General features: G+C 34.5%; 5 protein-coding genes and 2 long non-coding RNA genes across 10 annotated transcripts; 2 read left to right on the forward strand and 5 right to left on the reverse strand.

Annotated features, from left to right (window-relative positions):
- Positions 1-39470: 39470 nt before the first annotated feature.
- On the reverse strand, positions 39471-41645 carry LOC120077105 (uncharacterized). Its single transcript, XM_039030980.2, has one exon. It carries the CDS (start codon positions 40939-40941, stop codon positions 39739-39741), a length of 1203 nt encoding a protein of 400 aa, XP_038886908.1. The 5' UTR covers positions 40942-41645; the 3' UTR covers positions 39471-39738.
- Positions 41646-45481: 3836 nt separating this feature from the next.
- Positions 45482-46562, reverse strand: LOC150035886 (uncharacterized). The gene is made up of 2 exons (XR_016529673.1): positions 46118-46562; positions 45482-45712 (listed from the first exon to the last, which is right to left on the reverse strand). It is a non-coding gene; the product is annotated as an uncharacterized LOC150035886 (long non-coding RNA).
- An 11986-nt stretch (positions 46563-58548) lies between these two features.
- On the forward strand, positions 58549-63451 carry LOC120077716 (Major facilitator superfamily protein). 3 transcript variants are annotated; one of them, XM_039031679.2, is made up of 18 exons: positions 58549-58836; positions 58910-58972; positions 59656-59745; positions 59890-59949; positions 60030-60095; positions 60189-60254; positions 60414-60489; positions 60577-60641; positions 60713-60805; positions 60901-60981; positions 61139-61223; positions 61340-61383; positions 61450-61512; positions 61614-61673; positions 62512-62565; positions 62642-62701; positions 62769-62883; positions 63081-63451. In XM_039031679.2, exons 1-18 carry the CDS (start codon positions 58672-58674, stop codon positions 63194-63196), a joined length of 1422 nt encoding a protein of 473 aa, XP_038887607.1. In that variant the 5' UTR covers positions 58549-58671; the 3' UTR covers positions 63197-63451. The 3 variants fall into 3 exon arrangements, 2 of the variants coding, with proteins under 2 accessions (XP_038887607.1, XP_090169928.1); XR_005481828.2 differs by having other exon boundaries at positions 58584-58836; positions 61614-61858; XM_090313802.1 differs by having other exon boundaries at positions 58656-58836; positions 59297-59745.
- On the reverse strand, positions 63386-66161 carry LOC120077715 (uncharacterized). The gene is made up of 4 exons (XM_039031678.2): positions 65146-66161; positions 64099-64309; positions 63876-64008; positions 63386-63778 (listed from the first exon to the last, which is right to left on the reverse strand). The coding sequence occupies exons 1-4, from the start codon at positions 66051-66053 to the stop codon at positions 63549-63551; spliced, it is 1482 nt and encodes a 493-aa protein (XP_038887606.2). The 5' UTR covers positions 66054-66161; the 3' UTR covers positions 63386-63548.
- Positions 66162-87440: 21279 nt separating this feature from the next.
- Positions 87441-91825, reverse strand: LOC120078216 (uncharacterized). Its single transcript, XM_039032442.2, has 5 exons — positions 91360-91825; positions 90926-91109; positions 89656-90064; positions 88803-88880; positions 87441-88264 (listed from the first exon to the last, which is right to left on the reverse strand). Exons 1-5 carry the CDS (start codon positions 91444-91446, stop codon positions 87763-87765), a joined length of 1260 nt encoding a protein of 419 aa, XP_038888370.1. The 5' UTR covers positions 91447-91825; the 3' UTR covers positions 87441-87762.
- Positions 91826-125737: 33912 nt separating this feature from the next.
- LOC120078246 (uncharacterized) lies at positions 125738-137719 on the reverse strand. Of its 2 annotated transcripts, XM_039032471.2 has the most exons (4): positions 137581-137719; positions 127172-127246; positions 126853-127013; positions 125738-125926 (listed from the first exon to the last, which is right to left on the reverse strand). In XM_039032471.2, exons 1-4 carry the CDS (start codon positions 137625-137627, stop codon positions 125868-125870), a joined length of 342 nt encoding a protein of 113 aa, XP_038888399.2. In that variant the 5' UTR covers positions 137628-137719; the 3' UTR covers positions 125738-125867. The 2 variants fall into 2 exon arrangements, 1 of the variants encoding a protein (XP_038888399.2); XR_016529605.1 differs by lacking the exon at positions 125738-125926 and having other exon boundaries at positions 126714-126979.
- Positions 137720-137728: 9 nt separating this feature from the next.
- On the forward strand, positions 137729-138920 carry LOC150035887 (uncharacterized). Its single transcript, XR_016529606.1, has 2 exons — positions 137729-137866; positions 138716-138920. It is a non-coding gene; the product is annotated as an uncharacterized LOC150035887 (long non-coding RNA).
- The last annotated feature ends 5259 nt before the right edge of the window (positions 138921-144179 follow it).

The following is a 144179-nucleotide window of genomic DNA, read 5'->3' on the forward strand; positions in this document are numbered from 1 at the left end:
ATCTAATAAACATATTGGAAATAGCTTCATTTTTATCAATTTTAAACATTTCATATTGATGAACTAACATGTCAATTTTTGTTTCTTTTACCTGACTAGTTCCTTCATGAGTAATTTCTAATTTATCCTATATCTCTTTAACGGTTTTGCAAATAGACACTCTATTATACTCAACTTCATTCAAAGCACAAAATAAGCAATTAATAGCTTTGGCATTTAAAGAGCATGCTTTTTTTTCATTTATTGACCATTCTTCCTTAGGTTTTATAGTGCTAACACCATCAACATCTTTGTTGGAATTTTAAAACCTTCCTCAACAATATTCCATAAATCATAATCAATAGAAAGCAAGAAAAATCTCATTCTATTTTTCCAATAACTATAATTAGTACCATTAAAGAAAGGAGGCTTTATAATAGATTGACTATCGGTAAAAAGGATAAAACCTAAAGTTGTCATAGCTAAAAAACAATTAAGTTTATCAAGAAATAAATATTTCAGGAAGAGCAACCCACTCTGATACCAATTGTTGGATCGATATGACAACCCTAGAGGGGATGAATAAGGTTTAATTAAACTTTTTTTTTTTTTAATTCTATCAAATTTTAGCAAATAAATAAGAACAAACTAAAACATACAATAAATTGCTTAAATTAATTGCAAAAATAAAAAGGAAAGAGTTGGAAAATAAGACACCATAATTTTTATAGTGGTTCGATCAAACTCGACCTACTCCACTCCCCAAGCGCCTCTTGGGAATTTGAATAAAATCTTTCAGACTCTTTCCACGTATTAGAGCCTAACCATTACACCATCGCTTATTTTACGGGTTCAAGAGCAAACCCGATCCTTTCCACGGTTTAGGATCAAACCGTTACAAATGTTAGAATTTTTTAAGGACACAATACAACTCTCACTAGAGTGGATTTACAAGTTTAAGCACTCAACAAGTTTATCCTCACAATATAATAACACCCTCTCAAGAATAAGATGAAAAGAAAAATTGGGAACTTAGAGAAAACAACAATAGAACTTTTGAGTTTTGGAGGATTATGAAATATAAAATTTGTTGGTTTAAAATTTGGAGAGGAAGATGGTTTATATAGAGATGGAAAAAATTTTAGAAACCACGATTAGTTTGGACCATTGGATTTTGGAAAAGAAAAATTAATGGTGGAGATTTTAAACTAAACTAGTCGTTAGATACAAACAAAATATAATATTAAATTCATTTTCTTTTGAAATTCATTTTCTTTTTGAAATTAATCCAAAAAAAAAAAAAAACATATAATGTGTCAAAAACTAGCCGTTAGACACAAACATAAAATAATATTAAATTTATTTTCCTTTTAATTCATTTTCTTTTTAAATTCTTTCTCTTTAAAATCAATCCAAAAATAAAAAACGTACCATGTGTAAAAAACTAGTTGTTAGACACAAACATAAAATAATATTAAATTTATTTTCCTTTTAAATTTCAATTTTTTTTTTAAATTTTAAATCAATCCAAAAATCAAAAGTCTATCATATGTTAATCTCTTAATGATCCACCATTCAACCAATATGCTGCCACATGTCTACATGCAAATGGTCTGGTTATGCCACGTCATCACCACGGTATTTTCTCTATAGACTTGTTTCGGTCATATCGTCTTCGTTTTAGCTCCGATTTGAGTGATTCAAGAGGTGTTGGAATCGTTGTTTCGAGCTCTATGCTATGGACATATTAAAACACTAAGATTTTCAGTAATTAAAAATTGAGTTTATTATCATCAAAACATTGATTAATTAATTAATTAATTAATTTGAGATTAAGGGCCAAAAAGCCAACAAAAAGTGTGTTACTTCACTTAGTTAAATTTGGGCTCATTCTAGTGAGAATGACAACAAAACATTAAAGGTTGGTCATGAAGTCTTAATGCTCACCCAATTTATTGATGGCATGAAAACATGATTAGTGGTGTTAGTTGTTAGAAAGGGTTGGCTCGTGAGAGTAAACCATAATATTAGACGTCTAGGCTTGAGTTAGTGATCAAATTAATCTAATGAAAAATCCCTGATTCCACACACTTATTGGATAAAATCAAAACCCTAGGACGTTCTTAGTTGAGTGTTATCCCTATTTGACTTTTAATTTCTTTCTTAATTTACAATTGATATCACCATTTTAAGTCCCTAAATAAAATCATAAAGATTTCCTAATAGTTAGAATGATTGAGTTACTAATTTTCTGAGGACAATACTCGATCTCATGATCATTTTAAATATATTTTTACTTGATCAAACGATTCTCTGTGGACCATCTTGTCTCTCTTGTACTATATAATTTAGTAGGCACGAAAAGCTATTTCATCAAGTGATTCGACTTAACTAATTAACAACAACCTATGTCTTGGTTTTTAGTCCCATATTCTTTTTTGAGATCCATTTTATCTTAACATTCTCAATATTAGGAATCCACATTCATATAACTTAAATGATTAGTTCAAATTAACAAGATAATGTAAGTTTTTTTAAAAAATTGAGATAGTGATGCAATGTGGCCATATTAACTAAGCCTTTATCCTTCAGGGTATCCATAATACTGAATTCCTTAAGAAAATTAGCTCGTAAGTGAAGAGGAATAAGAACACTTCATTGAATAAAATGTCATGAGTTATAACATAGCAAAACGAAAAGAAAAACAACGAGGGAAAGTAAAAGAGAAATATGGGAAAGTTACAAGTTGTGTGCTTGAAAAAAAAAGCCTACACACCTAGGGTTCCTTCTATGATTGATTCAACATTTCTCAAGGTAAAACTCACTCTACAACATGTCCTTATGGGGTAGGATAGACTAATGGGGCCTTACGCAAAAGGGAACCTCTCATTCTTGAAGAGGATGAACGTTTCCTTCAACGATTTTGTGAATTTTTGTCAAACTTAATACCTCTCCTTTCTTGACAGTACTGATAATTTATATAAACTCCATAGTTGGGTGATGGGCAAAATTCATGCTCCAAATCCAAGTAAATTTCAAGGTTAAAGAACAACTAGAAAGTGCAAAACAGTAATAGATGAACTACTACAAATTTTTCATTTGACTGGGTCTAGGGCACAATGTGGTTGTGATGCAATCACATCTCAGCATCTTTACGATTTTCCTGCAATATCACATCTTGCTTATCTAAAAATAACCCAATTCAATCCAAAACATCCTTAAATCATCCAAAATGATCCATATACATGTAATAATTTTTTTGACTAACATTGGACTTATTGGGTCTTTACCGACACACCTTATAGCCAATTTTCACATGAGCTCTTAAGAAATTAAAGGTAAAAAGCATGCAAACATGGCATTTATTAGGTGACCATCTATGTCTAACCAACTCCAACATCATCTTCGATGATCACTCTGACAACCAACTCCAACAAAGACGAACTTCGTGCAACCAACTCTAGCAAAGACAAACTATTTGCAATCAACTACAACACCCACCTTTGATGATCATGAAGGAATTGAAATTCTCGTGAAAGTGTGTGAATACTGTACAATTGGAAAATTCATTTTGAAATATGTGGAATACAGAGAAGAAAAGTAGCATAGTACAATTTAATAAGCATGTTGGAAAGATTTAGAAAAAAAAGTTCAAGAAGAACTTACCCTTGAAGACTTCTCTTCACGTTGATTCCCCTCCAAGTCTCATACAACTTGAACTTGATCTCTCTCGAACAAATGAACCCAAACCTTTTCCCAAATCTTAAACTATCACGAACTGTGAACACTACCAAGAAGTCTTCCTTGTTTTTCTCAAGAAACAAAGAATATAGGAAGTGTGGGGTCCAAAAATATTTTGGCAAAGGGAATGAGTACAGAGAAAAATTATCAAAGAGTTTTTTTTTTTCCTTTCTTTCACGTTCTAAAAAAAACTTCTCTATGCTCTCGGTATTCTCAATACCGAGTTAAAGGAAGAAGGAAGAGATGAGAGTTACACTAACTCCCATCTACGTGAAAAATAACTTCTCAGTTTTGAGGAGTTATAATTATATAATATAAAACTATATTATGATAACAAATTATAATGTAAATGATTAATTGATTAACTTAATGAATCAATCATATGTTGCTTACCTAACTCCCATCTACGTGAAAAATCACTTAATTAATCAATCATATCTCACGGATCAGATGATAACACCTCTCATATTACCTATAATTTTAATATGAATCATATTCACATTAAATTTTAACCTATAATATTTATAAAAATCTTATTTATATAAATATTTGAATCTCATTCAAATATTTATCTATCACATATAGTTTTAATTATAAATTTGTTGGGATTTATGTCCTAAATCTCGTGGGTCATGTAGTTTGTAATTCTAATATACAAACATTTTATTTATTTAATAAAATATGAGATATTTTATTCGACATTTAGTAGCATTAACCCACAAACCAATAAACTAGCATCCGAGGTTATCTTCTATAACTTAAACATGTATGTAGAGACATAGAGGTGGATCATGTTTAATTGATAACCTAAATGATCTGTAGTAGATGGATAAGGTTGGCTAGCAACCCAATTCCAAATGAAAGTTTTGGGAGAGGCTCAGAACAAAGTTCTAACACTGTCTCAAACATCGTACTTTGACAAGATGTTGCTCAAGTACTCGATGCAGGACTCCAAAAGGGGCTTACTCCCATTCAGGCATGGAGTCACTTTGTCGAAGGACACGTGTCCTAAGATGCCTCAAGAGGTTGAGGAGATGAAACAGGTCTCATATGTGTCTGCCATTGGCAGTTTGATGTACGAAATGCTCTGTACTCGTCCAGACATTTTCTACGTAGTGGGCATAGTCAGTAGGTATCCGTCTAACCTAGGCCAGAGTCACTGGACCGCAATGAAGAACATCCTCAAGTATCTTCGGAGAACGAGGAATTACATGCTCGTGTATGGATCTAGGGATTTGATCCTTACTGGATACACAGATTCTGACTTTCAGACTGATAGGGACTCTCGTAAGTCCACTTCAAGGTCAATCTTTACTCTTAACAACGGAGTTTTAGTGTGGCGAATCACTAATCAGGGGTGCATCGCCAACTCCATTATGGAGGTGAAGTACGTAGCGGCATGTGAAGTTGCTAAAGAAGCCATCTGGCTCAGAAAATTCTTGACAGAACATGAAGTTGTTTCAGATATGTCTAGGCTCATTACCCTCTATTGTGATAATAGTGAGGCAGTGGCGAACTCCAAGGAGCCTAGGAGTCACAAGTGCGACAAACACATAGAGCGGAAGTATCATCTGATCCGCGAGATAGTGCATCGAGGAGACGTGATCGTCACGAAGATCACTTTAGAGCACAATGTTGCTGACCTGTTTACGAAGGCTCTCACAGCTACAGTGTTTGAGGGTCACCTTCAGAGCATTAGTCTACAGGATCGCCCACGGCTGGACTAGGGAAAGTGGGAGATTTTCTTGTACTGGGCTTTTATGCCCTAGTTTATTGTTTTGTACTAGTTTTATATACACCCTATTTTGCTTTAGGACAAGTGGGAGATTATTGGGGTTGATGCCCTAAAGTCTCGTGTCCTGTAGTTTGTAAACAGTTTGTACAAATACTTGTGATGTATAATATATAATATTTTACTTCACTTCTTGTTTTTACTTAGTTGTTTGTTTTATTTGCTTTACCACAAACCAATAAACATAAAATCCCTAGTTATCAATATGTAACTTAAGTATGTATGTGGTGGCATACAAGTGGATCATGTCTTAAGTGATAACCAAAATGGTTTGTAGTATATGAATATAAGAGGGAAACCTTATCTGGTAACACCACGGATGCGCCCTGCTTTATGGAATGGTCACAAGTGTTATGACTTATCACAGATGGTCAAATCCTGATCATTCGTGTATGGGACATGCGAGTAGAGCGTCCTATACAAAGAGTTTGTATAAGACATGACCACAAAGTGTTAACGTCTCGTTATATAACACCGTTCATGACAAAGACTTCACTTCACTAGGATGACCATAGGTAATATGACCTCAATCCTGAGTAAGTTGGGAACTCCTGCCATTGAGGGCGATCTTTTGATTTGTATGGGTGTGAGTGGCTAGGTCCCCGACTCAAATCTACTATTTTGGGGATTCGTCTAATTTGGGAGTTGGGAACTCAGCTACACAAGATGAAATTCACTCCTTCCCCGAAGCATGAGTAAGTAGATAGATAGCTCCCTTAAAGGCTGATTCCAGGGCTTGAATGATTGGCACCACACACCTTCTCTTGGTCCAAGAGGTGTTCACACATAGTTGGACTATGTTGTATTGTTTATTAGAGGAATCAATGGTCCAGCTGTACTTATGAGCATCCGTGAAGGGTCCTTGTACTCATGATTGGTTATATCCGATGGACACAGAAATATATCTGTGGTAAGAAGAGTTTAGTTGTTGGTCTTTAGTGGAATGTCTGGCAGTTAACGGATGGTGGATCTTGTGGTTAAAGAATTTAGTAAACTATTCACGTACCGTTGAAGCTTAGAGCCATAGATCCATAAGGCCCCTAGGTAGCTTGGATAAAGTAGAGAATCAGTTTTTGGGTCAGTTTGAAATGTTCAAATTAACAAGAAGAAGTTCGATTATATATGATATAATTGAACTGATTAATTATATATGATATAATTGACAAAATGTATGAGATACATTAGTTTGGAGGAAATTAGATATAAATATGATTTATATCAAGTAAAGGAGAAATTATTATAATAGATATATGATATCAAACTATAGGTTAAGAATATAATATGATTATATTCATTTATTAATTAATTGGTTGGTTATGTGATAATTGGCCGGATATTTCTCCTGAATCGTGCGTTAGTGGGAAAATTAAATTCGGTTATTGTAACTAAAAAATAAAATGAAAATTGGTTTCATTTTGCAAAGAGTTCGCAAAAAATTCTCACGGTGTTAAAACGTAACAACCGCTTAGCTAAGAGCCTATACGATAGTGACTTATCGCCTAAATGATCGCACACCCTGCATATTAAACGATCGCACGCATTCTCTAAATGACCGCTCAGTTTTCCTAAACGATAGCTTAACGCGCTGAGTTTTCTAAATGATCGCTTACTAATTACTAGATGATCGCTTAGTAAAATCTACACAATCGTGTACCTTTCTCTAAGCGACAAGTACCCACCATACGATAGCTCTCTCCCACTTGCTTGTCGTTCTGCACGATCGTTCTTTCGTCCTTCCTCTACCAATTCCATCAAAGACCACTCTTTGGATTCTCACTCCGAGAATACCAAGGTCTCTAAGTGGTGGTGTTGTCCCCAGTTTTGCTTGTTCATGTGCCGCCGTTCGTGTAGACGATTGTGCTGTTGGTAGCCGACTGTTTGTTGGGCGATAAAGACCATAGAGGGTTTGCTTCCACTTGATTAAGTTCGTGTGGAGACAGCCTCCAACTGGTACATATACTCGATCTATTGTTTTTTATTTGTCAAATTATGCTTATAATTAGTGTTAAATTGCAAACTTGTTTGTTAGAATGCGTGTGTAGTAATTCGGTCACAATGAAATAGGAAAGATCCGAACACGCTCATGGATGATTTTGTTTAAGAGTTCCTTCAATTGGTATCAGAGCCAGGTTCTGATATTCTAATTTCATTGATGCAACAAATTGCATATACATTCATGGTGGGTGCATATCTGGTCGGTTTAATCATTACATTGTTTGTAGATGTGCGGATTAATGGAGTTTTTTGGGATGTTACCTCGGTTTAATTTAATTCTTTTGCATTTTCGGTTAATTGTAAAGGCCCCTGCATTTTTTGGCACAATTATTTTTAATCGAGTCTTGAGTCGTTCATGAAGAAGTTCGGAGCAAGAGTTGCTGTTCTTCTAGGAAGAAGACAATCAAGAGTTGATGGGGTCATGTAGACGATGGGGTAAGCGATCGCTGAGTATCGAATGCTCGGGTATCGTTTAACGTGTGCGTGCAATAGACGATCGTTTAGCTCAGCAAGCTTCACCGCTTAGTAATTGACTAAACAATCACGGCCTAATGCACGGTAAATCGTTTACCTTTCACCGCGTTAAGCGATCACCTAGACGATCAGGCTTTGCAGCCTCATTGTCGTCTAAGCGATCGTTTAGCTTTTGCACTATCATCTAGTATGCACTAAGCGATCGTTTACCTACTGCGTTTACTAAACGATGGAGTTCTCCTGGCGGTTCAAGACCTAGTTCGCCTGTGAATCGGTTTGCTCGATGGAAAATGTAATAGATAGAGTTATTTCATTCCGGATTTTGTAAAGGTTCATCCCGGTCCATTAATCATTGGTTTATTACATGCGATGTATGGTTATTTATATGTCATATGATATGCAAATATACTAAATCCCACCTTAATCATCTCTTTATTGTAAATGTTATAATTTAGAGAAGCATGATTTAATTATGTAAGAGCATGCTCATGCATCATATAATATAAGAGTTATATTTATGCCTGCATAAAATGCATTGACATACATTATCTTTATATTATAATTGTTATAGTATAAGGGTTTATGGAAAGCATGTTTGCTTGGTTATTACACGTATATAAAAGTTATGTATAGTAATGACCTGACATTGCATGAAGCATGACATATAGGTTTCTTTATAAACGTTATAAACACCTAGTTGTGCGCGATGTATTTTAGTTGTTTCTTTTTAAAGGTTAAAGAGAAAATAGAACTAAAAGCAATAAGAAAGACATGCATGCTCACTTAGATTAATTCATGGTTTTAAAATGTTTAAAACTTGGATGACATAGACCTAAGATCACGGTTCTAATATGATTAGCAACCCTTAGGCTTTAATCTTTTAATCAGTTTAATAGGATTAAATCGACTAATAAAAGGTTAAAGTGTAGCAAATCTATCTATAAGGGACCTTTTATCTAAGGCGGGTTCAGTCTAGGCTGGGGTATTTAAGTCGACGGAAATGTAACACCCCTACCTGAGAACTTACCTGGAAAGGTAAATTAGATAGATTTGATGCATGCATGCAAGTTAAGGACAGTCCATTAAAGTATTTAAATGTGATTACTTGAACTTGTTTATAACTCATAGACAAAAGTTGATTATGAGCGGACTTAAGAAGATGACTTAGACTAAAATCAGTAGCCAGATTGTCTAGATTAATGAACTGCTAGATAGAACATTCAGTGGGAGGTACTTGGGGCATATGATGCTTTACTTAAACCTTTCACGTTTCTCCTATATAGCCCACATCGTGAGATCAACCCTCGGCCTCATGGCACCTTTGGCGTGTCCCCATAAAGGATGGTGCTTGGGTAGGTCAATATCAATAAAGTTACTGTGCATCGTGGCATATCCCTCAGTTTCCCTTGTTGGATTGAATAAAGTTACTGTGCATCGCCTTGAGGCACCCTGGGAGTGTCCCTCTATAGGATGGTAGTTTTGCGCGTTTCTTTATTTGATCTCCTGTAAGAGGATAAGGTTACTTAGTCTATTGTCCTAATATGCTTCTTTCCTATGGTGGGCTCATTAGGGTGGGACTCTGGCACCGAAAGCGAGGGGTCACACTTACGCGGAATTGTTAAAGGCTAACAGTTATGGACCAAATAAATGGCGGATGTTAGGTTCAGTTCCAAGAGCTGGTTCTGCCTAATGGTTGAGAAAATCTCATCCCAGTGAAGGGGCATCTGATCACCCCACAGGTGACGTTTGTCCTGCCTTGCTGGGGCATCATTACAAAATAGAAATCTTTTACTTAGGGTACTTGAAACTATTTTGCAAAATTAATTGGTTAAAATGTCGCTTAGCAAAATCTGATTAAAGTTTTGTTCGTTTTTCAGCAACAATCTTTTCAAAATGGCCACAGCCACTTTAGCTTTGCTAAGTAATAACTTGTTGAAATACAAGTTATTTATACCATCTTATTTAGAATATGTGGCAAAATGAAGGAAAAAGTTGCATCGAACATATAGAAATATACTTAGAAATGCAAAGGTTGTAAAATGTCGGAAGCACACCTGCTGACCCCATTGCAATGGCAAAAAGGAATGTCCAAGTCTTTGTTTTGTAAAAAACAGGTATCACTGCATGCGCCAATCACTCGAGGACAAAAAGAGCAACGCATCCACACCTCATGCGACGATTGATCATGGATAAAAAGCGCGATGCATTCATGGGGATTTCTGAAATTGTCATCTTTTCTGTGTACGATCTGACAAATTGAATATGGAGCAGAGCGGACGGTTCCACCAAGCCTCGGCAGAAAAAGTAACTTTTCAGAGTGGGACCACTGACGAAGAAGGTGCTAAGGTTTATAAATAGCTACATCAACACCAAAGGAAGCAGGTTGATCTGAAGAGACATTCATAGAGAGTTCGGGAGATAGACGAAACAAGTTCGAAAGGAAGTCTCAAGAGCCAAAAATTCATTTACAATCCCGAAAAGAAGTTCTGTGAAAGGGTCATTTCTACATGGGGACTACCTGGGGAACTATCCTAAGAAGGAAGTTCTCCACCTCACTTCTCCTACGTGTTGGCAAGCAAAACAACTCCGATCAGGATCCGTGTCAAGACATTGACACGCTGTCCTCATTTGTTCTTACCTTCTGTTCATCAACTGTTATTCATTTCTGATCTTTCATTCATCTATCTGTTACAAACGCTTTATCTTTATCTGTAATATCATATCATGTTCATCTTCATCTCTCTGTTCACCACCATATATTCATCGTCCATTTCTCTCACCATGTATAACTAATCCTTCAGGGTAAAGGGGGAGGATTAAGTGAGTAAGTTAATCCATGTTTAAGAAGTCAACTAAGTTTAGCTAACACATGCTTAACGTCTTCACTTGTGAGAGCAGAAGTGAAGATGTTAATCCACCTCTCGAAAGAAGGTTGATAGAATGCGTTAACTAAAGCAAGAAGTATTTCCAGAGATGGAAACAACCTTACGATCGCAACATTTATCCCTGTTCACCATAGAGATATGGGAACACGGTCGATCACTAAAAGGTGTAAGCCAAGGGAAGGTGGAACCTTAGTTGCGTCCTCAACAGGATTGATAAACTTGCGATGTCCTTTCCCCCAACCCGTTCTCATTCTGATACCTTTCATAAGACTTGCCATCGCATTCCCTTATACACTTGCACAACTTCACATTTATTCATTTATTTGTCTGTCACTACATTTTACTTTTCAAACACAACACACTATTATTTTGATTTCGGTAGCATGTATCACATCAATATCGCATCTAGCATTGCAATCCCCGTGTTCAACTTCGGATCACTCTGAGAAACTTGCGGTGGAATTATACTTGGTTTCAACGCAAGAAAGCTTGTGACATACATACACTACATGAACGCATTCTACAGTGAATTTTGTAGTAACGCATATATTATCCAGAAGCGTGATTAAGACAATACAACGCATATAGCATATCATCATATCTTTGCAGTGGCATTACATCCACCGCAAAGCAACAAGCAATTGACACGCAACACTAAGCGCCAAAAATTAACTGGCAATAACTTTTCGACATGGAAACACATGATCACAACAATACTGATCATCGAAGATCTCATGTTTGCCCTTACAAAGGTCTGTCCTCCTATTCACTAAACGATTGTGTAAACGATCAAAGCTGTTTTCCTAAACATTATGCACCTTTTCTAAATGATCAAGCACAAGTCTATAAGATAGACACAAACCTCTCCCACTTGTTTGGTCGTTGAGTGCGATCGTTCTTTCCTCCTTCTCTCTACCAAATCTAATGGAGTCCACACCTTTTGGATTCTCACTCTAAGAATACGGTCACTGAGTGGTGGTGTCTAAGAGGCTGCTTGTTCAATTTGAAATACGTAAAATACAAAGTTAATGAAGAAGAAAAAATAATACGTAAAATACAAAGAAGAAAAAATAATACAGTATAATTTAATAAGCATGTTGGAGAGATTTATAAAAAAAAATAAAAAATAAAAAAAAAGTTAATGAAGAACTTACCCTTGAAGAATCATCTTCATGGTTATTCCTCTCTAAGTCCCCTACAAACTCGAACTTGATCTCTCTCGAACAAATGAACCCAAGCCTTATCTCGGATCTCGAACTATCACGAACTGTGAACATTACCAAGAAGTTTTCCTTATTATTCTTAGGAAACAAGGAATATAGGAAGGTGGGCTCTAAAAGGTTTTTGGCAGAGGGAATGAGTACGAAGAAAAATTGACAGAGAGATTTTATTTTCTTTCTTTCACGTTCTAAAAAACTTCTCTATGCTCTTTGTATTCTTAGTACCAAGTTATAGGAAGAAGGAGGAGATGAGAGTTACACTAACTCCCATCTACGTGAAGAATAACTCCTCTGTCTTGAGGAGTTATAATAATATAATATAAAACTATATTATAATAACAAACTATATAATATAAATGATTAATTAACTAAATTAATTAATCAGTCATATTATATGCATTTTTAATCACATTAAAATACACATCTCTCATATTACCTATAATTTTAATATGAATCATATTCACATTAAATTTTAATCTATAATATTTATACAAATCTTATTTATATAAATAATATTTGAATCTCATTCAAATATTTATCTATTGCATGTAGTTTTAATTATAAATCATATTTCAATCAACTATATATTATAGTGTATCAATATACATTATACATTATCATATTAATATAATTAATAACATAAGTTCTCATAAAGAATTCGAACAATTCAAATCCTTCCAAAAACAATTATTTCTTGTTTTTTATACTTAGTGAGCTAGCAAGGGGACTATACAAACCTACAAATTAGAAGTTCTAGTGATACGAGATTAATCAATTAAACTCTTTAATTAGATTAATAAATATTTATTAAATGTCGTTCACCACTAAAGATCAATAACTGCACTCTTTGCACTGTAAATATATTTATGTGTCCATTAATATAAGCAATCAACAATAAGTTGACCCTTCATAAATTGCTCGTAAATATAGTTGGGTCAAAATACCGTTTTACCCCTATAGTTACATCTAACTCCTTAAGTACCACTAATCCCTCTAATGAACAATTAAATAGTCCAACTATATACTAGGCCTCTCTCTGGTCAGTGAGAGGGTGAGGTACCTCATCGTTCAAGATCCGGAATCAACTCTTAGGAGAGCAATTCATCTACTTATCCTAAGATCGGGAAGGAGTGAATTTCATCTTGTGTAGTTGTGATCCAACTCCGTACTCAAACAAATCCTCAAAATGGTAGACATATTGAGTCGGCGAATCAGGCCACTCTCACCCATAAAGATCAAAGGATTGGCCTCATAGGCAGGAGTTCACAACTCACTCAGGATTAAGGTCAAGTTACCCATGGTCATCTTAGTGCATTGTAAGTCTTTTCAAGTAATGGCGTTATAAATAAAGACTAATCATTTCATGGTCTGGTCTTATATAAACTCTTTATATAGGATATCCTCACTCACATGTCTCCATTGAAGGATCTCAATGAAGGGTCCTTGAGTGGAAGCGGATCTACCCAAATCCCAATTTTACAGAGAAACAAAATAAATCATGCATTTCTTTCAACAATTATACAACATGCATGTAAAAATTACATAATAATTAAAATTAGGGTTTTAGAAAACCCTAACCTTTAAAGAATTTCTTCATTTAAACTCCTCTTTTCTGTGAAAATCACAAACACTCCAAAATAGGGCACTACAACAAATGAGACCTTGGTATTCTCTGGGTGAGAATCCAGGAGGAGTGGGCTCTGATGATTTTGGATTGAGAGGGAAGGGAGAATTGAGAAGAAAAAGGAATCGGGGAATTTTTTTCTCTTTTCACACAGAACTCTTCTGTGTTTTTCTTTTGCAGGATGATCAAGAAGAAACTCTCTGCCAAAAACCCCTGTTTCCCACTCACGTAAAAAATGGAGAGAAAAAAGGGGGAGATAGTTGACTCCCTCCCTTAATTAATTTAAATTAATTTTTAAATAAATAAAATAAAATAATTTAATTTAATTTAATATATATTAATATGATAACTAACCTATCATATAATATATATTAAACTATATGTTATATCAAATATAACATAACATATAGTTTTAATATTGTATCATAAGCGCGATAAGTGCATAGAGTGGAAGTATCATCTCATCCGAGAAATTGTGCATCGGGGGGACGTGATTATCAAGAAGATAGCTTCAGAGCACAACATTATTGATCCGTTTACGAAGGTCCTCACAACTACAGTGTTTGAGGGTCACCTACAGAGTATGGGTTTATGGGACAGACCATGGTTGGACTAGGGCAAGTGGGAGATCTTGTACTAGGCTTGTTATGCCCTAGTTTATTGTTTGTATACTTGTATTTTATTAACTTGTACACCCCACTAGCTTTAGGACAAGTGGGAGATTGTTGGGGTTGATACCCTAAATCTCGTAGGGTTCTATAGTTTGTAAACCTTGTATGAACAAACTTATATGTGATTAATAAAATTTGATATTTTATTCACTTTGTCTATGAAATATGTGATATTTTAGTTGAATTAACCACAAACCAATAAATTAACATCCAAAGTTATCGTTGTAACTTAAACATGTATGTGAAGACATACAGGTGGATCATGTTTAAGTGATAACTTAAATGGTCTGTAATATATGGACAAGGTTGCGTACCTTATCTTGGTAACACTACGAGTATGGCTCATTTTGTAGATATTACAAATATTGTAAAGTACTACAAATGATATGATCTTGATCATACATGTATTAGACATGAGAGCGGGGATATTCTATACAAAGGAGTTTGAATAAGACCAGATCATGAAATATTTAGTCTCATTATATAACATCGTTCATAATATAGACTTTTATTTCACTAGGATGACCACAAGTAACATGACCTTAATCCTGAGTGAGTTGTGAACTCCTATCTATGAGATGGTCCTTTGACTTGTATGGGTGAGAGTGGCCAGATTGCCGACTCCACAAGCCTACCATTTTGGGGATTCGTTTGGTATGGGAGTTGGGAACGCAACTACATAAGATGGAATTCACTCATTCCCTGAAGCAGGGGTAAGTAGAGAAATTGCTCTCTTAAGGGCTGATTTTGGGTTTTAAATAATGTGGCGCCACACCCCCTCTTGACTCGAGAGAGGTTTAGTCATAGTGGGACTATGATCTATTGTTCATTAAAGATATCAGTGGTACTTAAGGAGTTAGAGGTAACTACAAACGCAAAATGGTAATTTGACCCAGTTGTACTTATGAGCAATTTATGAAGGGTCATCGTACTGTTGATTGGTTATATTCAATGGACACAGAAATATATCTATAGTGCAAAGAGTGCAGCTGACGGTCTTTAATGGAGTGCGTGATAGTTAACGGATGGTGGATAATGTAATTAAAGAGTTTAATTAATTATTCACGTACCGTTGGAGCTTCAAGCTACCGGTCCATAAGGTCCACTTGGTAGCTCAAAAGGATTTAGTTGAGAATCACTTTTTGGGTTAATTTGAATTGTTCAAATTGATAAGAAGAAATTTAATTATATATGATATAATTAACATAATGTATTTGATACTTTATAGTTTAATTGGAGGAATAAATATTTGAGTGAGATTCAAATAGTTGTTAATTTAATATAAATATCATTTATATTAAATGCCATAAAATAAAGAAAAATAACTATAGTTTATATTGTATATGATGCAATATTAAAATTATACGTTATTAATATAATATGATAAGTTGGTTATCATATTTATTTATATTATTTATTATTTGGGATAATTAATCCATTTTTCTCTTTAACCACCTTAGTGGGTCGTTAGTTGGTTTTTATGGAAAAATGAAATAAATGAAAAAAAATAGTTTTTTCTATTATACCATACGAAACTAAGCTACACGATTTACACAGAGAGGCTAGACTCTTTGTCTACACGATTGAAGAACTTTGTTATACGATAGTTATTCTTCAATCGTCTTCCTCCTCCAAACTCACAAACTCCCTCCTAACCAAAAGAGTTAGAGTCCACCACTCCTGGGTTCTTACCCTGAGAATATCGAGGATACCAAGTGGTAGTGCTTTCACACTTTTGATTCGAGTTTTGTTGCTGTTCGAAGAGTTCGTGATAGTTTGAAGGATTTATGGGAAGAAGTGTTCTTCAAAGGTATAATCTCTTAACTCTTTTTATAATTTAAAAGCATGTTGTAATTTTTTAAAAAATACATAATTCATTTGTTTACTGTAAATGTATGTTTTCAATCTAAATCGGATTTGGACGATTCACTTCCGCTCACGGATCTCTTGTAAACGAGTTCCTTCAATTGGTATCAGAGCCAGGTTCTGTTTTGATTCCAAATTCCATTATGCTTGAAATCGTTTACAGTTTTAAAATTATGCATTGTGTTTAACTGTTAAATGTATGTTGATGGATGTTGATGAATGTTTCGAGATAGTTGTCTTTGTTTTGGCTTTCTGTTTAAGTTACAAAAGTTAAATTTGTAAGAGCCCCTGTATTTTTGGGCATTAATCTTGTAATCCAAGTCTGTATTCGTTTTAGTTTTTAGTCGTTTGTGAAGCTTCAGAAGTGAAGGTTGCAGTGCGTTTCGATGGAGAAGTGTTAAGGTTGATGTCCTAAATCTCGTAAGGTCCTGTAGTTTATAAACACTTGTATGAACAAATATTTTAGTGATTAATAATATATGATATTTTATTCACTTCTGTCTATAAAATATATGATATTTTAGTTGCATTAACCACAAATCAATAAACTAAGATCCATGGTTATCGTTGTAACTTAAACATGTATGTGGAGACATACAAGTGGATTGTGTTTATTGATAACCTAAACGGTCTGTAGTGTATGGATAAGACTGGTTACCTTATCCTGGTGACACTACGAGTATGACCCACTTGTAGGTGTTACAAATGTTGTAAAGTACTACAAATTATCTGATCTTGATCATTCATGTATTAGACATACGAGCAGGGATATTCTATACAAAGGAGTTTGTATAAGACCAGACCACGAAATGTTTAGTCTCGTTATATAATGTCGTTCATAATTGAGACTTTTTTTCACTAGAATGACCATAGGTAACATGACCTTAATCCTGAGTGAGTTGTGAACTTCTATCTATGAGAGCGGTCCTTTGATTTGCATGAGTGAAAGTGGTCAGATCGCCGACTCAATAAGCCTACCATTTTGGGGATTCGTCTGATTGGGGAACTGGAAACTCAGCTACACAAGATGGAATTCACCCATTCCCTGAAACAGGGATAAGAAGATAAATTGCTCCCTTAAGGGTTGATTTCGGGTCTTGAACAATGTGGCGCCACACTCTTTTTTGGCCTGAAAGAAGTTTAGTCATAGTGGGACTATGATCTATTGTTCATTAGAGGGATCAGTGGTACTTAAGGAATTAGATGTAACTACAGGGGCAAAATGATAATTTGGCCCAACTGTACTTACGAGCGATTTGTGAAGGGTCATCGTACTGTTGATTGGTTATATCCAATGGACACAGAAATATATTTATAGTGCGAAGAGTGTAGCTATCGGTCTTTAATGGAGTGTCCAACAGTTAACGGATGGTGGATAATGTGATTAAAGAGTTTAATCAGTTATTCACGTACCGTTGGAGCTTCAAGCTATATGTCCATAAGGTCCCCTTGGTAGCTCAATGGTTTTAAGTTGAGAATTAGTTTTTGGGTTAATTTGAAATGTTCAAATTAATAAGAGGAAATTTAATTATAAATGATATAATTAAGCTAATTCAATTATATATGATATAATTGACATAATGTATTCAATACATTATTGTTTCATTGGAGGAACAAATATTTGAATATGATTCAAATATACTTTCTATGAATTAGATTCGTAGTTATTAAATTTAATATAAGTATGATTTATATTAAATGTCATGAAATAGAGAAAAATAACTATGGTTTATATATTATATATGATGCAATATTAAAACTATAGGTTATAAATATAATATGATAAGTTAGTTATCATATTTATTTATATTTATTAATTATTTGATAATTAACTCATTTTCTCCATACCCACCCTTAGTGGGTAGTTATTTGGTTTTATAGAAAAAGTGGGATAAATAAAATTGGTTTTATTATTCCACAAGAGAGATATATTAGACGAGCATTATTAATCGAGTGACTACATGATCACTTTGAGAGACTATACGATAGCCTCATATCTAAACGATCGAGTAGAAAGTCTATGCGATAGACTTCGTCGTCTACATGACTTTGTTGTTGACTACACGATCATCTTCCTCCTAAACTCCAATTTTTCCCTCTAACCAAAATTAGCTAGAGCTCACCACTCCTATATTCTCTAAGAATACCAAGGTATCCAAGTGGTAGTGTCCTATTTGGTTCGAGGACCAGAGTTGCTGCTTGCTGGTTGTTTGAGGGAGTTCGTGACTTGTTCGTTTCGTTGGTGAACGAGTTTGTTCGAGGGATTACTTGAAGAATGGTTCTTCAAAGGTATAATCTTTCAATCCTTTGTTTTTATTTCCACAACATGCTGTAATTTAGATTTAATGCATTATCTGTTCTGTATGATTGTAAATGTATGAGTTCATTCACAATGAAATTTGGACGATCCGCTCAAGAAGACGAAATGGTGGTCGCATCATGTAGCTAGAGCTAAACGATCGTTTAGATTTTGCTATGCGTTCATGTAGATTTTTCTGCACGATCGTGAAACATCTACTAAATGATTGCATAGCTAACGCTACGCGATCGTGTAGAGTTATTTACATGATCGTGTTGCATTGGTTGCATGATCGCATAGATGCTCGAGGAGTAAATGATCACGTGGTATATGATACTCGACACAAGGGTTATGTGTTAAATGATCGTGTAGACTATCATGCTCATCGTATAGTCTTTAGCTACACGATTGCATGGTATGTGCTACTCGAAGCACACTACACGATTGCATGGTATGTGCTACTCGAAGCACACTACACGATTGCATGGTATGTGCTACTTGAAGCACATTGCACGATCGCATGGTATGTGTTACTTGAAGCACACTGCTTGATTGCATGGTATGTGCTACTTGAAGCACACTGCACGATCCCGTGGACTTTCATGCTCATCGCATAGTCCAAAGCTACGCGATCATTATTACATGCTCGTTGCTCGAAGATTAGAAAATTTGCTACACGATCAAGCTACAAGGCTTCAAGGCGAGCGGTTCAAGACCCAATTCACTTGTTTCGAACCGGATGACTCAACTTTTGTAATAGCCTAGCCTTTATTTTTCCGGTTTTGAGATTTACTATCCCGGTCCATCAACTTTAATTAAATATGCATGTGATGTATGTTTATTATGTAGGTCATAATATATGTCATATAGTTTTAAAACCCACCATAGGTTATGCATTTTTTTCATGCATCATTTTATATTATAAATATTATAATATATTCGTATACATGATTTAAATTACATAAAGCATGCTCATGCATCATATAATATAAGAGTTATAATATATGTATGCATGCATTATAGCATATCCATGTATTATTTATATTATAAATTGTCACACCCCCTCCCAGGTTATCCTCTTAAGCTGGAAGAGAATATGACCGTGGTAGTTACTAGCCCTACTGCCAGCACTCACCACCTTAGCCTTCTAATCTAAATATCAACCTGTTAAAACATTAATAATGTACACATACAACATGCCTCCTTAAGGTTCTACATAAGATTATATAAACATATGCATACAACCATGACATAACATCTATGGGAAAAATATTCACAGATGGCCCCAAACTTCTCTAACAAAGCCCTAGTCCCTCTCAAAACATGTGTACATAAACAGATCATCAACCTAAGTCTTCTTAATAAGCCGGGCCTTTCAGTGGCAAGCAGCAGCAGGATCAATCTTGAGGAATCTGACCGCTACTTGAAAAGGAAAACACAGAAAATCTGTGAGCTAGTAGCCCAGTGAGTGACTATAGAATCATGTTACACCATGCATTATATCACTATAAACATGTAAATATACTGATGAGAATCTCAAGCAACTTTATCTAAATATAAGTATTAAGAACCATTCTTAGACATCATTAAACATCATTATTCCTTAGTTGAGAACGAGCCTACATCGCTCTAGCTCCCAACGTCTATTATCGGCCAAGAGACCCATACTTCGGCCTCCCTTTAGTGGTATATGGCCTAGGAGACCCATACTTCGACCTTTCATTCAGAACTACCTACGTGCACGTGGAGTTTTCTAAGTACCATCAACACCTTAGGTACTATTACCCAGATACCTTCTCCATGTCCTTCAGTATCGGGTTATTTCGCAACATCAAGTTAAGTTTCATTGCTTGTCAATCACACAAGAACTCATTCTATCATAGCTTTCCTCTAAAATCATATTTCAACATTAGGAACTTAACTTTTGTAATGCCTTCACAACATACCTTGGCCTGCATTAAAACATTTACAAGCCGGGGAAGATTCGTTAAGCTATTCATTAATCATTTGTTGCTCAAGGAAGTATAAATTCATCATCAACATCACTGTAACTTACTTGGCCTGATATGCATAAATATTGAAAGCATTAAGTTCATTTAGTCACTCACAGCTCGTCAAGACTCTTAACGGTTTATACGCCTCTTCTAGCTCTTCTTGACCTGAAAGGACATAATTCCCGGTTAATGTCCTTAGAATTCTTAGCAAAATACCTCAATAGTTCGTTTACTAATGGAGCTTTCCTCAACAAAACAATATTAATAGCGAGATAACCATTATGAGTGAATTCATCTTCATGAGCGAGATCCTCATGAGCGAGATCAAGCATTTCATTAACAAAACTTCAACCTAAAGATACTCATCATACCAACGAGATTCAGCCCAAATTTCTAGCGAGATTTCCGTCTTGGCGAGATCTTTAGCACAAAATCAGTGAGATTATCATCCTGAGCGAGATCCTCATCCTCTTTATCTCGCTCTCGCTCTCCACGGTGAGCTGTTTGCTTGTTCTTCCCAAGCAGTTGTTTGCATATGCACAGATTTCCTACTTCAACTTCAAAACTTAATAACTCAAAATCCAGAACTCTTTTCAAGAAGCTTCCTTCTACAAACTTGTTTATAATTGAGTTAGCTTTCTTACCTAAAAACTTCAGCTAAACATTCCTTATAGTTTAGCCTAGAGCTTCCAATCTTCACCTCGAGCTCTAATTAATCCGAGATTCTGCCTTTTCTGTAAATTCTTCACTTTTTGTTCTCCTTCTCCTGAAATCTTTCTCCGGCAAGATAACCTCAAAAACTAGATTCTCCCAGCTTTTAAATGGCATCGATTTCACTAAATTTGCTTATGCTAATTGCCGAAACCAAACTTTTAAATTTCCACTTTCTTTTAATCTTCCTGCTGCCTCCCGAGCTCTAAGATTAAACCGCCACGTCACCCCACACTTAGTGCTTCCAGCCAAAACCAATTAGTGAGCCTCCCCCTTTATTGTGTTTTTCCTTCCCTTCCTTCATATTTCCTATAAATAAACATGGATTTCCACTTATTAAATATTTAATATAACATTCCTTTGGCTAAACATGCTTATCTAGGAAACCTAGAGTTGGTGTTTACATAAATGTTATAATATAAGGTTGAATGTTTGTATAGAATGTATGCTATAGTTTAATTCATTACTTAGCTTGTTTATATAAAAGTTATATATTAGTAATAAATGAACATTGTATAAAGCATGACACTACCTTAGGTTAATTTATAATTGTTATAATAACTTATGTATGTCTAGCTTGTAAGATCGAGACTACTATTTAGACTGCTTTATGTTCCAAGATCGGAAGCCTGCTTTAGTCTATAAATGGATCGATTAATCTTGCAAACCTTTTGCTCTTGACCTTGGGCTATGAATCCTTCGAGCTGCTCTTTGTAAATGGTCTCCTCAAGATTGTCATTTAGAAAGGTAGTCTTGACGTCCTTTGCCAAATCTTATAGTCATAATATGAGGCAATGGACAGAAGGATTTTGATAGACTTCAACATGGCAACAAGTGAGAAATTTTCCTCATAATCGACTCCCCCAACCTGGGTATAACTAATAACGGGCAGAAATGCACGTTATCGTAGTGCCAAGTTCTTAAACAATGTAGGCTTGTGTTGATAAAACATGTTAAATTGTGTCCACTAAGCATCAATTTCATAATATTGCGGTCGCATGCGTTCGTCCCATTAGAACAGTTGATTTTTATATTTTTTTTCCAGAATATGCGATAACGCAAGGCGAAAATTGCGATCATAGGAAATCATTGGTTGAGCGCAACATCACCGCAAGGCTTTGCGGTGATCGTGTTCGCAAATATTCGTCCGAGAAGGATTGCCGCAACTTGGTCAACGCAACATGGTGGGCACATATGGGTGAAAGGCTAATTAATCGCGATGAGACGGAAAGTTGATGACAGTCGAATCCGAATTAAGTTGACAGTCGATAACGATGACAAGTATATTAAAGCTTTTCGGTGACAAATATTCGGCGCATCAGTCAGGAATTAAAGCTGTCCCATCTATACAATCATGATAGAGAAGCCGACTTTCACCCTGGATGCTCTATAAATACCAAGGACGACCTTCAGAAAAGGGGCTAAGCAGTTCAGCAGTTCGAAATTTCATACTTTAGTTCACACGTCTTTGTTCATAGTTTTCCTTTCGTTTTAAGGCGGACGCGAGAGAGGAAAGTGGTGCTGACAGATCGTTCTAGTAAGCTTGAGAGAGCGCTGGAAGCTTTAAGGATAGAGAGAGGGCCGACGCCTGTGGAAGCAGGAACATCTTTGGAATCGAATAGAGATTTACAGTGTAAAAGCCTCGGTCAGCAAGGAATTGCTACTAGGCTCTCTACCTTTAACTTCCATTGTTATTTTGTACTCCACTCATTTATCGAAATGGAATCTACTTTTCTATATTTGTTCACTCTCTATTATTTACACATGAGTAGCTAATCAGTTGAATGGGTTGAGAAGCATTTAGCTAGCACAACTAGGGAATCTTCATTCTATGCGATTATCTTGTATTATGTATGCTTCATTCGTCCAATAGAGATACTTGGGAGGGTAGTCTAAGGATAGGATCCAGGCTTGGGAAGGTCAGGTTAGAATCTAGGCTTGGGAGAGTCAGATTAGAACGCATAATCAAGAGATAGAAGCTTAGGAATAAGCATTATTTGCTATTAACGCATCGCATGCATCCTAGAGATAGGATATGATTGTGTGCATCTTGCATCATCGCATAGGACAAGAGTACAAACTAAGGAAAAAGCTCTATGGACACTTTTGCATTCAAACATGCGTCCTTGAATCAGGAGCACTGCATTTGCATTGGAAAATGACTTTCTATGCATGGTTGTAGCATAATCGCATAGTTCGACGCAATCCCAAGTAACGCTAGCTAAAGACCCTCTCAACCCGTTCATCCGCATACTCAGTGTATCTATCACACAACTGACTTTTCTCAAATCTGCCGCATTTTTTTATTTTCATTAACGCAATTAACAACAAAACAACAACTCTTTATTTATTTGGTTACCACAAAGTTTTCATAAAAATTACAATCGCAATCTATTTTCACAAGTCCCTGAGTTCGAATTTGAACTTACCAGGAAACTCAGTGAAATTTACACTTAGATTCCGCTAAGGAAACTTGAGTGCACAACGCAATTTCACCATCGCATATCATCCATAATTCACATCATAAAATCAAGCATCAATAACCTTTTTCCAATGATCTAGCTTTGAAGGTTTGAGTCTTTCCATTAGTACCCCGTTTTCTCTTATAGATCCATTTGCAACCTATAGATTTTACCCCATCAAGTTGATCTCTAAGATCTCATACTGAATTGAAGTACATTGACTCCATTTCGAGATCGATAGCTTTGATCTACTCATCTTTGTTAACTTCCTTCATTGCCTTCTTGTAAGAGAATGGATCCTTCACATCTCTGTCAGCTACCATAGTAAGGATTTCAGTTAAACCCCATGTAACGGACAGGTGGGTTCGTAACCCTCCCACTACATCGAGGTTCCCTCAACACTTGAGGTGGATTTAACCTACTAGATGATCCAACTTCAACAACTCTTGTTTAAGTGTTGGGTTCTTCAATAATCTTGTTGAAGGTTCATTAGTTACTTAGGAAAGTGTTGGATTTTATGTCCTAAAAAGTCATAGTATGTAAAATGATAAATATTTTCAATAATCAATAAACTTATTATTGATTTTATAAATTGTAGATATGAAAGTCTAAATTTAATAAACTACGACCCATGACTATTACATGAGTATTTGAACTTTATGTGGAGACATAAGAGTGGATCAGGTTCGAGTAGATAGTCAAAATGCTCTATAGTACATGAATAAGGTTAGGTACCTTATTCTGGTAACACTATTGGATGCGACATACTCTGTACTTGTTACAAATAGTTGTAAAGTGCTACATATGATGTGATCCTAATTCGTACGTGTTATGACATAAGAAGTAGGGACGTCCTATGCAATGAGTTTGCATAAGATCGGACCAAGAAACAAGTCACTCCTACTTTATAACATTGTTTACTGTATGAGACTGACTATTTCACTTAGATGACCTAGGTAATTCGATCTTAATTCTGAGCTAATTAAGAACTCCTATTTATTGGGGATTATCCTTAGATTTGCATAGGTGAGGGTTGGCTCAACAGTGCCAGCTCAATAAGAATCTCATTTCAGGGGTAAGACCTAATAGATAGCTAGGGACATAGGGTGTAAGACGAAGTTCACGCCTACCCGATTTAGGGATAGGAGAAAGGTTGTTCTCTCAAGTAATAAATCTAGGTCTTAAACAAGAGGTCCCACCCTCTCACTGGGCTGAGAGAGTTCGGTTTAATGATTAGATTACAAACTAGTTGTTCATTAAAGAATCAGTAAGAACTTGAGGAATAAGACGTAATCTCGACGGTAAAATAGATATTTGACCCAGCCATTATTACGACAACCTGTGAAAGATCGACTTGTTGATTATGGTTAAATCATGTGGACATAATATAACTATAGTGAAAGGAGTGTAACTATGGGCTTAAGTGGAGTGACTCATTAGTTAACAAATGGGGTTTAGATCAGTCTAATGAGTTTAGCCGATTAATCTCAAATCGTTGGAGCCAATGATTTGTAGGTCCGCGAAGTCCCCCTACTTGCTCATAAATGGTTAAGCTTTAGAGTAGCTTGAAAAATTAATTTGAAACGTTTAAATTAAAATTAAACGGAATAGGAGAATATATATTTAAATATGATTTAAATATATGAAGATGGTTTTGTGCAAAAATTAATTTAATATTGATATTAAATTAATTAATATTTTTAATTAGTTTATGAAATTAATTTTAGAAAAGTAATTTTTTAGTTTTAATATAAAAAAAAAATTAATATCAAAATTTTGATTTTAAGATAAAATTGGAAAATTGGATTACATGCACAAATGGAAATATGAAGTTTTCCATTATCATCTTCTTCATGCTCACACAAAAACCACTTCCTCTTCTTCATTAAACTTCAAGCATGAGCTGCAAGCCATGCACATTTCTTCTTTGCATGTTCATCTACAATAGATAAAGAAGAATAGAGTGATTTGGAGGCGAGCATTCTATAGAAATTTTGAGAGAAAATTTTGGCTGAAGAAGAGTTCTTCAAAACTGAGTATTGTGAGCTTTTCCTTCTGTTTTACATTGCTTCAAGTTGTTCTTGAGTCCCAACACTCGTTCTAAAGCTCCAAAAGGATAGTGGGGAAGATCTTGATGTGGTTCAAGGTATGATCTAAAACCCTTTTATTTAGATGAGCATGCTTAATTTTCTGCCAAAATTAGTGAATTTGAATGCTTATTGATCCTTGTTACTTCCGCTGCATGTTTTTACACTCTTACAGAAAGTTCCTTCAACATAATTTTACTGCGGGGCTTGTGCTCCCTTATATGATCTTCCTCAAGAAAAGTAGCATCAGTTGATACAAACACTTTGTTTTATTTAGGGTCAAAGAAGTAACCACCTCTTGTTCCTTTGGGGTAGCCTACAAATAGTCACACTTTTGAACGAGATTCCAATTTCTTAGTATTAGCTTCAAACACATATGCTGGGCAACCCCGGATTTTGAAATGATGTAAACTAGCTTTACGACCATTCCATAACTCCAAAGGTATTCTAGTAACTCTTGGATGGAGTTCAAAATATATGTTGCAGTCTCTACTGCATAACCCCAAAATGAGTTACATAAAGAAGCAGAACTCATCATAGATCGAACCATGTCCAACAGGGTTCGATTTCTCCTTTATGATATACCATTTTGCTAAGGTGTACCAGATGCTGAGAGTTGAGATACAATTCCATGCTCTATCAAATATTTTTGGAATGTTAGATCCATAAACTATCCACCACGATCAGATCAAAATGTCTTTAATGTTCTATTTAACGCATTTTCAACTTTAGCCTTGAATTCTTTGAACCTTTAAAAATATTTAGACTTATATTGCATTAAAGCGTACCCATATCTTGAATAATCATCAGTAAAAGTGATGAAATATTCATAACCTCTTTTAACTTTTACATTCATTGGACCACGAAAGTCTGAATGTACTAGCTCTAGAGGTTCTTTGGTCTTGTGACCTTTTCCAGTAAAAGATCTTTTAGTCATTTTGCTTTCAAGGCAAGAATCACTTACTGGTAAAAAAAAATTTCTTCTAACTCGCTTAGAAGTCCATTCTTTACCAATCTCTCAATCCTATTGAGATTGATGTGTCCTAGTCTTAGGTTCCAAAGTTGGACATTTTCTTTAGGAGAAATTTTAAGCCTCTTATGTTGAGTTACTGGAGTTTTTAAACATTTCAATGTTATGAAGTACCTTTGTTACCAATGGGCTTAGCACATAAAATATGTTTTTCCAGTTTTGCAGAACAAATATCTGTTAAACAAGTACCAATATGCAGCAGAAGCGATGATGATCGATAAGCACCATAATTGATTAATTTTGGCAGAAACGAAAACGTGCTCAAGAAGAATTTAATGGGTTTCATGACATACCTTTGAAGAACCATTGAAATATTGATTTTCAGCTGCTATCTATCCGGTCTTACCCCTGAAATGGGAGGTTTATTGAGCCAGTGTTGTTGAGCCAACTATCACCTATGCAAATCTAAGGATAATTCCAAATAAACAAGAGTTCATAGTTAGCTCAGGATTAAGATCAAGTTACCAACATGAACGAATTAGGATCACTTCATTTGTAGCACTTTACAACTTCTTGTAACAATTACAAAGTAGGCCGCATCCAATAGTGTTACTAGAATAAGGTACCCAATCTTATTCATATACTACAGATCATTTTTGACTATTTACTCGAACCTGATTCACCTTTATGTCTCCACATAAAGTTCACGTACTCATCCAATAGTCAAAAGAATTTCAGGTTTATTGGATTTCTATTAAGCAAAACACCTATTCAATAACACCTTATTGAATTTTTTGAATAAGTTCCATTGTTTACAAACCACGAGTTTTAGGACATAAAACCCAACAATATCAACATCATTTTTGGAAATAAACACTTTATTTACATTGAAGTTGATACAATAAGACCGTTCAAGCAAATACTTTACAGAAATTAGGTTCATTTTTAAATCAGGAACTATATAGACATTTTCTAGTAAAATGAATTTATTGTGTAAAGTTAACTGGAGACCTCCCATTGCCACAGATGAGACGATGTGCCCAGTTTCAACCCTTATTGTCATCTCACCAGCATCAAGTTGCCGCCAGGAAATAATTCCCTAAAATAAAGAACAAACATGATTAGTGGTGTCAGAATCTATAATCTAGACTAAATCATCATTCTCCACTAAATATATTTGCAAAACAAGCAAATTACATTTACCTTGCTTGGCATTCTTCTTTTCTGCTAAGTACTTGGGACAGTTCCTCTTCCAACATCCCTCTTGGTTGCAATGGAAACAAATTCCCTTTGCAACCTTGGCTTTCTTTTGAGCAGCTTTTGGTGGGTTAACTTTCCCTTTTTCACCTTTTTTCTTCTTCCACTTTTTGGTGCCGGAGGAAGAAGGTACAAACATTGTCCCAGAGGTTGAACCTTTGTGGAACTTCTTAGAGTATGAAGCAACATTTGTTTTACCCCTCTGTCCCTTACTTTTTATCATGGACTGGAAAGTCTGTAGCTCGTTGAAGAGGGTAGTTAGGTTGTAGTCAATCCTATTCAAAACAGCATTGCTACAGAAGTGTAGGAAACTTTCATGTAAAGATTCCAAAATGAAGCTAACCTGGTTGGCTTCATCGATAACGGACTCATTCATCTCCGCCACGTTGAAATGGACCATCATATTGAGGACATATTTTCGAACATATGCCTCTTCTTGCATACAAGCATTGAAGATGTGTTTGAGAGCGTTATGCCTGAGCTGTGTGGATGATTGTCCGAACATTCCCTTTAGGGACTCCATGATCTCACGGGCTGTGAACATGGGTTCATGCTTCTTGGTCAAGACTTCAGAAAGACTTGCTAAGATATATGCTCGAGCCTTTTCGTTTGCCCGTGTCCAACGCTCGAACATTTTGAGCATCATTGAGAGCTGGAATGGGAAGACAGTCCTCCATCAGGACAAAATGAAGGTCATCCATTATAAGAATTGTGTTGATCGTGTTTTTCCATGAAATGTAGTTTTCGCCCATTAATTTTTCAGTGACAAGCAGATTTAAAGTCGCCGAAGTAATTGTGAAAAAAGATTTGCTGAAATCATACAAATTATTTATTATTAGTTTATTTACATTAAACCAATAAGACAATCAATCAATTTTAGCAAAATATTCTAATGTACCCTAGGTGACATCTATTTTGCAATGATGTTTCCGTGAGGCAGGAAAAAAGTCACCGTAGGGTGATCAAGTGCCCCTTCATTGAAATGAGACATTCTCAACCAATAGACAAAGCAACACCTTGTTATTGTAACTATCAGTCATCATTGTTCCATCCAGAATTTGTTAAACTCGCTTAACAATTCTTGTAAGTGTAACCTCTCATTTTAGGTTCTAGAGTTCTGCTCCAATGAGCCAACCATAGGAAAAAATCGATTGGGACATGAAACTAAAGCAACCCTATCCGTTGTTGGAGTTTGAATAAAGCGCCATGCAAAAATGTCATCCTTTAGAAGGATGCCCATAGTGCCACGAGGCCATGCGTGAAACTTTATGTCAAACTAATGAGAGAAACTGAGGGATGTGTTATCACACGTCCCGTTCCCACTTACTATAAACACTCTCTCCATTCACCTTGATATTGATTTATACGAATGCCACTCGTAGGGGGACACTCATGGTGCCTTGAGGCTGAGTATAGACCTCAAGGTGTGAATTTTAAGGAGAAACATGAAGAGGATAAAATGAAGTATCATATACCCATTTTCCTCCCACTGAGTATTTTACCTAGGGTTAATTAACTTAGGAAAATTGAACTACTGATTTTAATTAAGTGATTGTTTAATTTGCCCAAAAACAACATTTGTCTTTGGATAGTTAAACAATTTTGATTAATGTCTATTAAACTCTTTAATAAACTTTAATCAAACTTGCATGCATGTAACAAATCTATCTAATTCACCTTTCCAGGTAAATTCTCAGGTAGGGGTGTTAAAGTTTCCGTCAACTTAAATACCCCAACCAAGATAGAACTTGCCTTAGACAAAAGGTCCCTTACAGATACATTTTCTACATTGTTAATCTTTTATTATGAATTACTTTAATCCTATTAAATCGATCAAAAGATTAAACTTAAATTTCTAATCTCATTAGAAAATTGATCTTAGGTTTATGTGAATCATATTTTAAAAGATGATTATAACCTAAGGTTTGCATGAAACTCTGAATTAATTGATTTTAATTCTAATTTCATTTATTTATAATGACTATAAAGAAATGAAACAATTAAAATCATATATTGCATGCATTGACATACTTTAGTAAAATATAATATTTATAAATTAACCTAAAGTAATGTCATGCTTCATGCAATTCCATTTCATTACAAACATATATATAGCATTTATATAATAAAGTAATGAAACATTCAATAGCATATTACCATACATACATCAAACTATATATTATAACAATTATAATATAAAAGATACATGAATATGCTATTAATGCATGCATGCATATATTATAACATTTATACTATGTAATGTATGAGCATGCTATATAATTTAAATCATACATAAACATATATTATAACACTTATAATATAGATGATGCATGAAATTAAATGCATAACCTATGGTGGGTTTTAATTCTATATGATATACAATATGACATACATATATATAAAATAAAATATACATCACATGTATATTAAAACAACAGTTGATGGACCGGGATTGGACATCTAAATAAATTTTAAAGGCTAACTATTACATAAAACATACCAATCCGGTTCGAAAGATGTGAACCGGGCCTTGAACTGCTCGAACCGGACTAGGAACCGGTCTAGATGACCCTAAAACACTCAAACCGAAGAACCCACAAACTGAATCGGACCGGTAGACCATGAACCATGCGCAAAGCGGAGTTGAACCGCGTGAAACTTCCGTCTCGAAATGTTGCAATGTTGTGCCCAGCGTTGCGACGCTACGAAAATTTCATTCCACCTGCCGCATCGCAGCGTCGCAATCGCCCACTATGCTGCTTCGAAAAACAAATCGAACTTCTCCTCGAGTACTCCAGAAAACATACAGGGAACCCATGAACGACTCAACAATCGAATATAAACTATATCATATATTATATAATGATGAATAATGTATCAAAGACATAGTAATTATATATATTATATAATTAAAATTAATTAATTATATCATATATAATCAATTTCCTCAATTAATTTGAGTAATTCAAATTAATCCAAAAACTAATTCTCATTTATTCCCGTTGAACTACCGAGAGGACCTCATGGACGTGTAGCTTGAAGCTCCAATGGTACGTGAATAACTAATTAAACTCTTTAATTAAATTATTCATCATCCGTTCGAGCACTCCACTAAAGACCGCCAGTTGCACTCTTAGCACTACAAATATATTTTTGTGTCTATTGGATATAACCAATCAATAGTACGATGACCCTTCACAAATTGTTCGTAAGACAATTGGGCCAAAATTACTGTTTTGCCCCTATAGTTACATCTAACTCCTTAAGTACCACTGATCCCTCTAATGAATAATAAATAATAGTTCAACTATGATAAAACCCCTCTCCGGCTAGGAGAGGGTGTGGAGTCACATTGTTTAAGCACCGAAATCAGTCCTTAAAAAGCAATTTATCTATTTACCTCGACATTGGGGAATGAGTGAATTTCTTCTTGTGTAGATGTGTTCCCAGCTTTCTAATCAGATGAATCCCCAAAATGGTAGGCTTGTTGAGTCGGCGATCTGGCCACTCTCACCCATACAAATCAAAGGACCACCCTCATAGGCAAAAGTTCACAACTCACTCTGGACTCAGGTCATGTTACCTGTGGTCATCCTGGTGAAATGTAAGTATCTATTATGAACGATATGATGAAACTAAATATTTCGTGGTTCGGTCTTATACAAACTACTTTGTATAGGATATCTCCGCACACATGTCTCCACATGAATGATCAGGATCAGATCATTTGTAGCACTTTACAACAATTATAATACCTATAAAACGGGTCATACTCGTAGTATCACCAAGAATAGGTATCCAACCTTATCCATCTACTACAAACAGTTTAGGTTATCACTTAAACATGATCTACCCGTATGTCTCTACATACATGTTTAAGTTACAAGATAACCCTGGATGTTAGTTTATTGATTTGTGGTTAATGTAACTAATTTTGAAATAAAACATCAAATATTTTATTACATAAATAAAATTTTTGTACGTTACAATACAAAATATGAGACCCTATGAGACTTCGAGCATCAACTCCAACTCAACCACTCAATATTTAGGTTAGTTGGTTCGTTTTACTCGGGTCTTTTATTTAATTCTTTGTTTTAAAATTAAGTAAAATGTTAATTGGCAAAAAATTTATTTAATCATTTCTATATATTTAAGTAAGATTAACAACTCAATTTTAATTTATATTATACTTTTTTTCTTTCCAAAGTGCTAAAAATTATTTATAGGAATTGTTGAAGTATAGATTATTCAAAAAATTATGAAATTTAATAAAATTAAAATGAATATATGCATATATAATTGTATCATAAGAAAACTAGATACTTTTTAAAATTAATAATAAGTTTGGTTGGCTTGGGTTATTTTAAGTGAATTCATGAACCAACCCGACCCATAAGATTTTCATATATTTGAACTCAGCCTAACCCAAACCGTGGGTTGATTGAGTTTTTTGAACACTCTTATTAAGAATGCTATTAAATGCAAACCTCAAAGGTAAAATTCATTTCATGACTACAAGAAAAAAGAGACGATTTAGGGATTTAAAGCAAAACTATCTTTGTTATAAATGTGTTAGGATATTAAATTTCAAACTTTACTACTTTGATAAATATGTTATTTAAAAAGAAGTTAAATTAGAAATTTAAAGGCAAATTGGACTTGTTATAAAATTTAATTTCAAAACTTTGTTACTTTGTTACTAAAAACTATTTTTTTTATATATAAAAATAACTCAATCATTGTCATTCATACATTATTGTCATGGAAATTAATGAACCAAATGAATTGATATAGGATTACAGAAAACTAATCTAATATAAATTTTATTTTAAAATGAATAGATTAATTTTTTTTTTTTAAATTATCGTAAAAATGGATGCAAAATATACTAAAGGTGACAATTCACAAAACAACCACTAAAAATAGGGGGAAAAAGCCCAGAAATTTTACTCTCAAGCTTTTGATTTCGAATATGAGTTTTTTTTTTTTTTTTTTTTTTTTTTTTTTTTTTTTTTTTTTTTTTTTTTTTTTAGGAAAATACACTTTTGGTCTTGAGGTTTGAGATAGATATCAATTTGGTCCATGAGATTTTAAAAGATACACTTTTAATCCCCAAGATTTACTATTAGTTGACTAAAGAAAAGATGATATGACATAGATGGTGTAGCACTTTTTAATGATGTGGAATTTTTATTATTTTTATGTTAATTTTGTTTTATTTGTTTTTTTTTTCTTAGTTTCCTTTTTGCCCTTTTCTCATTCCCTCACCTTTTATCTCTTTTCAATGGATAAACATTGGAAAATTTCACAAAATGACCCAAAACCCAAAAACTTTTCTACCAATAACCTCTTCCTAAAAACTTTTCTACTACTGACCTTTTGCTCATGTGAAATTCCAAAACTACCCTAATTTTTAAAAAGCTTTCAGACCACACCACATTTCTTCTTCCTTCAACGATTTCTTCAGCCCTTCATTCAATGTGCATTCAAAATAACACTAACATTCCACAAAAACATTTATTCCCAACTAATATTATTCCAGTAGCATTGAAGAGAATGGAACGTCACTCTTAGTATTCACTTTCTGTCAAACTCCCCATGAAATTCTCTCATTGTTCTCTCGTACCTTTTTCTCAAAGTTTCAGTCCAACATCTTCATTGATCGCTTTCATCGTCAGATTCAGTCCACATTTCTTATTCCTTCAACGATTTCTTTAGCCCTTCATTCAATGTTTGATTTCTTGTCCCATATCGCTTTCATAATAAGTGTCGTTTAGCATTAAAGGAACGGTCATATAGTAATATATACATATTTTTTCATTACAATATAAACGATTGTTCCTAAATTACTAGACGATCGTTTGTTACAATATAGGCGATCGTTCATAAATTACAATATGATTGTATAGTAAATTATAAACGATCGTGTAGTAATTTATACATATCGTTTAGGAAATTATAAACGATCGTGTAGTAATATATACACAATCGTTCATTACAATATAAATGATCGTTCATAAATTACTAGACAATCGTGTATAAATTACTACACGATCATATAGTAAATTATAAACGATCGTGCATAAATTACTACACCATCGTATAGTAAATTATAAACGATTATGTATAAATTACTACACGATTGTATAGTAAATTATAAACGATCATGTAGTAATTTATATATGATCGCATAGTAATGTATAAACGATCGCATAGTAATTTATACATGATCGCATAATAAACGATCACATAGTAATGTGTAAACATTTATAAACGATCATATGGTAACATATAAATAATCGTTCACTTATCAATGATTTGTTTATTCCATTGTAGATCAATAGCACTACTTTGCATCTTTGTACGATTTGGTGGAGATTGGGATGAGTCCATAAGAAATTATGTTGGTGGTCATATGAAAGGTCTGAAAGTCAGAAATGATACAACAGTCAGTGAATTAGTGAGTATGATGCACTAACGACTGAATATCGATATGGATATGTTTGATATACCCATCAAATGTTACTACAATCTATTGGTCCCAACTCCCCCAATTGATATAGTCGACAATGAAGATCTTAACTTCTTTTTAGAAGGCTATAATACATTCCAAATACTGTTATTTATAACAGTTACACTTTGTGAAAGTTATGGAGTACACACGGACAATATGTACTAGCATTGCAATCCAACCGATCAACCCATTTCAACCAGTCAAAATTTTGGGTTTGCAACCATTCCGACACGCAATATTCATACCATGTCTTCACTTGATGATCACATTGAGCCATATAACTTGGAGGATGACCGAAATGAAGCTTGGTTTGGTCAGAACAGTGAACCCAGATGTACTTCACAATTCGATACTGAACATGGATATGGACAATCTTCAGGACTACAAACTTCTCCAACACTTAACATCCATGTTCCAACCCCACCTGCTCCCGTTCCACTAGTTGTGATGCCTTCGATTCTAATGCGCTCCACTATTCCACCGAACCATTTGTTGATATACCTAGACCATTAGAGGGCCCATCGTATGACGACCTCATCACAATACCTTATGACTGTCTAAATGGCGAGGATATAAAGTTGGTCAAATTTTCTTTTCGAAATATGATTTGTCAGTTAAATTATTGAGGCTTGTAATATGAAAGAACTTTGACTACCATGTAGCTTGCTAACTATAGGATGTTCAATGGAGGAATGCAAGTGGAGGATCCGTGCAAAAAGAAATAAAAGAAAGTGATTCCTTCAAAGTGACGAAATATCCCAGCTAACATACATGTTCTATTGAAATGAGAACTGGTAATCATCGACAAGAAAAAAGTTGGGTTATTGGATACTTAATCAAGTCCAAATACGAACAAGTTGGTCGAATCTACTGCCCAAGGGATATAATTAAGAAAGTCTGACGAGATCATGGAGTGAACTTAAGTTACGAGTGGGCTTATTGTGCTAGAGAGTACGGATTGGTGTATACATGAAAGTCACGAGAAGGATCATATGCTATTGTTAGGGCATATGACGAGGCACTTAAGCTTGCAAATCCAGGTACGATATTTTAGGTTGAAGTAGAGGACGAACAATAATTTAAGTACGTCTTCATGGCACTTGGTCCATGTATCGGGGGTTTTCTAAACTGCATATGCCCAATAATTGTTGTTGATGGGACACATTTTCATGAGAAATACAAAGGTATGTTGTTAATAGCAACGTGTATCGATGACAACAACAACATATATCCTATCGCCTTCAGTGTTGTAGATGGTGAGAACGATGCATCATGAACTTGGTTCATGACTCATTTGAAGGCTTCGATAAGAGACGTTCCCAATTTAGTGATTATATCAGATCGTCACATCTCAATTGCAAAGGCTGTTGCAAGTATATTCCTTGATGCATTTCACGCCCTATGTATATACCATATTTGGAACAATTTGGTTGACAAATTAAAGAATAAGGACATAATCCCATACTTCTACTTAACGGCGAAAGCTTATAGAATGTCTGACTTTCAGATGTATTGGGCTAAGCTCTATCAATATCTTAGTGTGGCAACCTATCTTGAAAAGGTTGGATTACAACGATGGGCAAGGGTTTATCAAGTCTATTGTAGGTATGACAAGATGACGAGAAATATAGTAGAATGTCTCAATGAAGTGTTGAAATATGCACGAGAACTACCAATCACAAAGCTATTAGAGCATATTCGTGAGTGGCTACAAGGTTGGTTCTATATCCAATGTACACATGCAATGGCATGCACAAACATTGTAGTTGATTACGTAATGAGTATTCTTAAGGAATCGGAATTGATGTCTAGAACATATCATGTTTTCCAAGTGGATATGCATATAATTAATGTAGACGATGGATATTTGGTGGGTGTTGATCTTCGTTCATGGACATGTACGTCTATGGAGTTTAATTGCCCCGAGATCCCGTGCTCCCATGCAATATCTGGAACGACCCTGAGAAACATTAATATTCAAACATTTTGTGGAAAATGATTTACAGTTGAATGTGTGCTTGCTACTTACGTTGAAAAAATCTTCCCAGTCGGACACAGATAAGAATGGATTCGAATACCATATCTTGGAGATTTTGAATCAATTCTACCACTGCAAAAGGTAGCAAGTATAGGTCGACGTCAAACCCTCAGGATACCTTCGATTGGAGAGGATCCACGACAAATACGTAGGTGTACACGATGTAGTCAGAGAAGACAACAAGAAAACGTGCAGAAAAACATTGATAACACTTGGCATTGGCCCATTTAGACTAAACAACATGTAATTTTCTTGGGCAATTTTTCTGTACGATTGCTTAGCTATTTATTTGCTTAGTTAAATGTACAACACCAATTATACTCTACAAATTTAACACAAATTTATCTAAACGATTGTTTAGTTATTTATTTGCTTAGTTAAATGTACAACACCAATTATATTCTACAAATTTAGCACAAATTTATTTAAACGACCGCATAACAAAAACTAAATAATCGCATAACAAAACCTAAACGATCGCATAACAGATATCTAAACGATTACATAACAAAAACTAAACGATCGCGTAACAGGTAGCCAAACGATCGTATAACAAAAACTCAAATATCTCTTAACGCTTGGTTACTATTCTCTTAACGCTCAGTTAGTATTAGTCGGTTAGAAAAGTTTTTAGGAAGAGATTATTGGTAGAGAAGTTTTTGGGTTTCAGGTCATTTTGTGAAATTTTCCGATAAACATCGTCCTCTTCCCATTTCCTCCCTAGTTTGTCTTCAATTAAAACTTTTATGGCAGGATTAACTTCTTAGCTCACGTCTTACGTTTTCATTTTAATTTGCAGTGAGAGGAGTAGTGTTTGGTTTATTGTATATTCTTCTGAGCAAGTGCATGTGGCTTTTCCCCAATATTTTTTGTGCCTCGGAAGCTACTTTGCGAGAACTATTTCGGTTTTGGATAAGTAAAGATGAAGAAGAGAAACCAAAATGGACAGCCAGACTATTTTGGAAGAAAATAAAATCTAGTTTAAACGGACCTAAAAATGAGGCAACAAAATGACTATTCTACAGCTTTCAACAATGGACTAGTTCACTGCTATATACAAACAGAAATTGACTAAGAAAAAAACAAAAACTTCTCTAATTAATTTTCTTGTCGATTTATCTGTTTGGGGTTCTGGGTGTTTCCTTCTCACATACAATTTACAGAATTCATGTGGGAGGTCTTATAATTTCTCCCAACACGGACAATCTATGTCTGAGGATGCTTTATCTGTTGAATCTGAGCTTGCAAAGAACAACCACCACTATACATTAAAATTTTGTATGTAGGCTCCAAATTTTGTGCCGCCACCGTCTTCCCTGATGATCTTTTCTTTTAATTTTTTCGCCTGAACTCTGTGGAAGAAACGTAATTTTTTTTTTTTCTTTTTTGCCTTAAAACCTTATTTGCCCCCCTTTTTCCACTTTTCCCCCCTTCTTCTTTTGTTCTTTTGCTTCTTTCAATTTCCTTTTTCTTTTGACCTTTTTCTTCTTTTGACTTTGACAACAATTTTTCTTCTTTTGCAGCTTTCTTATTTTCAACCACTACTCTCAAAAGGATATAAGCTCCAAGCTGACTAAACTGTTTCTTAGAATATATATATATTTTTTCTTTTTTCTTCTTGTTAACTTGCAGATATGTTGGCACGCTATTGTACTCCGGGTTCGGATTAATCGATTCATTTATTTAAAATTTTATTATAAAAAAAGGTAAAACATAAATATGAAAAATCTAATTTAATTATTTTTATATATTGAATTAAAATTAACAACTCAATTTCAATTTATATAGTGAGAATTTTCTTTATAGAATGTAAAGAAATTAAAATCAATATATGTATAAATAATTGTGTTATAAGTAATAAAAAATATAAATATTTTAAAGTTAATAATAAATTCAGATTTGGTTAAGGTTATATTAGTTGAACCTATAAACTAACCCAACTCATAAAATTTTCATTTATTTGAACCCAACTCAATCCAAACCGCACGGATTGAGTTGGGTTGATCGATTTTTTCGAGTCATCAGATTTTTTGAACACCCCTAAAATTTAACGTGTTCCTGACTGGTATTTCCTTTATTATGCGTCGTTCACTTCTCCAATAGACGCCAATGCATCCTACGTACCTTGATTTGTTTTCATTACTTTTGAAGACTTATTTCTTTTCAGATTCAAGTGAAAATACATGAAATCATCAAATTTGATCATTTATAATTTTGTGGTTAATTTAAGAAATTGTATGAAAATTTGTAATTGATCCAAAATTTTACATTTTAACTTATAAATAGTTTCAAAAGTTCACACATTTTTTTTTAATAAATTTTTTCAAAGAACCCTACTTTAGCACTTAATCAGCCAAATGCTTAATTCTATTGGGAGCAGCCAAACCGTTAAACATCAATCAAACCAGACAAAATTGGAACTTTATTTAGAGCACAAAAATAAGTAATTAAATAATAAAAGGGTAGTAGCATCCCGTAGCATGTGCACCCCACACGGTTGAATCAAACCTACCCCACACCTAATCTCATTTGCATTATGCTTGCTATTATTTTTATTATTTTCTTTTGAAAAGTACTATTGTTCATTTATTCTCTGTGGTTGAAAGAAAAAACACGATCAGACCATTTTTCAAACTTTATTATGGATTTACGAACCAAACTTCAATTATCAAGTAATGATTTCTGAGTTAAAGCTGAAGGAGAAACTTGTGCAACAAATAAATGGGTTTATTTTGCGTATGTTTTAGAATAATTTTGATAATTTAATATTTAGTAGACCAACGTAATAAAATATAAGGATATTAATTTTTTTGAACGAAACAAGTTAAAGTTTTACTATACATGAAGTGGTTTTGAAGAGAGAAGAGAGTGAGGACCGAGCAACACACTTGAAAATGTTTATCTTCCAATAATATAATGATAATAAATAATATTAAAATTGATAGGATTTCCAAAACTGCATTTCCACATTACAAATATGTTCGATTATTCACATTTTTTAGTTTTACTTTAAGTCTTTACCCCCACAGTCCACAGTCCACGACTACACCCAAAAAAAGGGGAAAAAAAGGAAAAAAAGAACTTTAATGAAATTAAGATGAATGCAAAATTTGTTTCCCATTATGCCCTGGATGCCACGTGTAAGGTTTTGTAGGGCTAGCCTCTCCATTCGTTGCACTGCTGTCGAGGCCTGGTCTTCTGCTTTCCTGCCTTCAACGGGCATGGAGTCTGTACGGGAGGCACCATACAGTTGTATTGCAAGCACAAGGAACTGCTCAGTGGAATCTCAGCCGTCGGATTAATTTCTATGCCAGTCAAATAATTGTGCTGTAAATATAGTATCTGTATATTAGCAGAGAGGAGGCGTTGGACGAAGCAAGCTGGTACCCGACCACTAAACGCATTGTTGTTCAGATACAAATTCTGTACGGTGGAGAAGAATGGGGATATGGGGCCCGACAACTTGTTGTAACTCAGATCAACGGTGGTGATTGAAACGTGATTCACCGGTTCCACATGCCCCGAGAACTGGTTGCGTTGCAATTGAAGGGAGGTGATGGGGAATGTGAATAGACGGCCGGGGATTGTGCCGGTGAACTGGTTCAAGCTGAGGTCCAGATAGTTCAACTGGTCCAGCCGAGTCAGGAGGCGGTCCACAGAGCCACCCAGGCGGTTCCAAGAGAGTGAGAGATATTGGAGGGTGGGGGGAAGGGAGTTTGGACCAAGCCAACCGGAGAGCGCGTTATGCTTCAAGTCGAGACGAGTTAGGGTTCGTGAAAGGAAAAGAGGAAGCGGACCCGTCAGACGGTTGTGGCAGAGAATGAGGTTGGATAATGCGGGTAGCGTTCCGATGGGGCGAGGAATTTGTCCGCTCAGTTGATTGTAGCTCAGGTCCAGTGTCTTAAGCTTGCGTAGGCCGCCGAGACCCGCCGGGATCTGGCCGGAGATTAAGTTGCGGCTGATGGCGAGGAAACGCAGGTTCTTCAATTGAGAGAGTGTTTCTGGAAGAGGACCGTAGATCCGACCTGGAACCACGGAGAACTCGGCCAAGGCAGAGAGCTTACCAATGGAGAGGTCTAATCGACCAATTAAGCCAGGTGAACCAGCCCTGGGGTCTCCAAGATTGAGAGTGACGACCTTGTTGGATTGACAGGAAACGCCGGCGAAATTGCAGGGATCGGAAGTGAAATCCCAGGAAGCAAAAAAATTAGAGCCTGGCATGTCTTTCAAAGCCTTCCGAATGGATTGAAGTGCTAAAAAGTCAAGTGGATCCAGCATTGCGGATACATGCAAATTGAAATTAGGATGAACCAGACAGAGGAAGAGCATGAAAGTGCAGAGAAGGGGAAGTCTGGCCATTGCAATGAGAGTTGGATTGAATAACGTGAAGAAGAATAGCAAATGTGGGTGGATTTTATAGGGGTGGGTTTCAGATAAAGGGAGGATTACTTTTCCGTGAGAATTGAGAAGACGAAAGGAAGTGTAACCTGTGAAAGCTTTTAATGGCGGAACTACAAATCAGCAACTAAGATTTGAAAAGGATAAAGAAAGAAGAAAAAAGAAATTGTGGGTTTGGCTTGAGGAAGAAGCGAAGCTGCTGTTGTCTCTAGTGCCAGCAGCAGCAGCAACACACACACACACACACACTCTCTCTCTCTCTGTCTCCAATGTATTTTATCATTACGACCGGAGGCTTGTTAGAGAAGACGCAGAGAATACGACACATTGCATCAAGAAATGAGGGGCAGTATGGGGATTTTACATTATATTATATTTATTTATTTCCGTAGTTTGTGTTGAATAGGCTTGGTTTGTTTTGTCTGGAAGGGGGAGTACGTGGAAGTCGGAATTACGAAGCTCCCAGAGGTTTGTTGGGAACGCCAGATCATCAGTTCCATAAGAAGAAAAGTGGTGTGTCTAAGACGGGGATCACGTGACCACCCAGTTTCTTGGGTCCATCCCCAAACTTAACCTAAACTCTACGCCGCAAAAAAAGTTAAAAGTTTCACCGTCCATTAATCATTATTTGGACCAACAAAAATTATCACTCTCTTTCACTACACAATACTAGTGAATTTCAACCATTGTGATATATATATACGTATAATACTTGTTCATTATACTAAAAAAAAGACACATATATGACAATAATTATAACTTTCTTATTAGCTTTGAATTTTCTTTTAGTACAAAACTTATATGTATTTTTAAAAAATATATAATTTAATAAGTGTGTCCTTGTCGTGTTGTGTCTTAAATCTTTTAAAACATGGTGTGTTGTCCTATCCTCGTCGTATTGTATCCATGTCTCGTATCCGTATCTGTACTTCTTAAGTCAATTCTATATTAATATACTGGATTCCATGGAAAAATTTTTAGTACTACGATAATATAGAAATTTTTTCATACTACTTTCATTCATTGACGTTTCAAATTACGAATCAGAGTCATTCTTACTACAATTGTATTAGAAATCTTTTTGGATCCCACCTTAATTTTAAAAGCATATTGATGTGACATACAATAAATGGATTAAGGATGAAAAATTTACCATTTAGACTCGATCTTTTTTTTTCTCCTAATGATTTTTGAGTTAAAAAGAAGATAGGAGTGGGACAATCAAATTTTCAACTTTAATAGTTTAACAACTGTTTTATTCTCTATTCAAATGGGTAATTTTCCATTTTAATGCTCTTTTATTTGAAAAAATGTTTATCAAGATATCACTCTCCCATCATTCTTGATGAAGGGGTTAGATCGTAATTATGGATAAAAAAAGTTATTGAGTCGAATTTAGACTTCTCATGTGGATTTATTGTTTCAAATTATTAATCAAGACTACACGTTTTAATTTTACAAAAATTTCGATCAATATTTATAGAAAAATTATAAAAATTAAAAATTAAAAAAATGTTATATTAATAAATAAACGTTTTGTGATTACCAAACAAGTTAATATGTATATTATTCATATATATTTATATTAGTGACATTTTGATGATTATATTTTGTGTTTGACAGTTTTTCAATGATATAATGGAAATATTAATTCACCTCTCATGTCAATGTCGAACCCATGAAAACGTGGAAATATCAATAGAAGTATTGACAATTCGACGAAAAGTTAATACTTTGAATTACACTATAACTCATTCTTTCCTAATTATGAATTACATAAGTTCAAACTTGTTAAGAACTACAAGCCAATATATGTGATCAATATTTATGAAAAAATATACAAATCTTGTTGTGTTTGAATCCATAATATGACGTGTATATTGCAAATAAAATTAGAAAAGATAAAATGGCAGTAATAGTAGGTTATATCGGGATTAAGTATATATCAATATTGTCTGTGGTATTATGGTGTTGCCTATTGTAAATTACAAGCTTGTAATTTAATGAACTGCTATTATGATAAAAATTTAAATGAATGCGTAAAATGAAATAATTATTTTGATGCATGGGAGAGATAAACATAATGTTGATTATAAAGGGAGAGAAGTTGTGGTCCATAAGTTAATATCCAATGAGAAATTAACACAAAAGGGTTTCCGAGAAAGGAATGGTTATGAGTTATATCTTAGCGCTGATTGAGAGTAATTTTAAAATAAAATTGTTAAAATCGCTTTCATTTAATTATTAAAATTAATTTAAATATTTAATTTTACACTTTTAAATATAATTTTAGCATGTTTTGGAGTGATTTTTAAAATGTCAAAAATGATTTTAATGCATGTTTGTAAGTAATTTTAAAATTAATTTTTTTATAATTAAATTCATTTAAAAGGAAATATCTTTAATCATTGTTTTTTTTTTTCATACTATTAATTGATTTTAAAATGAGTAAAAATATTTTTGAGTGATTTTTTTTAATACAAATTGGAGATGAGGGATTTGAACCGAAGACCATTTGGTCCTCAACACATGTAGAGATAGTTTAACTATTTTCGAGTGATTTTAAAAAAATTACAAATATAATCAAGTCGATAGATTTTACCAGTGATATGGTCTATTATTGATAAACTATTTAAATTTGGCCATATTTATAATTTTTTTATATTTGTTAATACTTTAGGTTTAATGTCTATATCTGCGAATCACACCCAAAGATAATATTAACAAATTTAAAATCACCGGTTGACCATGAAACATTTTCTCGTAGGCGATGCAAACAAAAGTGGTGATATTGATGCAATGAAGCAATAGCTAAGGAATGGGGTCAGAGCGAAAGTAATTGTGTAGAACAATTACTCCGTGTGTTGCTAGTGGAAACCACTTTTTACTTTCTTCAAACTTACACAACACATTTTAGAGAGTTTCAAAGGAATGTTACTTGGACACAAAGTAAGAATATTGGGAATTTCAAAGCTCATCTATCAGGTAAAAAGCCCATCCATCATTTACTAACATTATAATAACCTTACAAGGAAAAATATATATATATATATATATATATATATATATATATATATATATATATATATATATATATATTTGATTCACAAACTTAGAAGACTTGGCATTGACAAAGGTCTAAAAAGACTAAAAAGCAATGGAATCACTTTGTGTGAGTATCTAATTCCTTGCAGTAACATAAAGAAAAGGTAAAGATTAAAGAATGGTATATTTACTATTGTTTGTATCCAAAGGGTTAAAAACAGAGAAGGATGAGGATATGTGGAATCCATCAACCAACCTCAACAACCAAATTAAGTTGGTTATAGTTTGGGACCAAGATGAGATTCCAATTTCCATTATAGAAAGCAATTGGAACTTAGATAGTAAAAGTAGTAGATGAAGATGGGCATGGCAAACTATATTGCTAAGGGCACAGAGAATAGTAAAGGGTAATGTCAAGTCACTTTCATACAGCTTCATCATCCTTTTATCATATTTATTTGTCTATGTTTGCTTATGCATGATTTTATTTGATTCCATACCCCGCCCCTCGCCATAACCTGTCGCCACGCATTTAATATCAATACAATCCGATCTAGTAATTGCATCAGAAAATGGGGTCAAACTAAGTAAAATGGTCTAAAGTATAGTTACAAAAGATCTCCGAAATCAAAGACAAAGGAGACATATAACTTAACCAAAGACCAAACATCACTAGGATCCCTCCCCAACCTTCTAAACACTCTATCGAAGCTAGTTATAACTAATTGATTAAATAACACACGAGAGAGTACCATTAAAACTAGGGCGGTTTTCAAATGTAGAAAAATGAGCAACTTATAATATAGCAAAATGTCTATATTTGAAAATATTTAAACCTCGCTACCGAGTATTTAATTTACATAACATGCATTCTGTTGAGCCATAAAGTCTGATCTATCATGGTCAACAACACACTGTAAAATAGTTAAGACTGGTAGCTCTAATGGGGGAATTTATACACTGAAAAGAGACCAAAAGTGGGACAAGTTAACTGTCCACAATCATATCATACAGTGACCCAACGGCGGTACTCCAAGTCTTACCGAACAACTAGGCTAGGACTCTGTTCCATGTAGTATCTAGCCATTCCATTATAGGAACTGATCCACCAGCTTCCACAATATTAAGCAGATAATTGTGCTAGGCTCTCAATTCTTGACTTCCACTCTTTGTTCTTGCTTTTTTCTCCCTCACTTTCAATCTTGAAACTTTTGTTATTCACTTTCTTTTACTACGAAGAAGGAAAGCAAAGAGCAAGAGCCAAAAATAAAAAGCGAGAATAGATTGAGAGAAGTGAGAAAATCTAAATCCCAAGGAGCAAGAGTAGTGAAAGCAAAGGGCGATAGAGAGATCCCAATCTAATCCACGTACACAATGATCCGTTTTGATAATTTCATGCTAATATGATGTAAACAAAAGGTAATAAAACAAGTTTTAAAAAGTGGGACAAATTTCATTTTGGGTTCAAATTTTAGATCATACTATTAAAAGTTAAAGAAGACGAGATATTAGACATTCTCTCATATATTAATTGAGCGATCTAAAAGACAAAATTCAAGTTTAATTAATTAGTGATTAAAGTTAAACAAATCCTGAAGCTTGCTCCTCAGTGCACTTCTTGTAGACATATGAGACACCTGCAGACCTGCATCCAATCCAGTTCCAGATTTGCAATGGTAATCTCCTCCTGAATGTAGAAAATAACAAACCTAAACTTTATGGAACAAGGGATATCTGGGAAGGAATTTGCATTCTCAACAAAACATAACTTGAGACTAACAAAAATTAACCAAACAGAACAGAAAGGGAAAACGATAAGGACAAGACATTAGGCATACAGAAACGAAAATATTCCCCAAATTTTTCAGTCTCAATAAAAATTCTCTAGGACGTCTAAAAAAGTGGGGGAGTGAAGGGAACAGCTGCAATAGTATTCTGCTCCAACACTGACAAAGCAATTAAACTTTTAGCGCATGCATGTGCCAAAATCCTCTCTTAAAAGATGCACAATTCATCATCAGAGCAAACTGTATGTATGGAGAAAAGCTTGCACTAACACTACCTACCACATTGAAAAGAAAAAAAGACTCACATTTCAAGGTTCTTGGTTTCCAATAACTTGAGAAGGCAACGTCTGCACTGCACTAATGTTGTAAACAGAAAAGGAAATCCACGTTATAATCAAGGACAACCCACAAGAAGATGCCATTTCTCTCCATGTCGACGACACCATGTATCACTCTCCCTTGTGCTGGAATACACAATATACAAGCCTTTAAGCCACTAACACTTTCCCTTTTCGAATTTTTTTGTCTTCACTTTGAGGAAAAATGTATGCAACTGAACCAGAGAAAGAATGAAGAAGAAAGCTGTGGCCATGGAAAGGGAAAAGATCATCAGATCATCAAGGGAGTTGACACACGGGGATTAAGGCCTACATCTCCACTTGAGAGCTTTGTTTCTTCAGAAGATTGAATGAAAAGACATCACAAATACAGTCGTAAGCGTAGAAGACTTCACCAAAGAAAAGCCTTTCAGAGTATCCTATTTTCGCCCTTTGTTTAATAAATGTTTTCCTCTTTCCTGATTTGGAGATGAATTTGTTCAGCGCCTTTCTGCTCCTAATAAACTCCTCCACTTCTACCACGGCTTAAATTACAAATTTGGTCTACGTGGAATTTATGATTTTAAAAATGATATGTATAATCATTTTATTTAATGTATCTTACTATTAATAATTTTATTTGATATTTAATGTATTGAATGTATTAAATATTAATTTCAACGTTTTTCAACAGAATTGATTCCTAATTATTCATATGAACTAGCAAATGGATTTTATGAACTTACAAATTATAAGTTCAAAGGATACAAAATCAATCAATTAATAAAGTTTTATACATTAACTGTAGGACCATTATAGACCTAGAGTTACACTCTTATGTATTGTAGGTTTCCGTTTTACCCCACTTATTATACCTTGCACCTTAAGTACCACTAGTCAACAATTTGTTTATGGCCCAATCATAAACCAAATCTTTTCTAGGTCAATAAAAGAGTAGAGACTCATTGTTAAAGTTCTGAAATCAGCGGTTAGAAGTATTTATCTACCTACACTGTATCGGAATAAGGGAATTTTATCTTATGAAATTATGTTTTTAGTTCCTTATTTAGTCTCTTCAAAATGGTAGAGTTGTTGAATCGGCTACTTGGGTCATTTTCTCCTATGTAAATCAAAAGACGAGTATTCACAAGCAGAAGTTCATAACTCACTTAGAAATTGATATCGAGTCGATTAAATATTTGCAGTCTAATATTATACAAACTCATTATATAGGATGTCCCCACTCGTATGTTTCCACTAAAGGAACCGGTAAAGGTCCAGTGCGGAAACGGGGATCAGTCCCAAAAATTATTTTCACATAATACAAGTTTTACAGAATATAACATTATGCATAAACACAAATTAATTGTACAACATGCAATAATAAATTAGGAGGAAATAGGGTTTAGGAAAACTTACCTTGAAGAATTCACAACCCTCTTCACGAATCCTCTTCTCCAAATTGATCGCGATCTAGTAGAACCCTCGAACCAAAAATAGTGTGGACACTACCACAAGAAATACCTCTGTATTCTTTGTAAGAGAAGAGAATCTGCAAGAGGCGTGGACTTTAGTATTTTGGGCAAGGGAGTGAGATTGAAAAGAGGAGAGAGACTGTGGAAAATTTATTGTAGAGAGATTTTTTTTAGACTAATCACATACAAAGTACCTCCTGTAACAAAATCTTCAATGAAGAACAATCATTCGTCAAAAAAAAAAAAAAAAACCGTCCGCTTTCCACATTTTTCTAAGAGTATTGAAGGGAGGGAAGTTATTTCCCTCCCTTTAAATTTAAATTTTAAAAAAAATCTAATTTAAATTATACATTATATATTTATATAATAATAATAATAATAAACTTATTATATAACTATATGTCATATCATATATAACACATAACCTATACTTTTATATTGTATCAAATATAATATAATTTGTAGTTTTAATTCTCTCATTAATGTATAATATTTAATATAAATCTCATTTATACTAAGTTTAATTATATGAATCTAGTTCACATAATTAATATTTGAATCATATTCAAATATTTATTTTCTCTAAAATAAATTTTATATTATAATGTATCAAATATATTATAGTAATTATATCATATATAATTAAATTAAATTAATTTGAATAATTCAAATTAATCCAAATTGATTCTCATTAAATCTCTGTTGAGCTACAGAGGGGACCTCATAAACCTGTAGCTTGAAGCTCTAATAGTACTTGAAAATTTAATTAAATAGTTTAATTAATTATTCAACATCTATTAACTGTCGGATACTCCACTAAAGATCGACAACTGCACTCTTCGTAATACATATATATTTCTGTGTCTATTGGATATAACCAGTCAACAATGTGATGACCCTTCACAAATTACTTATAAGTACAGATAGGTCAAAATTACCGTTTTATCCCTGTCATTACATCTGACTCCTTAAGTACCACTGATCCCTCTAATGAACAATAAGTCATAGTTCAACTATGACCAAATCTCTCTCGGGCCAAGAGACGGTGTGGCCTCACATTGTTTAAGCCTCGAAATTAGCCCTTAAGGGAGCAATTTATCTACTTTCCTCGACATCGGGTAAGGAGTGAATTCCGTCATGTGTAGCTATGTTCCCAACTCTCCAATCAGATGAATCCCCAAAATGGTAGGCTTATTGAGTCGGCGACCTGGTCAATCTCACCCATACAAATCAAATGACCGCCTTCATAGACAAAAGTTCACAACTCCCTTAGGATTCAGACCATGTCACCTATTTTCATCCTGGTGAAATGTAAGTCTCAATTATGAACGACGTTATATAATGAGACTAGTCATTTAGTGGTCATGTCTTATACAAACTTCTTTGTATAGAATACCACTGCTCACATGTCTCCACATAAATAATTAGGATTATATCATTTGTAGCACTTTATAACAATTGTGACATCTATAATATAAAGCGTGCCATATTTATAGTGTCACCAGGATAAGGTATCCAATCTTATCCATCTACTACATACCATTTAGGTTATCACTTAAACATGATCTACCCATATGTCTCTACATACATATTTAAGCTACAGATGATAACCTTGAATGTTAGTTTATTTGTTTGTGGATTTAATGCTACTAAATGTCAAATAAAACATCTCATATTTTATTAAATAAATAAAATATTTGTATAATACAACTACAAACTACAGGACCCTACGAGATTTAGGACATCAACTCCAACAATCTCCCACTTGACCTAAAACTGGTGGGGTGTACAATATAAAAGTCACACTAATATACAAGTACATAAAGCAATAAACTAGGGCATAACATGCGTCCAGTACAAAATATCCCACTTGCCCTAGTCTAAATGTGGCATGTCTCATAGACCCATACTCTGTAGGTGACCCTTAAACATCTTAGCCATGAGGGCCTTTGTAAATAGATCAACAACGTTGTGCTCGAAGCTATCTTCGTGAGATCATATCCTCTCAATGCACAATCTGTTAGATGAGATGATACTTTCGCTTTATATGCTTCTCGCGCTTATGACTCCAAGACTCTTGGAAATTAGCCATAACACCACTATTATCACAATAAAGGTTGATGGGCTTTGACATGTCTGGAACCACTTCCAGATTAGTCAAAAATTTTGTGAGCCACACAGCTTCCTTAGCAACTCACAAGGCCCTACGTACTCAGCCTCCATGGTGGAGTCAGCAATGCACCCCTACTTGGTGCTCCCCCAGACTACTGTTCATTCGTTAAAAGTGAACAGTGATCCTGATGTGAATTTCCTAGAATCCTTATCAGTCTGAAAATTAGAGTTCGTATATCCTGTAAGGATCAAATCCTTAGAATTATACACAAGTATGTAGTTCCTTGTTCTCTGTAGATACTTGAGGATGTTCTTAATGATGGTCTCATGATTAAATCCTAGATTAGACTGATATCTACTGACTATCCCTACCGCATAGCAGATGTCAGGTCTAGTACATAACATCGCATACATTAGACTGCCAATAGCCGATGTATAGGGGATCCGTCTTATTTCCTCAACTTCTGAGGTGTCTTAGGACCCTATTCCTTAGACAATATAACTCCATGTCTGAAAAGAAGTAAACCTCTCTTAGAGTTCTACATCGAAAATTTGACAAGTATCTTGTAAATGTACGATGCTTGAGACAAGACTAGTATTCTGTTCTTTCGATCTCTAAAGATCTGAATGCCCAGAACAAGCTACGTCTCTCCCAAATCTTTCATTTAGAATTGGGTCGTAAGCTAATTCTTAATTTTAGTCAATAGACCTACATCATTCCCAGTAAGTAGGATATCATCTACATACAGAACTAGAAAAGCTATTAAATTGTTGATGATTCTTTTATATATATAAGGCTCATTAACATTTTGACCAAAACCACATTTTGACCAAAACCATAAGATTTGATCGCAGTATCAAAACTTATATTCCAAGATCGAGAAGCTTGCTTCAATCCATAAATGAACCGATTAAGCTTACAAATCTTTTGCTCTTGACCCTGGGTTTTGAATCCATCTGGCTGCTCCACATAAATGGTCTCCTTAAGTTGCTATACAGAAAGACAGTCTTGACGTCCATTTGCTAGATCTCATAGTGATAATAAAAGGCAATGGACAGAAGGACCCGGATAGACTTCAACATGGCAACAGGTGAGAAAGTCTCCTCATAGTCGACTCTCTCAACTTGGGTATAACCCTTTGTAATAAGTCTAGCCTTGAAGGTTTGTATCTTCCCATTAACACTCCGTTTTCTTTTGTAGATCCATTTGTAACCTATATAGGTTTAACACCATCAGGTTGATCTATAAGATCTTAAACAGAATTTAAGTACATAGACACCATTTCGAGATCCATAGCTTTGATCCACCCATCTTTGTCAACATCCTCTATTGCCTTCTTGTAAGACAATGGATCCTCAACATCTCCTGTCAGCTACCATAGCTAGAATTTCTGTTAAATGCATAAAACAGACAGGTGGGTTCACAACTCTCCCACTATGTCGAGGCTCTCTCAACATTTGATGTGGATTTGACCTATTAGATGATCCAACTTCAACAACTCTTGTTGATTTATTGGGTTCTTCAACAACTTTTGTTGAAGGTTCAGTAGTTTCATTGGAAAGTTCACTCAATACAATCTTACTACAGGGTTTATGCTTCTTTATGTGGTCCTCTTCTAAAAATGTAAAATTTGTCGACACAAACACTTTATTTTCTTTAGGATCATAAAAGTAACCACTTCTCGTTCCTTTAGGGTAACCTACAAATAGGCATAATTTTGAACGAGGTTCCAAGTTTTTAGGATTTGCCTCAAGATCTTGAAATGATGTAAACTAACTTTACAGTCATTCCATAATTCCAATGGTGTTATGTAACATTCTTAGATATAATACAGTTCAAAATATAAGTTGCAATATGTACTGCATAATCCCAAAACGAGTTCGGTAAGGAAGCATAACTCATCATAGACCAAACCATGTCCATCAGGGTTCAATTTCTCCTTTTTGATACACCATTCTGTTGAGGTGTACCAAGTGTGGAGAGTTGAGATACAATTACATGTTTTATCAAATAGTTCTGGAATGTAATATAAAAAAACTCTCCACCTTGATCAAATAGAAATATTTTTGATTGTTTTATTTAATGCATTTTCAACTTCAACCTTAAATTCTTTGAACTTTTCAAAAGCTTCAGACTTTTGTTGCATTAAATAAACATACCCATAAATTGAATAATCATCAGCAAAAAATAATGAAATATTCAAACCCTCATTTTGTTCTAACATTCATCGGATCACAGAGATCTTAATCTACAAGCTTTAAGGGTTCTTTGGCCCTATGATCTTTTCTTGTAAAAAGATCTTTTAATCATTTTGCCTTCAAGGCAGACTCATACACAGGTCAAGAATTTTCTTCTGACTCGCTTGGAATTCCATTCTTAACCAATCTCTCAATCCTATTGAGATTGATGTGTCCTAACCTTAGGTGTCAAAGATGGACATTTTCTTTAGGAGAAATTTTAAGTCTTTTCTTTTAAGTTACTGCAGTTTTAAACATTTCAGTGATTAGGAGGGCTTTAGTTGCTAACGGTCTTAGACATATACCAGCTTAACAGAACAAAGATCTATACCATTCTTGAAAATAAACGCTTTATTTATAGAAAAATGTATAGAATAGTTTTTTTTTAATCAAACACTTTACAGAAATTAAGCTCCTATTTAATTCAGGAACAATAAATACATTTTCTAATAAAATATATCTAGTCTATAAAGCAAGCCAGAGTACTCCCACTGCCACAACTAAGACGACGTGCCCAGTTCCAACACGCATCGTCATCTCCCCAGCTTCCAGTTGCCGCTAGGATATAATTTCCTAAAATGAAAAACAAATATGGTTAGTGGCGCTTGAATCAATTATCCAGGTTGAATAATCATTCTTCACTAAACAAATCTCTAATACAAGTAAATCACATTTACCTTGCTTGACTTTCTTCTTTTTTGCCAAGTATTTGGGATAGTTCCTCTTCCAATGTTTCTCATGGTTGCAATGGAAACAAATTCCCTTTTACAGCCTTGGCCTTCTTGCCCTTCTAGTCAACAACTGGTGAGGTAGTTTTCCCCTTTCCACATTTCTTCTTCTTCCACTTTTTGGTACTGGAAGAAGAAGACACTCACTTAGTTCCATAGGACGATCCTCTGTAGAACTTCTTAGAGGACGAGGCAACATTTTCCTCTCCCTTTTGTTCCTTGTTTTTCGCCAATGACTGAAAAGTTTGTAGCTTATAGAGCAAACTGGTCAGGTTGTATTCAATCTTGTTCATAACAACATTACTACGAAATTGTAGGAAATTTTCAGACAAAGATTTCAAGATGAAGCTAACCTGACTTGCCCCATCAATGACAGACCCATTCATCTCCGCACATTGAAGTTAACCATCATGTGTGTTCTTTAACAGATGTCCCCTTTGCATATAGGCATTGAAGATGTGTTTTAGAGTGTCATGCATGAGTTGTGTGGACGGTTGTCCGAACATCACCTATAGGGACTCCATGATTTCATGAGTAGTGATTATGGGCTCATGTTTCTTGGCCAATCAGAAAGACTAGCCAAGATATACGCTTGGGTCTTCTCATTTTCACGTACCCATCACTTATATGTCTCTCAAACGTTTCAAGTGGCGTTTTGAGCTGGTACAGGAGGATAATCCTCCATAAGGACAAATCTAAGGTCATCGATGATTAAAATTGTGTTGATTGTATTTTTTCATGTAGTATAATTTTCGCTAATAAGTTTGTCGGCAACAAATAAGTTTAGTATAACGAAAGTCATAATGTAATTTGTTGAAACCATATAGTTTATTTATATTAGTACTCCATGCATTAATCCATTTGCAAAAATCAATCAAATTTGGCAAAATAATATAATGCACTCTAAGTGACATCTACTTTGCAATGATGTTTCAGTGAGACAGGATAAAAGACACGGTAGGGTAATCAGGTGCCCATTCACTGAAATGAGACTACTCAACCAATAGACAGAACAACTCCTTGTTACTGTAACTATTAGTCACCATTGTTCGGGTCAGAAATTTTTAAACTCGCTTAACATTTTCTTGTAAGTGTAACCCCTCATTTTAGATTCTAGAGTTTCATCCCAATGAGTCAACCATAGGAAAAAATCGATTGGGGCAAAAACTAAAGCAACACTATCCATTTTTGGAGTTTGAAGTAAAGAATTATGCAAATGTCATCCGTAGGGGGACACAAGCAAAGGTGTCTCGAGGCTGAGGATGAAACTTTACTACAAACTAATGAGAGAGACAGTGAGATGTTTTGACACACGTCTCGCTCCCACTTACTATAAACACTCTCTCCATTCACCTTAATATTGACCTATACAAACATCATCTGTAGAGGGAAACAAGCAAAGGTGCCTTGAAGCCGAGTATGGATCTGTCGGTGTGAACTCTTAGGGAGAAATGTGAAAAGGTAAAATGAATTATCATATACCCCATTTTCCTCCCACTGAGTGTTTTACTTAGAGTTATTTAACTTAGGAAAATCCGGCTACTGATTTTAACTAAGTGATTGTTTAATTTGTCCAGTAACACTTACTTTGGATGGTTAAACAACTTTGATTAATATTTATTAGACACTTTAATAAACCTCAATCAACCATTGCATGTTTGTAGCAAATCCATCTAATTAACCTTTCCAGGTAAGTTTCCAAGTAGGGATGTTACGTTTCTATAACTTAAATACCCCAGCCTAGAGAGAACTAGCCTTAGACAAAAGGTCCCTTATGGATACATTTGCTACAAATTTAATCTTTTGATTAAGTACCAATTTAATCCTATTAGATTGATTAAAAGATTAAACTTAATTTCTAATCTTATTAGAAATCTGATCTTTGGTCTATGTGAATCATATTTTAAAACCATTTTAAAAAATAATTTTAAACTAAGATTTGCATGCAATTCTGAATTATTGATTTTAATTTTTAATTTTATTTAATTATTATTTTTATAAAATAAATGAAATAAAACCATACAATTGCATTCATTGACACACTTAGTAAAAATATAACCATTATAAAATTATCTAAAGTAGTGTCATGCTTCATGTAATTCCATTTCATCACTAACCATATAACATTTATATAATAAAGTAATGAAATAATTAATAACAAATACATCCATACATACATTCAACTATATATTATAACACTTATAGTATAAATGATGCATGACTATGTTATTAATGCATGCAAACATATACTATAACACTTATATTATATGATGCATAAGCATGCTAGAAAATTAAATCATGCAATTATAAATTATAACATTTATAATATAAATGATGCATGAATAATGCATAACCTATGATGAGATTTTTACTATATGAAATATATTATGACATATATAAAATTAAAAATAAATCATATATAAAATGCATAATTTAAAACAATTATTGGACTGGGATTGGACTTCTAAATAATTAATTAAATTAATATAACAATTATATTAATTTAATTAATTAAAACAACTAACTATACATAATTAATGGTCAACCGGTTCAAAAAAAATGAACCGGATCTTGAATTGCACGAAATGAACCATCCAACACCTGAACCGGCCACAAACGACTAGAACCAAGTGAATCGGACACGAACTAGGTGAGCAACAAACCGAACCGCGCGTGAACCAGTTTGTTCTTTCCATCTTAGAGCGTTGCAACGCTGTGGCCTAGCGTTGCAAGTTATGGATAGAACACGCCATTCACCTAATCTTAGCGTTGCAGGTTATGGATAGAACACGCCATTCACCTAATTTTATACAGTAGCCATTATACAGTTGCGAACTCCTTCGATTCTCCTTCGATTTTGGCCTCGTTTTCTCTAGAAATCCATCGGAACGACCACGAACGACTCAATACATTCAAAATATAGACTCTATTGCATTTATTATGTCCAAAACACCAAGCCCTTACAAACCAATTTTGTAAAAACAAAGCAATAAAACTAAGATCCAATCTCGAAATTTTCCAAAAATTGTAAACCATTCAAACATTTCATACATTCATCGCATTCATCACAGAATGCAAAACCCACAATGAATATGTGAAATCAATTCTGGAACAATAAAAAATTCGGGACCAAAACTATGCTATGATACCAGTTGAAGGAACCGGTGAAGGTCTAGTGTGGAAGCAGGGATTGGTCCCAAAAATTATTTTAACAGAATACAAGTTTTATAGAATACAAGTTTTATAGAATACAACATTGTGCATAAACACAAGTTAATTTTACAGCATGCAGTAATAAATTAGGAGAAAATAGGATTAGGAAAGCTTACCCTTGAAGAATTCACAACCCTTTTCATAGATCGTCTTCTCCAAATTGATCACGATCAAGTAGAACCCTCGAACCAAAAACTCGTAAACAACACCACAAGAAATACCTCTGTATTCTCTGTAGGGGAAGAGAATCTGCAAGAGGTATGAGATTTTCATTATTTTGGGTGAAAGAGTGAGATTGAAAGAAGGTGAGGGACTCTGGAAAATTTCTTACAGAAAGTTTTTTTTTTTTTTTTTTTTTTTTGAGAATGATCACATACAGAGTATCTCATATAACAAAATCTTCCGTGAAGAAGAATCATTCATAAAAAAAAAAAAATCATCCACTTCCCACATTTTTCTGAGAGTATTAAGGGGAGAGAAGTTATTTCCCCCCTTTAAATTTAAAATTTAAAAATAATTCTAATTTAAATAAATATGTTATATATACATATATAATAACTAATTTACTATATATGTATATAACTAAATGTTATATCATATATAACATATAACTTATATTTTTATATTGTATCAAAATAATATAACCTATAGTTTTAATTCTCTCATTAATGTATGATATTTAATATAAATCCCATTTAGAATAAACTTAATTATATGAATCTAATTCACATAATTAATATTTGAATCATATTCAAATATTTATTTCCTCTCAAATAAATTTTATATTATAATGTATCAAATACATTATAGTAATTTTATCATATATAATCAAATTAAATTAATTATATCACATATAATTAATTCCCCTCAATTAATTTGAACAATTCAATTAATCCAAAATCGATTCTCATTAAATCCTTGTTGAGCTACAGAGGGGATCTCATGGACTAGTAGCTTGAAGCTCCAATAATACTTGAATAATTAATTAAACTCATTTAATTAAATTATTCAACATCCATTAACTGTTGGACACTCCATTAAAGACCGACATTTCTCTGTCCATTGGATATAACCAGTCAGTGTGATGACCCTTCACAAAATTGCTCGTAAGTATAGCTCGAACAAAATTAACGTTTTGCCCCTATAGTTACATCTAACTCCTTAAGTACCACTGAACGCTCTAATGAATAATAAGTCATAGTCCAACTATGATCAAACCCCTCTCGGGTCAAGAGAGAGTGTGGCGCCACATTGTTCAAGCCCCAGAATCAACTCTTAAGGGAGCAATTTATCTACTTTCCTTGACGTCGAGGAAGGAGTGAATTCCGTCTTGTATAGCTATATTTCCAACTCTCTAATAAGACGAATTGCCAAAATGGTAGGCTTATTGAGTTGACGATCTGGCCACTCTCACCCATACAAATCAAAGGTTCGCCTTCATAGACAGGAGTTCACAACTCACTCAGGCCATGTCACCTATAGTCATCATGGTGAAAAATAAGTCTCAATTATAAATGGCGTTATATAATGAGACTAGTCATTTCGTGGTCCGATCTTATAAGTGGGCTCCTTTGAATTACTGGGAGATTCTTATAGTAGAAGGCTCCAAGCAAGATTTAGAGTGTAGGATGATTATTATGTGGTGTGTTTGGAACTTGAGAAACGAGATCTGCTTCACTAAAGAAATAAATTTACCACGTGATAATTTGTGATTAAATACTTAGACGATAAAAAAAAAAAAAGTATTTTTCTAGTAAAAAATGCTAATGGGCGAGAAGGCCTAATGTAGGTTTTACCCACATAAGGTGAAAAACGGCAAAACAAAATATCTCCTCTTCGATCCACCAATTATGGAGAAGTAGGAGAGTTGATCTTGAGTTGTGGTCCTATGGAGAGGACAAAAACGTTGGTCTTTAATTGAAGTTGCCAAAGCCATCCTCGGCTCCAAGCCTCCAAGCCTCTAATCCAACTTTTCTTTTGGCCTTGGGTTTTGTAGGCACGCTGGCAGCCTAAGCCAACACATGAATATTATTTATTATAATAACGAAATCAGGAAGTCCAGCCGAATATTCCCCCAGCTTTTGTCTTCTTGTCTCTGCCTTTCAGCTCTTGTGTGTTCGGTGATGAAAGTACTTTCTTTTACGTTTGCCATTTTGTACGATAGTGATCTTCCAACTCTCAACAGATGCCTATCCCTGTGCTGCTACATATTTGTCCTTTCCTACCAACTACAATTACGTGACAAACTTTTCTTTTATGAATATATTTTTTTAATGGTTTTTGCTATGAGTATGACTCAGAGTGTTGCACAAATATTTGTGCAATGCACCAACGTGTTACTCTAGTAGTAGTTATTATTTAGTATAAGTATGGCGGCTAACAAAAAAAAACGTTTTATTCTATTCATTAGAAATGTTAAAAAAAAAAAAATTTGATGATCAGAAAAAATTGATCAATTTGTATAGTTTGGATTGGATTGGGTTCAAATAAATGAAAATTTTATGGATTGAGTTGGTTCACTAATATAACCTAAAGCAACTCGAGTTTATTATTAATTTTAAAAAATATATTTTTTTAATAATAATTATTTAAATTAAAAAAATTTACAATCTAATAATAGAATCGTGTAAAAAAAAAAATTTCAATCCAACCCAATCCAACTTATAAACACCACCACAATCAATGCCATTTGAGTTTAGCCACAAAATAACCTACCCTGAGGAAAAATTTTTAGGCTTGACATCAGATCAGGCTTCCGTTGAGAAAAATAAGAAAAATGGCAATCACTCAGGATGTAGACGATAATGGGCTAGAAGCGGCAGGAGAGCCACTGTTGCAGGATGAGAGTAAGTGGACTCACAGCAGTCAAGAGCGTCACCCATGGATGGTTTACCTCAGCACGTTGGTGGCTGTTTGTGGCTCCTACGAATTTGGAACTTGTGTAAGTATACCCACAATTAACTCTCTCCCAAGTCTTTTGCGTATGGCTCATTGTTATGTGGCCTTGGTTTCAGGCGGGTTACTCCTCGCCCACTCAAAGTGCTATCATGGATGATCTTCATCTCTCTTTAGCCGAGGTATGATTCAAATCAGAATGCTTTCTCAATCTTTTTTTTTTTTTTTTTTGGGGGGGGGGGGGGGGGGGGGGTGTTGGCTTTGGATTAACAGTTAAAAAAGGTCAAAACAACTGTACAGAAGTTTTTGGTTATCGAGTTATTTTAGGCAATTTTCCGTTATTCTACTTCAATTCATCTTGTTTTGTTTAGAATGCATGAAAAGAACAAAGTTTGTGAATATACGGTGACTATGGAGACATTGGAGAGGAAGTATTAGCTATTGAAAGCTGAACCACTTAATCTTCTGTCTCCTTTCTCCTCACCTTTCTAATTTCGTTGTTGCAGATAATTCATGGTCACATCCGAGTGATGCTTTAAGCATGACAAAATGTTGCTATGGATTCATCTTGGGCTAGTAATGGGATAAAGCAATTATCTGTAATAACTTAGAAATGTTTTTGGAGAGTACTTAAATGGATTGTGGTATGCTATATGCTTTGTAAGGAAAAACTTTGATAACAGAGCGATAAATGATGCAAGATGTGTAGATTTGCTATTGTTTGATGAGTAAAATGTTAATTTTCCGGCAAAAAGAGATTTATACTGAACTTCACCAACTTGAACCTATGATACATAACTCAAATACACAGATTGGTTAACCAACAAGGTCTCCTGTTTTTCCCTCGAAATTCATACTTATGCAGTTTTCACTGTTTGGCTCCATACTGACATTTGGTGCAATGATTGGTGCAATTACAAGTGGACCTGTCGGAGATCTCCTCGGCCGGAAAGGGGTGAGCAGACAAGTTTATAATCTGTCCATAGGAAGTTTGAACTATTAGTTGGAAGCGGTCCATTTTAAACTTCTTCAAATTTTCTATGCCCCTCTTTCTCCCTATCTGAGATAATTTTTATTTTCTTTTTTATAATATTGGTAGGCAATGAGGGTCGCTACCGGTGCTTGTGTGGCTGGGTGGCTAACAATATACTTGGCTCAGGTTGGTGTTTCCTTTGATTTGTTCTCTTTCCTTAAAATACAAGTAGAATTGACCATATGTTAGCTCGATTACTACAAAAGGGAGTAGTGGCTTTGGATATTGGACGATTCGCTACTGGATATGGAATGGGAGTCTTTTCTTATGTGGTACTTTTTTAAATCCCTTTCTACTAGTTGTAATTTGCTATGCTTTGTTTCCTTTTTAATACTTTGCTTTGCCTCCCTATCTGACTGCTCCAGGTTCCTGTTTTCATAGCTGAGATTGCACCTAAGAACCTCCGAGGAGTTCTAACTACCCTCAATCAGGTTAAAAAAAAAAAAAAAGAAAAAAAAAATCTAAGAGATGCACTACCTAAATAGGCATTTCAAAATTTTGAGACAACTAAGAATTTTGTAAGGCTGCTGGTTACCTGACAAGTAACAATGTAGTAGTTCTCAGTTGTCTTTATATTTCATGTTCTACAGTTAATGATTTGCACAGCAGTGTCAATATCCTTCACAATTGGGAATGTACTCTCATGGAGAGCTCTAGCATTGACTGGTAAAATTTCTGACTCTTTCTTTCTAGCCTCCAAGTGAAAAACATCAGGAAAAAGAACAACTAACTTCCTTTGTTAAATGCTTGTAGGACTTGTCCCTTGTGTCATTCTGACATTTGGTCTTCTCTTCATTCCTGAATCTCCAAGATGGCTGGTAAGGAAAATTAGTTGATATGGAACAAACCATTGTGTTGGGATGTTCATATGATGTTGAACATGAATCAGGCAAAAGAGCGACGACAAAAAGAATTTGAAATGGCTCTCAGAAAACTTCGTGGTGAGGATGTTGACGTGTCCCAAGAGGCAGCTGAAATCCAGGTTTTTCTCCTTCCAGCTTGGTGTGATAGCTTTTCCAATATTTAAGGTGCAAGTTACCTTTTCAGCATTACATTGATGTACAATTTTCTCAACAGGACTATGTAGCAACCCTTGAACAACTCCCAAAACCCCAAATTACTGATTTGTTTCAGAGGATGTACTTGCGCTCGGTTGTTGTAAGATCTTCATCTGAACTGATTTTTTACTTAGATTTACATCCTTACTCATCATGGTTTCTTATTGTTTCACTTGAAAAGTGGAAGAGAACCAGTCAAATTTTTTGTAAACTCACCGTCACTGCAATCCATGACCTATATAATTTTTCCTGAGCAGATTGGAGTTGGATTGATGGTCTGCCAACAATTTGGAGGAATTAATGGAATCTGCTTCTATGTCGCGAATATTTTTGAGTCAGCAGGTACTGATGGCTAGAATTCTTTTCTGCTGATGCAATATTTGTGATAATTTTTTATGAGGTAGGCATTGTGTTTCAGAAATTTCATCACAATCTCTCAACTCTTTTATTGTTTGCAGGATTTTCGGTCAGCGTTGGAACTATAAGCTATGCTATTCTTCAGGTACATTAGTCAGATCATTTCCCATGAATTTTTCCTTTTCAATCACAAACATGGTGCTTTTGATAGGTCATAGTAACAGGCATTGGGGCGGTTTTAATGGACAAGGCAGGAAGAAAGCCCTTGATACTGGTAAATTTTAGTTCTAGACTCCCTCCCTTGAGAAGAAAATAATTATAATAATAATACAAACAACTGCTTAATTCCTAATTTTTCATGTTTTTTGCTTTTAGATTTCTGCATCAGGGTTAGTCCTTGGTTGTATCCTAGACGCAGTTTCTTTTTATCTGAAGGTAACATCATATTCGGTATTCTCTAAAAGAGCTGTGTATTTGGCTCTAATAAATATTTCTTACCGCGCTACATTTGTTTTTCCAATTTTACTCTGTGCTCTTTCTCTCTTCGGCAGTTCAAGCCACCTCTAGAATTAATCACACCTTAACCATTTTATCTCCCTACATATTCCGTTTTATGTGAGGTAAGTTTTAACTTCTTTCATAGTTGAACTGAACAAAAATCTTATCCCCAAATATTTCTTACGTGGAGAAGGAATGTAGAAACTACTAGTCATCGATTTCTAAATTGGCCGTTTGCTTACAAAAGATGGATCTTCATCCTCAATCATTTCAATATCACTTGGTGTCCTCCAAAATATAGAAGACGACGTTATAGAGCTCTTTTTTTGGCTTATTTGAAAAGAAAGAAAAACTAGAACTTTTCCAGATTAGTGTGATTCATTTATCAAAATTTGTGGTCGCATTCATTATATGACATCGAATTGCAGCCTTTCATAATCCCTTTTGTTACACACATCTTCTTTTGATGAACTTAGATTGATGGCCATTTGTTTGATTCCACCTTTTTTACTTAGAGGGTCCTCATCCCTAGTGCTATTTTATATATATGTTTAAATATGTATCTTTCATCATTTCTCATCCAAAAAAAGGCCCTGGTTTAGATAACTTGAATCAGATTAGTAGTCAAATGTAATAACAATGATGCACGGATCAATGAAAGAAGAGCATAGCAAAAACATATGACATCGAGACAATTATTTTCTAATTCTGTAGATTGTTGATAAAAATGATGTATTTTGAGTTCTAATTACAACTTCCACTTGCTGAAAACCAGGCGAACGGACTAGCAATCCAGGCAGTTCCAGTGTTAACTGTAGCTGGGGTGTTGGTAAATACATCAGCTTTCTTCAAATCTCATTAAACTCTCAAAGTTTTTGTGACTAATAATGTTGTTTGTAATTCAGGTGTACATAGGATCTTTTTCGATCGGAATGGGTCCTGTTCCCTGGGTTGTAATGTCTGAGGTGAAAGTTGATATTTTTTAAAAGTAGAAATTTTACCAAAGGCTTAGATTTGGGATTTTTGGTGCAGGTATTCCCCATAAACATCAAGGGACTGGCTGGAAGCATGGCAACACTAACCAACTGGTTTGGTGCTTGGGCTTGTTCCTATACTTTTAATTTCCTTATGGCCTGGAGCTCCTATGGTAACTGCACCAACCATTTTGACTTTTCCTTTCAAAATATAATCACTTCAGATTTGATCCATGAAACAAGGATTTGTGATCTTTTTGTTACTCGAGTGTTTGAAATAGCAAGGGCAGTAGTTCAATAGTGTTTAAGCACAACGATACAAATGGTTAGAGTAGAGGTGTTAATTTTCTTGACTTGGTGAAATCCACAGGTACCTTCCTTATTTATGCAGTGATCAACGCAATGGCTATAGGATTTGTGGTGATGGTAGTACCTGAGACGAAGGGGAGGTCCCTGGAACAAATCCAAGCGGCTATTAATGGATAGTGATTGTAAGTTTATTGAAGAGGCAACCCAACCATTGTTTTGAAAACCTTTCTTGTCATTTCCACGACTTTCACATCTTGTTCAGTGCTATCGAACTAAAGTTAGCACATCATTTTTTATTTATCTGATTGGCATTGGTTAAAGTTGAGAAATAATGTCTGATTGTGATTTGCTTGGAGTTATTCCATCTCCCTGTAACTTGAGGACTGATCAACTTCATAATGGAGCTTATATTTGGTTACAGACAACACAAAAGGAATGAGTTTGATTCCTAAATGAGTGTGTAAATAGAAGTACAAAAGTTGAATAAATGAAAGATGAAAAGGGAGTGGTGAGTGTGTTGATCGTTACTTCATGTCCATCTCTTCCAAGGGGAAAGGGAATGTGAATGGAGTTGAGTTTGAGGCCGAGGCTGTGGAGGATGAGGAGGCAATTTGAGGAAATCGACCTTGACAATGTGATGATCGGAGGTTCCTTTGGAAGAAAGGACAGAGTAGGATCCTTGTACAAACTCGTAATCTGCGTCGGGGGAGGCCAATATGTAGTCCACCCGAGTTCCGTACTTGCATGTCCCTTGAACACCTGCCATTGCCAACCAAAGCCATACGTTCCATTAGTAAAAACCTTTCAATTTCATCTTCTTATCTTTTTTATTTCAATTCATCACTCAGTTTCGTACTTTGTCCTTTGGCGATCATCACCACCGACTCGCATTCTCCTCCAAACTCTTTTGCATCCCTATATTGCATACTGCTTTTTAAGAACTTGGTGACTTTAGCTTCCGGAGTTGGCTTTCCAATCTCTTCGTAATACTGAAGAATCAATCAACCAACGAACATGGGATACCATGCCATAAAAAAAAGTAAACTAAACTAAACAAAATCCCAAATAACATTTGGTACCTTCACAATGTCCATCCACCTTTCTTCAGAGTAATCCGTGGGGTCCAGAGAATTGAGGCCTCCTAATAAGATGTGGGGTTCGTTGTTGGTTGATCGGATTATGGATTTTATCTGTTTCATTCTCCAATTCTCGTCCAGATGATCCAAATTGGTACACTGCACATTTACCTCTCCTACTTCTTCCACATCAATGGTCACTTTTAACACATTCCTGCCAGCCCCCAACCCAACCCAATAACCAATTCCATCATTTTTTTTTATTTAATAAAAACAATTTTCATTGATAAAAAAAATGAAATGACATAAAAAACCCAGCTCACAGAAAAAAGACAACCCTACAATAAGGTACTCAAATTATGCAAAATAACACTTATAGATTTATAGAATAAATATGAAATGTATTTGAAAAATAAACCACAAAGAACCATAAAAGCGAATAAAGACCAAATTTCACCCGAATCCTTATTCACCTCTCTAAATATTGAACACGTCTCTAAAGATTATATTGTTCACCCCCACAAAATCCACAAAATCGCACACACTCTAATAAATCTTAAAAAGTGACCCTTCTCCTCGGTAGATAAAGGATTGAGGAGGAACTCCTCGTTCTCGATGATAGCACCAGAGTCCCTTGAGCGTATGAAATACCAAAGGTAGGAAGAAATAACCCATTCCATCATTCTCATACAATATAACAATTATTTGCTCAACCCTTCTATCAATTTCAATTTTCAAGGACTGCTATGCCTTGTCTCTCTCCATTCTTCCTCTTCTGTCATTAATAATAGAGTAGAGTACAACTGTGACCCAGATCTAAACATTGACCATAAGTTAGGTTTTTATCTTCTTTTGTAAAAAAAAGGAAAGAAACAAAAACAATCAATCATCTCTACTGACTACAATTGGCATCAATCAAAAGCATCATCATTATGAAATGAGGACCAGACTAAGAACACAGAAAAATCTCTAGCTTGCTTCAGTTTTAATAATACTATCGACTTGACTCTTGACTGCAGTGAGCGTGGTGTGGTATGTAGTGTTGCTAACCTGAAATCAGTGTCGTCGAAGATCTTCTCGGCTTTCCAACGTTTGATGGGCCACCTCGACAAGACCGCATTTCCGTACTCCGGCGCCCAGCTCTCTGCAAAAACGTACTTCATTCCTAAAGCATCTGCCAAATCCGAAAGCGGTCTCATCTCTTTCTCTTCCTCCGCCTTCACATCTTGCAACGCCAATATATCAGCATCCAACTCTCTAAGAACCTCCACAATCGTCCTACTGCATCTGTAACTCTCCCGGCCATTCTCCCGCTCCGATGGCATGCTTACAGTCCATCTCAGAGGAGTTTCACTCTTAGCTCTCCGCATCGCCTTCCTGTCATTACCTGAAGAAGAAAAATTCTCCTCCATTTCATACTCAGAAAAGCTCGCTTGTCGATTTCTTAGTAAAGATATTTCGTTATCAGGCAGGTTAATCGAAACCCGCGGCTTGGCTTTCGCGAGGTTATGATTTTCAACTCCATTCATGGAATTGGTATGCAATGGAGATTGTTTCAAAATGCTTTTGGGACGATCATTTACGGATTTTGTCCGTGAATTTGAATCTAAACTTCGGCGGAATTTAGCAGAGGAATTGGATTTTTCAGGAACAGCAGGTGCCATGGAGAAGGAGGCGGCATTGAATGTTGCAATTCGTATGGGTCTCTGTGTATTAAGACCGTGAAATTGAGAATTGGGATGAACAGCTGACGGCGACGACGCATTGACGAAGGAGTCGATGCTTTTGTTGGGATTAGACTTAGTTTTGGAGGTGGTTTTTCCAAACTTCTTGATGATGACTACCCTAGGTCTGATTCTCCGGCGACGGGGCCATCGGAGACGGGAGCAGAGGCGGCGGAGGCTCCGGTTGAGGAACTTGAGCATTGTAGAAGTAGAAGAGTGGGTGGGTGAAAGCATGAGAAGTAGGAGAGCGTGAAAGTTAGTGTGGCATTCAACTCTGCTTAACTGTATTGCATTGGCATCAGCGCAGAAATTAATAGAAGAAAAATACTTACGGCGGTTATACATTCCATCTTATTGTTCAACCATAATTTATCATGTGTAATTTTAACTATTTTTTTAATTTTAAAATTTAAAAAATATGTGTATTTAATATTTAAATTTTCAAAATATATTGTTAGTATCTAAATATTTTAAAATAGGTATATCTAGTCTTTTGAATTTTAAAATTATAATTTTTAGTTTCCAAATTTTTAAAAATGAGTTTAAAAGATCCCTAAAATAATTTATTTATTATTTTAAATAATTATATGATATTTTAAATCAGAAAAAATAAAAAATAATTAAAGTGCAAAGATTTTATTTATTTATTTTCAATGATAAATAATACAAAAAATTAGATCGAAATCGTTTAAGTCTATTTTTAAAATTTTATAGATTAAAAAGATAAAAAATATATTTTAAAACTTGAGAATCGAAACGCACATCTTCATTCAAATTTAAAAAAAAAACAAAAAAAGAAAAGTAATTTTATCAATATCTTAAATTTTTATCATGTGTGATGAGATTAGTTATTTCCTAGAAATGGATTGGTGCCAATTGGCAGCCAAGTAAGAGTTGACTTCGACTTTTGGGGTCTTACTACATTTTCTGAATTTCAAGATTTAATATATATATTATGTAATTATATAAAAATAAGATAATGCCAACTGCTCCAACTACTCAAATGGGGATGCTAAGGTGGTGTGTAAAGTAAACATAATTGAGAAAGATAATAATTTAATTTCATTTTTAATTTTCTACGTCTGAAAGTATAGTGTATTTTCTCTCCATTTGTCACCTAGTCAAATTTTTAAAATACACGTTTTTTTTTTTTTTTTAAATTTCTAAAACATTTACTTGCTTTTTAAAAAATATTAGTAAAAAATAGATTTAAAAACAAAAACTTATAAATTCATTTTTCAAAAACTAAAATTTAGATCCATTTATTTTTTATTTTTTTTAAATTAAGTTTATTTTCTCTCCAATTTTTACTATAGTTTTCATATTTCTTAAGTACAAGAGTTGAAACTTATTAGTCAAATTCTAGAAATAAAAAATAAAAGTTTTAAAACTACTTTGTTTAGTTTTCAAATTTTGGTTTGATATTTTAAGACATTGATAGAAAGTAGATAACACATCAAGAAATTTATAGGTGAAATGAGTGTTCATATGGTTATTTTTCAAAAACAAAAAAACTAAGATCCCATTAGGTAATCGTTTGAGCCATGTTTAGTAACCATTTTAGCTAATGCATTCCATTTATTGAACAGGGTTCTATGGTCAGTCCCCGACCCCTAGATACTGAAGGCACCCTTGGGGTGATCTCGTAGTTCCTAAGGGTGGAGAAAATGGGGTCGGTCCATGCATTTTCTTTTCTTTTGTCGCATTTCGCTCAAAGGGTTGAAGGGAGAGATAGTGCATCAAGCTGTTTACTAGGGTCAACTTGATCTTCTTTCCCAGGGATCCCAGATGAGGAAACCTTAAGAGAGACACCGAATCTAACTACTGTCTATGTACGATCCATACAAGGTCTGATCAACTGCCCATCCTACCTCCTTATCACTATTATAAAAAATTAAGGTGAATTAGGCTTCATTTTCAAAAATAAAAAACCAAATAATTACTAAAAGAAGCCTAAATGGTTATCAAATCCATTTCAAATAATTATCAAAGGTAATTCGTTTTTTTTTTTAATTTTTTTGAAAAAAAAATAGTGATAATCTCTTTAAACTTTCACACTTTTACTGTGGTTAATCAAACAAGACCCAAATGGAAGAAGAAAAGAAAAGGTAGCATTAATGAACAATATCTTGTCCCCAAAAGAATTAGTAATCTATTTGGACAAAAATAAAAAGGAGAAAAGAAAAATGCAATGTCACATTGAAAAAAGGACGAAGTTATGCATGCTTTTCTGGAATGCGAAGCGAAGCCACTAAAAATCCGGCATATCCAAATCCAATGCAAATGTGGTGGAAGGAGGTGGAGCCCACAAACACAAATGAATTATAAAATTAAGAGAATCCAGTCTAAACTATTAATATATATAGTATAATGTAAAAAAAATTACAAATATGACAAAATTTAGATAGTCTATTATTGATAGACCATATCATTACTAGAGCCTATCAATGATAAATCATATTGTTGGTAATAGTCTATCAACAATAGATTATTGCAGATAGATTTTGTTATATTTACAATTTTTTTTTAATTATTATTATCTATTTCAATTATCCTCAAATTAAATGTTTTTATGAGAGGAAAGCAAGTCATAAAAGGCAGAATCAATTTGAAAATGAAGAGATATCATAGAAATGAATTAATTATTAAGGTTAGGTGAAGTTTAGAATTGTTTTTTTATAGGTTGAGTGGATCTTGTCTCTTTGTATGGGGTCATATGAAAATTAGTGCAAGATGGCATCATTATTTGATCTCGCTCTTTTTGAATAATTTACAATATATTATATCTATCTTTTTGTGAACAGCTTCAATCCTAAGGTCCTAACGTAGCAATAATCAGCATCTAATCATTGCCAGCTTTTCTTCTTCCATGTCTTGTTTTTCATGTGTATTGGGTTCAATGTCAAATTTATAAACTCAAAACCCTTTGTCTCAAATGTACTTAGTGTTTCTGGTTCTGTTCATTTTGAATGAAAATTTAGTTTAAGAAAAAGAAAACATCCTCGACAAATGTCAAATTAAATTAACTTAGATATAATTACAATGAGGAATGATATGTTGTTAAGAGTGTAAACAAAGTTCGACATTAGTTAAGGAAGAAAGTGATCATGGGTATGTAAGTGAGGATAATTATCTCCATTGGTACGAGACCTTTTGGGTGGTACTAAAAGCAAAGTCATGAGGACAATATCATGCAATTGTGGTGATATGTGAAGGTTCGTGGATTGCAAAGAGATTGCTGGAATAAATATTATGTGACCATTCGTATAGAATTGCACGTCTTTTCAAAATTAACTAACTTGAAAAAGGACATGATTATTTGAAATGACAACAAATAGTCTATAAATACGTCTCTTCTTCAAACTGAACTTAAGAACATTTTTACAAGCACTTTTCTCCCCTATTCTCCCCTAAAATATTTCTCTCTTTGGTAAATTTGTTTAAGTTCAATTTATTTCCACGGACCACAAAGTATAATTTGTTGAATCTTGTGGATGATGTGATGCTTCCACAAGAGAAAGGTAATGATCTATTCTATTATGTGAGAATTACTCATGAAATTCATATTTTAGAGTGAATAAAATTGTCTTAAGTAGACGACGTTGATCTCAAATTCTCTCACATTTACAAGCTTATATATTTTCTCATATTTTTGTGATATTATTCATACAAGAAGAAAATTAACGTCACGGAAATGTGAAATAAATTAATTGTTTGATAAGAGTTGAGATTTATTTATCAATAAAGGTACAATGTCAATGGATGATTTAAAGAGCTTCATCTCTTTTCCGCTGCAAATTTTTCACAAAATAATTATGTGTTTGAGAATGATCTTGAAATTGTTGAAATCACTTTTATCATATTCAAATTTACTCCAAAATATGTTTTTAATCTTTGAAAATCAATTTTAGTGGTAACAAAATCATGTTTATAAGTGTGACAAACTCGAATTTTAGAATGATTTTTAAATTATTAGACACATGGTTTGAAGTAATTTTAAATCTTAATAAAGTGATTTTACCCATCGTCGGTAACATCCTCTTTCTATCAGAGGACGCTCTCTCTTTGAAACACTTTAATTTTGTTCTATGGCCAAAATAAAAGGCAGTTTATGATTTATGGCCAGACATGGAAAAAAATAAGTCTAATATTCTTTTCTTTTTTTCCCATCATTTTCCCCCTATGAGTGTTGATCTAAGTTGTATACTATTTTGGTAGTTGAACTACAAAATCTTAAATCTAATATTTTGTAATTCAAATTTTGATGTAAAATTTGAAGCCGTCATCTTAAGTAAATAATTTTCGAATCTATTTATTAACTTATGTTATTTTTTTTTAAATATGCAAATGGTGTATGTAAATATGAATTCTCTCCCAATTTCTTTCTATATTTGACTATAGTATTTATCTCTTCAAGCTCCGTTTCATTCTTTCAGATAGAATCAAATTGGTTTTCATATTTTGGGTTTTCATTATATATTCTATGATTTTTTCTTGATTTTACCTTTTCCCATTTTTTTTTATTCTATCTTTCCTACATCTCTTAGGATTCAATGGAGTTCTAGAATTTTCCTCAAGGACGAGCATTTGTCCTCTCGAGTTTTTGCAAGCTTTTGAACCAAATCAAGAGGGTAAATGGAAGTAGAGACAACAATCCCTGATCAAAGCTCGAAGTACAGTTAAGGACTTAAACTAAAAAGAGACGAATCACCTCTGTTGATGCTAAATTTTGGATTGGAGAAAATGTACCTACGTGACAACAGTAGTAAATTTGTAATTTAAGAAAAGATAACCGGCAAAACAAAGAAAAAGACTATGATGCCAAAGTCAAAGATGGAGAATAGTTGAATAGGAAAGAAGTTAGAAATTTAAGTTATCTCAATGAAGTTATGATGATCTATTTATAGAGAAAGTTGACCTAAGTTATTCCCTAGAATTTCGGATGATGTATTTATAGAGAAAGTTGACCTAGGTTATGTTGGGTTTTATGTCCTAAAAACTCGTAGTTTGTAAAATGATAAACATTTTATATTATCAATATACTTGTTATTGATCTCATAAATTGTATGAAAGTCTAAATCCAATAAACTAAGACCCATGACTATTGTATGAGTACTTGAACTTTATGTGGAGACATAAGAGCGGATCGAGTTCGAGTAAATAGTCAAAATGATCTATGGTAAATGAGGTTGGGTACCTTATTCTGGTAACACCATTGGATGCGACCTACTCTATAGTTGTTACAAAGAGTTGTAAAGTGCTATATACAATGTGATCCTAATTCGTATATGTTATGACATGAGGAGTGGGGGCGTCTTATGCAATGAGTTTGCATAAGACCAGGACCAAGAAATTAGTCACTCTTACTTTATAACGCTGTTTACTGTTTAAGACTGACTATTTCACCTTGATAACCTAGGTAACTTGATCTTAATCGTGAGTTAACTATGAACTCCTGTTTATTCGGGATTGCCCTTAGATTCGCATAGTTGAGGGTTGGCTCAACAACGCCGGCTCAATAAGACTCCCATTTCAAGGGTAAGACCGGATAGATAGCTGGGGATATAGGGTACAAGACGGAGGTCACACCTACCCAATTTAGGGATAGGAGAAAGGTTGTTCTCTCAAGTACTGAATCCAGGTCTTGAACAAGGGGCCCCACCCTCACTGGGTTGAGAAAGTTTGGTTTGATGATTGGATCACAAACCAGTTGTTCATTAGAGGATTAGTAGGGACTTGAGGAATAAGACGTAATCTTGGGGGTAAAACAAATATTTGACCCAGCCGTTATTACGAATAACTTGTGAAGGGTCGACTTGCTGATTATGGTTAAATCATGTGGACATAATATATCTACAGTGAGGGGAGTGCAACTATGGGCTTTAGTAGAATGACCCATTAGTTAACGAATGGAGATTAATCTGGTCTAATGAGTTTAGAAAATTCATCTCGGATTGTTGGAGCCCATGATCTATAGGTCCGTGAGGTCCCCATACTAGCTTGTAACGGACTAGCTCTAGAATAGCGTGATAAGTTAATTTGAAACGTTCAAATTAGGATTAAGGGAATTAGTAATTATATGAGATATAATTACATGTTTAATTTTAGAATTAAACGGAATAGGAGAATTTACATATTTACATATGATTTAAATATATAAAGATGGATAGGTGTTAAAATTAATTTAATATTTGATATTAAATTAATTAAGTTTTATTTAATAATTAATTTATGAAATTAATTAATTTTTCATTTTTAAAATCAAATAGATTTTTAAATCAAAATTTGATTTGAATAAAATTGAAAAAAGAAAAGAAAACTAAAACACAAATGGAAAAATGGGTTTTTCCATTATTCATCACTTAAGTAGCTCACACATGAAGCAACCATTTGGCCTTGTCTTCTCCAAGCATGAGCTGCAACACATGCAGCTCTTCTCTTTGCATGTTGAACTGCAATATAATGAGAAGATTGGAGTGAAGATTGGGCGTGCAATCAAAAGGTTTTTGAGAGAAAAATTGGTTTGAAGAAAGGTTCTTCAACCTTGTTGCAGCAGTGAGCTTTTCTCCTTCATCCCTTGATTCAAGCTTGTTTTGAGTCCCACAACTCAATCTAGAGCACCAAGAGAATAGTGAGGAAGATCTTGAGGTAGTCTACAATAAGATATGGAGAAGATTGCAGCTGGAGATGGAGCTTATGTCTTGAAACCCATTTTTCTGCAGAAGCATGCTTTATATTATACCAAAATTAGTGAATTTGAATGCTTAGATGATCCTTGTTCTTCCGCTGCGATTGATACAATCTTACAATTGGTATCAGAGCATCAAATAAGCATTCAATTCGGTTTAATTTTGGTTTGGTGGGTGTTTTATATGAGAAATATGAAACTGATGCACTAATATGGTTTTCTGAGTTTTGGCTGTTTAATTCTCTTTAATTTCTCATTTAAATTTGTAATTGGCTCTTTCTTGATGAGCTTTAATGTGTTCCCAAGAGTCTGTAATTTATTTGGAGTCATTAGATTAGAAATTAAGCTGTAAATCGAAGAAACAAGCGAAGAGGCCGAGTTGCAGTTCCAGAAAAATCAGCCTCTGTTCTTATCGTCGTTGTGGTTCTAGTTGCTAAACGATCATCTAGCTCCAGACGCTACACGATGTGAAGAAAAGCTAGACGATCGTATAGCAATGAGCGTTGCTCGTTGTGATGTTGAACACTAGACGATCGTGTACCTGTGGGAGCTAAACGATGAGTTTAATTTGCTATTCGATAGCATTAAGCGATTGTTTAGCTTTGGTGTGGGAACTAAACGATACGTTGAATTTACTATGCGATGGTACTATACGATTGTTTAGCAAAGATGTGCGCTAAGAGATGCGATGAAGAGTTACGCGATAGTGCTGAGCGATCATTTAGATGCGGAGCTAAGCGATCGTATAGACAAAGTGCTAAGCGATGCGTTGAAGTTTCTATGCGCTGGCACTAAACAAATCGTTTACCTACGATGCTGAACGACACGATGATGTTCTATACGATGGAGCTAAGTGATCGTTTAGCTACACGGTGGATACTGAACGATGGCATGCAGCATTAGACGATTGTGTTAAACGATCGTTTGGTTCTATACGATAGAACTAAGCGATAGTGATGAAGAGCTATACGATAGCCTTAAGCGATCGCTTACTTCGATTGTTTATCTTTGATCGGGAGCTAAACGATGCGTCGAGTTGCTATGCGATAGCACTACGCGATTGTTTACCTCTATGTAGGAGCTAGGCGATGCATTGAATGCTATGCGATGGCATTAAACAATCGTTTACCTTTCGCGTGCTAAACAATCAAGCATTTACTAAACGATTTGGCAAAATGCTAGACGATGGTCGTCATTGCTAAACGATGAGACTTAGCGAGATGTTGAACATGTGCAAGGGCTTCCGGTTCGACCGGTTCTCTTGTGGTCTGGTCCGGTTCAGCTTCAAATGGTTCTTGGTTGGTCCGGTTCAGACATGGCTGGTTCGGTTCAGACGGTTCGGGTCCGGTTCAAGCTACTTAAGTTTATTTTGGAGCGGTTCGGGAACGGTCTGGAAACTGTTTTGTAATAATTAGGTTTTGTTTGCTTGTTTTTGCCAAAATTAAAACCATATCAGTCTGTGTTTAATTATTTATGCATTTGATGTATGTTATAATTAAATAAATCTTGTATGTGCATATAGTATGCCATTTAGATTTAAAATCCCACCATAGGAAGCATGTAACATGCATTGAAAGTATGTTATAATTGTTATAATATATAGTATGCATGTTAGGGTTACTTGTATTTAATATAAATATTGTATTAAATTTGAATGCCTCAGATATGTTGTGGATGTTTAGCATGTCTAAAGTTTTATAAGTTGTTATAAAATTGAGATAGACATTTAAAATCCATAAACAACAGCTGCATGCTCACGTAGGTTGACCAACTGTTTTAATTGTTAAAACTTATAAAACCTAGGTTACAAACTCATCCGGTATATAATCCTGTCTAAGGTTGGAGGTTCTTAAGTTGACAGTTTATGGAACACCTCCTACCTGGGGATTATGGCCAAATTATTGAGCGTTGGTAACCAGTTTTATGAGCATATGTGAGTGATGTGAGGTAATAAAATGGTTTATCACCTAGACATCATAGGTTAAAATCCAATTATAAGAGTTATACTTGGATAAACTACATAAAATGGAAGCTTTGTATTTTTTGAGAGGATTGAAAATTATGATAATTGATCTTAAACATTTGGAGAAGAATATGAGTTTAAATAAAGAGAAAAAATTGTTGGAAACCACATTTAATTTGGATCATTAGATCTTGAAAAAGAAAATTGAATTGTGGAGATTAAAACCGAACTAGCCATTATATATGTATATTTAGATCATTTTCTTTTAAAACCCAACAAAAAGTAAAAGTTCATAGCCGTTAGACACAAACATAAAATAATATTAAATTTATTTTCATTTTAAAATCAAAAGTCCACCATGTGTCATTCCTCCTATGCTCCGAGTGACACCTTTCAAATGGTCCATTTTGATGAAGAAAAAAAATATATGCCACGTCATCAGCTTGGATTTTTTCCATTATGTTTGTTTCGCCTATATCTTCTTCGTTTGAGCTCCGATTTTAGCGATTCAAATTACGTTGGAATCGTTGTTCCAAGCTCTACACAATAGATACTTCAAAACACTCAAATCATTAATAAATGAAAGCAGGTTTGTTATCATCAAAACATTAATAATTTGAGGTTAAGGGCCAAAAAGCCGACAATCGTGTTTTCAAGAGATTAATTATCAAACCCTCACTAGTTAAAATTGAAATTAAACCTTTCCTACTTTTGGAATAGATTAGTAGTTTTATAATTTTTGTTGGCTCATCCAGTTGATAGTCACATATATTGTTGAAATATCTTGAATCTGTTTGCTGGTGCTTCGAACAACCTAGTCAGCGAGCCGGGGTCCAGGGACGACGCACCCTGGTGGGGGTTCGGGGGCAATGCCCCCGAAACCTATTCAGATTTTATATTCAGCATATTTATTTATTTGTAGTTATTTACGATTTTAACCCTAGGGTTTAGAGTAGTGCGATATATAAACTCTCTAACCTAGAGGCGCCATTTTTTTATGTAATTTTGAAAACATTCTCTCAAATAATATTGTTCTCTCTCTGCCCGTGGACGTAGCTAACACACAATTAGTGAACCACGTATATTTGTGTGTCGATTTTTCCTACTCTACGTTCCTTTTTTTTTTCTTTAATTGTCGATTTCACAACAAACTGGTATCAGAGCCTTGTTAGGATTTTTTTTTCGAAATTTCGCATTTGTTCAACAATTGAAGATGTCTGGCGTAACGTAAAGATCGAAAAATTTATTGGGAGGAATAGTTTTGGTTTATGACAGATCAAGATGCGATCCCTACTAAAACAGTAGGGGTTATGGGCTCCGCTGACGGGTAAGTCAAAGAAGGTTGCCATGGATGACGAAGAGTGGCAGACTCTTGAGAAGAAGGCTCATTCGACGATCATGCTATGTTTGGCTGATGACATCATCATCGAGGTCGCAGATGAAGAATGTGCCGCTGGTCTTTGGTTGAAGTTGAAGAGTCTTTACATGACGAAATCTTTAACCAAGAAGTTGTTTCTGAAGAAACGTTTGTATCATCTACGTATGCAGGAAGGTACGTCTCTACAAGACCATCTTGATCAATCAAATAAAATTTTATTAGATATGCGTAATGTAGAAGTTAAGGTTGATGATGAGGATGCTGCCCTAATTCTATTGACATCTTTGCCGCCGTCTTATGAGACTTTCGTTGACTCGTATATTGGAGGGAAAGAAACTCTGACCTTAGAAGATACAAAGTCCATGTTGCTTATGAGAGAGGACCGTCAAAATGCAGGAAGTTCAATTATAGAAAGTCAAGAATCTGGGTTAGCTACTACAGGAAGTAAGGGACATAGGAATTCTGGTAAGCAGAAGTCGAACCAGAATAAAAGGTCTTCGAAGTCAAAGGATTCTAGATCAGATGATATTTGTAACTACTATAAAGAAAAAGGGCATTGGAAAACCGAATGTCCTAAGATAAAAAGGAATCAGGAAAAGAAGGAAAAGAGTGACAAAAGGGAAGCATCTGCCTCTATTGCACAAGTTGAGATTGATTCTGAAAAAGTCGAGATCGATTCTGAAGGAGATCTAGCTTTAGTTGTGAATGAACAGTCACATTCTGATGATGTGTGGGTTCTTGATTCTGGGGCATCTTATCATATGTGCCCAAATAGAGAGTGGTTTTCAACTTATCAACAAATAGATGGAGGGAATGTTAGCACGACTAATGGTGCTGTGTGCAAGATAGTTGGAATCGGCTCAGTCAAGATACGAACACATAATGGTGCCTTCTACACTTTAAAAGAGGTTAGGCATGTTCCATTAATGAAGAAGAGTTTGATATTCTTTAGTGTTCTCGATAGCAAGGGTTACGGTTTTGAAGGTAAAGATGGAGCAATGTATGTCTATAAGGGTTCTAAGGTAGTTTTGAAAGGTATAAAGCGTGAAACACTGTACTTTCTATTAGGTTCCATGATAACAGGTTATTCTGTTGTTGCATCGTCGGTCGTTCACAAGGATGATATGACTAAGTTATGGCATATAAGGCTTGGTCATATGAGTGAAAAAGGGATGCAAATTCTGTAAAAAAAAAAGATCTTCTTTGTGGGCATAAGGTGTAGGATTTTGAATTTTGTGAACGTTGTGTATTTGGGAAGCTTCATCGCAGCAAGTTTCCAAGAGGTGTTCATCATACAAAAGAGACACTTGATTATATTCATTCAGACTATTGGGGAACTTCCAAAGTTGAATCTATTGGAGGCAGTAGATATTTTTTTGTCTATAATTGATGATTACTCAAGAATGACTTGGGTTTTTATGATGAAACATAAAAGTGAAGCCTTCAAGAATTTCAAGCAATAGAAGATATTGATTGAAAATCAAATTGGGAAGAAGATCAAAAGGCTGCGAACTGATAATAGTTTGGAATTCTGTGGATTTGAATTTAATGAGTTCTGTAAAGCTGAGGGGATTGTTCGCCATCATACTGTTGAGAATACTCCACAGCAAAATGGGGTTGCAAAACGTATGAATCAGACAGTGTTGGAGATAGCAAGATGCATGCTCTCTAATGCAGGGTTGGCTAGAAAGTTTTGGGAAGAAGCAGTGAATACATCATGTTATTTGATCAATCATGGACTTCACATAGCTATTTGTAAAACACTTTACGAGGTGTGGTCTGGTAAGCCTGCAAATTATTCTTTATTAAAAGTTTTTGATTGTACTGTCTACTATCATGTTAATGAAGATTAATTAGAACCAAGAGCTAAAAAGGGTATATTTGTGAGTTTTGGGGATGGAGTTAAGGGATATAGAGTCTGGTCACCTTCGGGGAATAGAGTCATACTTAGTAGGATTGTGATATTTGATGAAAATTCCATGCTTAACTCAACTGTAAAGCCTTTTGTGACGTCTACTGATGTGGAAGGAAGTAGTAGTGTTGATAAACAGGTGGAGATGCAATTCACTTCAGCTGTGAATGAATTACAACATCAAGGTGGAGAAGATCAACACGTTACTACAGAAACTGATGTGCAACCAGAAATTAATGTGCCTAGAACGTCAGAAGTTGATTTGCCTGAGAATTCTAGATCACGAGTAGATCAACCGAGTATAGCTCGTGATAGAACTAGAAGAGTTGGTGTTGGACCTCTTGTGAGGTATGGTTTTAAAGATATGGTTACTTTTGCATTGCAGGTTGCTGAAGAGGTGGATCCTCATGAGCCATCCACGTATAGAGAAGTTGTGTCATGTGGTGAGTCTACTAAATGGCTTGCTGCTATGGGGGATGAGATGGAATCTCTTGACAAAAGTCAGACTTGGGAATTAGTTAAACGACTAAAGGAGAGAAAAAATGTCACTTGTAAATGGGTCTTCAAGAAAAAGGAGGGAATATCACCTTTAGAGGGCAATAAATATAAAGCTCGAGTTGTTGCTAGAGGGTTCACACAAAGGGAAGGAGTTGATTATAATGAGATCTTCTCACCAGTAGTCAGACATACTTCTATTAGGGTGTTACTTGCTATAGTAGCACATCAGAATTTGGAACTTGAACAACTAGATGTGAAGACAACTTTCTTACATGGAGAGTTGGAGGAAGAGATTTATATGACCCAACCAGATGGGTTCCAGTGTCCAGGTAAAGAAGATTATGTTTGCAAGTTGAAGAAATCTTTGTATGGGTTAAACCAATCTCCAAGACAGTGGTACAAACGATTTGACAGCTATATGATTGGACTTGGCTATAACAGGAATCCGTATGATTGTTATGTATATCACAAAAAAGCTGATGATTTCGATGATTTATCTACTCTTATATGTAGATGATATGCTCATAGCTACAAAGTCCAAGTCTGATATTCTGAAATTGAAGAATCTTCTCAGTGCTGAGTTTGATATGAAGGATATGGGTGTTGCTTAGAAAATTCTGGGTATGGAGATTTATAGAGACAGAGGTAAGAACAAGCTATTCTTGTCACAGAAAGGATATATTCATAAAATATTGTCTAGGTTTGGTATGTCATCAGTTAAGCCTATAGATACTCCTAGTGCAGTAAATGCTCGTTTGTCATCTGAGTTTTCACCACAGTCTGAAGCTGAGAAGGAGTACATGTCTCAAGTTCCTTATGCTAGTGCAGTGGGAAGTTTGATGTATGCTATGGTCTGTACTAGGCATGATCTTGCCCATGCTATTAGTGTTGTTAGCAGATTCATGGGTCAACCTGGGAAGGAGCATTGGCAAGCCATTAAAAGGATTTTTCGTTACCTTAGAGGTACATTTGATGTTGGTCTTGTTTATGGGAATTGCACAGAGTGTTTGGTGACTGGTTATTCCGATTCTAACTATGCTAGAGATGTTGACAATAGGAGGTCTATGACTGGCTATGTGATCACTCTGGGTGGTTCTGTTGTTAGTTGGAAGACAACCTTATAACCTACAGTTACTTTGTCTACTACTGAAGCAGAGTACATGGCCTTGACAGAAACTGCTAAAGAGGGAATATAGTTGAGGGGGTTAGTTGGTGATCTTGGTTTGCATCATGACCAAGCTATTGTATATTGTGACAGTTTGAGTGCAATATGCCTAGCCAAGGATCAAGTTCATCATGAGAGAATGAAGCACATAGATGTAAGATATCACTTCTTAAGAGGTGAGCAGAGAGTTAAAGTGATGAAAATTAGTATTGCTGATAACCCTGTTGATATGTTCACCAAACGGGTTCCACAAGGCAAGTTCCAGCATTGTTTGGACTTGCTGAATATTTTGAATTGTTAGTGGTCCCCTTTGTGGGACACTTTAAGACATGAGGGAGAAATCTGGGTACATCTGGCGATATTGATTTATGTTGTATTTGGTATATCTGTTATCTGGGAGAGAATTCAAGTCAAGGTGGAGATTTGTTGAAATGCCTTGAATCTGTTTGTTGGCGCTTCGAACAACCTAGTATGGGGGTCTCTTTGACCGGGACGTAGCTAACACACTGTTAGTGAACCACGTATATCTGTGTGTCGATTTTCCCTACTCTACGTTCCTTTTTTTGTTTCTTTAATTGTCAATTTCGCAACATATATACTTATTATTTTGTTTGATAATGCTAGTGAGTTTGCATCCCAAACATTTGATAGTTGATTTGGAGAAGTGTTGAATATCCTGTAGTTTATGTTCAAATAGCAAAAATTATAGATTTATATGAGATCATGTTATTATGTATGCTCGACCAATGACTAATAAGCTTATGGCCAGAAGCCAAATATATTTCATATGCAAGTTATGCAGTAAATATTTAAATTATACCACAACAACAATTAAGATAATGGAGCAATTAAAATCTATGTTGAAATTGATTTTACATCCATGAATTATTTTAAACCCTTGACGAGTGGATTATTTACTACGCAATTTAACTGTTATTAATGAGACAAAATATCCAACATTAGGGGAGGAGTTAAGGAAAAGTTGGAAAAATAAATTGAATAAAATCCATAAGTATAGTCTCATTTTGATCCTCATACAGATCACTTTTAGAAGTTCAAAAGATTATTCATTTGTAAAATATTGCAAATTAATGCTAGATGCATTTAGAGAACATTTACAATTGCAAGAAAGGTAGTTAATAATCAAAATGACTCTATTAATAATATGGATATTCTAGAAGAAATTCTAAATATAAGCACTCATAAGAATCTTGAAGTAAATAAAGATAATAAAGAGATCTCGATAAATTATGTCATGACAAGAAAAAGATTGAACCATACTTAAATAAGTTGACAACATTTTTGCATACAATGTTGCTCACGATATTATTTATAAAAATGAGTATTATATACTCAGGTATATTGAAAAAGAAAAATGTCGCAACATAGAAATGGTTGACTTATGTAGAAAGAAACGATCTAATAGAAAACTTATTTTTTAAATCGTGAGAACTAGTAGTTCAAACATTAGATAATGTCAAACATGTGGGATACAAGTGAATATTTGTAAGAAAAATAAATAGAATGAGGTCACATTATATAACACGTGATAAGTTCCACAATGATTCTCACAAAGAAATGATATTGATTATAATGAGACATATTCTCATATGGAAGATATAATACCATGAGATATCAAATTTATCTGGTTGCGTATGAAAAACCTAACAAACACCTTATGGATGTAGTCATTATACATTTATATGAATCTCTTAATAATTATAACCGTGAATGGTTAGAGGTGCCAAATTCATATAATTCAAATATTAAAGAATTATATATAAAATATTCCTGAAGAATGTGATATAATCAATTTATTAAATATGTGTTGACATGAAGGTATAAAAATAACCCCTATTTGTCCATATGCTTTTATAAAGAAATCGTAACTTGGGACTTATTATATATATTATTTATATATATGTTGATAATTTAAGCATAAACTCCTGAAGAGATTTCATAGGCAAATAAAATTTCTTAAGAAATAAATTGAGATTATAAGTTTTGCCTTAGCTTGCAAATAAGGCATAAAGCAGATGGAATTGTATCAATATATACATATAAGATCTTATATGGACTAGTTCCATCATTGAACATTCCTATGATGGTTCATTCACTTAGTGTGAAAAGTTTATATCATCTGATATCAGAAAGATAATGAAGAACTTTAGGTCCCCAAAAACTATAATTTTTGGGAAATAAGTGAACTTATATCTTTACTAGTTTATACGCTATCTGTCATAGCATAAATATAACATTCCCCCAAAGAAAAATACTGGAGTAGAGTTAAAATGTGTTATGTTTTTATTTGAGAATTAGTTTATATGGATTTATTTTATTCTCATAAATCTAGTTGTGAACTAGTTGATTGTGAAGATGCAAGTTACTTATCTAACTCATAAGAACTAGATCTTAAACAAGTTACTTGGTACATAAAGAAGAAATTTTGTATTATGGCAGTTTATGAAGTAGATTATAACAACTATTTTAATCATGTTAAAATCTTGATGATGTACGAGGCTAGTCAATAGTGTTATTATATGAAGATGATAAAACATATAGTACTGACATCACTATTCAACGAACTTCTTCAAAAGACGATTTGGGAGACTTATTGACAAAGGTGTTACCTGCAACAACATTTGAGAAATCAACATACAATAGTTTTATGTGAAAACCAAGAGTATCAAGTGATGTTTTCATGAGGGAGAGTAAATGTGTTGCACTCCTTTTCCTTTGACTATGGTTTTGTCCCACTGGGTTTTCCTAGCAAAGTTTTTAATGAAGCAATTATTAAAGTATATAATCTTTTTCCTTCACTAGGTTTTTATCCCACTAGATATTTCCTTGTAAAATTCTAACGAGACATTTCTTTTACATACTATAGATATCTAAGACAGAGAGTATTGTAAGTGTAATATTATAGATATCCATAACTTATTTATGTTACAAACTCATAGCCTTCATAGGTTATCCAATCCCATAACCTCCCCCATTAACTTTTACCTTATAACATACACTCCACCATGCCCTATAAATAGAGTTGTAAGGTACCTTTGCAAGACACACCACAATTGAGTTCAATATTAACTCTCTACTTCTTATCTTCTACTTTTCTCTCGTCTTGCTTTTAATGTTATTTTGTTGTTCAAATTCTTCTTATTTCATCACATTTTCGCCATTATTCAAAGAAAATAAGTCTCATGGCCATATTTTAAAAAGTATATTTAAATTTGTTCATTCATGTTATTACCGTTTTAACTAATTCAAAATCATTATTTCAATACATAATTCTCCAACCAATAGCAAGCCACGTTTGATTACGTTTGTTGTTTTTTACCAGTGTTATGTGGAACGGAATGAAATGTGGGTTCCTCTACGAAAACTGTAATCAACAAATGTAATTTGATAGAGGAGAAGTGAGTCATCAATCCAATTATGATTGATTATTACGTAGGACTCACACTCTCTTTTTTACTAACTTTCCATAATTTACCTTTTTGTTTAATTACTATATTTTAGTTAATTAAAAATATAAAAAGAGCTGCATTATGGTAATCATTTATATTTCATTATATTTCTCTATAGAATTAAACAACGCCCATAGATTTTTTATTACTATTGCTTAAGTTTGTAATAAACACAATTAAAAGAATCTCATTCTCTTTATAATTGAGGTTCATTATGATTGATACGTGAATGTACATTCATTACTATAGCAACAATTTTAATGATTGATCGGTAAACATATCCTAACTTCCAAGGAATTGCTGCTTTCTCTTTTCATCCCACAACATAAGCTTCAAAGCATCAACGGAAACTTAATGAAACAACTCTTATAGCTACACTTGTCAATAGTGACCCATGGGCACATGGGTCCAAATTAACATAATTGTGTCGTTATTAGTTTGGGCCCAAGTGCATTCTGACCTCATTTCTATTTAGAAGTAGAGGTGCTTGAAAGAAAAGTTGTTCACTTTCCATATTATTAATATTAATACTATTATTATTATTGAAATTTGATTTTTTTAAAAAAAGATTTGGAACTAATTTGACCCTAACTCTTATGAAAAAAAAGTTTTAACTTTTAATAATGTTGTTTTATTAAACAAACCAAATAAAGCATTGGATTTTTTTAAAATCATACTCAATATTTTTTATTCATTATATGCAATAAATGTGTATTTTCCAACTACAATAACTATAGAGAGATTGGCATTCAACCCAACTCACAATAAAAGTTAATAACACGCTAAATTAAATAGTATTCATTGATAGAATAATGAGAAAAACAATGGAATATCCCTTATTAAAGCAGAATTACAGACCCTGTAGTGTATGTATAGTACACCAATGGCTTTTTCACATCACAATAACCAATAGTAAAATCCATAACGTAAACCAACCAAAGAAATAATAATTAACGATAAGTACAGATCACTCTTATCATTTTCAAAATTAATCATTAAAACATGACAAAAGTAATTTAAAAAAAGAGAGGATGTTGTTAATTTACTTTAGAGAGGTAGATTTAGTGAGTCCGACACTTGAAGAGGTAGCCCTGAGTTTATTTCTAGCACGAACAATATAATCTGAAAATCGACGATCTTGTTTGAGATTATGATCTTTACCTTTGCTACTGGAATCATGATGTCGCTTGCTTGCAATATTTGCTAGCCTTCGTTTAGCTCGATTTATATAATCACTAAACACGTCGTTTACATCTTCATCTCCTCCAGATTTATTCTTAGCGTTTTGTTGTCTTTTCTCCATTTCACGTATGCCATAATTAGCTTCTTCATGATGAACATGAATTTGCTCATAATTGTTGGGTTGTTGTTGTTGTTCATGGCGGCTTGGGGAAGGAGTACTGAATTTGATGATTTTAGGATGCACTCCAATTCCAAATGCCTTGAGAAGCTTCTCGCAAAAAGGACTATTGGGCTTCGAGGATTTGGAGTTTCGTCCCATATTTTGTGTGTAGACTAAGATTTTTATGATTGAAAGTGTTTGTATCTAATTGGGGGAAATTTGGATTGGTATTTATATGAATGATGTTCAAGTGAGAAGGGAATCAGTGAGCAGTAGAAGAGGATGACTTTGATTATTGGAAGATACTACAAGGATGCTTCCTGGATTGATGATATAATGTTAAGGTCATGTTCGCGGGAGTAAAAAGTCGTGGAAGAATCTATCCGATTGATTGTGAATGATGAAAGTATGTTTTGTAGTCAATTTTAAACCTGGCAAAAGTATCAATAGTAATTTCAGTTATTTCAAAATTAAACATTGAATTAATTCATCTAAAATTACTTAGGTTTAAAATCATGTTAGCACTAGCTTCTAAATTTAGCTTCCCTAGAAAATTTGTCATTTTTTCTAACTAATTACTAAATATTTACAAATATGCAATTCCTTCTAACTTTTATCAAATAATTTAGATGAAAATAAAACATTATTTTCAACTTAAAACATACAAAATTTCAAAATAACTATTACCATAAGTTTGATATAAAATATCACATTTGATTTTGCTCAAAGTACTATGGCTAGCAACTATTTAAAAGCTACTACAACAATCCAAATATATATGGTTAAAAAAATCTTGTGTCCAAGTTTCTTGTAATATAATACTAAATTTGTATTTATTCATCAACTTAAATTTTTGTATCGACCAATCTAAAACACTTGATTGTAGAGAATATAAGTTATGGAGTTTTAATTAAGAAATGTAAAAAGTGGATTGCTTTTGGGGAGTGTTTCTTTTCCCCCTAATGATATGACATTAAGAGAAGAGAACCATATTCCCAAGTGATGGTTTCTGCCCAATTTTCTATGGAGATAGTCCAAATATGACAACTTAATAGCTGTTTTCAAAACTTTGAAAGCATCAAAATGACAATGGGTATTGATTCGGAAGAAATTAGAAAAGGAAGAAGAATCTGCCATCCTGTATAAACTAAGAAACCGCGACACACTTTCCATTATATAATCACCCAAAAGGGACGCCAAAAAAAAAAAAGATACAACTTTTGTAGCTTCTCTTTCCCTTTTGCTGTAAATTAAATTAAAAAAAAAAAAGACTAACTAAAGTTATGCAAAGCCTATGATTTTTACAACACTCTACCAACCATGTACTGATCTTTGTTGAAATATAAAAGTTGTCTTTGAAAATTTTGAGGTTTCTGGAATGATTAGAACAAGTGGGTTGACTTGGGTCTACTTATACATCTTCAATAGTTGTTGTTTTGGAGTTAATGGCAAAAAATACATTTTTGTTCTTAGAATTTAATAAATGAATTTCATTATTAGACGTTAGTTGACTAACAAAAATAGGATGTAACGTAGATGAATATGATGAGATGACATATTTTTTATCATCTAAAAATTTTCCTTCCCCTCTACGTCTCTTTCTCTTTGCCTCATCTTCTTTCTCATCTCAATTTACCGCCTCATTCAAACTCTAGAATCATAAATGATAAATTGATAAAGCATTTTCTTGTGTGACAGGTTCTGAAGAAACTTCTTAAATAGTGATGTAGTAACTAGTAGTTATTTGCTTGATACCCATTTGAAGAAACCTTAAAATATTTGTCCAACGTCTAAAAAAATTATACTCGAGATATTTCCTGATTTAGGCCCGTTTGAAATTCTGTTTACCAATCTCAAATTTATCATTTCATATTAATATATTTTGTCATATCTATTTTTAATTTATAATTGATTCAATTCTTTATAACAATTATTTTCTTAAATTTTTATCAAATAATTTAGATTAAACAAAATCAGTTAATATTCAAATCATATAAAATTTTTATAAATGGCAAGTTAATTATCAATATGAAAACAATAAAAAGAATAAGCTTCGAGGGCTCTGCAATGATTTGAATAGGGTTTGTGCTCAATTCTAGTAGGGTACTTTTGAGGACAAAGGTAAAGCCCATTGAATGAGCTGGAAAAAGATGTGTTAGCAGGGACGTAGGAGGACTGGATTTCCACAATCTCCAGAGCCATGCTGGCTAAACAAAGCTGAAGGATTGTCAGAAACCCCAACAGCCTGCTTGCTCGAGTTTTAGAAGGAAGATCTTCAAAAGTGGGAATTTCCTAAATGCTTCTTTGGGATCTAACCCCTCTCTTGGAGAAGTATCGTTTGGTGCAGGGTATCAATGGAGAGTTGGTAGTGGATCATGTATCTACATTCACAAGGGCCCTTGGCCGTCAGTTACTGCTTCCAAAATGCCTATCTATGTCAATAGAAAGTTTAGAATCTAAAAGAGTTTGTGTCCTGATGGGTAAGGACGAGTCGTGGAACTTAGGTCCCATAATGAGAGTTTTCTTCCTAACGATGTGGATTCAATTCTGAGTATCCTCATTAGGGACTTTGGTGGGAGGGACGAAATCATTTGGAACTTGGACCCGAAAGGTTGCTTCTCTATTAAAAGTGCTTATAATTTGGCAGTGAGCCTTGAGATGGCCTCTAAATAGTCGGGATCCAACTATCTTGAGCTCAAGCATAACTAGAGATCGGTGTGGAAGCTAAACATGACCTCGAGCAGTTTATTATGTGGAAAATCATGAATGATATCCTCCCACGTTGAGTAACATTATTAAGAAAGGAATCGTTACTAACCCCCTTTTGTCTTTTTTGCAGGAAACATGTGGAGGCTTGTGGGTACGTGTTTAGGGAGTGTAAGTTTAGTCGAGCTATTTAGCTCTCTTTTTTCCCTTACGTAGTTTTTTGGGTTCTTTCAAGGAATGTTGGAAGGTTGCAGATTGCTTGGATGGGTAGATCAAGTTCATCAAAGGATTTGATAAGGAGTTGTCAGCCATCCTTCTGTGGGATGTGCAGAACTATCGCAATCTCCTGAAGGCTAACTCCTCGACTCCTAATGAGGAGCATCCTCTCAGCAATTTGTCTTCGTGCTAAGTTGTTTGGATATGATTCATTGTTTGGATGTGATTCATGTGGGAGCCTTGGCTTCCCCGCATAGGTTTTCAATTTCACAAAAGGAAAGGATTTCAGAAAACAAACGTCACCAAAACACATTTATAAGAGCAAAATTGTGTACTTACTACTCCTGCAATCTGTTTCAAATATTTGGCAGTGTAACACTCCAACTGAATCTTGTATGAACAGCTTATATAACAAGAGAACGAGTGTCAACTCTCGAGTGGTGCATTCAAACAGATCCAAGCAACTGAACCAACCCAATGCCCAGATTTTCAGTTTGAAATTGCCATTTTCTGAATTCAAGCAATATTTTCTTCACACTTCATGTAGTTTAAGCATATCTGTACTTAGATCAGCACCAATTAGGATGATACTGCAAAATTAAGGGCTAACCAATTCTCAAGATTACTACTGTCATTAAAGTTGCCGCTCTAAAGAAGATCTCATTGAGGCTCTTATCCACTCTCCTCGTCATCTCATCTTCCTTCAACCCAACCTTGCTTGCTTTCTTGCTGATGCAGATTATTGTATCCCTCAGTTTATTCACAGCACAAGATAGCCAAACCAGACCAAAGCCAAATCCAGTGTTCAAGAGGTTAGAAGAACACATTGGCGCTCTCCCACAGGCAACCTTACTCATAACAGAGAAAAGAACAACGAGACCAGTCCCAGCAATACCAGCAGAGAATTGAGTAAGAAACTGAGGAAGTTCTCTCCCAGAATTCTTTAATGACTGAATTGCACTTCTCCCATGCTGCTGCTTGTTAAACATATAGGAAAGCAGACTCTCGCATGCGTGGAAATAATTTTTCTTGTAAAGATCTCTCTCACGGCCTACTTTCTTACTGTTTCTCTTTTTTGGTGATGGCTTGACCTTAATCACATCAGGGCTGTCAAGTACATAACAGGAGTTGTTTAAGTCTAAGAGCAAATGCCAGAAGCATAATGAATGATTAAAAAGATGAACTTATAATAGCACTATCCCATGTGGTCAACATTCGTTGGTTTCTGTTCTAGGATATTTAGACTACCCTGCCCATTAAACATGGTATGGCAAAGTCATTTTTTTCTCTTTTTTTATTTTATTTTATTGGAGGCAAAGAAAGTTGTTCACAAATCTGTTTGGCAAAAGAGAATAGACTGCCACTTTAAATAAAACTAGCAAGAGTAATCTTTATGTTCTACACTCTAATAGAGCTAAATCACCAGGAAAATAATCCAGTAGAAATATATTACTTGCTCTATTAAGTGGTCAGTTCACATTTATTTTATTCACCTTTTTAATCTCACTTCTGTCTAAGCATCACCAGTAGCAAATTGAAAGAATATGCAGAAATTCAACTTTCATTGCTGAAGGTCAAGTGGTTGTTGCTTGACAACAGACCGAGAAAAGAATCAGACTTGTATGAGTAGGCATGATGCACATACCTCTTTATAGGAGCAATGGTTGTTGCATGAATCTTCAAGGGAGAATCATAAATATGGCTTCCCATTGCCCCATTCAACCTGGGCACATAATGCTTGCAGTCTCAGATTAAATTATTTAGCTTATCTGAAGTCTAAAACATGTTAAGATAGAGGGTTCCAAGGGTTGCATTACCCAAAATATCTTATCATGATTAAGTAAAAACCTTTTTCAGTAAAAAATAATAATAATAATAATAATTAAAATAGTGTGTGTATATATATATTAAAATTAAAACCAAAAAAAAAAAAAGGGTACCGTGAGTTTGCAGTAATGTTCTTTAATCATTAAGACAAATGGAAAATGAAAACTTTGAACCACTAAACATTCCTCAATATCTTGATGGGTTGCAGAATGAAATAAGATGAGTCCAGTTAATTTACCTTGTACTTTACGCTGAAGAGTTACACTAATAACTTTTTTTTTATCTACGTACATCACTTTTTTAACTTTGTTCATGAAAGTTAAAACAAATTTTTACTTTTTGTGCAGAAAAAATCGTTTAGTGGTGAAAAATTCCCACTTGCTGGAAAGAAATGGTATATGAATTTCATTGTTCCAACATACCTAACTAAATAGTAGCAAAATGAAGTTCAAACAGATAAAGAACAACTTAGGCACAAACTTAATCCTACCAAAAGTACAACATTAACGTAAATATTGAACATTTAACCATATACAAATTACCAATCATATATTTTAGAATTTTAGAACAGTAAGGCTGACATATCACTTTTGCCGAATAAAATAATAAATTGGTGCAGTGCAGAAAAACAAGAACAAAATTTTCATGGTATAAGGCAGAGAAATATGTACCTATCATAGTTGGGGACAAGAATTGACTGCCTGCTCCAACTTAATGAGTTCTTTGACAAATAAAACTCAGCGACAACTGAAAGTAAATCCTTGATCTTTGTCCCAGTCTCGGTGGAAAAAATTTGTCCATCAGGAAGAATTGTAATCTTTGAGCTTCTAATCAATTCTCCAATGAAGTCCATGACCGGCTCCTGTTCATCAAACTCATAACTAGGAAAGATATGAGATGTAGCCAAGGGCCCTCTGCACCGCTGGGTCTTTAATTGTTCCAACCCCCTTAAGTCTGGTAAATTTAATGCACGTTTGTTATCTTCACTTGGACAGGACACAAGGAACTCCAAGACTTTCTCATACTTTTTGAATTCTTCATCAGATCTAGAACCAAATATCAAAGAGTCACCCTGATTATCTGCAACCAAATCAAAGGGGGAATTGAGTAATAGAAATGCATTTAAGTTGATGATGACATAAACGTACCTTATTGTCTAGTCTAAAGTCTAACTCATACATGAAATAACAATACAACTTAGGTTATACTAGTGTTTCCTATAATTACGCTTCCCATTATATCTTAAAGAAGCACTGGAGGAAAAATTTTAAGTTGATGATGATGATGATGTTGTTGATGTTGAGAATGCCAAACTTCTATTTCATTGAAAGTTGATGGGCCTGAGCCTCCTTGTTTTATTCTTTTGTATAACACATTTTTCTTTTTCTATCAATATTTGTCCATTTAAAATAAGGCTTACTCCACAAACCACCTCCTCATTATGTCTCACCTCTTCATGAGAGGAGAAGAAAACCCTCCAAAACTATCTTAGTGTTGTAAAACCGATGTACATTCATACATATATCATATATGCATCCTTGTAGTATCTGTCCCCTAGTTTTTTCCCCACCAAAAGATTCATCCATATATTCATATTGTACATTGCTAAAAAAAAAAAAAAATCATATATTATATCATATCGTAAACAGTAAAGGTTTTATTATATAATGATAGTCTATTCCATTTACTAAAGAGATGCATATAGAAAAGTGTACGAGGGTAGTTTAAGTAAAAGAAAGTAAAAAGACAACAAAGGACAAGATATTTACAGTGATACAACTATAATAATATAATCACTATAACAATTCTTTTTAAAGTACTGTTGCTCCACTAGTGTTTTCTTCAAAATCATAATTCACAAGAGAAGTGTGATAAAATGGTCGGGATGAAAACCAATTAATAAGTTGCTAAAAATGATGCCGAACTTGCTAATCAACTAACCTTGTGTATCAACCATTTTCAGACTTCTAACTTTTGGGTCAAACTCAACTAATTGATTGGACTCTGGCATCCCGATAATAGATTTCCAAAGTTCATTGCTCTGTTGAGGCTGAATACTTCGCAGTACTGACCCCATCGCAATTTCTGGCCTAGCTCCGCATATGGACAATAAAGGCTGACAATCCTGGTTAATCACAGAAGTAAAAGTTTAATTATGGCTCAAGTGCAGAATTAAATGGCATGACCTTGATAGCTAAAAGATGGAACGATAAAGAGAAACGGGTAGCCAACGTAAGGGAGCAAGGGATAAAATAATAATCAGAACTCAAGAACAATGTCTAGCGTAATCAGTATGGAAAGCAGCCAATATTGGGGATGATTATAGTCAGATAATACAAGGGGCTTAAATCTCAAAAACACAGTTTGTAGGGTACCTTGATTTCCCTGGAGGTGTGTTGCTGGTGGTGTAAAACAAGAGACGAAGGGTAGCCATGGGAAGCCATAATACAGAGCTCAAACATATCGGAGAGAAACCCAGTTCAGGAAACGATTCCCGAAATCAAAATGTCTCTCTGATTTGTGCGTTTGTCAAATCACCATAGACTTACCCATCCGCGGAGCGATGAATCTCAGAAGAAGGGGGCCACTGGGTATCAATCAAAAGTAATAGAAACAAATCCAAAAAGGGAAGACGAGATGGGTTTTATTTTATTTTATTTTATTTTATGTGATTCGTCGAGAAGTTTCTGATATATAATATCAGGGACACGAACGGCGTTGAAGAACCGAAGTATATCAACCAGGCTGGACATCTGATAAGCGACAAGAAATATCCCATTGACAAACCCTCCTAAGCGCTGCAGTCCGTGGAACTCGGGTCCGCCCCCCCCCCCTCCCCCCCAAAAAAAATATATGTCCCTCAAATTTTGAAGGATATGTACGTTTAATTTCTAATATTTCAAATTAGTCGTTTTAGTTATATTTCCAACAATAGATTTAAAAGTTCCTTCAACTAATAAATATATTAAATTAATATGTTAGATTAATTAAAAATAATCTCAACAATAGATTTAAAAGTTCCTTCAACTAATAAATATATTAAATTAATATGTTAGATTAATTAAACATAATCTGTTAAGATGATTTGGAAAAATATATTTTTTAATATTTTCCATTTCTCTCCTCATTTTTCTTCTTCTCTTCTTTCTTGTCTCTTGTTCTCTCTTCTCTATCTCTATGTCTCTTTGTCTATCGTTCTTTCAGTTGAAGAAGTTGATGAAATTTGCTCACTTCTCTCTCTCTCTTCTTTCTCTCACAAGGATTACGAATCTTATCACAAGGCTTCTTACTAATACAAATTGCTATGAATTAAAATTTTGGCACGAATGTGAACCTTGATTTAGGAGAGAAATAAGTTCATGTCTTCTCTTAAACCATCTTGAATTATCCGATCTTTTCTTGGACAACCCTGCTTTACTGAGTAATTTTTATGTTTTAACTAGCTTATATGTATCGACACAATATCATTCTTGTTCCTAAGGAATATGTTGAGTGGGTTGTGCATTGTGTTTTGGGATACGAGTATAGTTATCCTTTAATGTTGGCTCTTGATCTGTTTCCATATTGAAGGAAATCGGACATGAGGATTTTCATGAGCAGCAGAATTATTGTTCCAAATTCAATTCGTACATGAACATTAACAATTACAATCAAAAAACGAAAACATACAGGCTATGCACAAAACGAAATTACATCATGCTTTACATGAGATCAAAGGATAGAATTCACATACCTTTGAAGACTCATCTTCAATACCCTTGATCACGAATACTTGAACAATCTCCAAGACTGCAAACCCGAACGCTCGAGCACTACGACCACAACAAAGCACGATCACAACAACCACGAACTCAGAGATCTCCAAGATCACGAACACAACGAACGACCTCTAAAAACCTCAACTACGTCGAGTTGAGTATGACACCACCACAATGGCTACCTTGGTATTCTCGGTGTGAAAATCCAGATGTGTGGGCTTTGTATGGACTTGGTTAGAGGAAGAGACCAAAGGAACAATCGTGTAAACGATTGAGCAAGTGGGAGATGTCAAAGTCTATCGTATAGACGATGCCCAATCGTTTAACAAACGCTACGCGATCATTTAGCAAAAGCTCCGCGACCGTTTAGCTAATCAGCCAGCTTAGTGACTATCGTATAGTATCACTCCACGATCATCTAATCTCTCTTCAGCTATCGTTTAGTGAATCTCATTCATTTGACAGCCACCATGAGAACTTTTCGAGAATAGAAATTCTCACTTCAACCACTTCCAAATTTTAGGAAAACATTTTTCCTTTATCTCACGGTTACTATGAAACCACCAATAACCTCCCACTCAATTGGTTATTAGAGAAAAATAGATAATTATCTAACAATTAATATTATTATAAATATATATGATAACCAACTTATCATACTATATTTATAACCTATAGTTTTAATATTTCATCTCATGAAACATATAAACCATAACTCTTTTTCTATTCCATGGTCCTTAATGTAAATCTCATTTACATTAATCCTCTATTTGAAGTATCTCATACATCACACCGATCATATCATATATAATTGAATTATGTTAGAAATGTCCTAGAACTCGCAGTTCGTGTTAATCATTTTATTTACCAATAATAATAAGTTATTGATTTTGCATTCTATTATGAACTCCTATTTGTTCGGGATTATCCTTTGATTTGTATGGGTGAGAGTAGTCCAATAGCACTGTTCAATAAGCCTCCCTTTTTGGGGATAAGACCGGATGAATAGCTAGGGACATAGCTCTGCAAGATAGAATTCACTCCTACCCGATTTAGGGTTAGCAGATAGGTTGTTCTCTTAAGTACTAATTCCAAGTCTTGAACAATCGGAGCCCTGCCTTCTCATGGTAGAGAAAGGACTTGATTCATAGGTATTATGAATCAAAATTGTTCATTAGAGGGTCAGTAGGAACTTAAGGAACAAAGTGTATTCACAGGGGTAAAACGATGATCTTGACCTAGCTGTGATTACGAACAACCTGTGAAGGATCGACTTATTGATTATGGTTATATCAAGTGGATATAATATATTTACAGTGAGGGGAGTTCAATTATGGACTATAGTGGAGTGACCCCTTAGTTAACGAATGGGGGTTAATTCGGTATAATAAGTTTAGCCAATTAATCTTGGATCATTGGAGCTCATGATCTGTAGGTCCGCGAGGTCCCCTACTAGCCCATAAATGGATAAGCTTTAGAGTAGCATGATAAGTTAATTTGAAACGTTCAAATTAGAATTAAATGGAATAGAAGAATTTATATTTAAATATGATGTAAATATATGGAGGTGGATTTGTGTAAAAATTAATTTAATATTTAGAATTATTTAAATAATTATTTATTAATTTTATTAGAAAATTAATTTACGAAATTAATTTTATAAAATTAATAATATTTTCAGTTTTAAAATCAAATTGATTTTGAAATCAATTTTGGAAAATCGAAAATTACATAAATATGCATAAAATGGGAAACTAAGTTTTTCCATTACCATCTTCAACTAGCTCACTAAAAAACCATTCACTTTCTCTTCAATTATTCTAAGCTTGAGCTCCATCTCATGCAACCATCTTCTTTGCATGTTCATCTGCAATAAATAAAGAAGATTGGAGTGGATTTGAGGCATGCATTCAAAGAGGTTTTTGAGAAAAATTCATGCTGAAGAAAGAGTACTTCAAACGAACTGATGCAGTGAGCTTCTTCCAAGTTTTCTGTTCGTTCAAGCTGTTCTTGAGTCCCACAAATTATTTTAAAGCTCCAAGAGGATAGTGAGGAAGATTTTGATGTGGTTCACGACAAATTTTGAAGAAGACAACTGCTGAGAATCAAGGTCTTAAAGAGTTCTACAAAGGTATGATTTCAAACTCTTTTATATTAGATGAGCATGCTTTAGTTTCTGTCAAAATTAATGAATTAGAATGCTTATTGATACTTATTATTTCTGCTGCATGCTAATATACTTTTACAAATTACCTCTTGTCAATTTGAACATTTCAAATCAACACCAAGAACTGATTCCCAACTTGAATCCATTGAGCTACCAAGGGGACCTTATGGACCCGTAGCTCGAAACTCCAATAGTACGTGTATAACTGACTAAACTCTTTAGTCATGGGATCTACCATCCATTAACTGCCAGGCACTCCATTAAAGACCGATAACTGAACTCTCCTTACTATAGATATATTATGTGTCCAAATCAACCAATCAACAGTGCGATAACCCTTCACAGATTGCTCGTAAGTACAGCTGGGTCAATAATCGTTATGCCCCTGTAGTTACATCTAATTCCTTAAGTACCACTGATCCCTCTAATGAGCATAAGTCATAGTCCTGCTATGACTGAGTCCTCTCTTCCAAAAAGAAGTTGTGGCCATTATGTTCAAGTCTTGAAATCAGCCCTTAAGGGAGCAATCTATCTACTTACCCCTGCTTTGGGGAAGGAGTGAATTCCATCTTGTGTAACTGAGTTCCCAGCTTCCAAATCAAACAGGTTCCCAAAAAGGTAGGCATGTTGAGTTGGCAATTTGGGCACTCTCACCCATACTAATCAAAGGACTGCCCTCAAAGGAGAATTTCTTAAAACACTCAGAATTGAGGTCATGTCACCAATGGTTGTTTAGGTGAGACGTAAGTCTCCAGTATCAACGATGTTATATACAGAGACGAATCATCTCGTAGTCCGATCTTATACAAACTCTTTGTATAGGACACCCCCGCTTGCATGTCTCCACATGAATGGTCAGGATCTATCATTTGTAGTAGTTCACAACACTTGCAAGCCTCTACAAAGCGGGTCGTATCCGTAGTGTCACCAAGATCAGGTATCCCATCTTAATCCTTATACTACAAACCTATTTAGATTATCACTTAAGGCATGATCAACTTGTATATCTAATATACATGCTTAAGTTTACATACGATAACCATGGAGCTTTGTTTATTGGATATGAGTAAATGTCAGAAAAAATAACTCTTATTTTATTCATAACAATGTGTATAAATTACAAACTACGAGACTCCAGAAGAATTAAGACACCAATCCCAACAATCTCCCACTTGTCCTAATGCCTCAGGAGACTAATGTACAATACAAGATAAATACAAGTACAATATACAATAAACTAGGGCATACCCCAGTATCATCTTTCACTTGTCCTAGACAAGATGCCACATGTCTCACAGACCCAGACTCTCCAGGTGATCCTCGGGCACTTTAGCCGTGAGAGCCTTTGTAAAGGGATCAACAACGTTGTGCTCCGCTGCGATCTTTGTGACTATCATATCACTGTGATGCACAATTTCCCTGATCAAATGGTATTTTCGCTCTATATGCTTGCCTCGACGATGACTCTGAGGTTCCTTCGAATTTGCCACAGCCTCGTTGTTATCGCAACAAAGAGTGATCGATAAATCCATATTTGGAACATCTTCCAAATCTTAACACCAAGTATTACGTCAGCTTCCCCTAAATCTTTCATTTCAAAATGGGAAGATAATAACAATTTGGTATTATGTATCACCTCTACGTTTGTTCCAAAAATGAGCATATCATCAACATACAAACATATAATCACACATTTTGCTTTGAATAAACACATGTATCTGAAGAGTTTATCTTAAACCCATTTTTTTTTTTTTTTTTATCAAAGTATCATTGAATTTTTCATACCATCGTTTGGGAGTTTGTTTAAGACCATAAGAAGATTTGTTTAGTTTACATACTTTGTTTTCCTGACCCACAACTGTAAAGCCTTCAGGTTGTACCATATAGATTTTTTCTTCTAGATCACCATTGAGGAATGCAGTTTTTACATCCATTTGGTGAATTAGAAGTCTATGGATAGCAGCCAACGCAATCAAGGCCCTAATAGTAGTTGTTTTTGTTACAAGGGAATACGTGTCAAAGTAATCAACACCTTGTTTTTGTATATACCCTACTACTACCATTCTAGCCTTGTATCTTTCAATTGAACCATCTGGCCTCATTTTCCTTTTGAAAATCCACTTGCACTTTATAGGTTTACTTTCTTTCGGAAGATCTACTAAGTTCCAAGTTTGGTTCATGATTAGAGAATCTAATTCACTCTTAATAGCTTCCTTCCATAAGCTAGAGTCTACAAAACTTAAGGCTTCTTGGTAGATTTAGGATCCTCATCTATAAGGTACATACATACAAACTGATAGTCAATATCATTTGACCTCTCAACTAAAAAAGTAGTTAAAATACCAGGACCAAAATTTTTCTCAATTCTCTATCTCTTACTTCTTCTTGGTTCTATAACATGAATTCTATCTGTGTTACTAACAACTACAATGTCAAACATACTACTAGAACCTATATCATGCATACTATTAGACAAAGAAGGCATGGAAATAGAATCATTCTCACAATTAACTGTTCCAACAAATTCAACATTTCCCTTTTTCAAAGGAAAAACATGCTAAAAAAATTCCATATCCCTATATTCATACATAGATCTATCATTCAAGCACATAAATCTGTATGCAGCGCTATTTTGTACATAACCAATAAACAACAATCAAAAGTTTTAGATCCTACCGTAGGTATCTTGAATGGAGGATATGGAACCTTAGCCAGACATCCCCATACCCTCAGATAAGAGAGATTAGGTGCATATCCCTTCCAGAGTTCGTAAGGCATCTTATCCAATTTTTTATGAGGTACTCTGTTAAAAATAAAACAGGCAGAAAGCACAGCTTCCCCCCACATGTTATCAGACAATCCAAAACTTAACAACATAGCATTCATCATTTCCTTAAGAGTTCTGTTTTTACGTTCTGTTATACCATTTTGTTGTGGTGAATAAGGAGTAGTAAATTCATGAATAATACCATTTGATTCACAAAATTCTTTCAGTATATTATCACTATATTCACCACCTCTATCTGATCTTAACCTCTTTATCCTTTTATCTGATTGATTCTCTACTTCTGCTTTATATTTCAGAAACATACTACCAGTTTCATCTTTTGTCTTTAAAAGATAAATTCTAGTATATCTAGAAAAATCATCAACAAAAGTAATGTACTAATTTTTTCCACCTCTATTTGTGGTGTTTTTGAAATCAGCTAAACCAGAGTGAATCAATTCTAGTAATTCTGTACTTCTAGAAGGCTTAAAAGGTTAAACTTTGATTCTACACAAACAGGACATTTACTAGTTTCATGTGTTTCAGATGCATTAATCAATTTCAAATCCTTAAGTTTCTTAACTGATGCAATATTCACATGACTTAGTCTACCATGCCATATATCAAGAGATTCAACTATGTAAGCAGAATTAGAAGTACTTGCATTCATCATATTTGAAATAGAGACAGTATTCGGTACAAAAAGACCATCAGCAAGATATCCCTTACCAACAAAGTCTCCATTTTTGGTGAGGACAACCTTGTCAGCTTCTAGAACAATCTTAATCCCAACCTGATTCAATATACTTCCAGACACCAAGTTCCTACGTAGGGAAGGTACATACAATATCTTACTTAAGGATAAAGTTTTTTCAAGGATTAATTTTAAAGAACCTTCCCTTTTCTAAGCACTCCTGTTGTGGCCGAGTTACCTATGAATACACATTCTCTATCAACAGTGTCCTCGTAGTCATGGAAGAGCTCTCGATTTGAACAGAAATGTCTTGAAGCTCTGGTGTCAAGTATCCAATCAATTTTGTTTTCCACTAGGTTTGCTTCCACAACAGCAACAATTACGTCACCTTGTTCAACAAGATTAGCTTGTGGTGTGGGTTGCTGATTTGGTCTTCCTTTCCTTTGACTACATTGGTAGGATTTGTGCCCAGGTTTTTCGCAGACATAGATTAGTTTTTTTCTTTTCAATCTTCCCATCAGCAATTTTGTGATGTCCATTCTCTGGAAAGATTGCGATGTTCATTCTTCTAGAAAGAATTAATCTTTCCAGATTGCTTCTTATGATTTTTGGATCTGTCTTTATAAAAAACAATAAAAGATTCACCCAAGTTAGCATTAACTGAATTTAAATTACCAAAAATTAGCTTATCTTTTAGCATGTTGGCTTCTTTCATGCACATGTGATTGATCAGCTCCTAGAGTGTCAGATCCTTCTTTTTATGTTTTAGATGATTTCTGTAGCCGCTCCAAGATGGGGGAAATTTCTCAAGTAGCATATTAGCTTGTAGAATCTCACACATTTTCATGCCCTTGGTTAGAACGTTTGCCACTAAATTTTCATACTCATGTATCTGCTCCACTATTGGTTTCTTGTCTGTCATTTGGAATTGAAGCCATTTACCAACAACATATTTTTTGCGACCAGCATCATCTCCTCCATATCAGGACTCCAATGTACTCCAAATTACCTTTGCTGATTTTTAGACCACGAATAAATAAAAAATTGAATATGTTATATGATTCAGTAGATGGTCGCGGACTGTCTTTTTGTCTTCTCATACTGATCAGGATCAATTGTGGACTGATTTGATTGATCAGAAACATCAATGGGTTAAACGGAGGATTTTGGATCAAAGATAGTGCTCACCTTTTCGATAGGCACTTCTATGGTGATGATGTAATCAATCTTCAACTGGTCGAAGAAGATTAATATTTTTTAGACCAGCGGCGATAATTTGCTCCGTCTAGTGGTTCGAGCTTGGACAGATTAGGGAGAAGCTTATCATTCTTGATCAACATCTGTGATATTTGCTTTCAGATTATTAAATCAAATGTCACGAATGTTACTACGCCGTGGAAGAACCACTACCCTAAAAGCAAATACGGCACGACCTCGGTGCTAATCACTTAAGCCGGTTGCTCCCCAAGGTTAATGTAACCTCCAAATTCAAGCGTGCAATCGTCGAAAAAAGGACTATAATTGAAGAGAAGGTTGCTTAGAACAATAGAAATGAAATGGAGAAGGAATAATAAATTTGTTGTGTCTTATTCACAAATATGAACGTGTTTATATAAAGGAGGAGAGGAGGACACCAACAGACAAAACGAAATGGATGGAAATGGAACGGCCCGTTAACGGATTAAAACGGAGCAGTTCGTTAACGGACGAAAACCAACGATCAGTTAATGAGAAAAAACTCCAACGGTCAATAGGATAAGTAATAAAAACTTAATTCTTTTTTGCATAAGTGTGGTTACCCAAACCTGCCCGTCCAACCAGACAAATAACGGTGATGCATGCATGTGGTGAAAGAGTTATACTTCCACCGTTAACTCACTTTGAATTTTTATCTAGAATGCCTTGGTATTTATACCCACTAGGCAATTCAAAAACTATCAATGTGGGACGAAACTTCCCACTCTTCTTTACTTTTCCTATGGACCTAAGCCCAAAAGTCATTTCCAACACTTCTTCAATTGAAAAAATGACAAACAAAGAGACATGGAGATGGGGAAGAAAGGACAAGAGAGAGGAGAAAATGAAAGAGGGGAGAGAGAGAAGAGAGAGAAGAGAGAGAAGTGGAAAATAGTTAAAAATATATATATATATATGTTTTCCAAGTCATCCCGTCACATCATATTTTAATTAATTTAACACTTACACGTAATATATTTATTAGTTGAGAGATTTAATATGTTTATTAGTTGAGAGACCTTTTAAACCTATTCTTGAAAACTCAAGGACGAAAAAAGCTAATTTGAAACATTAAGACCAAATGCACCTATTTCTAAAAAATTAAGAACCAAAAAGTATTTTCCCCTTTTCTTTGGAAAAATTGCATAAACCACCCCTAAACTATATGGTTGATTACAATCACACCTTTTAACTTTCAATTTGATCAATTATGCCCTTTTAATTTGTTAATGGTTGTAATTAGCCCATTGTTTTTAAATCAACAATTATGATTGAGCATTTTAAAATTGAAAAAAAATAAAAATAAAAATTCTCTCTCATCTCACATCCCTTCCTCTCTCATTTATCTTCTCTCTCCACCTTCCCTCTCCATTTTCATCTTCATCTTCCTCTTCCATAATCAAAATCTGAGTCTGAATCCACATCAACAGTCTAAAGCCCATTAGTAATGGAATCCACAATTTGCATTGTTGCATCCACCTCTGAAACCTGATTGAAGCTCTTGAGTTTGTGGGTAGGGTTGTTAGATTGAGTTTTGGGATAGACTTGAAAAGGTTGAGAGAGGAAGTGGAGTGATTGTGTGGTGCTTGTTTCTATTCAATTGTTAAACCCACCCAAGAGGCATGATAGAAGAGGGAAGGGAAATCAGAAAAATAGAATCAGAGAGAGGGATTACAATTGGGGGAGGTTCGAGGAGACTCAAAGAAGAAAGAGAAATGTTAAGATGGATGAGATGGGTGAAGAGAAGAAGAAAAGTTGGAGAATGAAGATGAAAGAATTGAGGAAATTAGAAAGAAAGAAAGAAGGTATTTGAGTGAAATGAAGAAGGAAGAAGAGGAAATGGGGACTGGTGGTCGGATAAGATGGAGGAATGATGTGGCAACGTCATGATAGAGAAAAGGGTTTACTATGTTAAGAAAGAGAAAACAGTAATGGAAGAGAAGAGAGAGAAAGATAGTTATTTTCTGGTGATTTACAAAAAAAATGGGGGGGGGGGGAGGAAGGTGAAATTGGCTGTTGGTGACAAATAAAAAGGAGTGGAAGATGAAGATGAAGAGGGAAGGTGGAGCGAGAAGAAAGAGGATAGAGGAAGGGGTATGAGATGAGAGATAATTTTTATTTTTACTTTTTAAATTTTAAAATACTAAATCATAATTATTAATTTAAAAACAAGGGGCTAATTGCATCCATTGACAAATTATAAGGGCATAATTGATCAAACTAAAAGTCGAAGGGTGTGAATGTAACCTAACCTATAATTCTGGGGTGGTTTATGTAGTTCTTCTTCTTCTTCTTCTTCTTCTGTCCATGTATTATTTAATTGATTACTTAAATAGAGAGAGCACCATCCCTTCAAAATTTGGGATCAAAATAAAAAATTGTCTTACTTTTGCCAAATTGAGCTAACTCAATAACAAAGTATTAGAAGTGTGAAAAATTAAATCGGTGGGCCAAATCGACATGACGTGGTTCAATTTGGATTGGGTCGATTTTTATCAAAACTTTAAAAGAATCGAACCAAGCAGTTGTTCGACCTTGGTTTACCGTATAAAACCCTAAAAATAGGTTCCTTATATTATTTTAGCTTCACCTGCCTACATCCCTTTCTTCCTTTCTCTCTCTTACATCTCCTCTCTGTCTTTCAGTGTGATATCTCTCACATCCCCTCTCTCTCACTTCCATTCTCGATCTCTCTCACTTCCATTCTCGATCTCTCTCACTCTAACACGAAGAAGAAAAAGAAGTTTGAAGAATTTTTTTGTTTAAATATCTGTCCACCCAGAAGAAAAAGAAGGTGGTTTTTTAAAAGATCTGTCCCACCCAAAAGAAGAAGCTTTTTTAAAGATTTGTCTCACCCATAGATGATAAAGAAGAAAAGGTGTTCTCCATTTTTTTTTTAAATTTTGAATATTATTTAATATATTAGAAATCTAAGATGGATCTGACCCAATTCTAACTAGCTTAGGTTGGGTATTCTTCGTACACAACCAACCTCAGACTGGATTGGGTCATTTTTAAAGAGGATTCAACCCAACCTAATGTTGGGATTTTTGCCTTTAACTCATGGCTTATAATTTTGTAAACAAATTATTAACTTACATAAATAAAGTGTTATTTATATGACATTTAGACTTGCATAAATCAATCCAAAAAACTAAGATCCAAAGTTATTTAATGTAACTTGAATAGTATGTGATTGACATACTGATGGATCATATTCATGTAATAACTTAAAAGGTCTATAGTATATGGATAAGATTAGGTACCTTATGGCCCACTTTGTAAACCTTACAAACGATCTGATCCAAATCGTTCATGTAGAGAAATGCGAGTGACGGTATCATAAACAATGAGTTTGTATAAGATTGGAATGCGAAATACTTAATCTCTCTTTGTAACACCGTTAACTGAAGAGATTAATATTTCAAACGATGACCATATGTAACTCGATCTTATTCTTGAGTGAATTATAGACTCTTGCCTATGAAGAATCATCCTTTGATTGTATGGTTGAGAGTGGCCCAAGTCATCGACTCAATATGCCTACAATTTTACGAACGAGATTGAGTGAGGAGCTAGGAAAATAGCTACACAAGATGGAACTCACTACTTCTCGCCTTTAAGGTAAGTATATAAGTTGTTCCCTTAAGTGCTAACTCTAGGACTTGAACAATGGGACCTCATCGTCTCACTGGCTCGAGAGGGACTTAGTTTATGGTTGGATAAGAAAATATTGTTCATTAGAGAATTAGTGGTATTTAAGGAGCAAGAGGTAAGTATAGGGGTAAAATGGTAATTTAACCTAACTATAATTATGAACACCTTGTGAATAATCAACTTACTTGTAATGGTTATATGAGTGATATAATATTTAATATAATTAATTCATTGTTAATATATATCATTATTTAGTTATTTATTGCAATTTAATTAAATTAAATTTGATACAATGGTGCCACCCAGAGTGCCTTATCTTGGTGCCATTATGGATACAACCTACTTTGTTATAGTTACAAATGGTTTGATCCAAACTGGTCACGTGGAGACATGTGAGTGGGAGTATCCTACATAAAGAGTTTGTATAAGATCGATCTTAACCTGAGTGAGTTATGAACTCTTGTTTGCGATGTCTCGTCCTTTGATTTGCATGGATGAGAGTGACCTAAGTCGTTAACTCAATATGCTTACCATTTCGGGAACTTGACTAAATGAGAAGCTGGGACTTAAAGGAACAACTTCTCTACTATCTCTAGGGATGAGTAGAAGTGAATTCCATCTTGCACTCTATGTCCCCATCTATCTAGCCGATCTTACCCCTAAAATGGGAGGCTTATTGAACCGGCACTGTTGAGCCAACCCTCACCTATGAAATCTAAGGATAATCCCAAATAAACAGGAGTTTATAGTTAGCTCAGGATTCAGGTCAAGTTACCTTAGATCATCGCTTTGAAATAGTCAGTCTTAAACAGTAAACAACATTATAAAGTAAAAGTGACTTATTTCTTGGTCTCGTCTTATATAAACTCTTTGCACATGACACCCTCATTCATATGTCTCCACATGAATGTTTCAGGATCACATCGTTTGTACTAAATACAAAGTGGGTTGCATTCGATGGTGTCTCCAAGATAAGGTACCCAACCTTATCCATATAGTATAGACCATTTTGGCTATCTACTCAAACTTGATCCACTTTTATGTCGCTACATAAAGTCCAAGTATTCATGTAATAGCCATGGATCTTAGTTTATTGGATTTGGGTTCTTTCTAAAAATGAAATGGGCAATTCATATATTCAATAACAACTTTATTGAATAAACCTCAATAACGTCTTTATTGATAACAGAATAAGTTTATTGTTTACAAACCATGAGTTTTAGGACATAAAACCCAACAATCTCAAGGAAAAAGGCGATGGAGGAAAAAAATGAGGAAGAGGATAGGGCAGGCATTTATATAGATAATGCAGTTTAGGATTTTAAAGCGTTGCACTTGAGTGTAGTTGCTTCAAAACGTCGCATTGAGTGGAGAGAGATGCTTACATCCACCTAGCATTTGAATGTTACACTGCCTATGAGATATTTCTCGAGAATGCAAGGATTCAAAGAAAACACAAGCAATCAGTTCATTCAACAATCAACAAAAAAATCACGAAAGTAAGGATTCATTTAGGTCAAGCAATCACATAAGGATTCATTTAGGTCAAGCAATCACATACTTAGAATCATTCATTTAAGCTAATTATAGTACTCTTAAAGTAGAATTAAAAGAAAGTAGAGTAAAAGAAAGCATCTTTGGATAGATAAGCTTGCTCGCCGTAGGGACCTTTCGATGCACGCTCCTCATAGCTGCTTGCTTAGGTAAATTAAGGCCTTTTCTCTCTCAATAGAACCTCCATAATATGGCTTGACCCATTGGTCGTTCACCTTAAATGCATTGGAACCATCTCTACTCATCAGCTGAACTGTTCCATTCGAGAACGCTTCTTTAATGATAAAACAGCCTGACCATCTAGATTTCAACTTTCTTGGAAACAAATGCATCTGTGAGATAAACAATAAAACCTTTTGCCCAGTAAACAAACTTTTCTTACTAAGGCATGGTCATGCAACACTTGGTCTTCTCTTTGTAGATCTTTGTGTTTTCATAGGCTTGGAGTCAACATTCTTCTAATTTGTTTAGTTGTAGTTTCTTGCCTCTCAAGCCAATTCCAAGTTCAAGTTCAGTTTCTTGATCACCCATTGAGCTTTGTACTTAAGTTCCAATGAAAAATGGCAGGCTTTTTCAAACACCAGTGTATAAGGAGACATCCTAATGGGAGTCTTGTATGTCGTGCAGTAAGCTCAGAGCGCTTCATCTAGCTTTTGCACCCAATCTTTTCGAGATGCGTTGACAACTTTTTCCAAAATCGACTTGATCTCCCTATTAGAAACTTTAGCTTGTCCATTTGTTTGTGAGTGTTAAGCAGTCGCCACCCTATGTTTGACATTAAATTTGATTAGAACCTTAGGCATGATGCGGTTAATAAAATGCAAACCTTCGTCATTGATCAAAGTACGTGGGGGTACCGAAACACAAGAAGGTATTCTTTGTTAAGGACTTTGAGACCGTCGATGCATCATTCTTGGCACAGGAAATGGCCTCTACCAATTTGGAGACGTAACTGACTGCTACCAGGATGTATGCCCGCAAGATGAAGGGAAAGGGCCTATAAAGTCGATCCCCCAAACATCAAAGATCTCAATTTCAAGAATACTGGTGAAGGGTATTTCATTCCTTGTAAATTTGTTTCCAGTGTGTTGACACATATCACATTTGATCACAAATTCTCTGGCATCTTTGAATAAAGAAACTCAAAAGTAACCATTCTGAAGGATTTTTGCAGCAGTCCTTTATCTGCTAAAGTGCCCTCTATAATCGGAGTCATGCCACTACAAGAGGATGTGCTTCATCTCGCCATCTTGTACATACTGACACAAGATGTGGTCAAGTCCAAGCTTGTACAAATGGGCCTCATCCCAATAGTAGAATTTGTAGTCATGGACTAATTTCTTCTTCTGTTACACTGTAAAGTCTTCAGGCCATTCTTTTGCTAATCGTTAGTTTTCATAATATCAGCATAACACAGTTCTTTATCATCTACCCTTAACAATTGTTCATCAGGTAAATGTTTTCCATTTTTTTTCAAGTTTTTTTGGAATTTTGTGTTCTTCAAACGTGATAGGTGATTAGTAACCTAATTTTCAGTTCCTTTTTTATCCTTTATATCTAAGTCAAACTCTTACAGCAATAGGATCCAACGAATTAGCCAAGATTTGGCATCCTTCTTTGCCATCAAATATTTGATGGCAGAGTGATCAGTGTAGACAGTCATTGTCGATCCCACTAAGTATGTGCAAAATTTGTCTACAGCGAAAACCATTACCAACATTTCCTTCTCAATAGTGGTATAGTTTTCTTGGGAATCGTTCAATGTCTGTTTGGCATAGAATATTTGATGCATGATTTTGTCCTTCCTTTGCCAAGCACTGCCCCACCACATAGTCGCTAGCATCACACATCAGTTCAAATGGATGCGTCCAATCAGGGGTGACTAATATTGATGTTGTGGTCAGCGCATGCCTTAGCGTCTCAAACACTTGTTAACAATTTTCATCAAATTCATACAGCTTGTTAGCTTTGAGTAATGCACTGAGAGGTTGGGCAATCTAAGAAAATCCTCTAACAAATCATCTGTAAAAACTAGCGTGTCTGAGGAAGCTTCTAGCCACTTTATCATTAGTAGGGGGTGGCAACTTTACGATGACATCGAGTTTTCACTTGATCTACTTCAAACCAGCCTTAGAAATCTTGTGACGCAACATTATTCCTTCAGTTACCATATAATGACATTTCTCCCAGTTGAGGACTAGGTTGATCTCTTCACATCTTTTTAATATAGCTCTAAGTTAGTCAAACATGTGTTGTAGGAATTATCAAAAACTGAAAAGTCATCCATAAAAGACTTCCCCAATTGCTCTAAAAGTTATGAAAAGATGACCATCATGCACCTCTGGAACGTTCTTGGCACATTGCAAAGTCCAAACGACAAACGCTAAAATGCAAAAGTCCCATAGGGTCAAATGAAAATTGTTTCTCTTGGTCTTCCGGTGCAATCATAATTTAATTGTAGGAAATATATCCATTTAGAAAGAAAAAAAACTCATTCGCTGCCAATTTTTCTAGCATTTGGTCAATGAAAGGTAGAGAAAAATGGCTTTCTTCGTGGCGAGGTTCATCTTTTTATAATTCATACAAATATGCCAACCAGTCACAATCTTGGTTAGAATTAGCTTGTTCTTGTTATTTGCAACTACATTAATTCCTCCCTTCATAGGAACGCAGTGAACATGGCATACCTAGATGCTAACAGAGATCAAGTAAATGATTCCTACGTCGAGGCACTTGATAATTTCTTTCTTTACAACCTCTTTGATAATGTGTTAAGCCTACGTTGGCATTTTTTAGAGCTCTCTTTCGCATCCTCTAGGAAGATCTTATGCATGCAGTATGTGGGGCTAATTCCACATATATCTCCGAGCGTCCATCCAATGGGCTTGATGTATTTCTGTAGCAGCTACAAAAGAAGCTATTTGTCAACATAGATCAACACAAAGGAGATAATAACAGGTAAAGTGTTATTATTTCCCAAGTAGCATATTTCAAATGACCAGGTAGAACTTTATATTCTAAGGAATGGGGCACCTAGGGGAAGGACTGCCTTTTGCAATATCTTTGTCGGTCAAATCTAGTGGTTAAATTTTGCTGTCATCTCATTCACTGCACATACATCTTCAATCACATATAATTCTCTATTCTCCTCGATTTCTAAATTGTCCAGGTCATTTTCATCAAACTCACTATGTAATTCAACTTCTTCAACAAACTGATAAGATTGTAACTCATTTGGATACTTCTATGCATTAACGACATTAAACTTGAATTCCTGGTCAACAATACGAATAGTTAATTTGCCTTCATGCACGTCAATCAACGCTTGTCTAGTGGACAGGAAAAAGTCGTCCCAAAATGATTGGGATTTCACTATCTACTTCATAATCTAGAATATGAAGTCAGTTGGGAATATGAATTTGTCCACTTGGACTAACACATTCTCTATCTTTTATTGGCTTTTTGGCCCTTAATCTCAAATTAATTAATTAATTAATATTTTTATGATAACAAACTTGAATTTATTCAAAAAAAATTTCGTGTTTTAAATAGTCTATTGCTTGGAGTCTAGAACAACGATTCCAACGAAATTTGAATAACTCTAATCGGGGTTCAAACGAAGAAGATATAGTCGAAAAAAGCTTAATAGAAAAATAGTCGAGGTGATGACGTGGCGGTCAAATCATCAAAATAGACCCAATTGAAAGGTACCACTTAGAATAATGAAGGAGTAACACATGGTGGGCTTTTGATTTTTGGATGGGTTTTAAAAAGAAAATGAATTTAATATTATTTTATATTTGTGTCTGACGACTAGTTTTGGACACTTGGTGAACATTTGTATTTTGTTAGGTTTTAAAAGAAATGATTTTAAAAGATATATATTGTTACATTTTTTTTTCTTATGTCTAATGGCTAGTTGAGTTTAAGTCTTCACCATTCAATTTCCTTTTACCAACATCCAATGGCTCAAATTGAAATTGGTTTTTACCAATTTCTCTCTCTTTTTAAACACTTCATCTTCTCCAAATTTTTAACAACAATTTTATATTATTTTCAATCCTTCATAACTCAAAGCCACCATTCTTATTCTCCCTTTAAACTTCAATTTTCTTCTTTTCATCTAATTCTTTAGAGAGATATTTTATGTACCGTGAGGATTAGTTTGTTATGAGCTAAAATTTGTAAATCCATTCTTGTAGAGAGTTTGTCAAGTGTGCTCTTTATTTTTCCAAATTATTGTAAGAGTTGCTCTTGATCCCCAAAAAAGAGTCATTATAACGGTTTGATCCTCAACCGTGGAAAGGATTAGGTTTGTTCTTGCGCTCGAAAAAAAAAAACGGTGTAGAGTTTGATTCTAAGCCATTGGAAGACTCAAGTTCGTAGTAATATACCCAAACGAAGCTTGGAAAGTGGATGTAGGCCGGTTATGTCGAACCACTATAAAATCATGATGTCAATTTCTCTATTTTTCTCCTATTTAATTTTGCAATTAATTTATTATTATCTTTTATTTACATGAAATTAATTGCTCATGTTTGGCTATTTTTATTTTTGCATATTTATATTACCAACCTTGTTATGGAAATGAAGTTGGATGCTTGAATTTGTTAATGTCATATTGGTTAGTTAAGTGAATATATATGTATGAAACTATTATTTAAATTACTGGTTTTTTCAAGAAGTATATTGATTTGTTTAACTAGGCCCACTTGGTAGGTTGCCCATACGGATCCTACAATTGGTATCAAATTGCACTCTTGTTTGTGAAAACAATTTTCATAAACCATTTTAGGTTAATATTCATTGTTTGAGTTCTAACTCCTACAATTGCTATCAAAACAAGGAGCTCTTCTACATAAATCATTTTTCGAATATTATTTTGATATATAAAGTATCTTGTTGATATTTATGAAAAATTATTTGAAAAGCTTAATTGCTAGAGCTATGGTAACTTTAAATGGTGATTCTATTCATAGACCCCTCTTCTTCAATGGAAATAAAAATTATGATGTGTAGAAAAATCAAATGAAAACATTTATGCTTGCTATGGATTCAATATTTTATATGTTTGTCAGCATGATTTGGAAAATTTGGAATTGAATAGTGAATTGTTTATGTTTAATGCCAAAACTATGAATATCATATATTGTGTATTGGATAGACAAATATGTGACAAATTTGACAAATCATTTTGTATATGCATATGGTATTTGGAATTTTCTTGATAATATATATAGCTTAGAAAATTCTGCTTGCAGTATTAATGATTTATTTGATGTGGAAGAGAATTATAATTCTCAAAATCCAGAAAAATTCCATAAAGTAGAAAAAGAAAAATGTGATGGATCTTCTTTGTGCTCAATGGCTCATTCGGATGAAGATTTTGGTGATGAAAGTGAGGTAAATAATAAATCTCTTTCCTATGATGAGCTATATGATGTTCGAAGATATGCAACATGATTTAGAAAAAGTTAGCTCTAAATATCTAAAATTATCAAAGAAGTTTAAGGCTTTGTCTATTGAGAATTAATCATTGATAAATTAAAATGTTTGCTTGAAAAATGGAGCTAATAGCATGTTGTTGCAACATAATAATATTGATGTTGGTTGTGTTGAGAAATATGACTTGAATTATAGAATTAAGTTTCTTGAAAATGAGAATGAACTTAAGTCTTATCATGCGAATTGAAAATGGAGTTAATGATTTGAGGAATGAAAATGAGAAACTTAGATCTTATTCTTTGGAATTGAAAAGCGAAATTGCTAGTTTGAAAAGATAAAATGATTGATTTGGAATATAGCAATATAGCACTAGAAAAAGAGAAAGTTGCTTTTGTTGATAAGATTAAATTTCTTGAATGTGATGTTGATGAGAAAAATAATCTTTTGCATATGCTTAAAGAGAAAGAATTGCTTGCTAACAAAGAGCTTGAAATTACATGTAACACCCCGCACATTTTTTTAGTAATAATGTAATTTCAGTAACTTTATTATTTGGAATTTCAGTAATTGTTATTAGTTGGAGGGCATTTTTGGAATTTTGGACTTCAAGTATAAGTGGGGGAATTTAATTGTTGGCATGAAATTATTCAATTTGAAAATTAATGGCAGGAATTAATTTTTTTTCAAACGGAAAAGAATTTAATAGTATAAAATGGAAAAGAATTAAATGTAATTATATTTACTTCCTTTTTTGTTTTTTTTTTATTATTATTATTGTTTTTTTTAAAAGTCAAACCCCACCCTTTTTTCTTTCTCACGTTCGTGAGCCCGTCCGACGCTGCCCAAAGCTGCCGTGTCAATTTCTTCTTCATGACCTCCGTCCACTACTGCTCAAGCGTCGTTCGCTTTTGCCGTCACTGGATCTATCGATTTGGGTAAGATTTCTTCCATTTGGGTTTGTTTTCGATTGATTCTTGAATACTCATTTACTTTTGGCATCAATTGGTTGATACCCATTGTGTTTCAACTTTGGATTCAAGTTTGTGAGGGTATTGAGGTGTTGTTCAGTGAAGTTGGAGTTTGTTTTAGAGAGTTTTGATAATTTTTATGCTTTGATTACCCTTTTGTGGATTAATTTTGGTTGTTGAGAAATTTTGGTAAAGTCATTCGTAAGTGATTTTTGACGAAGCTACATATGGATAATTTATTTGAGAAATTGGTAGTAAAGTATGTATTTGATTCAAGCTTTAATCATGTAAGCCTAATTTCAAATTATGATTAGGAGGTTGATTCAAGAATTTCATTTAAGATGAAAAGTTTGGTTTGCTAATTATTTGGGCTTAAAATTGGAGGTTTGGAAGGTGAATTCGAATTGAACCACACCTTAGGTAAGGTTATCGGGAAATATTTTGTCATATTTGGGTATTTGGAATTTGGCCTTAACTATTAATTTTAAAGCTTGGTTTATGTTTAGGCTTGATTAAGGATTCAAAAATTTCACAAAGATTCAATTGCTTTTGGTTCGACCTAATATCAAGGTAAGTAATCTTACTACTGGAACTGTCCACGGGCCAGACATTCGATGTATGCTAGCATGTTAAATGAAGGTTATGGCAGAATGACAGCATGAAAGATTGATAGTATAACATGATTAAAGTATGTTTTGTTACGAGATCCGACTTATTTATTTATGCACATAGACACTTGAATGCTAGTATGAGATGGTATGTTCTTCCATGGTTGTATTTGATCTGATGATGTTCAGGTATACATATATGTTGTAGAGCCATGATGTTGAGGTATATGTGTATGTTGTAGAGCCATGATGTTGAGGTTTATATGTATGTCATAAATTCGTAGAGTGATGATTATGATGTTGAGACTGTGCAAATGTCCTTAATGATTAGTTAGATGTCCATTAGATTTTGTGTTTCCTTCGGGACTTATCAGTTTGTGTTTCCTTCAGGATTCACCAGTTTGTGTCTCCTTCGGGATTCATCAGTTTGTGTCTCCTTCAGGATTCATCAGAGGTAGTGGGCATACTTAACTACGGTAGGATAGAACTCAGTCTCCTTCTTGTTTCATGTGCATATATGCCCAGCCTGACCCCAGTAGTGGGGTTACTTACTGAGTATTTTATACTCATTATTTCTCATATTGTTGTTTCAGATAAGGGTAGAGATGCACCAACGATGGTCAAGCGGAATTCGTGATCGAGCCATTGGGACTAGTTTTTACACTTCTGCCCATGAGATTTAAAGTTCTTTTCATGTTTCTCTTAATTTTTAATTTTGATGTTTAAAACTTACTTTTAAGAATCGTTTTTTAGATTTATTTATTATCCTTTATGATTTATGAGTACCCTACAATTGATTTAGTATTTGAATTTAATGAAAGTCTTTTGAACTTACCTTATTTGATTAGCATTTATTTCACCATAACCGAGTGCCGTTTTGAGTTCCATGCATGCATGTATTTAGTAACGGCCTAACTTAAATCCTAGGGAGTCGGGTCATTACAGTTGGTATCAGAGCCAATGTTTTGGGTTCTGTAGACTGACTTACTATGTAAGTCTAGATTGTCCTTATGGCCCATGAACGGATTCCTCGTCATTGCTAGGTATGTCATATCAATTACAAGTTTTATGATAGTTGTGCATTAAAATATTTGTTTAGCTTAAATGCACCAATTATGTTCTAATGCTAGGTCAGTGACTCATTAGAAGTTATTATAAGAGGATTATCAGGTACGACATTACAAAAGGAGAAAAATAAAATAGAGTAAATTATGGGGTCAATTGGCGCTAGTTAATCTCATGAAAATTATGTTAGAAACAAACAAATATATACCTCAGTTCAGCAATGCTAAAGATTGATGAAACTATGTAGAGTTATGACAATTTAGGAATGAAGGTATTTAAATGTTTAAGCCAAAGAATAAAATTGTCAAGACAAGAATTGATCAAGAACTAGTGTTATGTTTTGTGTTGGATATTGCAATCGTATAAATTTCTTCACAGACCACATACTCAAGTAAAAGGTTAAAAGTTGTTTTATGGTTAAGAAGGAGAAAAAGAAGAGACTATGGATTTATTAAAGGTTTTGAGATATTAAAACCAAACATTTTGAGAGAAATTTTGGAAAGGATTAATAAGATAATCACTTTGGTAATACTACAACTTGATGGATTAGGTAAAGTATGTGCAGTGATATGAAGGATTCTTTTGGAATATCTAGCTAAGTTGATGTCATTAAAGGAAGCTAAAATAGTTGGACATGACCTTAGACTTAAAGGGGTTAAAGTAAGGTATTATTTGTTTAGGTTGAAGGATTATTTTAGTATACCTAGACTAAACCCAAAGTCTTATTATGTTAAGGAGATCTAAGTTAGACAGATTTGAAGAAACAAAAGTATTTTGGAGTTTAAACATATGCAAATTGGCAAAGAGGAATTCTACAAGATGAAAATTCTTAGTGAGAGAGATAATATTTATGGAGGAGTTAAGTAAAATATAATTTAATAAAGAGATTATGTTCCATGTGTCTTGAATTTAATGGTTTTATCATAGATAAGTGTGAATGAGAGAAAAGTATCCAAGAAAGTTTACTCTTTTGGAAAGGGAAAGAAATTTAATGTGTTCGAAACTCCTAGTTAAGTATGGTTTGAAGGCTTGATAAGAGGGGTTACAAAGTATTTGTTTTAGTGTAAAAGAAGAATACCTCATTATCATGTGGAACTTTAGGACAATATGTGTTAGATAGAGAGATAGCTTATGTAGGTGATTGGTATGAAACTTTGTTTTAACACAAGAATCTATTATCGAAATAGAAGGTTGAGAAGGGATAAATTAAAATGGAGTTACTAGTAACAGTAGATGTTTGAGTTGATATGGTATGTTGAGACTTCATTAGTTAAGACTTAAAACATTGAGGGCATTAGTAAGATTTAAGGGATTTTGACTTTGTGTGCAAATGTTAGAAATATGAACTAGCAAGACCATCAATTTGATTGAGAAAAGAAAATAATCCAACTCGAGGTAGACAATAATGGTATATGCACAAAAGTAAGTAAGTTGGATCTTCCAATATAACCATTGGTATAAGGGATAGACTTGGCAATAAAGTTGAGTTGATAGTAAGAAGTTATTAAAAGTGGGTTTGGAGCATTACAAGATAGTATATATTCTCTTGCATGGGCAATGAGTTAACTAGCTTTAGGGAGTACGAGTAATCCAAGTTAGGACTTATGAATCAAGAAGGTTTTATCGTTAAAAAAAATGACTTCAAGGATCAATTATGTTTATTACAAGATTATGAAAATGTGTTATCAATTGACTTATGCTTTAGCATCCAGGGACTTCAAAACCTCATTTTCGGGGGAAATTCTGGACTCGTTCGTAGCGGGGTCTAAGTAATGATATGTGATTATTTCAAACCTAAAGAATAATATGAGGATGGCTCAAGCAAGTTTTATAGCTCATGACAGCATAAAGCCTCATGATGAGTTTCTCATGAATGTGAGACTTAATTAGACAGAGTTATTCTCAGACATGTAGACCCTAGGAAAGACATCACAGTTGGCACTTCTAGAGTAGAAGCAGTTTTCAGTTGACTAGATTTGTTCTGGTACGTATCTTCAGATGATGCATTATATAGTATGATCAGTTTCTTCACTGCACATATGAAGTTTTTCCTGTGACATGGTAGGCTCAGATATATGTTTTTAGTATATAAGACTTTCTTAACTTCATGGCCATTTTCACAGTTCTTAGCTTGGACGTGTAGAAGTGTTGCTAATTTTCAACATCTTAAGTTTCATAGTTATTTATGGAAGGGGTTGTTACACCTCTTTTGGCACTAGTTTGAGCTATGTCAAACGATGACCTTCGTTTTGCATCTAGTTTTTTTTAAGAGTCTCCAGTTAGCATTGGGTACTCGATTGGATTTTGGTACAATTTTCACCCATAGATTGATGGTCAAATAGAATGCTGAACCAGATATTGGAAGATATGTTGGGCGCTTGTGCACTAGAGTTTTTAGGGAGTTGGGACTCTCACTTGCATTTAATGGAATTCGCATATAATAATAGCTATTAGACTGCCACTGGCACTTTGCCATTTGAGGCCCTATATGGGAAGAGTTGCCGGTCCCCTGTGTGTTGGGATGAGGTAGGAAAGAGGAAATTGTTAGGACCTGAATTGGTACAGACCATGAATGAGGCAATACAGAAGATCAGGGCTCGTATGCAAACAACTTAGAGCAGACAGAAGAGCTATGCCGATGTAAGATGTAAGGACCTGGAATTTGAGACTAGTGTGAAAGTGTTCTTAAAAGTGGCACCCATGAAAGGTATTCTAAGGTTTGGCAGGAAAGGGAAGTTGAGTCCGAGATTCATTGGACCTTTCGAGGTCTTGGAGCGAGTTGGCCCCGTAGCTTACCGTTTGGCATTGCCCTCAGCACTGTCTTCAGTTCATAATGCCTTCCATGTTTTGATGCTAAGGAAGTATGTGACAGACCCGTCCCATGTAGTTGACTACGAGCCCTTACAGTTGAATGACAACTTGAGCTACGAGGAGAAGCCTATAGAGATCCTCACCAGAGAGGTAAAAACATTGCGCCACCGGGAGATTTCGCTTGTGAAAGTCATGTGGAAGAATCATCAGTTCAAGAAGGCCACTTAGGAGTGAGAGAATGAGATGAGGGGCCACAGAAGCTTTTTCAAGAATGAACTTTCGAGGATGAAAGTTCTTTGAGGAGGGAAGAATGTAACACCCCACACATTTTTTTAGTAATAATGTAATTTCAGTAACTTTATTATTTGGAGTTTCAATAATTGTTATTAGTTTAAGGGCATTTTTGAAATTTTGGACTTCAAGTATAAGTGCAGGAATTTAATTGTTGGCGTGAAATTATTCAATTTGAAATTCAAATGGAAAATTAATGGCAAGAATTAATTTTCTTTTGAAACAGAAAGGAATTTAATAGTATAAAACGGAAAGGAATTAAATGTAATTATATTTACTTCCTTTTTTGTTTTATTATTATTATTATTATTATTATTATTTTTTAAAAAGTCAAACCCCACCCCCTTTTCTTCCTCACGTTTGTGAGCCCGTCCGATGCTGCCCAAAGTCGTCGTGTCAGTTTCTTCTTCATGACCTCCGTCCACCACTGCTTAAGCGTCATTCACTTTTTCCATCACTGGATCTATCGATTTGGGTAAGATTTATGCCGTTTGGGTTTGTTTTCAGTTGATTCTTGAATACTCATTTACTTTTGGCATCAATTGATTGATACCATTGTGTTTCAACTTTGGATTCAAGTTTGTGAAGGTATTGGGGTGTTGTTCGGTGAAGTTGGAGTTTGTTTTAGCGAGTTTTGGTAAGTTTTATGCTTTGATTACCCTCTTGTGGATTAATTTTGGTTGTTGAGAAATTTTGGTAAAGTCATTTGGAAGTGATTTTTGACGAAGCTACATATGGATAATTTATTTGAGACATTGGTAGTGAAGTATGTATTTGATTCAAGCTTTAATCATGTAAGCCTAATTTCAAATTATGATTAGGGGATTGACTCAAGAATTTCATTCAAGATGAAGAAGAGTTTGGTTTGCTAATTATTTGGCTTAAAATTGGAGGTTTGGAAGGTGAATTCGAATTGGACCACACCTTAGATAAGGTTATCTGGAAATATTTTGTAATATTTGGGTGTTTGGAATTTGGCCTTAACTATTAATTTTAAAGTTTGGTTTATGTTTAGGCTTGATTAAGAATTCAAGAATTTCACAAAGATTCAATTGCTTTTGGTTCGACCTAATATCAAGGTAAGTAATCTTACTATTGGAACTGCCCATGGGTCAGGCATTGGATGTATGCTAGCATGTTAAATGAAGGTTATGACAGAATGACAACATGAAAGATTGATAGTATAATATGATTAAAGTATTTTCTGTTACGAGATCCGAATTATTTATTTATGCACATAGACACTTGAATACTAGTATGAGATGGTATGTACTTCCATGGTTGTATTTGATCTGATGATGTTGAGGTATATATGTATGTTGTAGAACCATGATATTGAGGTATATCTGTACGTTGTAGAGTCATGATGTTGAGGTTTATATGTATGTCATAGATTCATCAAGTGATGATTATGATGTTGAGACTGTGCAAATGTTCTTACTAATTAGTTAGATGCCTATTAGATTTTGTGTTTTCTTCGGGGTTCATCAGTTTGTGTTTCCTTCGGGATTCACCAGTTTGTGTCTCCTTCGGGATTCACCAGTTTGTGTCTCCTTCGGGATTCATCAGAGGTAGTGGACATACTTAACTACGGTAGGATAGGATTCAGTCTCTTTTTTGTTTCATGTGCATATGTGTCCCATGAGGACTAGAGCAGTTTATATGTTTCACCAGAGGTGGGTATCTATTGAACATAGATGCCCAGCCTGACCCCAATAGTGGGGTTACTTACTGAGTATTTTATACTCATTCTTTCTCATGTTGTTGTTTTAGGTAAGGCTAGAGATGCACCGACGATGGTCAAGCGGAATTCGTGATCGAGTCACTAAGACTAGTTTTTACGCTTCCGCTCATGAGATTTAAAGTTCTTTTCATGTTTCTCTTAATTTTTAGTTTTGATGTTTAAAACTTACTTTTAAGAATAGTTTTTCAGATTTATTTATTATTTTTTATGATTTATGGGTACCCTACTATTGATTTAGTATTTGAATTTAATGCAAGTCTTTTGAACTTACCTTATTTAATTAGCATTTATTTCGCCATAACTGAGTGTCATTTTGAGTTCCATGCATGCATGTATTTAATAACGGCCTAACTTAAGTCCTAGGGGATCGGGTTGTTACATTACAAGAGAGTCTATTAAGAAATTGAATATAGGTGCTAAAAAGCTATATAAATTTATTGACTTGGGTAAACCTTGTAATGACAATAAGGGATTTGGGCTATATTGACAAAATTTCTTCATCTAGTTCTAAAAGTGTATTTATTAAAGTCACCCCTTGTATGTTTCAAAGTGTTTTATCTATTGTGCCTAAGGCTTATTTTAAATATGTGTCAAAGCATGAAAAATCTAGACGTATTCATGAAAAATCAAAATGTGTACCTGAATGCTAGATCAAGATGTACTTATATTGTGAATTTTGTGAACGAGCATGAAAAGGTTAGAAATGTTTTCAAAAAATCAAAGTTTATGCCTAAACATTCCAATGCCAAAACAAATGGCAAGAATAGTGCTAAATTTATGCCTAATCATAGGAATGTTAGAGATATGCATGTGAAACCAAAGTTTGTGCTTACATGTCATTTTTGTGGTGTTAAAAGTCATATTAGACCAAATTGTTTTAAATTGAACAATGCTCCTAGAAGAAGTTCTTAAATAAAAATAAGGTGCAAAATCATTTTATTAAGAATAAATTTTTGCCTAATGTGATTTGTTATTCATGTGGCAAAATTGGTCGTAATGTTGGAACTAATTTAAAATCGGTTCCAAAATCTTTGCTCATTAACAAGGAAGGACCCAAGAAACTGGTTCCAAAATATTTTGGTCAAGCTTTCTTTATAGGTGTGATTTCAAGAAGCAAATGGTTGTTGGAACTTCAAATTGGAAATATATTCAATTGGAGCAACTAATATAGCTTACTTGAATCAAACAAAGGAAAATAGCTTATTTTGTATCATTTATTTTTTTTATTGTTGAAATAGCTATTCTATTGGTATGTTTATGCAAATTTTATCTCCTGAATGGTCATAATTTGATATCTTGCGAATTACATTAACTATTGGATTTAATGCCATGAGAAATAATTGTATATTTATCTATGTGGCATTTGTATTCATTGCTTATTACTTGGTTTTTTTAGCAAGTTAAATGCTTGCTCTATCCCTGTGCTTTTTCTTGGAAAGTATTTAAGCGAAAAAATATTGAATTTTGCAAGAGATTGTTATTGTTTTGTTGATTAAGATATGGTGTTTAATCCTTTGGATGAAAATGAAATTGATTAAATTTGTATCAGAAGTTCTTTTTTAGCATGAATTATGCATATTGTTGAATGAAAATTATTTTGGAGTATGTTGTTTTGTCCTACGTTGAGAAAAATTGACTTGTTGTTTAGAAGAGTTGCTCAATTCTTTTTTTATAGGGAGAGTATCTACGAAACTAATACTTTCTTAATCCCCGTTAGCATTTTATTCAAGATTAATACAAATATATTTTTTATGTTCATGCTTATATTTGATTGATAATGCTCTCTTTGTGAATAATAGGTGATAATGTTGATTTGCTGATGTTTCTTTGCTTTATTTGGCATCATTATTTGATTTTCAATAATTGGTACTTATATTATAATATTTAATATTTTGGTATCTCAATTGCTTGAATTTTACTTGAATGGCTTTATTTCTTTATAATTATTGCTTTTTTTTTATTAGAAGGAGAATACTGAATTTTAATGAGATTTATACACTTTTATACATGAATTTCATATATTTGATGATGTTGATTCGCCATATTTCTTTATTATTGTGTACCCCTCTTATGCATATTATTTATCTTTTTAGGAGGAGTAATTGTCTTTGGACTAAAAATATGATTTGAAAGTTTATATTTCTACTCTCAAGTTGATTTATGTGCTTTTTTTTTCTTTGTTCATTATTAAGGGGGAGTTTCAATTGATTTCAAAAGGGAGAGAAATTTGTGAAACTGATCTTAGAGTTTATATGATGCCTCTATAATTTACAATGTAGTTGCTTATTTTTTTACAAGGCATGTCAATAGGAGAAGGCTTGCAAAATTATGTGTTTATGTTTTTTTAAGAACTTTTATGTTTTTATGATATTTTTCTTAAGGTTAAAAATCACTTTTAGTCCATAAACTTTCATGAAAGTAACAATTTAGTCCCTGGACTTTGGTTTGTAATAATTTGATCCTTGAATTTTACTATGTAACAATTTAGTCCTTGTACTTTAAAATTTGTAACAATTTAGTCCCTATTGTAGAAATTAGTGTTAAGATTTAATGAGATTTATTACATAAATAAACAAATAAACTAATTAGAGACTCGTTATTCTTATAAAATACAAATTGTACATCATATAATGATAAAACTTGACATCTAATTTTGATAAGTTCGTTTATGTTAGGGACTAAATTGTTATGAATTTTAAAGTACAAGGACTAAATTGTTACATACTAAAATTCAGGGACTAAATCATTATAAAAATAAAAGTACAGGGACTAAATCATTACAAATCAAAGTTCGCGGACTAAATTATTACTTTCATGAAAGTTTAAGGACCACAAGTGTTTTTTAACCAAAAATTTATCCTTTTTTTATTGATTCCAAAAGGCGGAGAGATAATAAGAAGAATGAAAGCATGTTATTAATGAAATATCCATTGTTTTCAAGTGAATTGAAATTATGTAAGAGTGTTGATTGTTATTCAAGTACATATTTCATATCACACACCTCTTTGAATTTCATTTTTCTTATGTTGTTTGTCATCATAGAAAAGGGGGAGACTTTTGGTTTTTTGGCCCTTAGTCTCAAAGTAATTTTAATTAAGTAATTAAGTAATATTTTAATAATAATAAACCTAAATTTATTCACTAACAATTTTTGTGTTTTGAATAGTCTATTGCTTAGAGTTTGGAACAATGATTCAAATGCAATTTGAATCACTCAAATCAGAGTTCAAACAAAGAAGATATAGTCGAACAAGCTGAAAAAAAAATAGTTGAGGTGATGATATGGCAGCCAAATCATCAAAGTGGACCAAATTGAAAGATGCCACTTGGAGCAATGGAGGAGCAACACATGGTGGGCTTTTGATTTTTTAATTGGTTTTAAAAAGAAAATAAATTTAATATCATTTTATACTTGTATCTAAGAACTAGTTTTGGATACTTGGTGAGCATTTGTTTTTTTGTTAGGTTTTAAAAGAAATGAATTTAAAAGATATCTATTATTATTATTATTATTTTGCTTGTGTCTAACGGTTGGTTGTGTCTAATGGCTAGTTGAGTTGCTTGTGTCTAACGGTGAGCATTTTATGTATTGTAAGGATTAATTTGTTGTGAGTTAAAATTTGTAAATCCCTTTTTATAAAGAGTTTGTCAAGTATGCTCTTTATTTTTTCAAACTATTGTAAGGGTTGCTCTTGATCCCTAAAAAAATCATTGTAATAGTTTGGTCCTCAAGATTAGAAAGGATTCGGTTTGTTCTTGCGTCCGGAAAAAGAATGTTGTACAGTTCGACTCTAAAACGTGAAAAAAGTCAAGTTCGTAGCGACATACCCAAGAGGAGCTTGGGAAGTGGATGTAGGTTGGTTGTGCCGAACTACTATAAAATCACGGTGTCAATTTCTCTATCCTTCTCCTATTTAATTTTGTAATTAATTTATTATTATCTTTCATTTGCATGAAATTAATTGCTATAATTTCTCCTTGAAATTAATTGCTCGCATTTGTCTATTTAGGTTGGTTGAATTTATCTTTGCATATTTATATTACCAACCTTGTTATGAAAATTAAATTGGATGCTTGAATTTATTCATGTCGCTTTATTGGTCATTTAAAGTGAATGTATATGTATAAAACTATTATTTAAATTACTTGTTTTTTCACAAAGTATATTGATTTGTTTAATTGGACCTACTTAGTGAAAAGTGTTCATTGGTTTTAATAAAACCTATTCATCTCCTATCTCTAGGTTGCAATATGGATCCTACATCTTCCTTTCTGGATGTGTTATAGAGTAGTTGGCAAGCTGCAAGGTGACTGTGGTGGGCCTTGCTTTCCCAATTCCCAACTTCTTAAAATTTGAGCGAGGTATTAGGTTAATACTTGCGCCCAAGTAAAAAAGGGGCTTACCTTACGTCCATTCCTCCAATTGAACATGGTAGCGTAAAGCTCTACGTGTCCTTGGCAGGCAAATTTTTCTAAAATGGCGCGTTACTCTCTTGCTTTAAGATGACAATTTCAAATTCCCCAAGTCTTCTTTTCTTTGAAAGGATATCTTTCAGGAACTTCACATAATTGAGCATTTGCTCTAACATTTCTATAAGAGAGATGTTGAAGTGCATTATTGTTTCGTTGTTAACTTACATTGAGCACTATTTTTTTTTTTTTTTGCTTTGATGTTCCACTTTTCTTGGTTGTTGGTTCTAGGTCAATCTTAGACAAAGATTTAGTTGTTCGAGTAGTTGAAGTAAGATTAGGTTGATGTGATGTGGACTGCTGTCTTTGATTTTCAAACTCTGATGCGTTGGCAGCCAGTGTTTTCCCACTTCACAATTTGTTTGCCTGGCACTGCTCTTTTTCATTGTTACTAGAGTGCTTAGGGACCTTAGTATTACTGGGTAACATCCCTTGTGGCCTAATTTTTATTTCTCTAGCAATTTGACTTACTTGAAGCTCTAGGTTCTAGATAGGTGTTGTTTGGCTCTGAAGCAACCCATCGTTTCTCTAAATATATTCATTCAAAAGGATTTCTAGGGGAGAGAAGGAATTGGATACTTGGTATGTAAGAGAAAATCAGCATGCAGCAGAAGTAACAAGGATCAATAAGCATTCTAATTTATTAATTTTGGCGGAAACTAAAGCATGCTCATCTAATATAAGAGGGTTTCAAGTCATACCTTTGTAGATCTCTTCAAGATCTTGATCCTCAGTAGTTTTCTTCTCCAAAACTTTTCGTGAACCACCTCAAGATCTTCCCCACTATCCTCTTGGAGCTTTAGAATGAATTGTGGGACCCAAGAACAACTTGAACGAACGCAAAACTTGGGAGAAGCTCACTGCATCAGTTTATTTGAAGAACTCTTTCTTCAGCACGAATTTTGCTCAAAAACCTCTTTGAATGCATGCCTTAATTCCACTTCAATTTTCTTTATTTATTGCAGATCAACATGCAAAGAAGATAATTGCATGAGATGCAGTTCATGCTTGGAGTGATGGAAGATAAGGTGAATGGTTTTTTGAGTGAGCTAGTTGAAGATGGTAATGGAAAAACCCATTTTTCTATTTTGTGCAATTTTCCAATTTTTCTACTTTCATGAAATGATTTTAAAAACAATTTGATTTTTAAAATTGAAAATATTATTAATTTTGTGATTAATTTCATAATTTAATTTTCTAATAAAATTAATAAATAATCATTTAAATAATTCTAATTAATTTAATATCAAATATTAAATTAATTTTTACACAAATCCACCTTCATATATTTAAATCATATTTAAATATAAATTCTCCTATTATGTTTAATTTTAATTTGAATGTTTCAAATCTAAAGCTTATCCATTTACGAGCTAGTAGGGGGACCTCGCGGACCTACAGATCATGGGCTCCAACGATCCGAGATTAATTGGCTAAACTCATTATACCGAATTAACCCCCATTCTTTAACTAATGGGTCACTCCACTATAGCCCATAGTTACACTCCCCTTACTGTAGATATATTATCTCTACTTGATATAACCATAATGAGTAAGTCGATCTTTCACAGGTTGTTCGTAATGAGCTAGGTCAAGATCACCGTTTTACCCATGTGAATACATCTTGTTCCTTAAGTTCCTACTGACCCTCTAATGAACAATTTTGATTCATAATACCTATGAATCAAGTTCTTTCTCTATCGTAAGAAGGCGAGGCTCCGATTGTTCAAGACTTGGAATTATACTTAAGAGAACAACCTATCTGCTAAACCTAAATCGGGTAGGAGTGAATTCCATTTTGCAGGGCTATGTCCCCAGCTATTCATCTGGTCTTATCCCCAAAATGAGAGGCTTATTGAGCAGTGCTGTTGGACTACTCTCACCCATGCAGATCAAAGGATAATCTCGAACAAACAGGAGTTTTAATAATGAAACGATCGTTAATGAAATAGTCAGTTTTAATATTAAACGATCGTTATAAAGAGAAGTGACCATTTTCGTGGTCCAATCTATATGCAAACTCATTGCATAGGAACCCCCACTCGCATATCTCAACATGAATGATCTGTAGATCACATCATTTGTAGCACTTTACAACTTCTTGTAACAACTACAGAGTGGGCCACATTCAATAGTCTTACCAAGATGAGATACTCAATTTTATCCATATACTTATTAGACCATTTAGGCTATATACAGTTAACTTGATCCTATTTATGTCACTACATAAAGTTAAAGTGTTCAAACTATAGCCATGGATATGTTTATTGGATTTTCATAATAGAATGCAAAATCAACAACTTATTATTATTGATAAATAGAATGTTTAACACGAACTGTGAGTTCTAGGACATTCCCAACATGGTATGATTTATCTTGCATTTGCTGGTGGCCTTGAGGCCCTTGATGAAAGCTTGGCGGTGTACCTTTCGTTTGAATGAAGAAGGATTACTCCTTGCTCAAGTAAGTACCTTTATTTCCTTGTTGGTTTCCCCCAGTTGGATCAGTCTGTTGACTCCCTTTCCATGATAAATTTGGATGGTTTCTCCATCCAAGGTTATATGTGTTGCTGAAGAGATTGTTGATAATAAAACAAACTACTAAGGGTTATGTGAGCACATGTCAAAGGTGTGCGGCTCACTATATCCCATGCATCCAACCGCCGCAACTTGGCTCAATGCATTGACTTAATTTATACTATTGACATTTACTTGATTCAATGCCACAGTCTTTAACAAGTTAGTCACAACCACCATTTGTGCTGAGAGGGCTGTGACCGTAACCATTTTAGTGCTCCAGCATTCGTAGTTCTCTTTTCCACAATTCTAGTTCCATACTTATTGTTTACCCATTCATCATTATTCCTCGAAATTCTATCCAAAATTTTCTTAGCCTTTATGTAAGTTTTGCCTAACAAACCTCCTACTGCTGCAAAATCAACTATTCATTGCGATAGCTTGTTCAAACCTTCGTAGAATATCTCTATCTGGATGCAATCTGGCAACCCATTGTGTGGACAATTTCTAACAAGCCTTTTAAATCTGGCCCAAGCATCACCCAAATTTTCTACATCATTCTACTTGAAATTAGCAATATCTCGTCTGCATTTGGCGTTCATAGTTGGTAGGAAGTATTTTTGCATGAATTTCTCAATCATGTGCTCCCATGTTGAGATTTCCTCCAACTCAAGATAGTACGCCCATTGCCTCACCTCATCACTGATAGAAAAGGGAAACAATGATAGTTTAATTCCTTAAGCTATGATTCCATGAATCACAAAGGTGTTGCAGATCTCCATGAAGCTCTTTAAGTGCACATGTCGATCTTTGCCTGTCACACCACCAAACTGACCTGTTGCTTGAATCATTTCCAACATAATCGACTTCATCTCAAACCTTATGCCATAAAAATCCGAACTCATGATTCCTGGTGAGGAATCATATAGGTTTGACGACGCATATAAGTTTGATAGGTATGTTTCGATCATGTGCCAATAAAATGGGATTGACCTGTGCGTCTATTGTTATTGGATAAGTTTGGTGCATTGGGATTCTCTTGTTGTTTAGCCATATTTCTGTGTCTTTGTCTTCTACACCAGTTAGCTCTGGCTCTCAGGGTCAATATTGAACTCCGCTTGTGTACCATTGCTCACATACTATTGGAAAAATTCCGACAAAAATTTGCAATACTCCTTAAGTGGGGTTTTCCTGTGAATTAAAGCCAAAAACCAAATTAGTTAATCTTAAGCAAGATCCCCAACAACGGTGCCAAAAATTTGTTGTGTGCTCAATTGTGCTTAGTTAATCTAATAAAAATCTCCAAATCACACAAGTTTTCTCTTAAAAGCCCCAAGTATAAACCTAATGATATGTAGTCTTGGTGAAGATCAAGGTCGAACATAGGGATTTTGATTAAATAAAAACAATGTTAATGGTTATTTACTTAAAATGCGGGGAAGTAATCAAATAAAGAAGAGATTGTTGATGTTTAAGGCATAAACTAAAAAGTAACTAAATAAGTAATGCAAATCCGGTGGTGATTGTGTAAGGTAGATGCACAACATAGTAGTTAGAAAAAATAGATAAGAAGATGGAGTTGAGATAAGCAACCTTCGATCCTTTAAACTTAATAACAAGCTTCTGTTCATGTTCGTAACCTTTAAAGACTACACCTCTCAGCGAGTTAACCACATAAATCATATTTCTATGATGCACGCTTAGATTACTTGGAACGTAAGGTTATATTTATTTCTAAACACACTACTTAATTAGTTTAGCGAGATCCACAATCACTTGCTCTCTCTAATAGTTGATTGTTACCATTTGATTTAATTAGCTAGATGGAATCAAAAGTCGGATTTAAGTACACACTAAACCAAATAAACTTTCACTTATCATTAAACTCGCTGGAATAAGGATTAACTCATCCCAACTCGCTAATGATTTAGCTACTCATGAAAAAGTAAAAAAAAAATGGAAGAGATAGAAGATGGAATAGTTGAAGCCATGATATGTATTAAAATAAATTAAATATGTTCTTTATAATATGAGAGGAAAAATGTGCAGAAATGGAAATACAAAATTGAGAAGTAAAATAAAAAGATGAATAGATGAGGAGGATGATTATCGACAACCATTTCTTGCTTCCCATAGGTCTGATGTAAAGGTGCTGATGTGCTCTGCAGTGGAACGATAGAGAAAAGCTTCTCTTGAGTTCTTCTTCTCCTGCACCGATGGTGGTAATTCTTCGAGGAAGATTACCTTAGGAATGAGGAATGGTGTAGGGATGAAAACCCTAAGGCACAGTGGAAGCCATAACATACAGAACCCAAAATTTATTTCAAAATGGCATTTAAAAACAAAACAATTTTTTTAAAAAAATAAAAACTACAGATCAAAATAGATTAAGCATGCAATTCTAGAAACAAAACCTACAAAGAGAAGAAACCCTACCTTGCAAACCTTTTAGGAATTCTGTGGTACTCTTTTGTACGATTTGGGATTGGACACCACCACTTGGAGTCCTCCCTATTCTTGCAGAAAAATTGAGAATTTGAGAATTGTGGGATTTTCTATAGAAATTGGGAGGATTTTGGGAAAAACATAGAGAGTTTTTGCTTCTACAAGAAAAAAAATAATAAAGAAAAAAAGAAAAAAAAGAGAAATAAAAAAAACTGCTCTACTTTCAGCATCTTTTTTCTTTATACAAAGAGAATGAGAGAGAGAAGTGAGGAGATGTGGGATTCATCCAACCTCTCTAATGGAGAGTTACATTTTTATTTAATTAAAATTAAATAAAAATATTTATTTAATTTAACTAAATAAATAAAAACCAATAACCATTTAAATCATAATTAAATGGTTCCATCTTACATAACCTATGGTTTTAATGTGCATCTAATGTGCATTAATTTTAACCTATAGTTTTGATTTAATTAGTTTAATTAAATTCAGGTTTTAATTTAATTTAATTTAATTTAATAATTAATTAATTCTTCAATCTATTAATCATCTAATTAAATATCACATTTAATTTAATTTCCCATTTGAATCATATTAAAAAACACTTCTCTCATTTAACCTATAGTTTTAATGTGCATCCAATGCACATTAGTTTTAACCTATAGTTTTCAATATGAATCTTATTCATATTGAATTAATATTTGAGCTCCTTTCAAATACTTCGTTCTCGCATTTACTAATTTTGAATCATATCCAAAATTAATAATAAAGTCTAAAACAAAACTTTATACTAAAATGTATCAACATACATTAAAAAATCCCAATTTTGAATTTGAACATTTCAAATTCAATTTAATGATAAATTACCTCAATACACTTTACAAGTTAGGAAGGGAACCTAATGGACCTGTAGATCAGAAGCTCCAACGATGTAAGATTAATTGGATAAACTCATGAACCAAATTAATCAATATTCGTTAACTGTGGGTACACTTTACTAAAGACCCACAACTGCACTCTTCTCACTACATATATGTTTTTATGTCCATGGATATAGACCAATAACAACAAGTTAGTCTTCACGAGTGTTCGTAACATTAGTTGGGTCAAATTACCATTTTACTCTTAGGTTACCTCTACATCCTTAAGTACCAGTGCTCCTCTAATGAATAACATATTTATGGTTCAACCATTAAAAAGAAATTCCTCTCGAGCCAGTGAGAGGGTAGGGCCCTTTATTCAAGTTCCAAAGACACCACTTAAGGAACACTCATCTACTTACCTTGAAGTCGAGAAGGAGTGAAATTCATCTTGTATGATTATGTTCTCAACTACCCACTCGGTCTTATCCCCAAAATGGTAGGCATATTGAGTCGATGAACTGGCCACTCTCACCCATACAAATCAAAAGGACAATTCCTCGTGAACAAAAGTTCATAATATACTCAGGACTAAGACTAAGTTGTCTAGGTCATCCTATTGAAACAGAAACCTAACTAGTCAATGGAGTTACATCTAGTGGTTACTATTTCGCGGTCTGATCTTTGCAAACTCATTGCCCAGGATACCTCCACTCATGTATCTACTATAGACTCTTTAGGTTGTATCTTGAACATTGATTCCTATATGTCTTTACATATGGTTCAAGACTCATAAGACAGCTTAGGATGTTAGTTTATTGAATTTTAGGGTTAATAAGACAGAATTAAATAAAACATCAATAACACTTATTGAGAAAAACATTAATAACTATTTATTAATGACTGTCATTTGATTACATTCACTATTTATTATGGCATAAAACCCAACAAACTCCCTGAACTAAAACTCTAGTTAGTGGGATGTACATTACAAAAACAACGAGGATGCTACAAATACAAATCAAAATATAATAAACTAGGGTATCTCATACCCATTACACATCTCCCATTGCCTTAGATCACACAATGTACATATCTCGAACACTTCTCATTGTATAGCTGAGAGAGCCTTCGTAAATGGATCAGCAATGTTGTGCTCGGAATCGATCTTTTTGACGATCACATCTCCTCATTGCACAATCTCTCATATCAAGTGATACTTCCTTTCAATGTGCTTTCCTCGTTTGTGGCTATGAGGTTCTTTCGAGTTGGCCACAACCCCACTATTGTCACAATATAAGGTGATCGACAAGTTCATGTTTGGAACAACTTCCAAATCATTTAGAAACTTCCTTAGCCAAACTGCTTCCTTTGCTGCTTCACAAGCAGCTACATACTCAGCCTCCATGGTTGAGTCTGCAATGCATCCTTTCTTAATACTACGCCATACTACAACTCCCTCGTTTAGGGTGAACACTGATCCTGACGTGAACTTCCTAAAATCCTTGTCAGTTTGAAAATTAGAGTCTGTGTATCCTATAAAAATCAAATCCTTAGCTCCATACACTAGAATATAGTCCCTTGTTCTCCTAAGATACTTGAGGATATTCTTAGCCGCAGTCCAGTGGTCTAACCCTATATTGGATTGATACCTACTAACTATTCCCACTACATAACAAATTTCTATCCTAGCGTAGAGCATTGCATATATTAAGCTGCCCATAGTTGAGGCATAGGGAATACGTCTCATGTTCTTAACTTCTTGAGGTGTCTTAGGACACTGCTCCATTGACAAATGAACTCCATGCTTGAAAGGCAATAAACCCTTCTTAGAGTTCTACATTGAATATCAAATCAACATCCTGTTGATATAAGTTGCTTGAGACATAACTAGCATTCTATTCTTATGATCTCTAATTATTTGGATCCCAAGAACATACTGTGCCTTTTCTAAATCTTTCATTTGGAGTTGGGCTGCTAGCCACTTTTTAACACAGTAAGGTATTCTACATCATTCTGAATGAGTAGGATATCGTCCACATAAAGTACTAATAAAGCTACTTTATCATTGATGATCTTCTTATAAACACAAGGCTCATCAACACTTTGGTCAAAGCCAAAAGGTTTAATCGCAATATCAAACCTAATATTCCAAGAGCTGGATGCCTGTTTCAACCCATAAATGGATTGATTCAGTCTACAAACTTTTTGCTCCTGGCCTTATGCTATGAACCCCTCGTGCTGAGACATAATGAAATTCTCTTCAAGATTGCCATTCAGAATGGCTGTCTTGACATCCATTTGTCATATTTCAGTCATAATATGTGGTTATGGACAAGAGAATTCGTATAGATTTAAGCATATCAATAGGGAAAAAAGTTTCCTCGTATTAAACCCCTTCCCTTTGGGTATAACCCTTTGCTACGAATCTAGCTTTGAAGGTCTATACCTTCCAAGCTACATCTCTCTTTCTCTTATAGATTCATTTACACCCTATGGGTTTAACCCCATCAGGTGGATCTACAAGATCCTATACTGAATTGAAGTACATTGACTCCATTTCAAGGTCCATGGCTTTGACACATTGGTTCTTGTCTACGACATTCATTGCATACCTGATCCCTAACGCCATCATCTGGAATGACGATCTAAGTTTCAATTAAACCCAAGTAACAGTCAGGTTGTGCTACAACCCTTCCACTGTGTTGAGGCACTCTCAACAATTGAGAAGGATGAGACTGACTTGAAGTGCTAGTCCCTTCATTAACTCTTAATGAAGGACCAACATCATCATCAACAACTTTTGTTGATTCTTTAGTAGCTTTATATAATTCTAATTTGCTTCGTGGTTTATGATCTCTCATGTGGTCTTCTTGTTGGGATCGATGTCTTAATTCTCTCGGAGTCTCGTAGTTTGTAATGTATACACATTGTTATGAATAAAATAAGAGTTATTTTAGCTCGCATTTATTCATATCCAATAAACAAAGCTCCATGGTTATTGTATGTGAACTTAAGCATGTATATGAGATATACAAGTGGATCATGACTTAAGAGATAACCTAAAAAGGTCTGTAGTATAAGAATTAAGGAGGAATACTTGATCCTGGTGACACTACGGATACGACCCTCTTTGTAAAGGTTTGCAAGTGTTGTGAAGTACTACAGATGGTAGATCCTGACCATTCATGTGGAGACATGCGAGCAGGGGTGTCATATACAAAGAGTTTATATAAGACCGGACCACGAGATGACAAGTCTCTGTATATAACGTCGTTGATATTGGAGACTTACATCTCACCTAAACGACCATAGGTGACATGAACCCAATCCTGAGTGTTTTGAGAACTCTTGCCTTTAAGGGTGGTCCTTTGATTAGTATGGGTGAGAGTGGCCAGATTGCCTACTCAATATGCCTACCTTTTTAGGGATTTGATTGATTTGAGAGCTGAGAACTCAATTACACAAGATGGAATTCACTCCTTCCCTGAAGCAGGGGTAAGTAGATATATTGCTCCCTTAAAGACTGATTTCGGGTCTTGAACATAGTGGCCACAACTTCTCTTTGGAAGAGAGGACTCAGTCATAGTAGAACTATGACTTATGTTCATTAGAGGGATCAGTGGTACTTAAGGAGTTAGATGTAACTACAGGGGCATAACGGTTATTGGTCCAACTGTACTTACGAGTGATCTGTAAAGGGTTATCGCATTGTTGATTGGTTGATATGGACACATAATATATCTTTAGTAAGGAGAGTTCAAATGTCGATCTTTAGTAGAGTAACTGACAGTTAATGAATGGGGGATCTTGTGACTAAAGAGTTTAGTTAATTATTCGCATATCGTTGGAGCTTCGAGCTACAGGTCTATAAGATCCCTTTGGTAGCTCAATGGATTCAAGTTGAGAATCGGTTCTTGGTGTTGATTTGAAATGTTCAAATTGATAAGAGGAAATTCGATTATATATGATATGATCGGTGTGATGTATGAGATACATCAAGTGGAAGATTAAAGTAAATGAAATTTACATTAAGTACCATGAAATATAAAAAGAACTATGGTTTATATGTTTCTTGAGATGAAATATTAAAAACTATAGGTTATAAATATAATATTGTAAGTTGATTATCATATATATTTATGATAATATTAATTATTAGATAATTATATCTTTTTCTCTAATAACCAATTATTGGTAGTTTCTTGGTAACCGTGAGATAAAAGAAAAAATGTTTTCCTAAATTTAGTAGTTGTATAATTGAGATTTTCTATTCTCGGAATTACTCACGGAAAGGCTGTCAAGTGGATTAGATTCATTAAACGATAGCTGAAGAGAAACTAAATGATCGTGGAGTGACACTACACGATAGTTCACTCAGCTGGCCATTAGCTAAACGATCGCGGAGTTTTTGCTAAACGATCGCATAACATTTGTTAAACGATTGGGCATCGTCTATACGATAAACCTTTATCATCTCCCACTTGCTAAATTATTTACACGATTGTTCTTCCTATGGTCTCTTCCTCTAACCAAGTCCCTACATAGCCCACACTTCTAGATTCTCACACCGAGAGCACCAAGGTAGCCATTGTAGTGGTGTCATACTCAACTCAACGTAGTCGAGGATTTGGAGGCCGTTCGTTGAGTTCGCGGTGTTCGTGTGGTGGTTGCTGATTGACCGTGTTGTGTTGCGATCACTGTGTTCAAGCGTTCATGAGTTATAGTCTTGGAGATTGTATAAGCGTTCGTGATCGAGGGATTTTGAAGATGAATCTTCAAAGGTATGTTTATTCTTTCCCTTGATCTTATTAAAAGCATGTTGTAATTTCGTATGTTGCATGACCAGTTAGTTTTCGTTTGTTGATTGTTATTGTGTATGTTTAAATACAAACGGAATTTGGAACGATCATTCCACTTCTCATGGAAATCCTCATGTCCGATTTCCTTCACTTCTTCCAAGAATGTAGCGTTTTTTAATACAAACAATTTGTTTTCTTATGGATTGGAGAATAGACCAGCTCTCGTTTACTTATAGTAACCAACAAATTGGCATAATCTTAAATGAAGTTCCAATTTCTTAGGTTTTGTCACTAACACATATGTTGGACAACCCAGATTCTGAAGTAGTGGAAACTAGGTTTACCCCCCCCCCCCCCCTCCATGACTTGAAAGGTGTTTTAGAAACACTCTTTGAGGGAACGTTGTTCAAGATATGAACTGCAATCTCTACTGCATACCCCCAAAACGAGCTAGGCAATTGAGCATAGCTCATCATAGAATGAACCATGTCTAACAAGGTTCTATTTGTCCTTTTTGATATACCGTTTTGTTGAGGTGTACTGGGTGCTGAGAGTTGAAATTGGATTCCATGTTCTATCATATACTCTTAGAATCTTATATCCATATACTCTTCACCTTGATCAGATCGAAGTGCTTTAATAGTTTTTCTTAACAGAGTTTCAACTTCTACCTTATACTCCTTGAACTTTTCAAGTTATTGGGGTTGATGCCCTAAACTCTCGTTGGGTTCTGTAGTTTATAAACATTGTATTGAACAAACGCTGTGGTGTAATAATATATGATATTTTTCTTCACTATTGTCTATGAAACATTGGATGTTTTATTGCTTTACCACAAACCAATAAACTAAGATCCCTGGTTGTCATTATAACTTAAGCATGTATGTGAAGACATATAGGTATAACATGCCTTAAGTGATAACCAAAATGGTCTGTAGTATATAGATATAGGAGGGAAACCTTATCCTGGTAATGTTATGGATGCGACCCACTTTGTAGAATAGTTACAAGTATTGTGACTTGCTACAGATGGTCTGATCCTAATCATTTATGTGGAGACATGCGAGAGGGGGTGTCCTATACAAAGGAGTTTTTATAAGACTGGACCACGAAGTGTTATAGTCTCGTTATATAACACTGTTCATGACAGAGACTTCACTTCACTAGGATGACCATAGGTAACATGACCTCAATCTTGAGTGAGTTGAGAACTCCTACATTTGAGGGCGGTCCTTTGATTTTCATGGGTGCAAGTGGCCAGATTGCCAACTCAAACCTACCACTTTGGGGATTTGTCTGATTTGGGAGCTGGGAACTCAGCTACACAAGATGGAATTCACTTCTTTCTGGAAGTAGGGGTAAGCAGATAGATTTTTCCCTTAAGGGCTGATTCCGAGGCTTGAACGATGTGATGCCACATACCTTTTCATGGCCTGTGAAGTGTCCACACATAGTAGAACTATGTTATATTATTCATTAGAGGGATCAGTAGTACTTAAGGAGTTAGATGTAACTACAGGGACAAAATGATAAATTGGCACAGTTGTACTTACAACCATCTGTGAAGAGTTATCGTACTGTTGATTGGTTATATCCGATAGATACAGAAATATATCTGTTGTGAGAAAAGTATAGCTGTTGGTATTTAGTGGAATGTCTGGCAGTTAACGGATGGTAGATCTCGTGGCTAAAGAGTTCAGTTAGCTATTCACGTACAGTTGGAGCTTCGAGCCATAGGTTCATAAGGTCCCATTCGTAGTTCAATGGATTCAATTTGAGAATCAGTTTTTGGGTCCATTTGAAGTGTTCAAATTGACAAGAGGAAGTTTGGTTATATATGATATGATTAAACTGGTCAATTATATATGATATAGTTGACATGATGTATGAGATACATTAATTGGAGGAAAAGGATAAAATATGATTTACATCTAGTGGAGGAGAAAAAGACTATGGTTTATATGTTGCATATGATGTGATATTAAACTATAGGTTATAAATATAATATGATTATTTTTTTTATTTAAACAATTATGAAATAATTGTTGGTTTTTCTCCATAACCGCACGAGATAGTGGGAGGTTACATTCAGTTCTCTTAATTGAAGGATAGAATGAAAATAGTTTTCATTTTGCAAAGAGATCGGATAATCGCTTCATGATTTAGTACACTGCCCATCATCTAGTAAACGAGAGCATACACGATAGCTCAAGTTATCCTAAACGGTCGTGTACACGCATATTTTTCTTAAACTATCGCGTAGCTTTTCCTAAATGATTGCATAGTCTTTTCTAAGCGATCACGCGTGCAAGCGATTTACCTAAATGATCGTCTAAACGATCAGTCCGATCATGTACCTTTTGCTAAACAATTAAGCACCCGTCTACGCGATAGACATAAAACCTCTCGCACTTGCTTGGTCATGGTAAATGATCGTTGTTTCCTCCTCCCCTCTACCAAATCCAACAGAGCCCATACCTCCTGGATTCTCACTCCGGGAATACCGAGGTTACCAAGTGGTGGTGTCGTTCTTTTTGCCTATTCATGAGAAGTCCGTTCGGTGGTAGACAACAACGAGATTTCGTGGACGATAGACTTGATGATCTCAGCGACAACAAGAGTTGCCTTCCTGAACGAGAGCGAGATTTCAAGGGAAGAAAAGTTCTTCCAAAGGTATGTCTCTCATTCCTTTGTTGTTTAAATTTGTAAAGCATGCCATAATTTGTTTGTAAATGCATAACTTGTATTTTTGATTGTGAATGCGGTATTTCTATCACAATGAATTTGGAATGATCTTGCTTCTGCTCATAGATACTCTTTGATAAGAGTTCCTTCAATTAGTATTAGAGCCATGTTCTGATATTCCAAATCCATTGTACAAAAGGGTTCTTTCCCAGCATGGGCTGCAAGGTGATTGAGCAAAAAGGTTCTCACCCCAACCTAGGTTTATGTTTAAGGGACAGAGCAAAAGGATTATCTCTTAAACAAGGATATCTAATGTTGAGGGATCGAGCAAAAGGGTTCTCTCTCAATTAGGAATCAGTTCAACTATGTTTTCAAATACGATGAGTTTTAAAGTTTATATACATGTTTGCTTGGCAAGTTCCCAGTTTTCAGTATTCAGTTTTTTAGCTTTCAGTTTAAGCATGAGATTTATATTTCTATTAAGTCACTCACTGGGCTAGTAGCTCACCCATTTTAAACGTTTTTACTCCCCAGATAATAATCACCTCCCCATAAGATAACTGAGTTGCTACTCTGCCACCTAAAGTCTCCGGCTAAAAGTTAACTTTAGGTGTTGGTTCTGTTAATATTTGTACACATGTTTTGGTCATATAGGGACTTGTTAGTATGTTGAGACCTATTAGAACTTGGGTTTGTATATGAGTTGAATATATGTTGTTATGGTGAAACTCTGTTGATGTTAAATATGTTAAAAGTTTTAGTTCCTTAGTAAATGTGTGTTGTATCCAAGGTTTCTAAACAAGTTAAGCAGGTCAGTTAGGTAGTAAGTACCACAAAAGGGTTGATAAGTTGCTATCGTCACATTCTCTTCTAGGTTAAAAGGATAATCTGGGAGGGGGTGTGACACATGTACACAATATGATATACATCAAACATCTAACTACTAATGCATAGGGAATTCATTTCATAACCTCAAGAGGTATCTTACAACATTGTTCCTTAGACAAATAAATTCCATACCTGGAAGGTAACATACCTCTCTTGGAATTTTGTATTTTATATCTAGACAACATCTTATCTATATAAGATGCCTGAGCTAACACTAGCATTCTGTTCTTATGATTCCGAACTATTTGGAACCTAAGAACATATTGTGTATCTCCCAAATCCTTCATTTGGAATTGCAATGCCAGTCATCTTTTAACATTAGCTAGACATTCTACTTCATTTCCTATGAGTAGAATATCATCAACTGACCTATGGTCGTGTATGGTGCTATTGGTTGGCACTTCCACCGTCTCTCTCTGTAGTTCACGATGTTTTCCATGTCTCAATTTTGAGGAAGTACATAACATATCCATCTCATGTGGTGGACTTCGCGCCCTTGCAGTTGAACGAGAACCTAAGTTATGAGGAGAAGCCTATACAGATTATTCCAAGGGAAGTGAGGGCTTTGCACAATAGGGAGGTGGCATTGGTGAAGGTTCTATGGTAGAACCATAGTTCGAGAAAGCAATATGGGAAAGAGAGGAGGAAATGAGAGCCCAGTACCCAGAACTCTTTCAAGACTAGAACTTTTGAAGACGAAAGTTTCTTAAGGAGGGTAGATTATGACAAGCCAGATTCCTGAAAATTGTATGTATTTATCTTGATTATTTAATTTTAGACTTCAAATTTTAGAGATTCAGAATTTGTTTATTTTGGTTAAATCGATTTAAATTAATCTTGGTCAAGATATGAAATTAATTCGATTATTAGGAATAGAATTTAATTTTGGCTTTGGATTGGATGGATTTCAATTGAGTCTTAATTGGGGTTGGTGGAGATTTAAATCCTATCGGGATCTTAATTTTTGGGTTGAAGTGACAAAAAAATAATAAATTAAATTTTGGTGTTGTTGGGGAAAAAATATTTTTAGTTCAGGAAAAGGAGGAAATTAGGGTTTAAGAGTTTTTTTTTAATTTATTTAAATGGGCCTCGATTTACGTGCAACTAAAGAAAAAAAAAATAAAGAAAAAATTCTCTTCTTCCTCAAACCAGTGCTCAGCCGTACCTCGTGAGATCCAGCCACCGAGCAAAGCCCCCGTCAGTCGTCGTCATCGATCGCACTGCCAATCACAGTCCAGCCAAATGCTATCGTCGATCGTGCTGCCAATCCCAGCTAGCCAGCTCGTCGTTCGTCGCGCCTGAAAACCCTCGGACGTTGTTCGTCCCGCACAATCAACCCGTCGTTCACCACAAAGCTTCGGCGTCTGCGGCAAAATTCATCTAGACAGCTTCGAGTCTACTCGAATGGCCCTCTACTCGCGCCTTGTTGGATAAGGATTTGGTTGTTTTCGGTCAGTTTCTTGGGTTTCTTAAAAAATCTTGGCTATCTAGTGTAATTTTAGTCTGACGATGAGTTCAATTTTGAATTTAGGAATTTGAAGTTAAGGTTTTAGGACGTTTTAGCGGGCTGCTCAATTCTTCAATAGATTTATTTTGGCAAGTTTTGGGATAAGTTATGTGGGGATTGTTGGAATAAATTGTGTATGTTTTGGGGATCGACCTCACAGGTTGAATTGTGTGTTTATGGTTGGCGTTAGGAACCTTGATTCAAACTTATGTTAAACTAAGAAGAAGGTTTTGTGTCTAAAACTCGAGGTAAGCGCTTCATTACTGGTTCACCCTCAAACCCTAGTTGTGGTTAAGTATAAGATTGTACTGAAAGCATGATTCTATGTATTGGTTTGAAATATTATGACTTACCATGATACTTGCTATGTTTGATTGTTGATGGGGTCACAGAGGCTTATGCTTATGCCACGAAAATTATGATTGTACATAAGTGCTATGGTATCTGAATGATGATTTGTTTTGAGTGTGGTTGACCCTTTTCAGGCATGATTAAGGACTATGATTGTATGCTTATAACTATGTTAGACCAATAGTGACTATTAGTATTTTTATTGGGACATGCACATTGTATGTTGTGAGCCTTCAAGATCACGCCTTATGCCTATGATCGTGTTCGTATGAAAGTGTGCCTTCGGGTTCGCCCCTTATGCTTATGCCTATGTCTATACTTACGATGTAAAATGTGCACTTGAGTCCCGATAGGAATGCTAATAGCTCATCTAGTGGGCCCTGTAGCGGGTCACTTACTGGGTATATTTATATACTCATTCTTTTCTCTTCATGTTTTTTAGGTAAAGGTAAAGATAGACCGGCAAATGACAAGAGGGATCTATAACCCGGTCATGACATGATGATGCTTTCGCACTTACGTTTTTATTTTATTTTATTTTTGGCTTGATTTACGTTTTAATTTATCCTAAATCAAAGTCGGGGGTGCCTTGAACAATATTTTATGATATGATTATTTTGGAAATAAAAGTTGTCCTTTTTATTAAATCTTTCTTTGAGAAACATACATTGTCAAGCTTATGCATGTAGTAGTGTACTGGTAGTAGATTAGAAAGTTGGGTCGTTACAAAATTATCCAAAAAACTAATGAAATTAAATAAAATTAAAATAAATATATGTATATTTCATTATTTCATAAGAAAAAAAATACATTTTAAAGTTAAAAATAAGTTCGGGTTGGTTTGGGTTATTATAGGTGACATATGAGCCAACCCAATCCATAAATTTTTTACTTATTTGAACTCAATCCAAAAGAGTTAATAACCCAAAATTGATTCACTCCAAAATTGACGAACTGGTTTTCACTCCTATCATTCACTCAGTCTCTATCTTGGTGTCAATCTAAGAAGCACGAATACTTAAGTTTAACTAATGTGTTCATGTTGGACACATGTCAAATACTTGGACACTCTGACCATGTTGGACACATGTCAAATACTTGGACACTCTGACACTGTTGAACACATATAGAACACTCGTTAATACAACAAATGTATTATATATGCATAGAATACTTTTTGAATAGCACTAAAAAGGCACATGTATGATAATAATAATAACTTTTGTGTGTGAAATATATAAAACTAAATTTTTTTATATAAATGCATCAACCTATCTACTTTTAATTTTCTTTTAGTATAAAATCGATACATATTTTAGAAATGTATATTTTAATAAGCGTGCCCTTGCAGTGTCGTGTACTAGACTTTTAAAATATGGCATCTCACCGTGTTTGTGTCGTGTCGTATCTATGTCTCGTATCTGTATCTATGCTTCTTAGATGTCAATTTTAGTGAAAATTGAGACCAATATTTTGGATAGTGACCATGTTAGGGCAACCATTAGAGTATCTCATTGAGTATCATTGATGCAAATCTTGGTCTCCCAATTTTCACCGAAATTGGCACTGAGATTTTAGGCACATAAACAAGAGTTTTAAATATGTTTCCTTTAATTATACTTAATTTGAGTTCTAAAAGCATGTAAAACTGATTTTCAAGATAGAAGGGTTTCCAGAACATATACCTTTGAAGAATCTTCCAAATTCGAGTTATTCTCCACGAATTTGATCTTCAAATCAGTAATAGACCACCAAGAGTGTCTTCTCTACTATTAGCCTTGGATTTGAGTGGTGGAACTCAGAATTCAAGTGAATTGTGAAGGGAAATGGAGAGGGTCTAGCAACAACTACTTTCTGTAGAAATTTTGAATTTCCAACAAGCATCAATCTCTTCAATTCTAAAATTGAAGTATTTATGTATCTAATACATGCAAGCAATCAACCATAATGCTGGCACTTTAGTTTGACCTTGCAAATGGGCTAGGTGTTGGATTAGCGAGAATTTACTTCAAAACAAAGAAATTTGGAACTTTTCACTATCAAATTTAATTTTCTAATTTTCTAATAATAATTTTCAATTGCTCTTTGATTAATTCAAAATTAATCAAATATAGAATTTTAAGTTCTCAAAATTGAATTTGAAAATTTGAAAATTGAAAATAAATATGATTTTTATTAATTAAAAAAATTTAATTAATTAAATAATAATTGAATATCAAATATTAAATTAATCAAACATCTAATTCCAAACATGAATCCTATTCATGTAACGAATATTTAAATCAATCTTTAAATATTTTAAACTCTTCGATTTCGTTTAATTTTGACAAAATTAAACGTTAATTATATCGAATATAATTATCCAAACCCTAATTGGAAATTTGAACACTTCAAATTTAAAACCCTAAATTCAATTTGAACATTTCAAATTGAAAATATTAAATTTGATTTTGAACATTTCAAAATCACTCAATTCACTCATCCAAGGTGTTAATGTTTTATGAGCTAGTAGAGGAACTTATGAACCTACGGATCATGAACTCTAATGATTTGAGATTAATTTGGTTAAACACTAAAGATCAAATTAATCAATATTCGTTAACTACCGAGTTACACCACTATAGCTTGATAACTGCACTCTTCACACTGTAGATATATTTTTGCCTACTTGATTTAACCATAATTAGTAAGTCGACCATTCACAGGTTGTTCGTAATAACGGCTGGGTCAAATGCTGTTTTACCCCTGGAATTACATCTTGCACCCTATGTCCCCAACTATCTACCTGGTCTTATCCCTGAAATGGGAGGCTTATTGAGCTGACGCTGTTGAGCCAATCCTCACCTATGCAAATCTAAGGATAATCTCGAATAAACAGGAGTTCAAAGTTAGCTCAAGATTAAGATCGAATTACCGAGGTCATTTATTCAAAACAATCAATCTTAAATAGTAAACAACATTTACAAAGTAAGAATGACTTATTTCTTGGTCCGATCTTATACAAACTCATTGCATAGGGCGCCCACACTTCTCATGTCTCTACATGAACGATTCAGGATCACATCGTTTATACTATCAACAAAGCGGTCGCATCCGATAGTGTTATTAAAATAAGGTATCCTACCTTATGCATATACTATACACCGTTTTGGCTATTTACTCGAACTTGATCTAACTTTATGTCTCCACATAAAGTTCAAGTATTCATATAATAGCCATGGATCTTAGTTTATTGGATTTAATCTTTATAAGTGCAATTTAAAAATTCAATATCAACTTTATTGAATAAATGTCAATAACATCTTTATTGTTAATAGAAAATGTTTAACTTCACAAAGTGAGAGTTTTAGGACATACAACCCAACATCTACAAGATTTACCATTCACTGAAATCATTACTTTCTTGCTGCCTTAACAGGTTAAAAAGATAAAGTTCAAACAATCCCTTAACCCAATTGGAGATATTTAGACAAGTTGTATTTGGACCCTCATTATATACATTTATAATATTTAATGGTAGGCTTCTTCATTACGTCCTCTTTAGAGAAGACAATTTTCATAAACGAAAAACTAATGACTAAAACATGAAATGAAGGGTTTATCAAATAAGTCCTTAGTTATTGGTCACACTACAAATTTTTTGATGTATTGTATTTTTATTGGTCCATTTATTACATTAGACAACTAAAAATACACCAAAAAAAGTCAAGTAGATATTGTACCAAATTGAGTGTCATGTTGATAAGAAACCATTAATTTTTCTATGCAAGCAGATCTAATGTATTTTTTAATTTGAATTACAAAAAGAATTATTCAAATTCTTGTTACAAAATATGATCCAATTAATTGGAATCATAATGTTTGAAGATATAAACCTACATAAACATTAGTTTTTTAATCAATTTTTACACTTAATATAAAGAAAATCTCAAATCCATATGCTACATATAAATAACTTCGTTTTTGTTTACTAACTCTAGAATTGTTTAAAATATGTGTGACACCCCGAAAAAAAGCAAAGAAAAGAAAAAAATGTGTTAATAAATATAAATTTATTTTGTTATTTTGGGAATTAGGGTTAGGAGAGAAGAAAGTCTTTAAATATTCCCTCGATATGTGTGCAAGTAAAACAAAGAAAAGGGAAATCAATTTTTTTCCTTTCTTCTCTTCTCCTTCGCGTGGCCGCCAGACCCCCCGTCCCCGATTTTTTTCTTCTTCTCCCAGCCGCCCAAGTCCTATCGTGCTGCTGCCGCTCAGCCAGCCGTGGACCTCGTTCGAATCAGCCACTCCACTCGATTCCGCCGTCGATCGAGACCCATTCGTGCCATCGATAAGTTACCTACTGTCGGTTCGCCCTCAAGCCTAAGTATTATTAAGTGTTGGTTCCTATGTTGACTTGAATTGTTATGACATGTTTGTTGGTTAGTTGAAATTATGGAAATTTGGGTTGATGCCATGAGATTGTGATATTATGTGTTGTTACAATGTTTGATTGAGGCACGAATTGTGAGATTATTTTGAAATCTTGGCATGATTTTAGTCTATGATTGTATGCTTACGCCTATGTGAGATTGATAGTGATTGTTAGCATTCTTATCGGTTTACACATATTATATGTCGTGAGCCTTCGGGTTCACCTTATGCTTACGCTACAATGTTCCCTTGGGATCATCATTTATGGTTATGATTGTGCCCTCCAGGGTCACTACTTACGAAAGCGTACCTTCGGGTCCGCCCCTTATGCTTATGCCTATGCTCTATACCTACAATGCATAATATGCACCTAGTCTCGATAGGAAGTCGAATAGTTCACTTAGTGGGCCCAGTAGTGGGTCGCTTACTGAGTATGTTTATATACTCATCCTTTTCCTTTCATGTTTATCAGGTAGAGGTAAAGGTAGACCGGCGAATAACAAGAGGGATCCGTGACTCGGTCATTTGGACATGTTATCGCTTCCACACTTACGTTTCTTTTGATAGGGTCTGATTTAGAAATCTGGCATTTTAAAATTTATGAATATTTCATTATTTCATTTGTTAATTTGTTTAATTTCTATTTATTTTAAATTTGGGTTAGAGGTACCCTGATCGGTGTTTTTAGGATTTTGTTATTGAGTCTTATTTAAATGAACTAAAGTTTTCAATTCTCTTATTTAAATTTTTCCTTGAGAAGTTTGTTGTCAAGCCTATGCCTACATAAAGTAACATCCTAGGAGTTGAATAAGAAATTTTGGATCTTTACAGTTAGTATCAGAGTCTAAGTTTTAGGTTCAATAGATTGACTTACCTCGTGAGTTCAAAATGTTCCTTATGGCCCACGAACGGATCTCTCGTCATCGCTAGGTACGTCCCTTAAAAAGATGGGGGTCCTCTAGGAAATTATGAATGAAACTTTACCTGTCGTATTGTCGTATTTGATGGGTTTCCCTGTAAGCATCTTGTTCAACCATTTTGTGTGGTTATTATGTTATGGCACCATGAACTAGAGGAAGGGGAAGTCAAGGTAAGAATGTTGTTGGGAAGCATGACCTTAATGTACAAGACCTTGAGGTGCAAAGCCCAGAGACGCGGTACCCATCGCCTCTTGACCCTTCTGGGTCAACTTGGCAAAAGGTTAGACCAAGAAGCAGGCCTCGAAATTCGACCGTGGCCCCGCCAAAATCGTCACCCTTAGAGATTCCGACGGAGTATACTGCCATGCTGCAGCAATTGGGAATGTCGTCATGCAGGTTGTGGTTGAGCAGCTAAGGGACATTGTGGCCGAGCAGATAGCTCAGCATGCATGGTCACAGCAGATGCCACCCCCATCAGGCTCGACACCATAAGTTCAAACCCAAGAAAGGGCACTAAATCAGGCTGGGGCAGGCCCTTCTTTGGAGGCCGAGTACCTACGGAACTTCAAGAAG

Source organism: Benincasa hispida, chromosome 5 (genome assembly GCF_027475165.1).
Source record: "Benincasa hispida cultivar pf3 chromosome 5, pf3_genome.v1.1, whole genome shotgun sequence".
Lineage (NCBI taxonomy): Eukaryota > Viridiplantae > Streptophyta > Magnoliopsida > Cucurbitales > Cucurbitaceae > Benincasa > Benincasa hispida.

What these genes read in the sequence shown, in the direction of transcription:
- LOC120077105 (XM_039030980.2), bottom strand. Translation starts at nt 40,941, where the DNA reads ATGGCCAGACTTCCCCTTCTCTGCACTTTCATGCTCTTCCTCTGTCTG.
- LOC120077716 (XM_039031679.2), top strand. Translation starts at nt 58,672, where the DNA reads ATGGCAATCACTCAGGATGTAGACGATAATGGGCTAGAAGCGGCAGGA. An exon ending in GAGAGCTCTAGCATTGACTG is followed by an intron (nt 60,490 to 60,576) that starts GTAAAATTTCTG and finishes AAATGCTTGTAG; the next exon opens with GACTTGTCCCTTGTGTCATT. An exon ending in CTGAATCTCCAAGATGGCTG is followed by an intron (nt 60,642 to 60,712) that starts GTAAGGAAAATT and finishes AACATGAATCAG; the next exon opens with GCAAAAGAGCGACGACAAAA.
- LOC120077715 (XM_039031678.2), bottom strand. Translation starts at nt 66,053, where the DNA reads ATGCTTTCACCCACCCACTCTTCTACTTCTACAATGCTCAAGTTCCTC. An exon ending in TTCGACGACACTGATTTCAG is followed by an intron (nt 64,310 to 65,145) that starts GTTAGCAACACT and finishes GGGGGCTGGCAG; the next exon opens with GAATGTGTTAAAAGTGACCA. An exon ending in GATGATCGCCAAAGGACAAA is followed by an intron (nt 63,779 to 63,875) that starts GTACGAAACTGA and finishes TGGCAATGGCAG; the next exon opens with GTGTTCAAGGGACATGCAAG.
- LOC120078216 (XM_039032442.2), bottom strand. Translation starts at nt 91,446, where the DNA reads ATGTTTGAGCTCTGTATTATGGCTTCCCATGGCTACCCTTCGTCTCTT. An exon ending in CTTGTCCCCAACTATGATAG is followed by an intron (nt 88,881 to 89,655) that starts GTACATATTTCT and finishes TTATGTGCCCAG; the next exon opens with GTTGAATGGGGCAATGGGAA. An exon ending in ACCATTGCTCCTATAAAGAG is followed by an intron (nt 88,265 to 88,802) that starts GTATGTGCATCA and finishes TGTACTTGACAG; the next exon opens with CCCTGATGTGATTAAGGTCA.
- LOC120078246 (XM_039032471.2), bottom strand. Translation starts at nt 137,627, where the DNA reads ATGACGACGACTGACGGGGGCTTTGCTCGGTGGCTGGATCTCACGAG. An exon ending in CGGTGGCTGGATCTCACGAG is followed by an intron (nt 127,247 to 137,580) that starts GTACGGCTGAGC and finishes CTGCAAGAATAG; the next exon opens with GGAGGACTCCAAGTGGTGGT. An exon ending in ATTCCTAAAAGGTTTGCAAG is followed by an intron (nt 127,014 to 127,171) that starts GTAGGGTTTCTT and finishes ACTGTGCCTTAG; the next exon opens with GGTTTTCATCCCTACACCAT.